This window comes from Salminus brasiliensis, chromosome 23, assembly GCF_030463535.1.
Source record: "Salminus brasiliensis chromosome 23, fSalBra1.hap2, whole genome shotgun sequence".
In the NCBI taxonomy this organism is placed as follows: domain Eukaryota; kingdom Metazoa; phylum Chordata; class Actinopteri; order Characiformes; family Bryconidae; genus Salminus; species Salminus brasiliensis.
The window spans coordinates 12,938,685-13,061,177 of record NC_132900.1 but is presented as its reverse complement, the minus strand read 5'-3'; the positions used below and the strand labels follow the sequence as shown (position 1 = coordinate 13,061,177).

At 40.3% G+C, this 122,493-nt stretch overlaps 4 protein-coding genes across 5 annotated transcripts in view; 1 reads left to right on the top strand and 3 right to left on the bottom strand.

The window, feature by feature from the left end:
• Positions 1 to 2,574: 2,574 nt before the first annotated feature.
• Positions 2,575 to 42,058, bottom strand: LOC140546217 (uncharacterized). The gene is made up of 42 exons (XM_072669449.1): positions 42,005 to 42,058; positions 41,845 to 41,863; positions 41,391 to 41,651; positions 41,051 to 41,311; positions 38,883 to 39,152; positions 38,474 to 38,731; positions 37,421 to 37,690; positions 36,371 to 36,634; positions 35,226 to 35,486; positions 34,861 to 35,121; positions 34,446 to 34,706; positions 33,080 to 33,340; positions 31,967 to 32,221; positions 31,246 to 31,506; positions 30,811 to 31,071; positions 30,180 to 30,446; positions 29,815 to 30,075; positions 27,709 to 27,969; positions 26,865 to 27,125; positions 26,289 to 26,546; positions 25,124 to 25,387; positions 24,118 to 24,378; positions 23,599 to 23,859; positions 22,581 to 22,844; positions 21,051 to 21,314; positions 19,195 to 19,464; positions 18,753 to 19,022; positions 18,338 to 18,598; positions 17,262 to 17,522; positions 16,765 to 17,025; positions 16,411 to 16,677; positions 15,526 to 15,792; positions 14,427 to 14,687; positions 13,887 to 14,150; positions 10,836 to 11,102; positions 10,315 to 10,575; positions 8,251 to 8,508; positions 6,984 to 7,244; positions 5,555 to 5,845; positions 5,196 to 5,432; positions 3,707 to 3,751; positions 2,575 to 3,524 (listed from the first exon to the last, which is right to left on the bottom strand). The coding sequence occupies exons 1-42, from the start codon at positions 42,056 to 42,058 to the stop codon at positions 3,244 to 3,246; spliced, it is 10,383 nt and encodes a 3,460-aa protein (XP_072525550.1). The 3' UTR covers positions 2,575 to 3,243.
• A 14,997-nt stretch (positions 42,059 to 57,055) lies between these two features.
• fndc7a (fibronectin type III domain containing 7a) lies at positions 57,056 to 76,410 on the bottom strand. The gene is made up of 13 exons (XM_072669143.1): positions 76,351 to 76,410; positions 75,842 to 75,860; positions 74,261 to 74,518; positions 72,887 to 73,144; positions 69,124 to 69,381; positions 67,050 to 67,304; positions 65,301 to 65,555; positions 64,825 to 65,082; positions 63,334 to 63,588; positions 61,495 to 61,749; positions 59,267 to 59,527; positions 57,210 to 57,239; positions 57,056 to 57,087 (listed from the first exon to the last, which is right to left on the bottom strand). Exons 1-13 carry the CDS (start codon positions 76,408 to 76,410, stop codon positions 57,056 to 57,058), a joined length of 2,454 nt encoding a protein of 817 aa, XP_072525244.1.
• A 10,350-nt stretch (positions 76,411 to 86,760) lies between these two features.
• On the bottom strand, positions 86,761 to 99,205 carry LOC140546216 (uncharacterized). Its single transcript, XM_072669448.1, has 12 exons — positions 99,048 to 99,205; positions 96,852 to 96,992; positions 95,540 to 95,600; positions 93,057 to 93,151; positions 91,812 to 92,041; positions 90,280 to 90,406; positions 89,924 to 90,105; positions 89,723 to 89,845; positions 89,147 to 89,416; positions 88,366 to 88,465; positions 88,104 to 88,272; positions 86,761 to 87,059 (listed from the first exon to the last, which is right to left on the bottom strand). The coding sequence occupies exons 1-12, from the start codon at positions 99,203 to 99,205 to the stop codon at positions 86,853 to 86,855; spliced, it is 1,863 nt and encodes a 620-aa protein (XP_072525549.1). The 3' UTR covers positions 86,761 to 86,852.
• Positions 99,206 to 113,824: 14,619 nt separating this feature from the next.
• gpsm2 (G protein signaling modulator 2) overlaps positions 113,825 to 122,493 on the top strand; it is a 17,465-nt gene continuing 8,796 nt past the window's right edge. The window contains exons 1-3 of one of the 2 annotated variants that reach the window (XM_072668685.1): positions 113,825 to 113,866; positions 114,466 to 114,502; positions 121,947 to 122,168. In XM_072668685.1, coding sequence (XP_072524786.1) covers positions 121,948 to 122,168 — 221 coding nt within the window. In that variant the 5' untranslated portion in view covers positions 113,825 to 113,866; positions 114,466 to 114,502; position 121,947. Of the gene's footprint in view, positions 113,867 to 114,465; positions 114,503 to 118,653; positions 118,734 to 121,946; positions 122,169 to 122,493 lie in introns of those variants that run through there. The other variant, XM_072668684.1, reaches the window with a different exon arrangement.

The following is a 122,493-nucleotide window of genomic DNA, read 5'->3' as shown; positions in this document are numbered from 1 at the left end:
ACATTTCTCATGTACATTAGAATACAGAGCCAAGTGGCTGAAATGTTTATTTTTAGACTATAAATGGTTTAGAAAACAGAAAAGAACAAAATCCAAGCCGTTGTTTCAGAAATTGTAGAGGAAGCCTGCTCAACCAGAGCAGGTCCAGAGGTTTGGTGATTTCGCTGCTCTACTGGTACGAGACATGGGGCTAGATTCACAAAAGTGTCTTAAGAACTATTCTTAGAGGTGCAGTCACCTGCAGTCAGTAAGTGGAATGTATGCTTTGAGCGCAACTAAAGGACATGTTTTACACACGCTTTTCTGAACAAGCTGAGCGACACAGTACAGTCATAGCATTGGGACTGATGCAGTAGAGTAATATTTGAGGATTTTACATAAATGTGACTGGGTACACAGCATTACACAATTCTCTGCTTGCCTGCTTTGCAAGCAGGAAAAGTTACAAAGTACAGTTAGCAGTGTGCAAAGCCTGGAACTACAATTATACTATTGTTATTACAGGTCAGTGGAGGATCACAATGGTTTTGAAGCTGATAACTAGCAAAAATTTGCATAAAAAGCTGCCACAAAGCCTACTGAGTATCTTAAGAAAATCTCAGAATTGTAAGAATATTTGAAAACTTCTCAGAGAAAGTGATTTTAAGAACATTAGGAACTTTTCTAAAGATTCTTTGTAGGTTTTTCTTTCTTAGGAATCATTTGTGAATCTGACCTCTGCCTCTTAAGTTGTGAATGAGGTGTGTGAGCAGGTAGATCACATAACTTTGCTGGACTCTGGCCCTCCAGAATTAGAAATTGGCAGGTCTGACTTTTCATTTACTCTTGATTCAGTGAGAATGTTCTTGTTATACATTAAGAGGCACAAGTAAGGTAAGTGAGATGCATCCATATACCCTTCATTACTATACAGTTCTGCCTTCTTCTGGACACCACATGCAACTTCAGCATTAATAGTGATTCAAATAATCACTGAGGAGTAGTATTTACTGCTCTATGTGTTACAATACAAGGAAAACTCCCGCTCAGAATTTGGCCTGAAGTGAAGAGCATGGTTATTAGTAGTAATTGCTGCAGACAGAGTATGACTATACTAGACTGAGTATGTTCTAAATCATTAAATAAGCACTGTAGTATGTTCCTTATAAATTCAATATAAGAATTTAGAGATTTTTTTCACATAATTTGGCACTTTTCCATGTTGATTAATAAGCCTTAATGCCACACCAATGAACGTAGAAAACATGGATGCTGTGGTTCTATTCCCTTTCATTCTGTAGAATTGAAGCCGAAACTGTCCGTCATGTCAAATTTGCAACCAGAGACAAACTCGGACTCAACTACTCCGCCTTCACTGAGCTTACAGCGCAGATCTGAATTTTTCCCCTGGACCCTCAGTTTGTCTGGCTTCAACGGTGGAAGTGCATCTCATGTCAAGTTTCATTACATCTCAGCTACTTCACGTAATTAACAAAGATTTTATAAACTAATGAAAAGACATTTTAGAGTGAAAAATTGGAGGTAATTGGCTGTTTTGTCGCTTGTACATCTGGAAACAGACAGAGCTACACATCATACTGCAACCAGCCTGCAACCAGACCTGTTGCACTGTCCGTGTTCTACACTTAGATGTATACATTTGTTTTGGCTTGGAGGTTGTTAAGACTTGATACATGCACTACACCGTTTTACCTCTACTATTTTGGTTACATTCTAACACACAGCATCAGATGATATTCTAAATCTTCATGAACTGACTGTATTAGAGCAAGGAAATCATGTGTTTGAGGTCACCAGGATTGCAAATTCAATTTGCAAAGGTGAAAAGTAGTGGCTTCCAACCATAAGGACCCCTACTAGTCAGAGGATATATAAAGGTAGCTCTATATAACTATGTAGGGGAGAGTGGGGCACAAATAGTAACAGTCTGAACTTTTTATGTAGATAAAAAAAATCATGGAGACAACAGGGTTCTGGTCATCTCATATTCTTATAGCTGTTAGGCTTCTTATAGTCTGCTTAGGGAATTTTTAGCATTATCCGACTTTTGCATGTTTTTTGTGGATAAATCACTAATATATTACACTGTTCTGTATGTTGTATTACAATATTTTGATGCATTTAAATAACTCATAGTGAGATAGAACCCGTTTTTCACACAGCCGGGTTAGTCGTAAATGATTTCTTACGTCCAAGACTCTTAATTAGTGTTTCACCAATACCGTTTCTGCTCTGATACTGGCACTTACACACAGTATCAGAGTCAGCAATAGAGAGCACAGATACCATAAAGCTTACTGATGTCCTAATTTTTATTTGATTTGTTTTACATACAACATTTTAGTTTGACTTCAAATGAATGTTTTAGCAAGGTTGAGTTTCAGCAGCTTGATTAAAGGCCACAAACTGAAGTTTAGTACCTTTTTACACAGAGACGTGTATCTGAATGTGAAACTGCTGCAGAAGCACTTTCTGTTTCTAAAGTGGTATTTTTTCACTGCTCTGAAATGTGAATTTTAATTACCAATTAAAAAACTATTTGGTCGAGCTTAGCAAGACTATGCTTTCCCTGTTTCTGCCTTGTGGCAATTTGTACTTTTTCATAGCTCTGAAACTTGTGCAGTACCTCAACCAGTAAATGCTGTTCTTATATCTTGTATCTTAGCGTATTATATCTTATTTGGGATAAAATATAAAAGTATGACCTATAAAAAGTGGAACACAATAAACATCAGAATTTACAGCATCTATCCAGTATTTAAGTGAGAGCTGGTGTCAGTATCAGTCCTCGGTATCTGCAAATACTTAAAATTTGGTATCGGTGCATCCATACTCTTATTAAATTTAGCAGATTTTTTTACTGACTGTTACACCTAGCCCTGTTGAAGAGGTTTTCATTTTAAAAATGATTAAGCAGACATTAAAATATTAGGTTGTGCCCCTCTCTCCTCTATAACAAAAGTACATGAGGTGATTTCCCACAAGAATGATAATGCATGAGTTTGATTTGATTGAAAGTCAGAAGCTTGTAAATATTTTAGTGTCTGTTCTCCCCCTGTTAGGAGTGAACAGCTCCATCTCCAGATCCAGTCCCTTTGGGACGTACTGTAGTTTCTCAGAGTAAAAAAAAGCTGATCTAGGATCAGTCTTCCTCCAACATCTTCCCAACATCTTACAATCTGAGCTCATCCTAGATCAGCGATCTCACTCCTGAGAAACGTGACCCACGCGTATCATCTGCCCTTAGCTCAGATCCGCGGTGCGAACACACACGGATTCTGAGTAGGGCCCTCTGCTGGAGGAAGGGGTTGTGGCAGAAAGCGAGACGCAGTAGGTTGTGGCTGGTTTGAGATCTGAGATGATTGAGGCCTCTCCGTACACGGTCATGTACACGGGTTCGGCTGAGCTGGACTGTTCCCGGATCAGCAAGGAGTAGAACTCCGCCCCCTCCACACGAGTCCATTCCAGCCAGAGAGAGTCAGCTGTCACCATGGTGAACTGGGCCTGTGGACTGCTCAGCTCATCTGCGGGTTTGTTTTATGTGTTCAGGAATTAGTCTGTGATGCTCTGTTCTTTTAGCAAATTGAATCAATTATTTTGTTAATAATACAAATGTTAAATCATGCTAAATTCATTATATTCATAATTAGTAATCATTAGATGTGTTTTTTTTATGTAATCAAAAACTGCAATGGCACAAACTCACCCATTTTTGTCGGCCTTAAGTCTCTCCTCACACGAGTTGCTATCACTAGTAAAAGTAAAGGGGTAAAAGTCAATAACCATATTATCACTCGTAGACAATAACAGTGCTACTGCTTCCGAATAAAAGTAATCATCTGCCTAACTACCTAATTAGGTATTTCATATACTGATTGTCTCAAGCTTTACTGCTGATATTCCAAATCCAGTCTTTGGGCTTGCAAGGTTAGTCCACATCTATGCTTCTCTTTTACAGTTGGTGGAAAGTTTTCATATACTCATCATGGACATGAATATCATGACAATATTGTGCTTTTATTGATTCGTCTGAACTGTTCTGGGGCAGAATGAGTGACCGCTTACAGTTTTAATAGAAAATGTAGAAGATAAGATAGATGGAAATTTTGCACAGGGTTCTGGAATTAACAGTCAAATATACATACACCTGCTTGGATGTTTTAATTTAGTGGTGCTAAAATTGCCAAAATGTCTTTAACTACCTGTTAGTGTCTTCTTTGTGCCCACATTCATTATGTGTTTAATTCAGTCTTATTGCCACAGGTGAATAAAACCAAGCACCTAGCTATGCATTCTGCCTTTACACACATTAGTGAAAGAATGGGCCGATCTAAAGAGCTCTCTGAATCCCAGCATGGTACTTTTATAGGATGCCACCATTGCAACAAGTCAGTTGGTGAAATGTCTTCCTTCCTAAGTATTCCACCATCAACTGTGAAACGACAGACCATGTTAAGTTACAGAGGCTCACAGTGCAAAAAAGTCTTCAGGAGGACAATGACCTCAAACACACATTAAGGATGGTCAAGAAATGGACAAAACAGGCTAACCTTAAGCTATAAAAAGTATATGTGGACTGTGCTTAAAACTTGGATTTTTGCTCAAAATCAAACAAATGGAGTTATGCAGTAACTAAAAGTTTGGGAGAAGGACCACGCCCAAACTCCTCTCTATTACTACGCACTTTATAAAAGAAAACGCACCCCACCACTGCCCCTGCACCTCCTGATGGTGCAATTATGCTCAACCTCTGCCTTACAGGACTCCAGCCCAAATTTCTTGAGTTCTCCTTCCTTGCTTCAGCCAAGCAAGCGTGGTCCACACTTATACTCACAAAATATAACTGAACTCTACCAATTCTGCCAAGAAGAGTGATTAAATATCCAACCAGAGTTCTGCCAAATGCTGTGTTGATTTTAGAACGCCCTTCCAAAAATACATGCACCACTTTCTTGTAGTTTATTTTAAATATGTATTTTGCACACGTATTCTGTCCCAGAAAAAAATAACAGTTTAAAGGAATCATGGTTTAAAGGAATCAAGTCCAATATTGCCATGATATTCATGTCTATGATGAGTGTATGTTAACCTGGGCCAGGTAAACATTACATATCATATAGAAGCCATCCGAAATGCTGGCAACCATCTGTATTACTGTGGCGCTTCAAAAATAGGAACATTACTGCATGTCTTACCATGCACATCTGAAGTGCCCGCACTCTCCCCAGCTTTATTGCCAGCGGTAACGACGACCAGGTTGCTGTTGACATTGGTGACGGGGCAGGAGAGCTGAGTCGTGTTGCACAGTTGTGTCCGGCCGTTGGAAGTCACTTGGTACACGTGGTACATGGTTGCATACAACGAAGCGTTCCACGCAACCACAGCAGAGAAGTTGGAGCCAGTGAAGGTGACAGACAGAGGAGGACAGGGAACTGTGGGAGATAAGAGGGTTTGATTTTATTACTGCAATGTAAGGGAAGCATAAAGGGACAACTGGGAAGTGTTATGAGGTATATTTAAAATGTTTGATTGAGCCTGGGCAAGTGATCCCTACCTGAGATCCCTGTGACGACTGCTGATGGTGCGCTGGTGCCGCCGGAATTTTGAGCCCTCACATTGGCGTTGTAGGTGGAGCTGCAGGGGATGGGTGTCTCAAAGTATGTGCGGTTCGTCCAGTATGAGGTCATTTGGAAGAGGGACTGGGGTTCACCCTGAATGCTGCCAGAAACTTCCAGAAGGTAGCGGGAGCCGGGGCAGTTTACAGTGGACCAGTAGGCCCTCAGCAGCTGACCCTGACCCATCAGCACACTAGGGACGACCCAGAAGCTGGCCGGAGGACACGGTGCTGAAAGCAAGCAGGAGAAAGAGGGATTCATATGCTTAGGTTAGTCTTAATAGTCATAACCCTCTGGAGTCTAAGGGCATTTTCTTGATCATCTTAAATTCACATTTAAAGGCACTTACATATACACAAGAATACCCATGTGAACAGATGCTCTGACCCTAAACCTGAAGAATTTAGGCTGATTTGAATAAATTCTTAATAGTTCATAATAGTAAACATAGTCATAATAGTAAACATACCTTTACTCATGTGGTTTAATTGCTTTTGTGCTTAAACTGGGTTTAACAGTCTTAGCTTTACAAAGGTGATGAATAAAATAGCCTATAAATGGCGAGAGGCAGAAGACAGGTTTCTGAGTGTCCATTGGTCGGTTTCACACAAAACGTAGACAGACGCACAAAACCATCAATAATAGATGTGAGGCATATGACAGGCACGCAAATCCATTAATCCATCAGGTACACATGGAAAGAGGCAGAGACGAGTATCTTGACTCGTCTTCACAGCCTTATTGCGAGTCATGTACGGTCTGGTAGTAAGATGTATTTGAAAGGGCGGGATCTACAGATTCAGGAAATTTTTAAACCATATTCCTGTGCTGTATTATCGCAAAGATATTAGAAGAGACATTGAGAAACATTGCATTTGATGCACCAGTGCGTTCGTAGACTCCAGAGGGTTTTCTGGCCACTTTATTAGATACTTTATTAGATACGCTTTGTACTGCCTCTCATGCTCTCTAAAGTATACCTACCTTATAGATCCACTATATAGGTGTAGAATTACACACTGTTACTCAGTTGTGGTTGTAGGCTATTCATCTGCCTCTCTTTATTCTCTAGAGGAGCTACAAGGTAGGGGACTGTAAAGTGGCTATTGAGTGTATGTTAATAAGAGTGAGTATGTCTATTTTTTAGGTGGGAATGTTTTGGGACAAGCTTCAGGCAGGTACTACACTATTCATGACATTGATCTAGGAATACTTTTACACACATTTACTTTATCAGTGGTTCTCGGCCCCAATCCGTTTGTTTCCTGTGCTTTAACCAACCCATTTGTCTGACTGTAACTGAGTAAGAACATTTGTAAATCTGTAATTCTATAACAAGCATTTTTGTTTGTGTTGATTTGTTCATACCTCCTCCTCCTGTAAGTGTCTTGCTGTAAGAGCTGTTGCAGACTCCGTTTGAAGCCAGCACTGAGAAGTTGTACACAGACCCGCACTGCAGGCCCTGCAGGACACAGGAAGTGTTCGCAGTCTGGCAGTGGAGTGATTGGGCACTGTCTGACTGGGCAGTGGCAAAATACTGCACAGCCTCTGTTTGTGCAGCCCATGACAACACTGCAGTAGCATTCGCACACTGCATATCCACAGACAGGTTCGTTGGCTGGCAGGGTGCTAAAGAGCAAAAACACCAGGGGAAAGATTCAGACATGCTAAACACTGATACAACTGATATAACTGGTTTAACCCTAATATCTACACACAGTGGAAGATTTAGGCATGGACGACACGGGCAGTCCCCCAAGGCTGCATTTTGCCAGAGGGTATGAGGGGCCCACACACACACACACAAAAAATCAAAATAGTGATTTCGCTCGTCACTAGTGATGATATGGCACCGTATTGGTCAATTAACTTTGGAGAGGGGTATCAGTAATAGTCTCATTGTTCTGTGTCTCCTCCCTGTTTCCCCACATTCTCCTTATTGCATTCAGCTGTTATCAGTATCTAGCCCCACTCTTCTTGTTGTTATTACCATGTGTTCATTGTCCTGTGTCAGACTTTGTAGGTCTTTTTTCTGTGTCTTTACTGAGGCTTGTGCGTGTGCTCATGTGTCTGTTTTGTACGATTTGTTAATTTATAGCCAGTGTCCTAGCAATCAGGGAGTAGTTTGACCTCAATTCTCCCTGCTGGAAGCCTGGGATGGCAGGGAGCAGGGAAATCTCTCCAACAGCCCACCTCTATATGGACAAGAGTATTGGGACACCCGCATCCAAAGTATTGGATGAAGCACTATCATTCCAGAGAACACAACTCTGTTCCACAACTCTGGGGTGCTTTATACCCCCCTTCATGTTTATCTGCTCCAGATAGTCCTATTCTATTGGCAGTACTTCTCTGCAACTTAAAGTAGCTAAATGTATCCATTATAAGGAATGTCCACAAACATAACTTAGTAAATGAGAGTTTATTAACCATAACAGTGATATTTTTTATGGCTTTTTTCTGGTGATGGAGGAGGAAGTTCACACAGAGTGCCATACATGCTAGACCCGCATTGTCTAGGTAATGCTGTTTGTAAATTTATCTATGCCAAGTAATGTGTAAACTGTACATTTTACAGTCAGTTAACCTGAACATAAAGTGTGTGCTGCTTGTGCAGAGTGTAGATTGGTCTTACCTGAACTGAGAGCCACAGGCACGCTGGGCACACTGGAGCAGCTGTTGCCTTCAGCAACCACTTGCACTGAGTAAGTGGAGCCACAGATGAGGTTTGTGAGGACGCAGGTGGGTGTTGTACTCTGGCAGGAAACGTTGCCGTTGTTACCCTTACCAGAGACATGGTAGGAGGTCGCCCCCGAGCTGTGATCCCACACCACTACAGCTGAGTTATTAGCACATTCCGATACTACAGAAACATTGACAGGAACACAGGGTCCTGCAGAAAGAGAAATATTCAGATGCAGTAACTGAATACTGGATACAGGATTCTGAAAAGAAAAGAAATTTATGAAAGAAGGAAAGCATGCATATTCACTCAAAAAAAAGTGTTTTGAGGTATTAAAAATGTCTTGGGGATTTCCTGAAGAATAGGTTAGGTTAGGCTACTCTATTTATACTCAAAGAAAAATTGTATATTTAGTGTATGAAGAGTTCTCCACTCCCCAGCCCTCTATGCCATGGTACTACCTATTCATCTGAGTAGAAATTCAGTATACAAAGAGTGAGTGTTGTTACTTAAACGCGGGTTAGTTCTCCTCTTTAACTGTCTGGTGTACAAAGCCTCTAGATTAAAGCCTCTGTGACTCACCAACCAGCCTACACTTGAATACTGGTTATGTATGTTAAGATTTCCAAACCACGTCACCAAAGAGAAATATAAAACTGATTCAATAAAGGCTTGATAAAGTAAGGTCATCATGGTTTTGCCAATGTGGAAGCAGGAGGCTTCTTAACCAATACTTAATTAAACACTGGTGCCCCTCATTTTACAAACAGCTTCATAATTTGCTTCAAAGTTCAATTTTAAGTCAATAACTGTCCCGAGATATTTGTAAGATATTTGTAAAAATGGTATATTACTAAAATCCACTGCAGTGATTCTAATTGTTTCTGAATGTAGTACAATTTGTTTTTTTTGTTTGTTTTATTTAAAATGTACTCTTGATGCAACACTATGTAGCAATTTTACCTAAAAATAAGAGCTTAAAATGGTTTTGATGCTCCACTGACTTTAATGGGCCTCTTTTCCACTGAAGGCTTTATCCTACTCTTCCATGCCAGTGTGAACTCTTTTGACTGATTATGGATCCTGTTCCTTTTTGCTTTATTGCTAAATCAGGACCAGGAAGTGTACTCAAAATAAAAAAGCATCTCATAATAATTAAGCAGTTAAGACATAATAATTAAGACAGTTGTTGTCGTTGTTGGATGTGTCTGATTTCACATTTCACATAGTGAGCATGTTAGCATGCTAACTAAATGTGAAATGCAACTGTAAGTTTTTAAGGTTGTTTTGGCTAACTCTATTAGAACAGACTGCACTCCGCAAATGCAGAATTAAAAAAAGAATGAGCTTACACAGCAAGACACAGTCTCCGCCATTTTCTGTATAGGAAATATAAGGTGACACTAAGGTGGAGCCAATCAGTGGATCCCTACATCATTAGGCCCTCCCACCAAACGGTTCTGTACCCCCAAGTACGGTTAGCTAACTGTGCTGAGAAAACCGGCATAAGCCTTCCCTGCTGAACCGGAAACTGAACTGAACTGGAAAAGGGTTAAGAAGCTGCAGAGAGAATAGCATGTCTGTCATGTCCACTTCGGGCCGGAATGCTGCTACTGCTCTACGAGTGGAGCTGCATGAGACCTCTCGTATGAAATGTGTAACTCTTCAGTCATATTTCTGTAAAATCTCTAAATCACCCCAGTCACATGTTTCATAGTTCTGAATGCTAAAGCTTTAAGTGAGATTTGTATCCTGTAGGGGTAGTAATAGTAATTTTTAAAAAAATGAGAAAACTCTCCATCAGACATTAATATCAACACGTTGGATCTTTTTTATGATAGCTGTATGACCAAGCTCAGTACTTTTGTCACTTTCTCTCAACAGAGACCAGAATAAAGGTCAATGGCACCAAATTTAACAGCTGAGCTGGAATCAACTCCCCACCACAGATCATAACTATACTCCTCCTGACAGAATCCTAGACTAGTTGTGACTCCACCTATTCGATTATCTCACCAGTCTGCAGGCCTGAGGGCAGGGCTGTTGTGGAGTTACACTGGTCGTTCGACACGGTCACTGAGACGCTGTAGTTTTTCCCGCAGGCCAGCCCACTGATGTTGCACTGTGAGCCCACTCCTACACAACTTAGTGGTGGCTCAGATGAGTCCTGCAGGGTGGCTGTGTAAAGGGCGGTGCTGTTACTGGGCTGCCAGGACACCACAGCAACACTGGAGCTGCAATCCAGCACAGCTGTAACCGTGGCAGCTGAGCAGGGCCCTGCGGAAGAAACACAGTACCATTAGTACACAGTCCCAATGATTTTAAACATTGTTCTTTACACTATCTCAAAAGTTCTTAACTACCTTCTTCAAAAACGTTTTATGTTGTATTTATGTTTAGATGCATGTGTCTTAGTGTGATCTGTCATTTTTACAAGCAAAAGGTGCCTAAAATCTTTACATAGAGCTGGATTATATAAAGTACATGAGGGGTTTGATTAAATCTGTTATTCTCAATCTGTAGGTCAGGTCCCCCACCTGTGTGGAGTCTAGCAGGTAGACTAGGAGTGCTGTTGCACTGTTGGTTGCTGGCAGTGACTGAAAAGTTGTATTCCTGGCTGCAGTGTAGATTGGGAAGACTGATGGTGGACAGGTTAGTGTTGAGAGACAGAGTGTGGCCGTCTCTGTTCCACCCATTCACCACATACTCGTCCGCTCCTGCTGTGAAGTTCCAGTTCAGTATGGCTCCTGCAGAACCACAGCCAGATGCCTGCACCACAGTCAGCCCAGTGGGAACACATGGACCTGAGAAATACACATAACACAAAAGCCAGGAAGGGTTTACAAACTCTCAGAATGCCCAAGAAAGCAATGGATTAAACAACTTCCTGTGACAAACCTAGCCTGAAACAGCAAACACACACAGTGTGGAGCGTTAACTGTGTTTTTCTTCTTGTGGGGTCGTAGTCTGTTTGGGCAGTTTCAGCAGGCTATTTTAAAATGCTACTATTAAAGCAACATTATGTAGAAAGTTTCCTTAAAATAACTTTTAAATTTTAAATCAAACTGATGCTCCACTGACTGACTGTAATACAGAGAGGAGCGTCTTTATTATAGCAGCTCTAGGCTCGGCTTGCTGCTAACAGCACTATGTAACGCTTGCAAGGACAACGCGCAACACTGCTTAACCCAAGTAAAATTAGTGTACAATCCTGTCATATTACTCAGCATGACAGTCCACATGCTACTTTCACTTTCAATGATGGTTCTACATCACATGTGTCCCAAGTGTGGCCGAACTGATACATAATATCCTGTAACATCAATGAATGCAGGAAGCTATTCTAGACATACTTGTAAAACTACAGACAGAGATTACTGACAAAGATATTGTCAGTAATCTCCTAAAGAGTCCACCCTCATTATCAGCAGCACATAAGACAAATGCATGTTAGGGGATCGATAACGAGCGTGTGGAGGCAGTTGCAGGTGATGCGAACATCACTAGCGCAGCCTTATCTAAAATCGCTACCACTGTGTTTGCATTCTAGATGCCAGCCTCGTCCAACATAGCTACTGGACATCTCACCAGTCTTAATATGTGTCTTCAGACACGTATCAACCACCGGAGAGCTACCGAAACCATGAGGAAACATTAGCTGAATTGAAATTGTATACAGCACCTTTAAAGACGCAGAAGAAGTGTATTTAAATTAAAAAGAGGCACCCTAGCCAGGTTCCGAACAGCAAATGTGTAATTTATTGGTATAAAATGGCTTTTGTTGGACAAATAACAGTTGCCCTCTTTTCTCTAAAGAAGCACATTTTTCCACCACTAGACCTAGACTTACCAGTTCTAAAGAACACAGGGGGGCTCCGTTGGCTAATGCATTTCTGGTTCTGCCCCTGCACAATCACACTGTAAGACTGTCCACAGGGTAAAGGGGCAGAGAATGCAGAGGCAGGTGTATTATAGCTCAGAAGCAACCCTTGATCTCCCAATGCAGTCACCACATATTGCCACGACCCTGGGGCATCTGACCAATCTAGTACCACCGTCTGACTGGCACATGCCACCTGGGCCGTCAGGTTTTCAGGCTTGCATGGTCCTGACTTTCTTAGTTTGGACCAATGTTTAGAACAAATCCGGATCAAAATGAACAATGTTTTGGTTCGTTTGAAGTGTGAACACACTTTTTTGGTAGATTCTGAATTTTGGAGCAATTACAGGAAGTTGAGGAAGGCCATCATCACCAATTAAACAATAGAAAGCATATAGGACGATTACACAATATGGAGGAAAGTAGTTTTATCCTGCTTTTGTTGGAGTATCTGTCTCTACTGTCCTGGAAGGATTTTCTATTTGATTTTGTAGCATTGCTGTGAGGATTTGATTGCATTCAGCGACAAAAGCAATTGTGAAGGCAGAATGTTGATCACCACCTCACCCCCAACTCCTCGCAAATATATTGAATGGATCACAATCCATACAGTTTCCCTGCTCCTCAGCTCAATGCTGGGCTTATACCCCAATAGCCACGCTGGGGATTACAAATGGCACAAAAGGTTTATGTTTATCTGCTCCTGAGAGTCCTATTATATTGGCAATACTAGAGTAGATGTGTGTGTTTTCTTGCATATCTAGTCTGAGCAATGAGTGCAACTTATAGTAGCTAAATGCATTCACTAAGTGTGTCCACACATACCCTCCTGCAAATCAATCAATGGCAAGAATTGGGAGACGCAGCCTACGCAGGTGATGACAGGATGCCAGTTTATCCTACACAGTTCCTTAGTGTTCTCACTGACTTGAACTGTGAAACCGAAACTAAAATTGTTTTCTACTGTAACACACCTGATTCTGATATAATTTAGAATTTGTTAATAAGTCCTGGACTAGAAAATACACTAATTCACTCAGACAAGGGTTAGAGTTTTACAGAGTTGCCTTTAGAGCAAAACAGTTGGAAGTACAGATTTAAAGCAGCGCAAGGGGGAAGGGGGTATTTCTTGCTCCTAAGCTCGTAATTCACACTAAGTGAGCCACCATTAAAGCCAGTAAAAACTTTACACATGCATTTCTGGACAAGCTGAGAGATACAGAACCATCACTGAAAATGAAAAGGTCTCGCCGACGTTACTACATGGCTTCACACGCACATCTATGTGTCTACACATTGTGAAAGTGCGTTTCTATGACCAACTAGCGTCCTAAATCTGCAGATTCTAAGCAGTGCTGTGTTTTCTATCACTACATCAACTAATTCTGTGATACACCTCTAATAATTACCCTTCAATAAATATGTAATGCAATTCAAAGGACAATAATAACAATGGGCTTATAAAGCGTAAGCTCTTAGGTATCATGACACATTGGAATGTGTCTTCCTTGTTTACATAAAGGAAAAACACTGACTGAATGTGTATAGTTATTGTTATGCCCCAGTGCCTACATTTGGCTCAGGATTATTGTTTATTTATATTAATTATCATTAATTATATGTTGTAAAATATATTAGAAAAGGTCATTAAAAGGCCATTACACTGCAGGACTGTGTTCCCATTACTTATGCAGGCATGCAGACTCACTGGACTGGAAGGTGGTGTTGGTGACAGTAGAGATCTGGCACTGCTGGTTGATGGAGGTAAGAGTGAGGTTGTAGGTCTGTCCGCATTGAAGTGAGATGTTGCAATGGTTCTCCTGGGAGGAGCATGAGTTGAAGTAACCTCCTGACCCCAGGACTACAGCCGTGTAATTGTCCACCCCGGTGCTATAGGCCCAGGAGAGCAGGGCGGTGTCTGTGGTGCAGTCCATCTGAACTGAAACACTCGTGCTGTCAGGTGAACAGGGGGCTGCAGAACAACAGAAACAGGGTTATGACAGATTTAAGATTTTTAAATTGAATGAACTGAATATTCAAAAAATCAATCACATTAGTTATTAGTGTAATGAATTATTATTAATCAAATCTGTCATGCTCAATTAGAACACTAGGGAAATATTTTCAGTTTAAAAAGCAGTAAATTTGTTATATTGTGTGAGTAGATGCAGTAGTTTCATCACAGTTTATATCACATATAGTCAAGGACTATCAAAGTCACTTCATGCTACCATTACACATCATTCACCTGTCAGCAGGTTGACCGAGTCGCTGTTGGAGCTGTTGTACACCTGTCCGAGAGCTTGTACGTATGTGGTGTACACCATCCCACAACTGAGCCCTGGAATGCTGTAGCTGGTTTGTGAAGTGGCATAGGTCCTTGAGTCACCGTTCCGGCCATCCAGGAACACTACATAGCCCACTGCGACCAGGCTCGCATCCCAGGAAATGGAGGCAACATGGGTCGAGCAGTTCGCTCTAGCCCGGACATTCTGTGGAGGACAGGGTTCTGCAAAGTACATGCAAAGGGGTTCTCATGGAAATTGGAGTCTCTAGTGCTTATTTTATTCTTTTTCAGCTTATAACCCTCATGAGCCAGAGAGTCAGCACTGCATCAGAACTTGATTAACTAGATCGAGGTGTTGCAGCTGGGCTTGAACATAAATGTGGATATGTTTGGGACGGGGATGGAGAGTTCTGATTTCTCACACTTTTTCTAAATACTTGAGTTCACATTTAGCACCATTTCTGGACTTATTTTGGGGAAGGGCTCATTGTCGCAGGTTTGTTTTAAACAGGAACATTTTCAGAACTGAGAATATTCCATGTGTGAAAATGCTAAAAGCGGACACAGCTGGCAAAGTGGCAATGCGGTTGTCCGGCATGTGGATGCCTCTGGAATGGTTAGAAAAGCTAAGAAAGCTAACCCAGCTGACCAGCAACAACTCTTTAGCTAGCTAACCGCATATTGTGCCAAGAGAACTCAGAGAGGACAGCAACAGTATCCGGCAAATGTGATTAATTACAAAAATATGTTTTTGCGGCAGTGGGTCGTCTTGGTGACTTAACCTGCGTGTGTGTGAAAATGCCATTAGAGCTTAGTGACCAAACAGACAATGAAAGAAGTGATGTTTTAAATGTACTGAATTCATAATTTGGTTTACATAATTTCTACATTAATAGAAAATATGACGTATGACATTTTTGTTATTATAAAAAAAACAATAATGCTTGTGTAAAAATAATAAACACATTTCTCTATACACCTCTTATATATATATATATAATTATTTTTATTTTTTTTATATACATAAATAAATACCTAAAGGCTCCGTCATAAGACTGACCTGTCATAAGTTGGTAGGGGTCAGAGGTGGCAATCCCGGTTCTGTTGCAGGCACCGTTGTGAGCTGTGACAGTGACAATGTATATCTGTCCGCACTGCATGTCTGAGAGAGCACAGTAGGTGTCACTGGTCTCGGGACACGTAGCGTTCAGGCCCTGGGGTGTTTCTGCCAGGACAGTAAAACTGGTGGCTCCCTGGGTGACGTCCCAGAAAAGCATTGCAATGTAGAGGTCGTACTGCACTGAGAGGTTCTGTGGAATGCACGGCTCTGGGGAGGAAAACGGTCCAGTTAGCCAAAAGATTTTAGAGCTGAAAGACAGAATTTCTGTGCTTTATCAAATAAAAAACAAAGCTCTTATTGACTCTGCTGGAACCAACACAAAGGATTACCACCGGGTTGGATGGCAGTACCCGCCAAGCAGCTACTGCAACAGACAAGGTTGAGGATCCCTGGTCTCTGCAAGGGGCTAAACCCAAAGCTAGGGAGATCAGCTGCTCCACACCATGGCTGGCTGAGCTTTGGGTCGTTGCTACTGGAGGTAGAACCCTTCGCAGGCCTTCTGCAGAGCACTCTCTCTTATTTCTCTTCATCAAAAGACAGAAGTCTCCCTAAACAGTTGTCTTGCACTTGTCTGATTCTACCAGCTCTACATTTATGACACTTTATACAGAACATTTATGGCATTTGGCTGATACTCTTATCCAGAGCAACATGCATATGAATTGCATTACACAGGTAAGCTAATGTAGCATTAGGAGACTTGCCCAAGGACTCTTACTGGTGTAGTGAGAAGGGCTTGCCCAGCTGGGGAATGGAAACCTATTTCTGCCAAGGTGGTGTTGTTACCCACTAATCTACATCCTTCCTGGTCTAATCCCTTCTCACCTGTGGTCAACAGCCCACTCATGCCTGTGCTGCTGTTGCATGTGGCTCCGAGGGCCTTTACGCTCACTGTGTACGCTGCACCACACTTCAAGGAACTCAGCATACAGGAGTTGCTGGAGCTGTTTGAGCTGCAGCTAGCAAACCGCCCCTGAGATGCCACGGCAGAGACACTGTAGCCTTGTGACCCTGCGCTTGGCCCCCACGCCACCACGGCAACATCAGTCATACAGTTCAGCTCCGCGGAGATTGAAGATGGAGCACAAGGTACTGGGAGAAAAGTGAGTGGCAAGTCAGTTACAGTTTGACAGTTACAGTTACTGTTTTACTATTTAAACTTACCAACTACTAATGTACCTGAATGTACATCTGTACTGGTGCTTGGAGCGCTGGTACACTGGTAATCAGAAGCTGTGACTGAGACATGGTACAGCTGCCCACACCTGAGGCCTGTAGCATTACACTGCCCCCCAGTGGACAGGCAGGTCCCAGACAGGCCGTTAGAATCCTGCAGGGTCACTGTGTACAGGTGGGCACCCATGCTTGGAGACCATGACACAGTCACATTGTTGGTCTCGCAGTCTACAACCGACACAACGTTCTGCGGCACACACGGTACTGAAACAGCATAAATGAAACATGCAATAAAGCATTGTATTACATTTCACCCATTAACCCTCACCCCCACCCAAAATGTGGTCTATGTTCCATTTTAATGTGTGTGTACTTCCATCCTTTAGTCTATCTATTCAGATTCAGCTTTTTCATGTTTTTAAACTGAATATGTGAATGTTTTACATGCATTGATGCAAACTAGAAACCAGAAAAAACGCCAGTTAGGTGTCCTGCCTAACCTGTCTGCAGCTGAACGGGAGCGCTGCAAGCACTGGAGCAGTTGCTGTCCTTCGCCATCACTGTTACTGTGTAGGTCAGTCCGCATGCCAGAGTTGTAAGGTCACAGAAGGTGTTGACCGAAGTGCAGTTTGCAGACTGGCCACTGCTGCTGTTGGCCATAACGAAGTAACGTAGTGCCCCTTGACTGCTTTGCCAAGAAACTGTTGCTATGTTTCTGCTGCAGTTCACACTGGCTGAGAGGTTCTGAGGTACACAAGGAGCTGAAAACAATACAAAATGCAATTACATTCACAATAAACTTGATGTATGTGTCTAAAATAAAATGTTCTCAAAAAGAAATATGCATTAAAAATGCATAAAATCATGCAAATACAGGCTTCAGGTAACATTCACATTAACCATTAGAATGGGGAAAATGTGATTATTTTGTGTTGGGTAACAGCCAGTGAGCGGCGGAGAAGTCATGGGATAATTGCTAGACTGGTTGGAGCTGACTGAAGGTATGATTAATCTCAGATTAATTTCTGCTGAGGCACATTGACGGTAGGTTCAGCATTTTGGGCCAACTGCATGAACCCAACCTTCTGTCAACACTGGTGGAGGTGGTGATCGCTCATTACGAAAGTCATTACTAAAATGCTGCTTGATTCTGAATATCGTTGCTGATCATGTGCATTCCTTCATGACCGCAATTTATCCATATTTTAATGCAGGGGTGGGCAATTCCAGTTTTGTGTTTCTCCTGGTCAAGCTTAGTAGGTGTGTTAGAGCAGGCCCCTGTTCCCCATTTTTGTTCTAATGGGCTACTTCCAGCATGACAATGTGCCATATCACAAAGCAAAAGCCATCTTGAACTGGTAAAAGCAGCAGCTTTCATTGTCTATAATACTGATCATCAACCCAGCTCGTGAAGAACTAGAGTTCAACAGATTCAGTGCCTAAATTGCTACTGGTTCAACACACCTAATTTTGTTATTATAGACCTTCAAGATCTATTCAAGGAAACTCTGGAAGGCAGCATCTCCAGAAGTGGATTCATAAACATTGTTCTACATCTTCCTAATCTGCGTCATACCTGATTTTACAGGTGATCCTGTGCTGTTAGTACTGATGCAGTTGTGACCCTTTGTGGCCACCGTAACCGAATACGTCTGTCCACAGGGCAGGTTAGTGACATCACAGCTTGTGGCGCTGCTGTTGCAGCTGTATGTGAGACCATCTGAACTTTGCAGCATCGCCGAGTACGACACAGCTCCATTGGCAGGAGCCCAGCTGACACTGGCTGTGCTGTTGCGGCAGCCTATTGTGGTCTGGATTTCCTGTGCAGGGCAGGCAGCTGAGGATGGAAACAGAGAAAGTTAGCATGTTTTGTTTTGTACCCCTAACTAGTTTAAAAAACTGCTTTGGAAATCAATGGCTTTATTTAAAGGCACTTTCTCAGCAGAACTTATCCTCAGTGGGTGTCAAGACTACTATTCTTTTATACTAACCGGTGTGAGTCTGCAGTGTGTTGCTAGCTGTGCTGGTGCATTGTCCGCGTGCTGCCCTCACACTGAACGTGTACATTCGACCACACCGGAGTCCCCACACTGTGCATGACAGCGTTTGAGTGTCGTTACAGCTTAGCTGTCCTCCCTGATTGTCCACTGCAGAGACGGAGTACAGGTCCGCTCCGCTTAACCCAGCTCCTGACCAAGATGCCAGAGCTGAACCAGAGCCACAGTCCAGTGTGATGTCATTCAGAGTGGGCACACAAGAAGCTGAGACAGAGAGATTTTTGTCAATAAATACACACACATGCACTACCTGCATAAAAAAACAGCTAATAAAAAACTAAAGATGACACACTGTAACACAATATATGTGTATGACACACACACACAGATCTGTCAACAGACACTAGTTGTAAGAGTGTATAATTAGCATCCTGACCTGTAAGGAAGGAGTACACGGCACTAGGTAGACTTGTACAGTTGTCTTTAGTGGCTGTGACAGTGACATTGTACAGGGTGCCACACTGCAGGTCTGTGAGTGTACAGCTAGAACCTGTGCTATTACACTCCACTCCTATAGGAGGTGCCGTGTTGGTGATGGCCGACACGGTGTACATAGCACCCACAACGCCCAGAGAGTTCCATGACACAGATGCAGTGTTGGTGGTGCAATTAACCACAGCAGTGACAAAGCTGGGAGGACAGGGAGCTGCATGGAAATTGAGAGGCAAAGTAGTCAGCAAACATCTTACTGTATGGTATAGCACTGTATCGGATTGTATTGCAGATTACTGTATTGTGAAGCACTGTACTGGATTGTACAACATATCATATTGTGTAGTGCTGTTTTGAATTGTTTCGTAATGTATCATATTGTTTAACACTGTATTGAACTGTACTGCAGAATATCATATTAAGTATTACTTACAAACTGAATCACTGCATATTGTATTGTTAAGTATTTAAGTGGTATTGTTAAGAATAAAACCACGCTCACAAGAGGATGGACACATATATATGTATATACAGTCCCTGTATATACAGTGGCTGTTATTTCCTGGTATTTACATTTAGATGTGTTAACATATCATCAGGACATATCACCCATTGTTTGAACCCACCCATTTTTCAAGTGAGCAAAACTATTGGAAAATGTGACTGACAGGTGTTTCTTGTTGACCAGGTATTGCCGCTGATGTCAATGTTCAAACATGAAATAGCACGACTAGTCTGTTTTTAGCCTGGGTTAAAACCTATACATAAACCAGCATGAAGACCATGGAGCTGTCTATGGGAGAATGGCAAGGCTCCAAACTCCAAAAACATCAGTAAGTGACTTCACCAACGACCTCCACAGTGCAGGGGTGAATGTATCACAATCCACTGTTTGAAGAAGTCATACCACAAGATGCAAACACTCATCATTATTTACAATGTAATAATATAATAACATATTTACAGTAACGAGAGGAGACGCAAAAGTCCTGGAACACAATATTATGGACTGATGAGACCAAGATTAATCTCTGCCAAAGTGTGGAGAAAGAAAGGAACTGCTTATGATCCGAAGCATACAAGCTCATATGTGAAGCATGGTGAAGTAATGCCATGGCTTGGGTGTGCATGGTTGCTTCTGGAACAGGCTCATTAACATTTACTGATGATGTAATTAATGATGGTAGCAGCAGAATGAATTCTGAAGTGTACCGAAACATTTTGTCTGCCAATTTATGGAGAAACGCATCCAAACTAATTGGGAGGAAGTTTATCATGCAGCAAGACAATGACCCAAAGCACACGACCAACAAAACGAAGGACTTCATCAGGGAAAGAAAGCAGAAGGTTTTAGACTTGCCAAGTCAATCACCTGACCTCAGCTGAAATTCTGAACTCTTGTCTCATAATCATCTTATGATTTTAAACCCAAATGTCTTCAATGAACAACAAAAACAAAGTCATTTGCCTTGCTGTTCCAATACTTTTGGAGGGGACTGTATATTTTTGGTTTGGAGTCGGGGTCGGCTTTCCTGTGGTTTGTGCCTATGGTACTTAGGTATCGTATTGTATAGTACTACATATAATTGTATCGCAGGGTATCGTATTGTATAGTCCTATCTAATTGTATGATACTTGTATGATACTAATTGTATGATCTAATTGTATGATACTGTGACTAATTATATTACGGTGTATCAAATTGAATATTACTCAATTTAGTATAACGTATCACAGAATATCAGCTCGTCCAGTACTGAACTGAATTGCATTGTACATTACGCTGCAATTGTACCATACCTCCTTGAGCTTGCCTGGAGACGCTGTGTGAGCTATTGCAGTTTTCACCAACAGCAACCACGCTGACATCATAGGGCTGTCCACAGCTGAGACCAGGAATAAGACAGGATGTAGAAGTAGAGTCACAGCTGAGGAGTTGCCCAGGGAGTGTCACAGCTTCTGCGCGGTAGCTTAGCGCTCCTTTGCTAGGCTGCCAGGCAATGCTCAGGTTGCCTGATTGGCAGGTGAGTAGCTGGAACTGCACACTCTGAGGAGTACAGGGAGCTGAGGATAACAATTAAATTAATTTTTAAAAAAAAACATCAAAACATGTCAGCATGCCCTGTTCATTCACAGTAACAGCTCCACCATTAGATTAAATTAGATTAAATGTGTTCTGGAGCTAGAAATGTGTGCTAAGTTCAGTTTTATTCGGAAAATTGATATTTCTGAGCTGGTATTTCACCTGTTTTATGGCTGTGTGTTAAGCTCCTCCCCCCAGCACAGCCTCCTCTATAAGCTGTGACAGACACATTGTACGTCTGCCCGCATGTTAGACCGCTGATGTCACAGGAAGTGCTGCTGGTGTTGCAGGTCAGTGTCAGTCCGCTACTGGGTTCTGCGGAAGCGATGTAGTATGCCACAGTTCCACTAGATGGAGTCCAGGCAACTGAAGTTGTGTTTGAGTTGCAGGTTGACGTCACATTTAGCTCAGTGGGGCCACAGGGTGCTGAGAGAGGCCAGGATAAACCAGGAAGGAAGTTAAGGAAGATTAATAAAAATGAGAACCTCATTTGACATTGGTTTATACTTTGCAATTACAGTCATAAAGCGTCATAGATATTACCATACATATTATTCAGTCAGATGTTCTCCTAACTCAAATGTTTTAGTTCTGCTAGTTTGGTCAATGATAGAGTGTAAGTTGAGTGTAATGTTGAAATTCCCTAAATATTGTGTAGGATATTTTTATTATAGCCCCACCACCTAAATTTGTTTATTTGTTTATTCCTATCTTATGATTAAAACCTTCCCTATCACATGTCCTCAGACTGAGCCCTAGAAATTGTCTAGAAATTACACTACCTAAAAGCACAAGCACAATCCATTCTGTTCTTTCATGGACACAGAAATGTACATGGTTTAACCGCTGTAGAATGGCGCAACTGTCTAACTGCCTGCTTGTCAAGATGCAGGAAATCATATATATATATATATATATATATATATATATATATATATATATATATATATATATATATATATATATATATAAATCCCATCAACACCACAGCCCTCCATGGTCAGGAGTCTAAGAATAGGAAGACCTTCATCCATATGATAGAGGACGTTTTACCCTACAAATGAGGATAAACAGTGTAAACAAATAGAGGGGGAGGAACACAGAATAAACATCTTACTAAAGTTTGACTATGATTTTGATGTTTTTTGAAAGAACTGTTGCATTGTTAAAATGTATTGTTGACCAAACTGCAGAACTAAAATAATTTAATTCCATACGATATAGCTGTAAATTATCTGGAAATATACCTGTGTCTAGTGTGAGTGAGACATCAGAGCGGGTGGAGCAGGACTGTCTGTATCCGGTAACAGCGAGTGCATAGCGCTGTCCACACGGCAGGGTGCTGATGTTACAAGAAGATCCATTAGAAATGCAACTGAACTGCTGAGGGGTCTGGAGTGACTGAACTGTGACATTGGAAAGTTGCGTCCCATTGCCGAGCGACCAGGAGACAAGCACAGAACTGGAGCTGCAATCCAATGAGGCTTGGAGGTTGGTGCTGGGGCAGGGTGCTGGAATACAACAATAAAGTATAGGTTTATTAATGTTTTTGTTTTTCTGCATAAATTCAATCTGAAAAGAGATTAGATCTTTACTTTAAGCTCTAAAACCGGAAAAGAGATTTTAACCTAATTAAACAAAAATGCAAATGTTTATGTTTATTATTATGTTAATTTATTTATTAAGCAGAATTATTTAACATTAAATATTGACATTAAATTTGGGTTTTCACCAATCAAAGGCTGGTCTTCACCACACAGGTTTAGGAAATTGTGCCATGGTTTAAAAATTCATCAGTTGCTGTAGTTCCTAAACACTTCCACATTTCAATAATACCATAGTGGAATATCTAGGAGGGGAGAAATATCACCATCTGACTTATTGCAAGGGTGACTTTCTATTACAGTACCACACTGGAATTCAGTGAGCTCTTTAGAAAAACCCATTCTTTCGCTAAGGTGTGTACCGGCAGACCGCATGGCTAGGTGCTTATGTTTCTCCATATAGTGTATGTTTAGAGTAGAAGTATGTTTGATACATTCTGGAGAAATGGTGAATACTTCTCTTCAAATAACAAATTTCTACGATTTCCTCAGAACAACACACTTACAAGAGCCCTGACTTTTCAGCAGATGTGTAACAGTTATTTCAATTACAGCTTCTCTGCATACAATGCAGTCTCAGTCAGAACTGAGGCCATCAAAAGACCATGTAACCAAATGAAAAATGAGGGACAAATAATTCTCTTTGTAGTGGTAGTGGTACCTGCGCTGAGGGTGATGTCTTGGCTGACTGGGCTGAAGCAGCTGTTGTGTTGTGCTGTGACTCTGAAACTGTAATCCTGACCACACTGCAGGTCTCTGATAGAGCATGGTGGGTTTGTGCTGCTGCAGGATGTGTTGTAGCCTGCACTGCCCACAGCTTGCACCAAGTAGGAGGTGACACCCAGGGCTGTGTCCCAGGAGATGGAGGCAGAGTTTGATGTGCAGTTGAAACTGGCTGTTACATGAGTGGGAGAGCAGGGAGCTGGAGGAAGAACGATTGAGAGTGAGGGCAAAAGAGAGAAAAGAATGGAGAGAGAGAGGGCGAAATGGGCAAAAACAAAATCTCATAGAAGTTCCCAGAGTGTGATTTATACATAACAAAACCCATTAGCAAAGAGTAATCTTATTATTCTACCTGGACACAAATGAACACCAGCAGGCCATAGGCTGTTTTGAAGTATATTAGATGGATTTTAGGCAGGACACAACACAGCTCTACTTCTGTGTGATAGTGAGATACCTGTAATCAGCTCCACGGTGTTGCTCACTTCGCTCACACACTGGTAGTTGCGGCTGACAACAGTAACGTTGTACGTGCGGCCACAGCTCAGGCCATTGAGCACACAGCTGGTGTTGATGGAGCTGCAGGTGATGTTTCCACCCAGCATGTCCAGAGCGGTCACGCTGTAACTCTGAGCATTATCACAGGACCCCCACTGCACTGTGGCCGAGTTAGAGCTGCACTGCAGATCCACTGAGATGTTCTGGGGCTTACAGGGTGCTGAGGAGAAGGGGTTGAGATGAGTTAAGGTGTATAAACGTTATAAAGTCATGTTCCACAGAAGAGAAATGCTGAGACTGCAGAACTGGGACGTTTCACCTTGCTCAACTCATGCTGACTGAAGAAAAACACCAAAAACTAATAATGATGACAGACAAGCATCTACAGGCAGAAAAGTATCATTAATTTTTTTTTGATTCATTGATAAACTCTTCAGAGTAAACCTCCACACAGCAGGCTAGAAAAAGTAAGTAAAGCCTTGCATTTAATAACATGTAGATCCCCCTTTAGCAGCAGTCACCACCAAACATGTCCTGTAGCTGCAAATTAAATTTGCACAACATTTAGGAGGAATTTTGGACTGCTCTTCCTGCAAATGTGCTTCAGTTCATCAATATTTCTAGGATGCCTTGCATGCACAGCCTTCTGCAGGTCATGCTACTGCATTTTGGTAAGGATAAAGTCAGCACCCAGGCCCTTAGCCAAATTTAAAACACAAAACATTTTTTAACCATTCCTGAGTTAATTTACTTGAGTACTTCGGGTCATTGTCTTGTTGCATCATACACAGCATACTTGTAATAATATTACTGATAAACTGACAAGGATTTGTTGTGATATCTATTGTTCCCGTGCAATCTTGGATTCAATCAACAGCTGGGTCTGAAACTGTGTTCTATTCATTATGCCCAACAGGCGTTGTATGAATTTGCTCATTTTGTTCCTACTATTAATTTCCTCTTACCTGATTGGACCGGGCTGCCTGAGGCTTTTATGGTGCTACAGTTGCTGGATGAACTAGCCACAGTGATGTTGTAGATCTGGCCACAGTGCAGGCCCTGGATGGAGCACGAGGAAGCAGAAGAGATGTTGCAAGAAGCTTGCTGACCACTGCTGCTGGTCGCCACTGCCGTGTAGAGATCAGAGCCAGATGTGCCCTGCCACTGCACTGCAAGCTGGTTAGCAGCGCAGTCCAGGGCTGCAGTTACATTCTGTGGCAGACAGGGAGCTGGCAAGAACAAAGAGACTACAGTTAAACACTATTTAGGTATCCTGTGGTGCTATAAAAGAGTTAAAGGTCTGGGTAATTATCAACATGAAGGGCTTTGGGATGTGTCCAATTCATTAAATGCTTGGCCAACTAATGTGTTTCCACTGTAGTAGTGTACTGATCTCTTATTTGTACATGACTTGCAAATAACATGCCCACTTCACCCTTATTTACGTGTATTTTACATGTAAATTGACCTAATTTATTCAATAATGAATCAAAGCTCCCTGACATTCAAGTACAACACTAAGAAACCCTGAGATTGCTAAATATGCCATGATTGCATGCTTGATGTACATGCATTTATAGCCTACTTACTGACAAATCAGCTTTAGGACTAAAGAAGTGATCTCAATGATGAATAACAAAACTGTCAGTAAAGTTTGCATACACCTATTATATGATCAGATTGAATACACGCAAGAATAAGGACCAATGAGTCTATGCTGATGTAGAAAATAGCACAGTACTAAAATGATACTGAACTGAATACTGTCTACAACTACTCAGTCCTTTCCAGTGTCAATTATCTGTGTGTGTTCTCATTAAAAAGTGTTGTCTATGTCAATCATGTCTACACCAATGTTGGTAAAAACTGTAAATTACACTCAATGGCCACTTTTATTCCTTGTAGTTCTACCTTGCTGATGAACAGTTTTCCTATCAACACAACTGTGCTGGGAATGGACCCCTACTCAAAAAATGTCTAGTTAAAATGAGTCTTGTGGTTGGAAACTGACCAATGATAAATGGTGGGGTAGAGGGTGAGGTTATGATGAACAAATTATTCATCATAACAGATGAGCCAAAGCCTGTAATTGTAGTAATTGTGAGCTGTGGATGCTAGGCAGTCTCTCACCAGAGCGGAACTGCAGGCTGGAAGACTCAGAGCTGTTACAAACACCTGTGGAAGCTACGACCACTGCCGAGTAGCTCTGCCCGCAGTCCAGTGTGAGCACGCAAGAAGTGCCACTAGTTGAACAGGTGGAGTAATGTCCGTTCCCTGCCGTCAGTCTGGTGTTGTAGACTATGGCACCAGCAGCACTGGTCCAGGAAATGTTACCAATGTTTCTGCTACAGTCCAAAGTAGCTGACACGTTTGCTGGGGTGCATGGAGCTGTGGAAATAAGACAGGGGACAGTAAAAGTCAGCCACAATGAAACTTTTAATAAAGCTAAAGATCTGGAAAAGCTTCAGTGTGGAAAGCAAGCGTCAGAGTGTCTTAGGAACTATTTACCAATGGAAAATGAAAGAATTGATCAGAGTAATCATATTTATTGACTACACTGAAGCCCTATTCAGACTGGAGAAGTTTTACAGGACATCAGTAACATTTATTTGATCGTATAACCCACTTAAAGTAATAATGAAATTCAAATTTGAAAATAAGCAGCCACAGACTGGGCCGAACGTCAGTCATCTTATCCTTAATCACCTGTTCTTATTGCCACTGCACTGCTAGGGTCGCTGAGACAACCCAGCTTAACAGTCACCACAGTAACGGAGTAGGTTTCACCACAGTGCAAGTCTGTGAAAGAGCAGCTGGTAGAGTTTGAAGTGCAGGTGTGAGTGTGTCCATCACCAGCAGTGGCCGTGGCAGTGTAGGAATCAGCACCTATAGCTGCCACCCAAGAGGCCACACCAACATTGCCCTGACACTGCATACCCATAGTGAGGTTAGTAGGAGCACAGGGACCTGCAGACATAGAGAGGCAAAGAACAATACATTCCAGATCATTTATTTGTATTAAATTAACATTTATTTATATTGTTTTACAGGTGTAATTCTGTATGTGTATGTGTATGTGTGAGCATGTGTGTACAGGTGTACATTTGTACTTTTGTTACAGGTGTGCATCTGTACCTGCGTTACAGGTGTGGTTTTGTACTTTGGTTACAGGTGTGTATTTGTACCTGTGTACAGGTGTGTATTTGTACCTGTGTACAGGAGTGCATTTGTAACTGTGTTATGGATGGATGGATGGATGGATGGATAGATAGATAGATAGATAGATAGATAGATAGATAGATAGATAGATAGACACTTTTTTGTTCCCAAATAAAATTTAGCAGATGTGCTACAAGTGTGTATTTTGTACATGTGTGACAGGTGTCTATTTGTACCTCTGTACAGGTGTGCATCTGTACCTGTGTTACAAGTGTGCTTTTGTATATTTCCTACAGGTGTATATTTTGTACCTGTGTTACAGGTGTGCTTTTGTACCTGTGTTACAGATGTGCAATTGTACCTGTGTTACAGGTGTGTGTGTTTGTTGTACCTGCGTTAAAGGGAATTGCTGTGCTACGGACTCCCGTGCAGCTGTTTGTGTGTGGCGTCACAGTGATGTCATAGATTTGCCCACAATGCATCTGGCTGAGCTGGCAGGTGCTGGTGGTGGAGTTACACTGTTTAATGTCTCCATCGCTCCCCAGTGCCGTCACACCATACCAGCTTACACCTGTGCTGGGGGCCCAAGCAACCACTGCACTGTTGTTAGCACACTGCCACAAGGCACTCACATTCTGCGTGGCACAGGGCACTGGGGTTAAACACAGGGATTTAAAGAGTACAGATTAACGCCGATTACATTACATTTAGCAATTAAAGCCTAAATGAACAAGGCTGAAATATAAACTGCATTTAAGCACACTATTATAATCTTGCTAGTAGCACAGGAAGTAAAACCTTAATTTTTAAACTTTAAACTTTTTTTTGCCCTTCAGACAAATTATATAAAAGAAAAAGGAAATAGCACTCTGCTTATATGACTTTTACTATGCATCATATTTAATATAATGATATGGAGTTGCCTTTAAGATTTTACTCAAGTCATGTAATTTTCTGGACTATGCAGTGCACTAATTAACCACCAGGCTGAAGAAAACCTTGTAGCCGATGTGAATTACCTATTTTTGTAATTGCTCATTATTTATTTCATGTATCACATTTTTTGTTATTATTTCTACATTATTTTATGCTTTTTAAGACCATACATTATTCAGTGATCACACTCATGTTGCAGTGGTTTTAAAAACACAAATATTATAACAAATAGGATACACTTGGCTTCCAAGAGTTAAAACACATTTTAATCCAGTTCAAAATATTACCCAGAACTTGTAGTTCAACCAACATGTAAACATCTTTGCAGACAAAAGAACGGCCCTTACCTGTCTGGATTCCAGTTGGCTGACTGTAGCTGCTGTTGCAGAGATTGGACAACACTTTCACTGTGACGTTGTATGCATGACCACATCTCAAATTTGTAACAGAGCAGTTGAGCCCTGTGCTGCTGCAGGACTCACTGAACCCATCCCCTTGCAAGAGGGCAGTAAACGAGACGCTTCCATCATTACCACTCCAGCTAATGAGAGCTGTGTTGTTTTTGCAGTCATAATAGGTGTTCACCATAGAGGGAGGGCAGGGTACTGGAAAATATGACAAATATTCATTGCATTGCTTTGCTGTAACTGAAACACACTCACCATCCTCCACCTCTTACATCCACTCACTGGGTTAAAGGTTATTCAGTAGTCAAAGCTGCCCTAGAATGAAAATGTGTATTCATCTTGGCGTAGCTGAATAATGAAAGTTCGGTACAAAGAAGCGTCAAACTGTGACTCATTATATTTATACCCCCAAAATGTAAATACACCCAGCCCACTAGAGAAAGCTAAAAGTGGTGAAGCACTGTCACTTAGGGAGAAAATGGTGTAAAGCCAAGGATGTGAGCGGGTATTATACCCTCTAAAATCTAACCCCAGCTTTAACCATCTTTTCTTTCCCAGGTCCGTTCCCTCGAAAACAAACTGGAACAATTTACGCTTGAACAAACTATGCTATGCTACGTGGCTGGCACATCACATTAACATAAACCTAACGTAAGGTCAATCAGAGCAAAGCCAAAAGTATTATTACAAACTTCTATTACCAAAGAATAGTCCCACCAGTTTGTACAGAAGTCCCTGTATTTATAATATGCAATATAGTATTATGCTTTAGTGTGTTAAGGGATTAAGGAAAATCAGCTTGTTTTATACAGGCAAAATAACAGGGTTGTACATAGGCTTGTAAAACCATAAATGTAATTTATACACTAAAGAACAACCTAAAATACTCAATAAATGCATTCTAAGTAGTAGCTGGTACTATAGTATTTTATGTAATAATAAAAAACAGCAACACCTAACAGCAGTGGAGTTGAGGATCAGGTTATTTACAGGGTACAACTGATTACAGTAATAATATGACTTGTTATAAGGTAGGTATGATTGTTTTAGGGGGTGGTGTAGGAGCAGGATATGTACAGCATGTGATCAGTTACAGTTAACAGAAGCTACAGAGTGTACTGAAATTGTGTAACAGTGCCTTCTTGTGGACAGACCTGTAATGACGTTTACGCTGGTGCTCGGTGAGCTGTCACACTGCTGCCCCCGTGCAGTAGCAAACACGCTGTATGTCTGGCCGCATTCTAGCTCAGTCAAACTACAGCTGGAGTTTGTGGAGACGCATGATACCTCATGACCATTCGTAGAGATGCCATTGAGGAGGTAGCGAATGGCATTGTTGACAGGAGTCCATGATATCAGGGCTGCATTTGTTGCACAGTCCAGAGATGTGTTGAGGATGATGGGAAGGCATGGAGCTACAGGGAAGGCATTGGAGGACAATGTAAGCACGTACTTCAGTACAAGGCTGAGAGGTGCTGTGTACATTTAACTGTGCATTCACATGCGTGTGTGTGTTTACCTGTGGCTACTGCAGCACTAGGTTGGGAGGTGGTATTGCAGGTTGCATCACCTGCCAGCACTGTGATATTGAACGTCTTCCCGCATGTCAGGGAAGTCAGCTGACAAGAAGTGCTGCTGGTGGAGCAGGAAGCAGCAAGTGTTTGCCCCCCATCTGTTTGTGCCAGCACTGTGTATGTGCTCGCACCTTCGCTGGCATTCCACATTACTGTGGCCAGGCTGCTGCTGCACTGGAGTACGGCTGTTACATTCTGAGGGTCGCAGGGGCCTATGTGAAAGAATCACTGTGTTTAAATATATGCTATACTGTACACATTCACTGCTGCACAGAACCATATGGGGTAACTTGATTATCGGACCAGAAAAGGCCTACAAGGCAGGAAAATCTTTTTTAAAAATGACAACTTCTCATATGCTGCTAAGAAGGTTTAGGGCTAGAGGGGTTTAAAGCCCCCCGAGCATTGAGCTGTGAAGCAATGGAACTTGGTTCTCTGAAAAGATGGTGCTCCAGGATAAACCCTTTTTCAATACTCTCATTTTTGGGAAATAAATGAAAACCATGTGTCCCAATACTTTTGTCCATATTGTGTATATGATGTAGTACAGCTGTGTGATATCTGCAAATGTATTACCTGTACTGATGGTGGTGACCAGACTACTGGTGCTGTTGCAGATCTCGCTTTGGGACGCTACACTGATACTATACAGGCTGGCACACTGCAGTCCGCTGAACACACACGAAAGGTTGGCTGTCACACACACCTGAGGGTCCCGGCCAGAGGCTGATGCAATGGCACGGTAGCTGCTGGCGCCAGGGGCAGCAGCCCATGATGCCACCAGGGACCCTGATCCACATGTGACGTGGCCAGTCACGTTCTGAGGGACGCAGGGGGCTAAAGGCAAAGAGGTGATGATTGGTCAGAAACAGTAGTTTCAGTATAATGATTATCATAATGCTGATCGGATCATGCCACAATACTACTAATAAGTACAATAAAACATTCTATAGTGACACTAATATCAAGCAATGCTTTTTCATACTGACACCTTACCGTGCACACATTTACCTGTCTGTATAGTTTGCACAGGACTTGCCGGCCCACTACAGTTACCATTAGATGCAGTTACTGTGACGTTGTACTGCTGGCCACACTGCAGGCCGTGCATGCTGCAGCTGGTGTTTTGCGAGCTGCAGGAGAGTGCAGTGCTGCCTTTCCACACAGCGATGGCGATGTAGTTCTGAGACATTGCGGCAGGGCTCCAGCTCACAGTCAGAGAGTTAGTGTCACACGCAAGAGTAGTGGACACATTTTGCGTGGCACAGGGGGCTGACAGACAAAATATATAGTCAGTTCAGTAAAAAGAATATATATATATATATATTGTATATATGTGCAGAGGTTTTAGACACCTAAGGACATTATTTTAAACTATTTTGCTCAACAATAAGAGCTGTTTTTGCTTGCATATTACTTTAGAGTAAGAAAACACTAAATAATACAGTAATAACATAAACAGTAAAAAAGAAAGTAAAACTAATTGTATCTGTTTAAAAACATTATTAATGGTAAACATAATTTACAGGCAATTCCTCTTGTCTGACATCTAGTGTTTAAGCTCTGAAGGCAATAGGATGCAGTCAGACTTACAGTAAACTGTCAGATAATGAACAAAACCTACTACCCTACTACCCAACTACTCTTTATTCATAGCTAAGCACATCAGCACTGTTTAGTTTACTTTTACCTTTGCAAAAGTCACACTTCAACATGCTGTAATAAAACAAACCTGTATCCAGCTGTATGGGCACAGTCTGAGTGCTACAGCTCCCATCTGTGGCAGACACAGTAAAGTTGTAGTGCTGACCACAGAGTAGGCCGGTAATCTGGCAACCCGCAGTGCTGACGTTACAGGTTCGCACGTCCCCGCTACTCTCTAGTCTGCCAATGTAGCGGAGCGTATTAGGGCTGGGAGCCCACAGTAGAGAGGCAGTGGAAGAGGAGCAGTTCACCAGGCCGGAAACACTAGTGGGGGCACAGGGGTCTGCAGGAAAAGAAAGGAAAAAAAGAAAGGTAGAAAAGGACTAGTTTACTAATAATATATGCTAAGACTAAGCATTTATAAGGAAATATATTACATCAACACACTTACTGTTCACAGTTAGCAAAATGAAACACAAAAATGTTTTAATACTGAATTACTTTAATACGGTTTCATTCATATGAAAACAATACAACACATTTGAATCAAGTAAATATGAGGCATTGATCTTTTTGGTGTCGCTTCTTCTCAAACACAGATTTATTTAAACAATTCGTCTTACTTCTGATTTAAAGGAATACGTTTGGCTCACTTCTGACTTCTCTACCAGCAACTGAGGCTTTCTCTCTTTCACAACTTCACCTGATTTAATGCTCTGGCTAATTATCAAACTTTAAGACGAATTCCACTCATTTTTCAACATTCTCATTCTTCAACACCTGATGTCCAAATGTTTGTGGACACCCCTTCTAATAAATGATTTCAGCTACTTTAAGTTGTACTCACTGCTGACACAGATGTGCAAATGCTTACACACAGAGTGTCTAGTCCCTGCAGAGAAGTGCTGCCAATATAATAGGACTCTCTGGGGCAGATAAACATTAACCTATTGGCACCCCGCCTAAAGCCTGGTTTAGAGGCCCCCCAGCGTTGAGCTGTTGAGCAGTGGAATTGTGTTCTCTATAATGATCTAATACTTTGGGATGAGTTGAGCAATAGAGACTGTTACTCCACTAAACTCTTCAGATGAAACAATGAATGGGCAGGTGTCCCAATACTTTTGTCCATGTATGTGCATGTTTAATACATTTTTTGAAATCCAAATTCAATTTGAATGCATTTGCATGTGTATATGCTTACCTGTGTACAGAGCTACTGTCTGGCTTAGTTGGCTACTACAGTTGTCGTTGGTTGCCATGACGCCCACGCTGTACACTTGACCACAGGTGAGGTTAGCGATGCTGCAGCTGGTGCCGATGCTGACGCACTGTGACCTTTGACCGTAGGTATCTATGGCGACGGCGATGTAGGTTTGAGCTCCGGCACTGGGGGCCCAGGTGATGCTCACTGAACTCATTCCACATGCACGAGACACTGAGACATTGGTGGGCACACATGGCACTGAGGAGACAACAGAGACGTTTGACTGTGAGCGTGTCAGTGGGTTCGGATGTTTGGATATACGCAATGACCTCACAGAATTCATATAATTAAACTTTTATTACACGTGTTCAGAAAGATCAGTATTGCAGTACTGAAGATGATTCCATAGCAGTTGAGAAAACAGTGCAACAGCACATATAATATAATACAGTAATGATAAAATATATAAAAATAAAATGAATATCCAAAATGTAAAATGTAAAAATGATAATCAAATCATTGTCAGATTATATGCTTCAGATTTATTTTTATTTATGTGTACAATCAAGTGAAAATGTTCTCCATTTTTGCATAATTTCCTTTAAAGGCACTTATAAACGTATATAAGATAACAACCACATGTTTTATATTAAAATGTTCAGAACAACCTCAGCTCTCTCATAGTGACACATAGTGTAAGAGCACTGCATGAAGAGATACCCTGACCCTAAACTCTGACCCTGTGGACGAAGTTTTGTTTTGGTGCTTTAAATGGGTTTACCAAAGTGGTGATCGGCTTCACACTCCTACCACGAAGCTGCCCTGAACTCCATCCCAAAAGTCCTCTGAGTTTGCCCCCCCATTTCAGCCTTTCAGGGCATGCAACATTTCAGCTACATTTCAATTCCACAGTGCCCATGTATGCCCTACACACTAATCACAGAAACTTTTGTTGGTTAGATCCCTTTATTCGCAATGCCCTGTAATGTCTTCACGTAAAAGACAGTGTGTCCTGTTTTAAAACCCTAAGACATGCAGTACCTGAGGAAAATTTTACTGTCAGCTTTCTGTGTTGTGATAAACCATTCCCTCCAAACTGAATTGTTTGGCTCTCACTAAATTGACCAAATTCCCTGAGTAGTCCACTTCACAGGGAACTACTGGGGTGATCGGAATGCACCTTAAATGTTTGAGGTTTAAATAAGACCGGCTCCACCAAAATCCTCTCTTACCATGTTCTAACCATCTGCAGCTAATGCGCTGCACCTGATTCTAGTTTTAGCCACATTAAGTAGTAAATAAAAAGGTTTTCCTGGGGTGTCCTAATTTTTTTACATGACTGAGCGTGAGTGTGTGTCCTTACCTTGTTCCACTGTAACCTGCTGACTAGGGGGAGACTGGCAAGTCCCACGAGCAGCCAGCACCTCTACGTTATAGGCCTTGCCACAGTCCAGCTGTCCCACACTGCAGTGGGCTTCAGTTGAGTTACAGTAGACTCGATTCCCTGCTCCAGACCACACCATTGCGGTATAGTTCACACCCACTACCGAACTGTTCCAGCCCACTGACATTGCACCTGATGAACAGTTCACTACACCCACCACCTGCTGCGGGGCACATGGGACTACAACAGAAAAAGAGAGAAAGAGAGAGAGAGAGAGCCAGACAGAGAAAGAGCAATCAGAATGCAAGACATACAACAAAGACAGAGACATCTCGATCAGAATAGAGGATCAGTAGAGGCATAGTGTATATGTGTGCATGTGTCTGGTTTTAACCTGACTCCATCTGAATGGCTGTGGAGGGCAGGCTGTTGCACTGTGTGTCGTTTTGCATGACGGTGACGTTGTAGGTGTGTCCACACCGCAGGTTGGGAACGCTGCAGTTATTACTGCTGGTGCTGCAGTTGAGTACTGCTCCTTCTCCATCCGCCAACAGAGCAGTGTACGAGCCCCCAGCCTGCTGGCCCTGCCATTGCACTGTAGCTGTATTCAACTGACAGTGCATCTCTGCCTGTACGCTCACCGGAGCACACGGGGCTACATGACAACAAAGAGAAGATAGAGGAGGGGATGGACAAAAGTTGAGAAAGGGAGGAGTAAGAACCCTGAATGGGTTCTAAAATACCAGAATATAAACCCACCAGTCTGTACGGTGATATGCTGGCTGTCTGTGCTATTGCAGATGAAGTTGGTTGACATGACGAAGGCCTCGTAGGTTTGTCCACACTGCAGACCTGTGATCTCACATTGAGTGTCCATGGTGTAACAGGAGCGCACCGAGCTGTCGGGAAGGATAGCCTTGGCCGTGTAGAAGATGGCGTTGTTGCTGGTTAGCCAGCTGAGAGTGATCGAGAAGGAGCCACAAGTGTCTGTCAAAGAAATTTCCTGAGGAGCACAAGGAACTGAAGAGAGAGAAAGAGAAAGTTAGAGGGAGAGGTCTGTTTAGGGCACTTTCACACCTATGTTCGTTTGCTCTGGTCTGAATCAGTTAATGAGTTTATAAACTTGGAGCGTTTTCCTCTTGGTTTGTGCACCAAAATGCATCACAACAAACCATGAGAACCTTCTCTCCAATTATTGGTCAGACCTGTCTGGGGTGGAGCAAGAAAGCAATTACAGGAAAAATGGCCTGTGTTCTGGACTAGGGCATATTTCTGTCCAATTTAACATGGAGCAATGGCAAAGCTGGTTAGCTCAAACCTGAACAGTACTCCTGATAGTTGGGTCGGATCAAGCTTAGATCTTGTTCTCACAGCAAATGAACAGTTTCGTTTGGGCCAAACCAAGACTACCTCTTATCAAGGGTCTCAGTGTGGTTGTTTTTGTCTGGCTCCAAGTGCAATTACTGAATTCACACCTATCCAAACGAATCACAACAAGGGTGAAAAGGAACCAGAGTCTGATTTAACAAGAAACAAAATCTGATGGACCTGCTAATGTGGTTTGTGACACTTTACAAAATACACACATTTATTTTAACATTTCAATTTATAGCACATATTCTATATTTCATCTATTATATAATGTATACATAATTACAGGATGCTTGCAGCAGTGTTTTGTCCATGCTTGTGTCCAAGTCTTGGACTAGAGATAGAGAGCTTAAACTAACACAAAAAACTAAATAAAAAAATTATTGAATGCATTTTGAAACTGGATACTGATACCAGTACCCATCAGTCCCAAAGGTTTAATGATACACTAAGCCTACAGTTCAGTACAATATGCGGATCATATACACATAGTTCTTAGTAGATCACTTACTGTCTCTCTCTCTCTCTCTCACCTGTTTCAGCCACTTCTGCCAGCAGCATATCTGTGGTGCACTCATCGTTGGAGGCTGTGATCCACACACTCAGGCTCTGGCCACACTTCACGTTTGTCATTGCACAGCTTGTGCCGTCGGAAGTGCAATTGTAGAAGTCGTCACGATTACCGCGCGCCTGAACCACATAGTTGAGGGCTCCAGGGGCCGGGTCCCATCTGGTGATCAATGTGTCTGATAGACAGTCCATTGATGAAGTGCGAACGTTCTGGGGTATACAGGGTGCTGGGAGGGGGTGATAATCGAGGTTAATAAAATGTAACACATGAAGCTCAAATGATAAATAGAGTGTAGGAAAATTGTCTAGTATGCTTCCAGTCTCCCCAGACAATTTATTTGATGAGGTTTATTCAGATTCTTCCTAGGGGGCTTTACAAAAGGAGAGTAATGAGACACTGGACATTTTGAGCATGCATTGTTAAACTCGTAGCTTGACAGACCTGTACAATGCAGGGTTTGTAGTCAGTAAATGCAATTATCTGACGTCAGTGCCAGGAAGATAGAGTGCAGAGGTGTTTTTTTTTTTTTACTACCAGTGGCTAATGCGTAGGATAATAGCTTTGGACAGTGGTTCTCAAAGTATGGTAACCGCAGTGTCATCAAAAAACTGACCAACAACAATTTACAGATTCTATAGATATCTATATATTTATAGATCTATAGATTGAACTATAGAACACTTCTGATCACTTCTGAAATGATTAGCTAGGTCCTCACTTGTGCTGCAAGTAGTATCTAGTACAGGGGTGGGCAACATGGGCTGGATTCAGGTGAGTTGAAAGCAGTATAGCACAAAACCGAGCAGTAGCCGCCCACCACTGAACTAGTATCCTTAACATTTGCTAATAGTTGGGAGCCACTGAGTTACCCAGGCTGTAACATGTTAGCAGTAACCTGGTCTCTAACCTGTGCCCTCTGTCAACTGTTCCCCGATCTGTTAACTGTGCTGACAAATAGCAGATACCTTGTCCTTTACCTCTGCCAACTGTTAGGGGTTACCTGAGCTCTTACCTGTTTTAACAGTTACTGGTGTGGTGGTCCCACTGCTGCAGCTCTCAGTACCAGAGTACACAGAGCTGACGGTGAAGTTGTAACTGCGGCCACATTCCGTTTGTGTGAAGTAGCAGGACGTGTACAAGGTAAGACACTCAATCTCCACTCCCTCCTTGTCCACAGACTTGGCGATGTAATACGCCGTGTGGTTGGTTGGAGCCCATGTCAATATGATCGCATTGCTTAAGCATTCATGGAAAACCTCCGGGTTCTGGGGTGGACAGGGTGCTACATGTGTGCAAGAAGGAGACAGGGGAGGGTGTTGAGAAAGAGAGAGAAGGCGATATTTTAGTTTCAACACATCAGCCTTGTTGACTACTGAGACTCATCTTCAGCTCATCTTATCCTGAGCCTGTCTCCTCCTGTACAATGAAGTCTGGGTGTGTTCCTCTTGCTAGGATTGGAACAGCTCATCCTACACCATGAGTGACTTTTCTGCCATTAGCCCTCAGGACTGTATCAGTGCTACCTTCTCAGAAGACATGACACAACAGTCATTAGGCTCCAGTAACCAGCAAACAATGTTTGTGAGAAAAAAGCCTACTTTTGAATGGTTGTGGGCGGATGACCTCAAGAGTGTTTTAGTTTTAAAAGCACTGGGTGAAAAAATGAGAAAGTGAAATAAAGAGGTGGAGGAACAAAGGGATACATATAGGAGAAGACTTTAAAATAGAAGTGTAAATGTTATAAGGCATATAAACAAATAAAAAAGGCATATATTTATAATGCTGTTCAATGAACGTTCAACGACCCTGAATTTCTTCTTCACAAACCGAACCAATGCACTGTAACTGTATTGTCAGTATTGTCAGTATTCCACTGCTGTGTGAATACTTCATCCAGTCAGATTTAGAGTATTCTGCAAAGTTACCCGGCAGCACACCAAAATAAACCATTGTTGATATTTAAGATTCAGGATCTACTAAATCATTACCTAAAGAAACATTTTCAATCAAGCAACTGTCGTACATTAAACCTGCTGAGACTCTGAGACTCGTGTATTGTCCTCACCTGTCTCAAAGGTGTAGCTGATGTTGGAGATGCTCTCGCAGTCAGCGATGCTGGTGATGTGTACAGTGTAGAGCTCACCACATCCAAGTGCGGCAATCTGGCAGGACGTGCCATTAGAGGTGCACGACAGAGACGTACCATTCCTGGCAGTGGCCACTGCACGGTATGACCTAGCGCCAGGCACAGAGTCCCAGCTTAAAGTTGCCATGGCATTACTACAGCTGTAGTCCGCAGATATGGATGTCACCGAAGCAATAGCTGTTGGAGCAGAAAAGAATTGTCAAAAAAATTTTATTTTTTATTAGTGAGCATGACATGATATTTACCACCAATGTACATTTACTTACACTACCATAACAGTGATTTTGTGGCTTTGCAGTGTTAATAGAACCACACAACTCATACTTACGATTGGTGGTGTAGATGACAGTGGATGGCTCCCCAGGTTGCAGAAACATATTCATGCATGAGACGCCTATCGTGTAGCTTGAACATGGTTTGAGGTTAGCTAGATTCAGCGCAGTAGCAGAGGTATTCCAAGCAAGAGGAGCAATTCCTGACCGGTTATTCTCTGTCAATGACACCTGGTAGAGCACCACGCCGGAGACGCTGGACCAAGTGGCACGAGCTGCGTTGTTGCTGATCGTTGTCACATTCACGACACCTGGTGGCGGGACCACTGCAGAGCAACAGAGAAGTGAGTGAGAGTACACACACACACAACCACACACACATGAATAAACAAATAAATAAATATACATACATGAGACCTTGGATTGCCCTTATATATCACATAAGCGGAAGCAATGTTTAATAACTATAATATACCATGATATTCTTTTTTATCATTTATTTCAGATTTTACCCCATTTGGAAGACCAATTACCCAATTCCTGTTCATGTGATCTCCCCCTATCACTAGCAATGCCATCATAACTAAGAGGGTGAAGACTAGCACATGTCTCCTCCAATATGTGAAGACAGCAACTGCCTCTTAACGAACTGACGCTGATGCAGAATCACTAGGTAGCCAGTGTGCTCGGATGAAGACGCCGCTCCTTAACTCAGATACTTTAGCTAACAGACGCCTGTGCTGACCAACATCAGACTAGGAGTGATGAGGGGTAAAAGGTGCCACCAACCCACCCCTGAGAGAGCAAAGCCAACTGTGCTCTCTTGCGCTCTGGCGGCTGATGGCAAGCAGCATGACCCTGGATTTAAACCAGCCACCCTCAGATCTAAGACATAAGACGTAAATTTTCTTTTCTAATGTCTAGACATATATACAGGGGTGATGTATTGGGGTTGGAAGCGGAGTTAGGACAATTCTAAGGGCCTGTGACTGACAGGGGCACTAAAAGACGTATTGAGTGTTTTGGGAGAATCGTTAAGAGTTGTTTGGCCCAGTGTAATATCTTTTAATGGGGCCCAAAATCCCTGACAGCACCCCTGCATACATCATCTCAATTTCTCAAATTTAGAAAGTTTACATCCATGAAACATATAGAATAGCGGCCCACAATTCCTATATCAAGGCATCCTAATGATATTACCCATTAATAGGTACGTTCCGGATGTCAGCTAGCAGCCTGGTTGGAGGTTGCACCCAAAACCCAGTAATAAATTAATTTAATATAATATTTTAGGCTTTTTATTAGGAGAGTGTGCCCTGATATGTCATGTTCAATACACAATATGTGTGCGATCTGTGATTTTCCCATAAACGTGAAAATTTTTACATTTACATTTAAGGCATTTAGCAGATGCTCTTATCCAGAGCGACTTACAAAAGTGTAATATGGTATGGTGGTAATATAGTGACAAGCCACCTACCGTTGCAGGTCTGATCTTAGTAATGGCAAACTGTATACTACTAAAAAATACTCTATAGGCTTTCAACCAGCCTTATACTTACTGCAATATCATACTAGTTATACTAAAGTATTTTACATTGTAAAAATAACAGAATTCCTGTAAATCCTTTTATTATCTCTATCACTTACAGTGCAAAAATGACATCTTATGCTTCCACAAGTTTAGCTTTGGTTTTAAAATGCTTTTGAACAGCAACCTTAAAAATTGTTATCACATTATCTACTTATAAATTACATATAAATTATGAATATTTCATATTTTAACAGATTCACCAACGAATTAAGTCAAATAAATGTTCTAGCATTTCTGGCCCTACCAGACAGCTCGAAACACATCACTACCCCCAACAAGGAGCGCGGAGCAGTAAAATAGTCCCTGGGGAGTTCTAGGATTACATGCTTTCTGTTCTTCACCAGATTTTATCATGAATTGGTAATAATACCACGAGTGCTGGAAAATACTGCCATTGTATAAAAGCTATATTGTCTCTTTCTACATATATAGCTAGCTATGTCTGTCTTCTCCTTCTGTCCCCTCCTGCCCCGTGGAAGCCTAGGGGATGTAGCCAGCTAAAGCTTGTACTAGTATATCTTATATAAAAAATAAATTCTCAAGCAAAACGGGTTTCAGGGAGCTGTAATTTGCTGAAACCCCACTGGAACATTTTAAAGGCTACTTTAAAGGCATGTTTACACGACTTACATGTGTTAACCGTTTTCACAGAGCTTTTAGCGCCCAGCCCGGCAGCGTTGGAGGAGTACACATAGCAGCTGTAGCTTTTGGCCGGCTGGAGGCCGGTCATTTCCCCGCTGAGGGAGGAGAAGGTGAGGTTGTGGTACTCGGCGTGAAACGTCCCCTCCACCACCAACACGTAGCTGTCCGCTCCCGCGACGCCGGACCACTGAAAACCTACGGCCGTACTCGAGATGGCCCTGGAATACGTTATCTGCGAGACTGCGGGAACTACGGAAGAGGGGAAACGACAGAGTTACCGTCTACCACAGGTTTATCCGCTGGCTTTGGTCCTGAGGAGAATGCCCACCTGTCAGCGCTATCCTGGAGCTGATGCACATCACATAATAAAACTGGTAGACTTTAAGGGTGACTTGGTAGAGGCTCCCGGGTCGTAATCCTTGCACCAGTTTCTCGGTCGTGGACGCAGTGAACTCCAACACGACGGGGGTCACACTGCTCGAATTCACGACCCTTAAGTCCATGAAGTAGTTGGTGGCTCCGGGAAAACTTGTCCATTTTATGTTCAGGTTTGAAGCTGAAGGCGAGGTGATGGACGTAATGTCACAGTCTGTGGAGTGAAAACAAGAGAGTGAGCTGAGGCCATTTCAGGAGACAGACCCTGACCATGGGCTGATAAATGGTAGGTCATTTAGTCTAGGGCTGTATGCTTTAAACGTGTCCAGTGGTTTAATACATGTATCAACTAGTTCAATGTTCTTTTTCAATGTCCAACATATGTCCAAAAAGGTGAGCTAACTTACTTGCTTGAGCCTGTTGTACCTGAGAACAGTTCAAATACAAGACAAACAAGAAAGTTTGATATTAGTCTTATATTACATGGCTAGACTTCCAGTTACATAATGCTAGAGTAAAGTGTGTCTCATGCTATCTATCATACTCATATTAGCCATGAATAATTACCTCAGTCAGTGAAACCACTAGGAAGGAAAAGCACAATGTCTCCAAGAGGCGCATCTCTGCTGTGGTCCAGGGGGAATGAATAAGTTGGATTCATACAGATATTAATACACACTGAACTCTGAGTGTAGTGTATGCCGCTACATCCCGGGTATACCTGCCCCACAGGAACCAATCAGAGTTGCGAGAAAGCAGGACAACAGAGTGCCTTTAGGCCTGGTAAGAGTATTATAATGAAAAACAATATCAGGGAGGGGAGAGGGTTGGCCAGTTTTCAAACCTGTTTGGTCCAGGGGACACAGACCTAAGCTTGGGTTTGGACTTCATTACAAGTAAATGTTAAGAGAAACCTGCTGTCAGAAAGTCCCTTTGCTTTGTCTGCATCAGGAGTGTAAAAGTACGCTGTTAAAAGTATAAGATCTTCGAGGACCTTTTGGAGGTCCTTCTATTTGAAACTGTGGAGGATCCTCTTGAGGTCCTTCAAGAAATCTTTTTCTTCTAAAAAAAAAACTTAGCTTGAAGGTACTTAATGCACCCTAAGAGGTTCATTCACAGTTTCTGAAACTGAAGAACCCCCAAAAGTTACTTGAGAATCTTATACTTTTAACAGTGTACAGAGAAACCTTAGTGAAAGTTGGGGTACTGTTTCAAAATCAGCCTGAAAAATGAACGTATGGAGCCAAAAGTAAACTAGAGTGAAAGCCAGAACGTTTCCACGGTCAGTGCAGAAATGTTTGTATAGTGAGTCAATCTTTGTCACTTTGTCTTTATACACCACGTCAGTGGATCTGAAATAAGGTAATCGACATGTGATTGAAATGTAGATTTTCATCTTTAATTCAAGGGGTTTGACTAAACAATGTCATTTTCCCCGGCTCAAAACTAAATTGTACAATTGACTGATAAGCAGTTTCATGGCCAGATGTGGTCTGCTCCCTCATTAATCCCTGACAGACTAAGGAGACAAAAGGCCTAGAGTTCATTCCAAGTTCCGAATGTGCATTTGCTAGCTTTTCAAGACTTTAGGTGAACTTTCTCTCAGTATGTGGCCACAAAAAAGTACTAATGCAAGTAGAGGTGGCAATCATTACACTGGAAAAAAAAAAAAAAAATAATATGGTTCATTTTTGAAAGAATCACTGCACTGGCAAGCTCAGCAAACCCACTATCCTCGAATCATAGAGGACAACTAAAACAGACAATGCATAATTTGCAGAAACACTTTCACAACATCTAGTCAAGTCAAGAATGCTCTTGAGGAGGTAGGTGAATCATTGTCAAAGTCTAAAAAAAAAGAGATGACCATTAATGTAAACACACAAGGTTTACTTAAAGATACAGACCACTGGTAACAGAAAGGCCAGATTGGTCATTCCAAGATGCCCAAGATAAATTTGTTTATGGAGAAGAACGGGGAGGTTCATGAGCTGAAGTAATACCACCATCACCTGTCAAACATGGTGGAGGGACTGTTATTGCATGGGGATGTATGGTTGCTAAGGAATTAGGTCACTGGTAAGTATTGATACTAATGGCTGCTAATTGAAATAGCCGGATGAATTCTGATTTCTGAATTTCTGCCCTGATTCAGAGAAAGTATGCAATAATAAAGGGGTGACGGTCTACAGTGCAGATGGATAGTGATCCAAAACATGCCATAAAAGCAAACTAAGAGCTTTTTAGGGTAAAGAAACAGAATGATGATGAAATTCTTACTGAAGACAGAAAGACCCACAAGCAAGCAGCATGTCCATGGGCTCCAGACTTCATGCAGCCATTAACTGTAAAGGACTTGCATTCATTCAAATTCCAGTTGCTGTCTGTCTGTGTGGAGTTTTATGTGTTCTCCCTATGTCCGTGGGAGTTCCACCAGTCCTGCCCCCCAAAAACACACATGGTCTGTGAATTGGCCATGCTAAATTGCCCCTAGGTATGAAAGTGTGAGGGAATGGATGTGTGTGTTATACCCCGTGATGGACTGGGGCCCTGTCCAGGGGGTATTCCTGCCTTGCGCCCAATGATTCCTTCTAAAATCCAGACCCAGCGCTTCCCTGACTAGGAAGAAGCAGATAAAAAAAGTGGATGGAGGGATGGATGGAAGTTTGTCAAATTACTTTTAAACCTCTGAACATATAGGGGCAACTTAATGATGGCTGCAATTCCTAAACCGTTAATGCAGCATTGTTCTTAAACTCTTCCGTCACATCTTGATTTATTCATTTCAAATCCACTCAGGTGGTGTGCAGAACCAAAATTACAAATGTTGTGTCACTGTCCAAATAATTGTGGACCTGACTGTACATTTGAACACAAGTGTGTAAAAGAAAAAAGGAAATGTAACAAATAAATGTTGGTCTGATGGTGGTCAGTCTAATTTTACACTTGAATTTCTGTGGATTTTCTAGTAAAACCAATACATTCAAATGCAAAGAAACTTCACTGAGTGGCATGATTAAGGAGTATACAATAAAGTACAAGTATAGTCCTCCCCTGATTTATGTATGGTCTAAGTTCACATCTGGAGAATTAGCTCGAGTACTTTCACAGCACTTGGGATTGGGTCATGAATGACTTTGTCTCACTGGCTTCCAGCTAAGTTCCAACAAAGAAGGGCCTTTTTACTTCCTTCTCAAAACCAGTCCTCTTCACTCTATCTTCTGGTATTACATTACAGAAATGGACCACCATTATAAGCAAGTCCTGTCATCCCTCAAAGCAAAAAATGATGATGTTAAAAAAAGTGGGTTTTGGTTAAGTCTACCTTACTGTAAAATTCAGCTGTACTTTCATCTTAGTTACTACAGTGATTACAACTCAATTCTTGAATAAACCACTAGGCATCCCATCACACCAAGCCCTGGGTACCAGATTCCACAAAAAGTCGTTTGCCCAGATCCAAGTATTTGGGAATCTAAGTCAGCTTTGTTTTGGACCCAATTCAGGGTGGTGTCTTGCATGTTACTGGAGTGGTCTTTATTTTGTTATTTTATTGTCTTATTTTATAAAACTATTTACTTGAAAGAAGGACTAAACTGCTTCACAGCGCTACGGCTGTAGAACTCATCAGAATTGTGGTGAATTTGATTCATTATTACAACAATGTTTTATTTTTAAGACAAAACACTATAGGTGAACAGGGTCAAAAATGTACTAAAATGGGTCACCATGAAACCTCACTTGTTAAGTCACTTATTAATTACTGGTTAATTCATGTATTATAAATAGATTTTTTATGTTTAATACACAAATAAGAGGGAATTGTGGATGTCTAGTTTTATCACCCCATTTTTTTTCGCTATAGTTTAGGCATAAAATGTTGGATAATAGTATATCAACAATCCCCTTCATAAGAAAAAACATTTGTATGAGCATTTGGTGCATGTAAGTGCTACAGAAGAGAGGGTTTCTGGCTCAGAGTATGGGGGATTTTGATAATGAAACTGCTAGAACAGATACAACTAGATACAAATACTGATATAAATATATTAGTAAAACTGCATTTAACCCCTTAACGCAGAAAGGCTTGTTAGTCAGTAACTGCAGGGACTTCTGTAGAAACTGGTGGGGCTATCCTATGTAAAAGACCGTAGGCCTTAGGTTGCTTAAGGAGTTACAGGGTGAAAAAGGAGGGATTTTCAGAAAAGGTCGCAATGGCAACCAGTCATTGTTTTTGTCATGAATATGCATAACCTAATCATATTTCATATTCTGAATTGGATGCACTCTGTAAATATTCTTATATATTCCTATTTTTCATAGTTTTCAGTCTATACAATGGAGAACACAATTTACACGTTTCTTTGCTGTAACACCTGAGCAATGCCAGCTCCCTTTCAGGTTCAGTCACCTGGGCTAGACGGGAAGACAACACAAAGCAATGAATTGCAGGGTTCCCCCAGGACTGAACAGCGAAAACACTGGAACAATGATGACCAAGACACATCCTGGTCAAGATAATAGAAATATTAGTAAACACAGAGATACAACCTTGCTTGCTTGTAAGAACAGTAGTACCCTTTTTTGGTGCTATGTAGAATCATTGTAGTAGCTCTTAAAAAAAGCTCTTAAAAAATAGCAAAAGATCTTTCGTCATAGTGAAGAACACTTTAGGCAGACAAAGAATCAGTTAAACATTTAAATGGTTCTTTAAATTGCTATCATTTTATATAGAACCATTGCCTTTACTAAAGAACCCTTGAAGAACTCCTTTTGTATAGCACGCGTAAAAATATACCTCAAATGACAAGAGCACGAACATTTTAAAGCCACAGATCATAAAGATCAAACAGCATGATCATGTGCTCTTTGCAGCTTTTTTTAGGTTGTGTTTTATATCTTTATCAAGGGCCTCATGACGTTATGCTTGGTTTTGCATGTCTCGGGCGGGCCAGACACTATACATAGTGAACTGGCCTCATGGGTACTGCAGTCTATTCTATTCTCTGCCCTTTCACTACTTCTGTAAGCAGACTCCATTTTTTTGTTGGCAATATCATATACGTAAATGTCTATTTTTGACCATGCATGAACAGCAATGCAGCGTGTGGGGGAACAAGACTTTTCAGTAAAATCTGAAACATGCAGTGGCATGCAAAGGTCTGGGTTTAAATTAAGTTAAATTAAGTTTAAATTAAGTTATAGCTTGCACACTTCTTTAATATTTGATGTTAAAATTGTATATACACCATACAGTTTTAGAATAAAAAAAAAAACAGAAGTTGGTCACTTCTATTGGTCACTATTGGTAAATGTGTTTTATGTTAACCTTCACCCATTCATGTTCATGTGAACTCCCCTATCACTAGCAGTGCCCCCTAGGAGGCACTAGGAGGGTAAAGACTAGCACGTCTCCGCCAACACATGTGAAGCCAGCCATCGCCTCTTTTCAAACAGGTCAGATATAACAGCTAACAGACACCTGTGCTGACCAACATCACACTAGCGATGTGAGAAGGAGGTGCCATCAACCCACCCCTGAGAGAGCAAGGCCGATTGTGCCCTCTTGGACTCTGGCTGCCGATGGCAAGCAGCATAATCAGGGATTTGAACCAGCGATACTTGGACCATAGTGGCAGCGGCATGTATGAAGCTCTATCTGATTTAGTTGAATGATAGTTTAAGGAGGTTAAATAAGACAACTTTTTAAAAATACATATATTTAAAGGTTTTTAAGATATTTGTAATGTAAATGTAATAATATTTTATTATTTAGTATTTTAGTATTTTTATTTAACTATTTTCATAAAAGTATTACGCTAATTAATTGTGTCCAAGAATCCGCTGTCCTCACTCACCTTGGGATAACCACCCCTTTAAGAAAGGCATAACAGGATAAACATATACATGCCTTTTCTTGGTTGTTTTGTTGTTGTTCTAGTTGTTGTGTCTTTTTTTATTAAATATAATAATAGTCCTTAAAATATTTAAACTATTGTTGATAAAAGAGACAACCTGTTTTTGCATTTTAACTATAAACGATTTAAAAAAACAGGTTGCTGTCACTTGACACACTGTAAAAAACACTTAGTGAGGTCAGGATGTTGCAGCAATGATCAGTGTCTTACTTCATCCCCTCTCCTAATCTCAAACGTACTGGATGGAGCATTCCAGAGAACAGTTTAATGCTCCACAGTTTAATGCTGAGGGGATTTATCCCCCTCAAGCCCACGTCTGGCATTATCTGATCTTGTGTTTTCTGGCAAGTTTCGAATGTCTAACGCAGGGCGATTCATCACAACACTTGAAAAATAAATCAGTTACACCTAGAGCCCCTTTCTTATATGGATTTTCACCCATTCTTTTTTGCAAAAGGCTTCTAGTTCTATGAGATTCTTGGTCCGTCTTGCTGCACTGCTGGTGTGTAGGTCAGAAGCCATCCTCCTTTCATCTCCAGCCTTTTTACAGTAGGTGTGCTCCAGAATTATCTGGTATTTAATTGAATACATTCTTCCCTCCACCAGTGAAACGTTTTCCATCCCATCAGCTGCAACTTAAGCCCAAAGCATGATCAATCCCCCCCGTGCTTAACAGTTAGAGACTGTTCTTTTCATGAAATTCTGCACCCTTTTTATCTCCAAACATACCTTTACTTATTGCAGAAGATGGTCAATACTTAGTGAATGTGTTTTATGTTAACCTTCATTCATTCATGTTCATGTGAACTCCCCCATCACTAGCAGTGCCCCCAACACTAAGAGGGTAAAGACTAGCACAGCTGTTGACCATAACATGCATCTTTACATGACAGGGTGTACGCGGGCATCACAGGGTAGATACAAATACATGCCTTTTCTTGGTTGTTGTTTTTTATGTTGTTGTTCTAGTTGTTGTTTTTTTTATTATTAAATATAATAATAGTCCCTAAAATATTTAAACATTGTTGATAAAAGAGTCACTTAACACACTGTAGAAAAACACTTTTACAATTGACTTTAATTAACCTGTGAAGAATTGATGCCATTTAGCCAGAACATATTGGGAAGTGGTTTGTGGTTATTAATGATAGAAAAGGATAACTTGGCATAATGATAAACACTGTTGGAAACAGCGTTGAGGTTAAATAGATGTACAGAGGTACCAGCAAATTCTTCTTTTACTTTACCAGTCGACAGGAACTGTTCACAGAATGCCTCAGGGCTTGTTTAGTTGTTTGTGTTCTGATGACTCTTCTATAAAAGGTCACATTTGTGCAGGTATCGCTGCACAGTAGAATTAGAATCAGAATCAGGATCTCTTTATTTTGCCAAGTCGCCTATGTTAGACATGCAAGGAATTTTACCTGGTGTGAGTAACACAAGTAAGACATGTAACAAACTAACAAACTGTTAACAAGTATTACACTGAGAGAGAAAAATACACTAAACAATAAATAGAATAAGAAAAATAAGTTTAAAAAGTACGAAAAGTAATAAAGATATATATATATAAACATTTACAGAAACTTAACATCTGTACAGCTGTTCAAATGGTCCTAGTGCAAATGTTATGCATGTTATGTATCATTACTGTGTTGCAATTAAATCCAGTTTGGTTGAGTGAAATTTAAAAGCTCAGTTCAGTTATGTTACTAAAAACGTACTAAAAGGAATAAAGAGCTGAGGGAGCTAAGAGAGATGTAACCACAGTGCATATGTGAACAGTGCACCATCACTCCAGAGTAGTGCTGGGCGATATGACCTCCAATCAGTATCACAATTAACTGTGACATTTTACCTCGATTACAATCAATAAACAATTATATAAGCTACTCGAATTTCTCAGTTGGCTTGGGGTTTGAGTTCTCCATGTTGCTTCCATGTGGCCGACTTTTAAGAGGACAGTACATGAACACATACAGTGGGGGGAGTACAAACAGAAATACTATGTATGAAAAAAATCTAAATAATCAAGTCCTACTTTTTTCTGAAAGTCAAACAGGGTTTTGGTTTGTCTTCCTACACATCCTAAGAGCCATTCTCTCAAAGTTTTATATTAGTTGTTATATTACAACCTTATTGTTTAGATATTAGCAGTTCTAGTTTGAAATGAACAATTCCAAAATCAGAGGGAAACAACCAAGGAAAATCAGGGACTCTGATATTCAGATGCTAATGGATTCCTTCATTACCTCAATCAGGTATGATAGAGTAGAGTTGGAGCTGAATTGGCCATCCATTTTATATTTTTTTTCTCTGAATGTTCTTCTGCTTCTGGGGAAACTGTAGATGAATCTCTTACATGGTTTCTGGTTTCTCTGCAAGAATATGACCTGTGTCATGAATACAGATCTTGCCTGAAGTGAGCTGGGTCTACAGATCCATGGAGGTTTGCGTTTTAGCTGCTGCAGTTGTTCGTCTTACTATGAGGTATGTTTGGTTGTATGAACAGCGAAAGTATCTTAGCACACAGATGATTTTTTTAAATGGTCGCACAAACTTTACTAATCTTGACTTGCTGTATCTGAGGATTTGATTGCATTCAGCCCCCAGCATTATGATGTTGGTTGATTAGTTCAGGATCACAGACATCCCTCCTACTCATTCCAGAGGGATTGGATGGAGCTCCATTACTCCAGAGAGTAATTCCACTGCCTCACAGCTCAGTGCTGGGGTGCTTTATACTCCTCTAAAAGTGCTTGGCATTGGGCAAAGTGAACTTACAAATACATGAGGAAAGAATTCCTGAACATGATGTATGTAGATATCTACTGCATAAACCTTTAGCAGCTTCCCAATGGCTTCTCTCATCAGTGCTTAAAGTCAACAAGTTTTAGTTAGTTTTCAGCTTAATTATCCATTTCAATAGTGGGCTCACTAGAGGCCATATTACCATGGTTTCATATCTAAATTTAGCCATGTCACTCCACTGCTGTGTTCTCTTCACTGGCTTCCTGTAGCTGACGCTGGCCTACAAAGCCAAGAACAGACCAGCCCCTCCGAACTTGATGGCAGTGGTCAAAAGCCGATCCGCACCAAGAGCCCTTTGAGCTTCAAGTACGGCTCGGCTCGACCCGCCATCCCTCAAAATCCACGGAAGACGAGCGTCCAGGCTCTTTTCTGTCCTGGCACCAAAGTGGTGAAACGAACTTCCCCTGGGTGTCCGAACAGCAGAATTGCGCACTGTCTTCAAACGCAGACTGAAGACCCACCTCTTCAGAGAATACTTGGGCGAATAGCAGAGTGGTTACCTTACTGACTTGTGTTTAGTAGTGTCTAAGATTAGAGGTATCTTTGAATTTGTAGCCTATTCTAACTAGCTGAGGTTTTTCTTGGGTAAATAGCAAAGCACTTTTGTAAGTTGCTCTGGATAAGAGCATCTGCTAAATGCCTTAAATGTAAATGTTAAATGTAAATATAGGAATGACAGGGCTTTTTTCTGTATAGGCCAATATAGTCAACCTGAGAAACATTTAAATATATCAAATGAGTAACAGAAGTGGATGTAGTATCTTCTTCTATGTTACATATGTAGAGAAAGTGGCACATTTCTAACAATGAACGTTAACCACACCTACAGTTTCTCTCTTCTGTCCTTTTTCAAGCTTGGAGAGTTCCCCCCTCCCATATAGCTGTTTCTGTCTCTGAGCTGTATGAGGTATTGCAGCACTTCTTTTGTTACGATTTAGGGTTAATGTCATATGTCTTCTTTGGCAGGTGTCAAGTGGCATCACTATACATTTCAGGCAGTGAAAGATCCATTTCAAATCAGATTCCCTTTTAACCTGAATCGAGATGAAAATGATAATAAAGTAAATAAAATGTAAGTAATAAAAAAGAAAATGTTTTACATCATTACTATTTTTATATCAATCATTTGCTCATACAAAGCTGAATAAAGCTAGTTAAATTACTTACACAAAGTAATCTTTTTAAAAAGCTGAACTGACAAACAAAAATTTACATTGAGTATTCAATGTTACGTTTTTTTGTCTATATTTTCAAAGCATCTGTGAAGTGAACATTACATTTTGAAGCTTTCCTTCTTGTAGGAGCAAATGTACAGTAGGGTAAAGATACCTATTAAGCTCACGTACCCATTAAGAGCTCTACCATCTTTGAGCTCAAATTATTAAAAAAATATCTTACTTGATATCTTAAACAAATAATGTGTTTGTTACTATATATTTCCTGTGATTTTAAACCAATCAGATAATGACATACTAAGATATGACTGTCCATGCGTCCACATATCTTGGGAGGATTTTGAAAGTTGTCTGAAAACTCTGATCAAAAACGTTTTGGGATGTGGGAAACAGTTAAATTAGAGTTCAATCAAAAGATATTTCTTAGAGATACAGCAAAGGTACTACAGTACAAAGTTAGCACATCAGTTTTTTGCTACACCAATATATTACATTGATACTGATATTAACAAGAAAATGCAGAATTTTAGATATTCTTTGTTCGTATTAAAGCTATGTACAATTTGATGTACAACCTAGATTATATATGTTACAAAATATTGTGCTTAAAACTTTGTATCATATAAAATCTATGTAAATATTTAATAAACACACTTTAAGCATGGTAGTTGATGGTAGTTACTAAAATTCATCTTTAAAAATGTAAAAGGCTGAAAAATATTTGTCAAATATTTTTATAGCTTTAAGATGACAAAATATAAAATACAATAAATAAATTAATTTAATAATTGGAAACATAATTAGCCTACTACACAGAGGGAACAGTGGGATAAAAGCCAATTCCAGAAAAGGTAGAAATTGAAATGTGAAAGCATTTCATTTAAAAGTATTAACAAAAAAAGCAACAAAATAATAACAAAAATAATTAAATCATTCTCATTCAAGTTTTTTAAATGACAACACTTTGTGTTATTTTTTTGTTGTTTTTAATAAACAACAATGTGAGCTTATTGTGTTCAAAATGTACCCATTAGGTACACCCGTTTTTAAATATGTATATCCTTATTTTAAATGACAGAAACATTTAAATTAAGTTACATATTACTCTATGACAGATTAACCCCTTAAACCCAAAATTCATTAATTCTGTTATTATTTCTAAAGAAATAAAATATTGTATTGCCAATAAGTTTATCAGGTTTTATGGAGTGCAACAGGGTTCTATTTTAGTGACTGAAACTGATTTCATTTACAATAGTAATGAAGTGTTGGCCTACATGCAGGATTTAAAGTGTTTCAGATGTTAATATTTCATTTTATGTTGCTGGAATCAATGTGCTTGTGCTCAATGTAGATTTTTGTGGTGAGCTTAATAGGTACGCTTACCTTATATCAGATGGTGGAGAAGAATGCAGTTCGAGGAATTTTCCTCTTCTCAACTAACATACAGCAAATTGAATTGATTTAATCTACTGAATGCCACCCTAAACTTTATGTCCCAGGTCAGGGCTTTTATTTGGAATTACATTTCTGCTTGTGACTTCTTGTTGTTTGTTTTATTTTATAAACAAAATAAACAAAACACACTAATATAAATAGTGTTTATTAAAATTATTTTAATAAACTGCTCATTTAAAAAATGTTTAAGATTTTTTAGGATTTTGTTGTATTTTAACAACAATTTTATAATGATCAAGAACACAACCCAATAGATACCCAATCAGAATGAAAAAGGAACAACCATGCAGCTTCAAAATGCAAAATGCTTTATTTAAAGTCATACGTGGTTGGCAACAAGACACCAGCGAACATAAACTTTAAATCTGGTATATCATCATAAGGACATATGTGACCTGAGGTCTGTTTTGGTACTGACATTCATGCTGTCCTACTTTCTCAGTAACCAGCCTGTCTACCTTACACCCAGGACACAGGTATGCTCCTTTGAAGGCTTTCTACTTTGGGGGAATTCCTATAGTATTTTCTTTCACATTTTTCAGCTACATAAATGAACACAAAATCTGCACAAAAATTCATTGTTGGTATTTCATGGTACAGGTTTTTATCTCGTCATATTTTTTCAGTGAGAAGTACTAAGACAAATGTCAATACCTCTATACATTTTTTATATAAAATTTTAATTTGGACCAGAATAATGAAAGTAGGTAAAGGTATGTTTAGGTTCACTGTAAAAAGTGGTCTGTCCATTCAATCTAAAAACAAATTATGTGGTAACAAGCATTTAACCTGGGTTTATTCAACTCAAATAAAATATTTGAATCAAATAATGGTTCATTTAAGGTTGAACGGACAAACCACTTTCTTTACAGTGTAAACAAATGTCTTAGAACAACAGTGTGACACAAATTTGTGCTTTTACATTTTGTAAAAATAGGCCAGCATGAATACTCTTTATCTTAAAACCAAAGGATGTGGGTTTGAGAACTGCACCATGCTTTTTGCTTCTCGTTGCACTAATAGATTAGGTTATATTTATACTAACAGAGATAAGACGGTTTATTTCAAGTGGTTGTCTCCTCCATGTTCTGCAACAGTGGTACTGAAAACACACAAAAACATACACACACAAAAAAAGAAGATTAAACAAATACTATATTGGAGTGTACTTTTAAAAATACGCTTAAAATGTGTCCTCAGTTTGTACAGCTCAATATGACTGAATTAAAATAAAAATGAAAAGCATAATAAATCATTATTTGATGTAATATGCAAGTTGTGGATGCACTATAAATGGCAATGATGGGCTTTCATTGCTTTCGTAAAAAAAACTTTTGTGGGCAGAATGTGTTGTAACATACATCTTTAATAAGTTGTAATTTTTGTGGGTTTTCTGAAATCAACTCAGGGCCCAAAATGTACATACAGCACATTTAACATTTGGTTAATTGTAGCCTAGCAAGTTGCACCTTTACGCAGCCAAGTTTCTGGCAGAATTCTTGTTGGATATTTGTCCTCTCTTCTTGACAGAATTGGTAGATTTGTTGGTTTGGCACAGACCCTTTGTTTAAGCACAGATTCCATATTTTCAATACGGTCGGGGTCAGGACTTTGAAAGAAAGGCAATCCCAAAAGCTTAATGTTAGCCTGATTTTTCCATTCCACAATCACCACTGATGTGTCCAAATTTCCAAGTCTAGCTGATGGTTTGAGGTTATGCTACAGAACTCTTAGATTGTCCTCCTTCATTATTTCATCTCTTTTGTGCAATGTACCAGTTCCAGAACATGACACTACCACCATCATGCTTAACAGTGGGTGCAGTGCTCTGTGTTACTTCTGTTCATTGTGGTCAATCAACTCAATCTTGTCTCATCCAACCTTAAAACCAGGTCCTCCAAAAGGCTTTTATTTGAAGCATTGGCTTCTTACTTGGACTCACTTGACTAGACAGTAATATTGGTGTCTCAGCAGCTTCCAGTTCATCTGATCCAATTCGCTCCCAGCTGAAGGTGACCATTTAGGTCTTCCAGACTTTGGCAAAGTAGCTACACCTCACTGTAACTCATACTTATGCATAAACTGCCGAACTTTGAATCTGCATTTGTTTAGAAAGGGCCCCAAAGAACATTCCTGACTTGTGTATATCTAGTATATCTATGATCAAGGTCTGAACTGTGTTTCAGCACCAGTGGATTAGTAATGTGTCTGTATAACTTGTGTTGATTTATCTTATTCTGAGGCATCAGATGTCGTATTGGGTTCCAAACTTTTCCATGGTGCTCCTGTTCTTTTCTCCACTCTAAATAATAATAATGTAATAAATTAAATAAATAAAATAATAATAATAGTAATAATAATAATAATAAATATAATTTAAAAAGTTGTCTTTGATGTCTTCTGGAGATCAGTTCTTCTGAGAATGTTCTTTTGAATAAACATGACTGTCCACCAGATACCTAGGTGATACCCAAGACCCTTCCATAAGACCTGAAAATGGACTCTAGTTTATTGTTACAGGTAAATTGCGGACATTCTCATCTCATATGCTCATAATGATATCCGATACAGTTTAGGTTTATCGTCCACACAAAGGGACACTAAAGATGCTTACGTATGTGCAGTAACTTAGTCCTTGAAGGTTTTGGAACAGCACGTTCAGTTATTTCAGTAACACACACTGAAAAACGGGAAACTGATTTTCTGGCTTTGGCAGTGCTGATTCCTAGTGGCTAGATCATTTGTCAGTTCCTGAAATAGAACCGTCATTAACGTAACTTATATTTACACTTGCCATTTTATATATGATATAAATTTTCAAATATATAATATAATTATTTACAAGCTTCTGTGCAAGAGACTTGGAATAGCTGTAACAAGGACAGATCTTCAAAAATTCAGTTTTAATTCAGTTTAGATGCCAAATCATGCTTTTAAAATACTCAAGTACTTTAAGTAAAACTTAAGATTGCTCAATCATTCAGAATCTGTGTGCTGATTTGTAACGTAGAAGGGGAACGCAGCCAGTTGAACATGTAAGGGGGCACAGGACTGTAAAATAGCATGAGAGAAGTGATCCTTTACTGTAAATGTATCACAGTTAGTCTCTTCATTTCCACTAGTGTCACTATGTGATTTTAAGTGTTATGTTAGCATTAATTTAATAGTGTTTTATAACCTAGACAAAATCTCAAAAGGGACCTTTTTCTATAGGTTTGGGCAGCGCTTGCCCAGTGGTTAGCGCTAGGTTATGAATGACAGGGTTGTGGGTTTGACACCTGGGTTTGCTAAGCTGCCCCCGTTGGAATCTTAAGCAAGGCTCTTAACTCTCTCCATTCCAGGGGTGCTATAGCGTGTCCCTGCACTCTGACCCCAAGCTTGGATATGTGAGGATGAAGGTGAATTTTGCTAAACTGTATACATATATATATGCGGTTCGGTCTGGGAAGGCGTGCTGAAGCGGTGTCATTAGAATAATGTTATTTTATTGTATTCTGTTTATTGTTGATGTAAAAGTTTGCATAGCTGCCAAATGGCACCCGCTAAGGGTTTGTGCACTGTTGCGTGTCCATGTGTGCGTAACAAGCAGGGTATTAGCGCCTGTGACAATTCACTGCCAAGGTAGCAATAAACATCTGACTGTTGACGTCTGCATAGGCTGTTTTCAGTCAGTGACGCCCCTGTTTTTTTCCATTGCCAAGATAATACGCAAGAAATGTACCTGAATAAACTTCATTGCAAGACCACCACGCCCATCTGTGTAGATATATTCACAAGAACCATTTCTATTTAAACAATGCAGGTGGAAGGCATGCAAATAGACTGTTGGCGGAGTGTAAGACAGCAATGAGCATTACAATGCGCATGGTGTAAGATATGTATGAATTGAGGAGCAGTTCAGCCCATTGGTTCAGAATCTTTTAGTCAAACTGATCATCCCAGTTCCACCTTGTTAAGGGAAAATTTAAATGCCAGCTCCTCAGTTTACTCTGGGTTTATTGGATAATACAGTGCATAATGGATAAAACAATAATAAATTAATTTTGTTCTATAACATTATGTGCCTTTAAATAATTTTGTGCCTATTCCTCAAACAAAATACCTCAGTGTAATTACTTTAAGTGGTTGTTTGTCATGAAGCAGAATGGGGTGTTACTGTTATAATTGTGTGATCATTTAAGAGCACATTTTAAATTTGCCATTTTTCACAGTGTATGAACTCTAATTCCATAGACAGAGCCTTACAGTGGCAGCTGCTAATCCACGCTCCTCTTTCCTCGATAGAATACTGTGGGAGGACAAAATAAAATAACAGTTATTTTAAATAATTAAATTAAATACAATTTTCAGTAGTCGTTCTAAATTCGTTTAAAATATTTTAATCAGGAAATGTCATGGAAGAGTACATACCCGTTCCAACATTGTTGCCAGAGCAGGAGACTGTAAAAAAACAAAAAAAAAAAAAAAACCCAGGTCAAATCAGATTTTACATCATGCTTAGTGGCTTAGTGAAATGGAAACCTTACATCATGAATAAGTGTAATTGAGTAATATCTGAGCTAAGCACATTTCTGTCCACTTACTTTTCCTGATTGTATTTTCTCTTTGCTTACTTTCTGCTTAAAACAACAATATGGTAAATTGGCATGTCTTGCTCCTGGGCTCCCCCTACGGCCGAGAAGTGTAATTCATGCTTTGAACCGCCACAAAAGAACATGTTTTTCTGGATGAGCTGAGAGATACAGTTCCGCCAGTGAAAGAAGCATGTGGGCTGGCGTGGTACAGTAACATTATCGCATTTTACACAAATATGACTCAGGTTACACAGTGTTACACAGTTCTCGAGAAGATTATTCTGCTCACTTCTCTAAAGTTATATTCTGCAGTAAGCAGCGATGCCCAGAGTAGCACATAGCTTATTACAGGTCAGTGGGGCATCCCAAAAATGTTGAAGCTATTATATTAAGGAAACAATGCTACACAGTGTTGCTTTAACTAAGGGCTTAGGACCCTGCTGCTGTATGATGTTTCAGACACTTGAGCTTCTGAATGATCCAGTCCAGATACAGTATGTAGGGGGAAACGGCATTCCATTACATTCAGTATGTTATGCAACTGTTATGTAATAGAGCTGTGACCTAGAAGAAGTAGATGATAAGAGGTAGAGGTTGCCAAACCCTCAGGGATTGCCTGTGACCCTGTTCTTGTAAATGTAATCTTTTGAGATTTTTTACAGATATTCTGAAATTCAGATAACATAATAAGATCATAATTTTATACAATCACTCAGCATTTTATTAGGAACGCAAAACTAATACTGAGTAGGGCACATCACTCTACTAGATTCAGATCCGGTGACTGATTAGGCCACTAAAGAACATCGAACTCAAGGTCATGTTCATGAAACCAGCTTGATATGACTTCCGCCTTGTGGCATGGTGAATCATCACCCTGGTAGTAACCGATAGAAGATTGTGGCCATGAACCTCAGCAGAAATTAAGACTCATCAGACTAGGCTATATTTTTGCAATCTTCAGCTGTTCAGTTTTGGTAAACCTCAGCTTTCTGTCCTTGGCTGACAGAAGTGAAACCCAACATGGCCTTCTGCTGTTGTAGCCTATACACTTTCAGGTTTAACATGTTGTAGAGATGCTTTTCTGCTCACCACAATTGTACAGTGGTGTTAGCCTTTCTGACAGTTGACACAATTCTGAGCAAATTCTGTTAAAATCCCAAAAGATCAACAGTGGTTTAAGAAACACTCAAACCAGCCATCTTACACCAACAATCAAGCTGCTCTTAAAATTAAGTTTTTATCCCAATTCTGATGGTTGATATGAACATTAGCTAAAGCTGCTGACCCATACCTGCATTATTTTATGCACTGTACTGCTGACACATGATTGGCTGATTAGATAATTTGCTTGAATGAGTAGTTGTTCCTAATAAATAGCTGAGTGACTCTGCTGAGAATCTCAGAATCCTTTGAAGTTTTGTCTGTTGTAATGATACTCTAATGCTAAAGGTTAGTTTAGTATATGTTTAATATATATTAATACTTTAATATTAATAATGAATTAAATAATTAATATAATTTTGTTGTTATTCTAACCATGATGGTATTCAGTATTTTTCAGATATACCAGTTCAGCCAGTATTCCTGATACACCAATCAGCCATAACATTGATACCACCTGCATAATATTGAGTAGGTTGTGCCACCACAAAAGCTCTGCCAGCTGGAGGCATGGAGCTTCCGAGAACCCTGTGGGATCTGGCACTAAGACGTTAGCAGCGGATCCTGTAAGTTGTGAGGTGGTTGCTTACCGAAAACCAAACTTACACCAAAACCAAGATCTGCCTAAAAGGCTGCATAGCACCCAGCCCTTGGTAGAGGCCACTGTTCACTGTCTAATGTTATGGCTGACTATGGCTGAAATATTTCAGCAGTAAAACAAAATCTTACCTGAATACACCCTCCTAGGGCAGAATGAGACCTTGGATCCTTCGCTTTTTATGGGGGCCACCACCACAGTGTACACCTCCCCACACACTGTGTGAGGGATGTCGCACCAGTTGTTTCCCTGCACTGGGGTGCATGTATAGTTAGAGCTGGTGCCATAAAGGTTGGCAGAGTAGCCGTAGAGAAGGTCTGACCCCCGCCAGTAGACACGTAAGGTGTTGTTGGCCATTGCGTACAGCCTCACGCCGGAAGGACAACATGCACCTGAGGTGGAAGACAGAGAGAGAGAGAGACCATGGAGACAATGTTAACGCCCCCAGGATCTTCCATAGTGTCTTAAAACCCCTGGGAAAATATTCTGATATATTTTTTTGTTGATTCTTAATACTAAACTTAGATGTTTTTTACCAATTTTATTTGTGTTACCATGGCAACGTACACAGCCTTGAGACAAAGGAGTTGCATTTTTTTTATCTTTTTACTTTGGTAGGGTGTGGTACGAGTGGATATCACCCATGACGGTGCTGCACCAAGACCTCCTGCCCATCCCCGGGACCCAGTCACACAATTCTGAAGTGAAACAGAGAGGCGACAGGCACCAGACGCAAGGGACGGCGGGCTATGCGTGGCACCCTCTCCCCCAAATCATAGCCTAAGCTTTAGCTCGTCAAGTTTAGACTTGAAGAAAGGACGGAGCCATGTTAGCCTTGTAATTGGTATGGTACCTTAACCTGACCCACTGTTAGGAGCGATCATTCCACCCCCAGACGAGAGCAATACTAGTGAAATTTACTAGATACTAGTGACATTTATTACACTTTGGAAAGATTTTTATAAGACATAATTTGTACATTTACTCAGGGGGCCCTGAGGAGCCAGATTAACTTTAGTTAGAAAGAAATCAGATTTAGGGTCCCAGGGGCTTTCCTTGCTGATCTTTAACGCGAAGTGCATTCTATTACACTTTTTTTTCCTCTGAAAATGAGAGTATTATTTGCACATGTGCCATCCCGACCAGGTGCAGGTCATATTAAAAACAAATCTATTGTTTGGAGGGCAGGACAGCTTATAGTTGAAAGGCATGACTCATAGTATCACTAATCAGTATCAAAATGCACCTGTTATTCACTGCTATTTATGTAGCACGAGAAGCAAAAAAAATGGAGCATTGCTGTTTTGACTGCATTCAGCGACAAAAGCATTCATGAGGTCAGGATGTTGGATGATCACCACCCCACCTCATCACCAACTCCCCAACTCATCTCAAAAGTATTGCATGAAGTACCATCCATCATTGCAGAGAACAAAGCTCAATTCTGGGGGGCTTTTTACCCCTCTAGCCCACACCTAGCATTATGCGTGGTACCAACAGGCTCTTGTTTATCTGCTACAGAGAGTCCTATTCTGTTAGTACTTTTCTACAGTGACTATCCAAGCTGTGAGGTGCAACTCAATGGGTGCAACTTAAAGTAGCTGAATGCATTCATTAAAAGGGGTGTCCACAAATATTTGGACACATTCTGTGGGTAAAACACTAAACCTACTAGGGTATGAAATTACAATTTCATTAAGTATAAATATAACATTGAATCTGCTGAAACAAAAATTTCATATCATTTGGGCCCCTTTTGGGCAGTTAACATAGTGCTAAACTGGGCCTTAAAGGGAACCCCGAATGTTAAGACTTATTAAGACTTTGGTATACCTTAATGCCATAGTGTAGATTGCCAGTACTGTTAAATTTGATGTATAAACCAAATGAAAATATTTGGTTGTAATCATACAACAAAAAAAACATGACAAGCAATAAGCACAATCCCACTACTATCAGACTGACACTGTAGTCATATGGGTGCACTGAATGCAGTCCTATGCATACGACTATCAGGCAAGTTCTTGCCTTGTGTGATACAATGCTCTAGGTAAAGCTGGAAAGAATGGATTTGATATATATGCTGGTCCTCATGCAATGCCCAAGAGAGTGGCAACAAAACCGGTAAAAAATAAATAAAGTGCTCTCATTTAGCAATATTATTAATATTAAGCATGTACACCATACTAAATACATGTCAAACATGTCTTCTGAACCAGGGTTTCCTTTAAAGCACACCTATGTTGCAATATCATGGCTGGATTTTTCAACAATACCAGCCCTACACATTTATTAGGCCTGTTGCTATGAGTGTGAGAGCCTGAGTGAGATGCATGGCAGGTAGCAGAGTGTAACTTACTGGAAGAGAAGCCATGGTAGGTGCACTGGGATACATGCCCCGTCATGCTTACGGCCTCCACTGAGACGCTGTAGTTGGTGCCACATGTGATGCATCCCATCAGGCAGTGTGTGTCCATGGTGTGGCACTTTGCATGACCTCGCGGTGATGTCAGTGAGGTGATGTAAGACTGGGCTCCGGTGGCATGTGACCACACCACACTGGTCATGGCCTGCGTCACCTGTTCCACACTGAGGTTGCTGGGACAGCAGGGACCTAAGACAGCAGGGTTATTGCACTTTACTACACTTCACTACACAAAACTTTCCCAGGAGTACTGTCCTTCCATTGTTATAAGCTCCATAACACATGCACCACTGCCATATGCCCCCCTGGTTTACTCAGTGTTTAACACTGACAACGATCACTTATCATTGGTTAACAATTTGGTACTCAACAGCACACAAAGGCTATGTTCACACAGCAGGTAAAAGTGGCCCAAATCCAATCTTTTTCATCATATGTGACACAGATGTGTTAATAGCAAACTGCACATTGAATCTGCCATTTTTAGATCTGATTTGGACCACTTTCATATCGGATGCATGTCAACGCAACTCAGTCTGAACAGCCAGATCGGCATTTATGCTACTTGTACGTCAGTCCATGTTCTTTAGATATGCACGCTGAGGAGAAAACGGAAAAAAAGATAATGTAAAAATGGGTCACGTGATGATTCTCTTTGCACGTTACACGTCAGGTCAGGATTGTGAACTGTTCAGACGAATGTTGGATATAGTTCATGTTAAAAAGGTAGTGTGAACAGCCACAAAAAACACAGATATGGTGAGAAAAACGGATTTGGGACATGTGATCAATTGTAGCCCAATATGATCAATTCCATGTGGCAATGTAACTGAACAGTGCTTTGATTAGCTTCAGTTGTTTTTAACATATGTTATAAATAAACTTGATATAAAAAAAATTAACTACACTTTTAATTGTATACATATTTTATACAAAACATTATCTAGGGTCGTTGGCATTTGCTAGATGTGGCAAAAAACGGGACGTCCTGAAAAACCCTGAAAAATCCTGAAATTCAAAGACTAGTTTTCCAGTCATGTTAACACCTAGAAATGAGAGAATTTTGAAACAATTCTTGGAAATATGTGTGCTGTCCTGGAAAGCAGTGCAAGCTTGGGTTATTTAGCCATTGTATATTTGGTCTCAGCTGTTGATGTTTGTAATGCTGCAGGGTTGCATAGAGTGGACAGATGAACTCTCAGAGTAATCCTGGAGTATGTGGATGAATTTACTGATTTTAAATGGTAAAACCACTTACTATTATACACACACACACACATGTGAATGTCAACCTTGTGACATCACTGATATATGTATAATGGTATTATCCAATTTAGATGTGAATGCTCAGTTCCTGCATCCACTTATCTGGAAAAGTGTTATTACAGTTATTATTATCATCTCTCAGTACTTCTGCTGATGCTTTCAGAATCGTCTCTGAAGATGTGTCCAGAAGTCCAGTATCTGATGCACATACATTAATTGACACTTCTGCGAGTAATAGTATAAGAAAAATATTTATTATGGAAATTTTTTGACGTTCCCTGGTGCTGAAGCAGAGGGTTTGCAGGTAACTGGTACGTGTGGTACACACTTGGTTAACAGTTGCCAGGCAACTCATGAGAGGCATCCGATATTTAGTCATTGCTAAGCTCTAAGTAAAAACTAGTTTGTATGGCCAACCCATGTTTCTGTACTTAGTAAACTCTACGTTTTCTAGCCTGTGTTTTTTTAACTTGCATATAGCTGGTTCAGCGGGCTACTGTACTCTACCTGTCTCCAGGGCGACGCTATAACTGGGCAGGCTCTGGCCCACTGAGGTGGTGGCGTAGGCGCTGACCTCATAAGTGGTTCCACAAGGCAGGTCGGTTAGGTCACAGGTAGTGCCGTTGGACCAGCAAGTGAGGCTGCTGGCACTGCCCACAGCATTGACGGTGTAGTTGGCTTGCCTATTGGGAGCTCTCCACTGCACATGGATGACTGAGGAGTTCACCTGAGTGAGGTTCAGGATCTCAGGAGCGCACGGGGCTGAAACAGACAGAATGCAGTGTCAGAGATAAGACCACCAAGACAGATAGAAGCATTAAGACTATATGTTGTAGAGTAACAGACCACAGTACCCCAAAATATGTGTGTATAATGTATTGTATAGCATATTCAAACCCTTAAAGGCGACATATTATACCACTTTTCCAGAGGTTAACACAGTTCTCTGAGGTGTAAATGAAATGTCTGTGACATGCTTTGGTCAAAATACCTCAAGGGTCCAGCACCAATTCCGCCCTAATTACCCTGTCCAAACAGCCCAGTTCAGAACAGCCTGTTTGAGTACTTCTCCTGTAATAACAGCCACTGTCCACCCCACCTCCCACAGTTTTTCATTGGTTCTCTCTTTTAGTCTGCAAGATTAGGTCTTAGACTTAATTACCAAGTGTATTCTTCTTTGTCCCTGTTTTCATTAGCTAGCCAACATTTACTTCACCTTGAGTTCACAGCTCTCTCTCTCTCCCAGCTTCTGTACCTGGCTTCTTGTCCTTAGGTTTCCCGCTCTTTGAACCGGGATCACTATACTCTTTATAGGCAGTTGGTTTTCATTTTCGGCTGTCTGCAGTCTAATTTTTTGGCAACATGACAATTTTGAATTTCTGTCAGCCCACAAAAAACAGGGTTGTCTAATCACAAAGTTTGTGGGTTGGTAGGCATGCCAGATGTGGCATCGTAGGGTGTGTATCAGTGGCACAGTGGATTTGACACACGTGTCAATGCTAGGCTGGGAGTGATCCACCACCTAAAAGATGGTTCCCACTTCCCACAGGAAGTTGCTAGGCTATTGCTACATGGTCACTAAGGAAAACTATTTTTTGGTGGTTAAGGTAAAATGGCTCGGTAGTTGTTATGGGTTAGGTAGGTAGTTGCTGTGTGCTTGCTATGGTGTTGCTATGGTGTTGCTAGGTTGTTGTTTGGTGTTGCTATATAGCTGCTATGATATCCCAGGTGGTTGCTGTGGTGTTGCTTGTGGTTTGCTAGAGTATTGCTAGATGGTTGCCAAGCAGTTGCTTTAGTATGCTGGGTGGTTACTATTGTGTTGCTAGTTGGTTGCTTTAGTGTTGCTAAATGGCTGCTTTGGTATCCTAGATGGTTGCTTTGGAGTTGCTTAGTAGTTGCTAGGTGGTTGCTGTGGTATCCTAGGGGGTTGCTATAGAGTCGCTTGGTAGTTGCACAGTGCAACCATAATGTGTGTGTGAGAACATGCGTAGAGGGTACCTGTCTCCTGTGTGTGTGCTGAGCAGGTGTTGTTACAGCCGCTTATATCGCTGCAGGGACGGATAACCACACTGTACAAGCTGTTGCAGGTGAGGTCAGACAGGGCACATATGGGCACTGTGTCACTGCAGTGAATTGTGTCTGACCCCTCTGCTGCCACGGTTTCATACAGCTCAGCCCCACGCACTGCGGACCAGCTGATCTCCAGGGTTTCCGTAGACACAAGAGAGACGGACACATTCTTGGGACAACAGGGAACTGGAAAGGAAAGAAGGAGAGCAGGAAAGAAAATAGAATAGAATCAAATAGAATTGAATTGAATTTACTGAGTTAACACGGAGGTCATTAAACTCACACTGAATTAAAATCCCTTGTCATATTAAGCAACAATAATCAGATAAATTAACAATAATCATTAAATATAATAATTCAGCAGATTATAAAGCTTTTGCTGCCACTGAATCTGTAAAACACACCTGTAGTGTAGTTGAGTATGGGTCCTGGAGGGCTGGAGCCAGCCCCATTGTAAGCGAATACAGTGGTGAGGTAGGTGTAGCTGCAGTGGCAGTTGTAGTAGCAGGTGGTGCTGGTGGTGTTACACTGCTCTTCGGCGCCATCGTCTCTCTTCACATAGGCAACGTAGTAATCCACCCATGGCACAGCATCCCACATCACAGAGCAGTTCCCTACACCCACCTCACCCACATGCACGGAGTCTGGAGGACACGGATCTGGCAGAGGACACGCATAAATAAGAAGAGAGGTTATTCCCTTCAACCCCAACCCACCTTTCAATTCCTCACTCTCGTTGGATCGTTTATTTCATAGCCATTACTGAATGAAGTCTCAAGATAATTGCTCCACTGACACTCAACGTTCATTTTTACTCAACCGCTTTCTCACCTCTCTCCATCTTTTAGTATGAAGTATTTTACCTTTAAGACAGATGTGCGATAGAAGAGCTCTGTTCTAATTGGCTGTCCTGTATGTGGCTTTATTCAGAAAGCACTCAAAACTAAAACACTCCTAAGACCTACAATAGGAATCGGCGAGGCTAAACCGTGGTAGGCTGTAGTTGGCTCTTGTGACACTAGAGGGTCAATGAGTTCAAAACGCGCTGTTTCTGCAGCGTAGTTTCCGTAGATGGACTGGGCAGGGAGTGGAAGGTTTTGAAACTCCAACAGTGTTTACACATATCTGTCAATGAAGCGGAGGGGAATTCAGATTTTCATGACAGGGACCCTTAGTGTAAAATGATTTTGCTTCTGGTAAGTGACACCAACACTATGTTAGTTTTGGTTCCATAAATTAAAATACAGTAATTTATTACTGTAAAAAAACACAAGCTCACTTACACTACTGCAATAGAAACAGTCGCATACAATCAGACACTATGTGTGTGCTTAATATACAGGAGTGCAAATGCATAGATTCATCCATCCATCCTCCGTGTTTAACCCCTAACACTGCAGGTCCTATAGTTACTATTCAAAAACATGTATCTTCAAAATGGTAACTTTACAGGTGAAGGGAAAATGTTCTTAACTTTGAATGGAAGTCAATGTAAACTAAGAGTTTATACACATGTGCAGGGATGTGCAGGAGTGTGTCTCTACAGAGGATGTGAACTACACATGTAATGTAACCAGGGTGCCCAAACCTTTACTAAAGAGTGAATGTTTATGGGAAAGTGAAAAAGCAGGAGATATGAACTCAAGGTGAAGTAAAAGTTGGCAAGCAAGTGCAAATAGGGACTAATTATAACAAACTTAGATGAGTAACGCAATGAGTAGAAATGCAGGTGGGAAGAGCAGTGGTCCAGTATCGTTTAAAGGCACAGACATTCAAACCAGTCATTTTACAAAGGATGTTTAGACAAAGTAAAAAAGGGTAAAAGTGGTGAAACAAAAGGAATTCCTTCCATTTAGAGCATTTCTATTGGTCTATTTATCCATAATTATTTACATAGTGTACAGAGAAGACTAAAACTAAAAACGAAGATACATGTTTTTCATTGGACAGCAGCAGTATTCAGTAATTAATCTGAGGACTAATCATCCTGTCTGCTAACGTCTGCTAAAACAGATCTGTGAGTTATGGAGTTCTGAGAATGAGGAAATGATATGTGGGCCCACATACATATAAACCCTTGTAGTTTAAGGACGTAATGTGTAAAGGTGTAATTTAGTTGTTGGTGTGTTTATTTATGATTATGCAGCACTTGCAGGTAAGCAGGGCCTCTGGCTGGGACGGGCTGCTGGGTCCGGCTTCGTTCTGGGCGGTGACGATCACCATGTGGTCTTCACTGCAGTTAAGCGGGCTGATGACACAGAAGGTCTCTCCAGAGGAAGTGCAGTTCTGACCTGTGGAGCTCTGCGCGTAGTAGAGGTCGGCACCTCGCACGGCCTGCCAGTACACAGCCAGGCCCAAAGACCGGCCCAGAGTCAGTGATACCTGCACATCCCCTGGCACAGGGGGGCCTGAAGAAACACAGTGTGCGAGAGAGCAAGAGAGTGACTTAGACCAAACTTATGAACGAGGGTTCCTAAAGGCCACAACACAGCATGCTTTAGGGTTCACACATCTTCTCTATGTCCAACATGACTCGGTAAGGGATGTGAGTGTGTCTCTGTAGAGGAGGTAAACCAGGGTGCCCAAACTTTGTAAAAACAGGGACTAATAATTATAAACTTAGAAGTCTAAGAATTTGTTTAGCCAAGATGAGTAGCGCAATGGGATGAGCAGTGGCTCATTATCATTTAAAGGAACAGGCACTCAAACCAGACATTTTACAAAGGCTGTTTAGACAAAGTGAAAAAAGGATGCTGTTGCTGCAGGACTTTGTGGTTTTTGACAAAGCATGTCACAAAGATTGTATTTAGACTCCAGAGAACTGTGTTAACCATCTAGGGTCTACAAATTCACTGGGGTGTCACATTGAATGTTTCTCAATATTTCTATTAGTATCTTTGCAGTAATACAGTGCATTAATACAGTAAAGAAATGTTCCTTAATGTGGAGAGTCTGCCCTTTTGAGTGCATCTCATCACGTATATGACTTACAATCGAAGTTGTGAATGGTTAAATAAGGGCTGAGATACTCTTCTGGCTCTCACGCCTGTCTAACTGGTGGATATGGGTATGTCTGTCTAGGTTTTGTGTAAAACTGACCAATAGACATAAGGACTTAAATTTTTCAGATTTAGAGCTAGATTATCTCCTCACTGCTTTAAAAAGTGGTGCCGAGTGCCTTTAAAGGACGTGAAAATGCCACCAGGTTAACTTGTGGAAAAGGGGAACAACATGTCACTTTAAAGTTTATTTGTTTTAATAAGAACTTGAATTTTGGTACAAAAGGTACATGTTTCATTTTATAAAATGAAAGGCAAATATTCTTGGTATTTTATGGTAATGTTAGAGTTAGATCATGGCTGTACAATATACAGGCCAAGGCTGTTCAAACTGACACCCCAGAGAGTTGGAGAGTTATCCAATGACAGAATAAATGCAGACTTTTTTACCCTTCATACTGTATCTTCACACATAGTATTTTCCCTTTTAAATGTTGTTTTAAAGTATTTTGGCAACACAATATAGTGTAACATTATAGAATACATAATTTGAATGGGTTTTTGGGCTTTTTTTGTACAGCAAAACAAATGGAGATACCAAGTTTTGTGTGAGAGCTACAATACAAAAATGTGTTTGACCCCACACCCAGTCAAATATACATAGAGAATACATACAGAAGTGTGAGTCAGCGCGTGTGTAATTAATTACTGTTCAGTCAGGATAAAAGAACATTATAAAATCACACCAATAGACAGCATGACAGGAAGCATGCTGTTGGAGTAACTCTGTCTACTGTCCAGGGAAGACTTTCTACTAGATGTTTAAGAACTGCTGTGAGGATGTGATTCCATTTAGCAGCAATAGCATTAATGAGATCAGGATGTTGAATGATCACCACCCCACCTCATCCCCAGCTCTTCCCAAAATTATGAAATGGAGCACCATCATTCCAGAGACAGTTCCACTGCTCCACAGCTCAATGCATAGAGGCATTTAGGCATGGTGCCTGTTTATCTGCTCCAGCGTCCTATTCTATTGGCAATACTTCTCTACAAGAACTAGACAAGCTGTATGTGTATGTGTGTGCATTTGCACATCTGTGCAGTAGATTAATGCACTCATTACAAGGGTTGTCCACAAACATCTGGACATATAGTGTATATAGGAAGGGTGGACCTCACAGATGGTCAGTGAGTGGAAGTGGAAGTGACTGTTACAGATTCTTACGTGTGATCTGGTAGATGGTGATGTCGTCTCCAGGGATACCATCAGGGTCAAACGCTGTGGCCTTGATGCAGTAGGTGACTCCTGGCTCGAGGTGGGTGAAGGTCATATTGGTCTGGGTGGTGTTAAGTTTAAGACGGGTGTCGGACCCCTCCATGATGATGGTCAGCGAGTACAGAACCGCATGGTCCACTGGATTCCATGTGACCACGATGCTGTCATTAGCTGGAGACATGGAGAGAAGGGCTGGGGCCACCACCACTGTTGAGAAAGAGAGAGCAAGACAAGAGTGAGAGTGAGCAATGCTTCACTGAGACTAGAGACAGGTTCATACTGTACTATTTTTGCCATGGTACCTTTACCCAGTTTTTACACTTTTATTGGTTGGACATTAGAAAATTAAAAAGTAGTTTGTGTTTACTTAGTTTGTCTTTGTCTTGTATTATTTTTTTTCTAAAGATCAAATATGAAACTAAAAAAATAAATCAAGAGGAGGGGTGCAGTATGCTGTGGTAGCATTGCCCTTTTCGTCCAGGTGTGGTCAAAGTCTGGGTAACGTGAGAGTGAGCCCATGTGCGTGTGAGTGAGCTTGTAAGTCTTTCAGAGAATTCACAGTGAGCGTGTTGATGACATCAATATAGATAAGCTGGTAGCCTTGTTCACCATCTTCAATGTGCTGTAAACGAAAAACTGCTACACAGTTGCTGTCCCTTTTCTCTGAGGTGCCGTATATGGGGGGAGGGGGGTGTTCTAAGGATGATTCTATGGATTCTGACAGGGGTGACTGACAGGGGCCCAAAAATTATTAATTGCATATTGTGACAGAAATGTTGGGGCCCAAAATCCATGGCAGCACCCCTGCCTTTGCCAAAGCCACACAGAACATTTCCTGTAATGAGAACACGTCTACACAGAAAATCCCTGGCTGTATGCTACATGGATAAAAGGGTAAATCTGGATAATGGAAAATGTCCGTAGAATCAAGTCAGTTATCCGACAGGAAAATCAAAGGTGGTTGTGGAATGAATAAAACAGACAAACATTATAGTTCAAAGTATAAGATAATATTATATATGAGTTTGACCCTGAACACATAAGTAGCATGGATACATAGTGGTGCTTATATATATCAGCAATGTCTTACAAAAACCTTGGGTCTCCAAAATGGCAACTTTACAGTAGAAGGAAAAAAACAGTCATCATAAGAATATTTTATTCATAAGTCATTTTCTGTTGCTCTATTCATTATTAAATGGTGCCAGAGGCAATTTTCTTTTTCCAAAAGTGAAAAATGAAGATACGTTTTTTGTCTGACAGCTACATAATACCCTTACTAAATATTGCAATTAAACGGGTGTGCGGCCTATTGTTATGCAGACAGTGGAACAGCTGATTTCTAACTGATTTGAGATCTTTTAAAATCTGTTCCCAGACTCATGTGTATCTACAACTAAAGGGCTCAGAGAACTCTTTGGATCTCGTCATGGTAAAACTAGTCACTTTAAGACAGTTAAGAGCAAACTAAATGTTGTAGGTTTAAATGAGGCAGGCTCCTCCCAAATCCTCCCTACCCTATTATCTGCAGCTGATCCTGATCTTAATTTTTGGTAATGTGGAGGTGCCCTAACTTTCCTTTACTATTATTATTATTATTATTATTATTATTATTATTTACAGTTATAGGTATATTACCTCCATCTTTCAATACTGTTCCAATGACGATGAGAAGTTTAAACACGGTAAAAAAGGCAAATGTGTCCTAATTATTTCACATGACTGTATCTTCATATGGTCGAGACAGTGAGTCTGTGCTGTTAGTAAGGGTTGATACAGAGGGTTAAAGAATATGGTGTTTTGCATGAAATGGGACAAAACACATCCTGCTCACTTTACCCAGGCGTATTCCTTGGGGAGAGGAGACAACCTAGTTCTCAGGGTTTTACCTTTTCATATTGTATTGTGTGTCGTGTCCATGGGCAGCATAGTCACCACCAATAGCAGTAGCCGATAGCACCCCGGGCACCAAGGCACAATGGAGAGGAGGAATAATACTTTTCTATGGCCACAAGTCTAAAATGCCACATCATTGTTATGCAGACAATATGGAAATCTCAGTGGTGGGCTCCATGTGTTGTATTATGATCTAAGGATTTTGTGTGTAATTGAAAATATCTGATGGCTTTCTCTTTTTCTTTTTCTGTCTCTCTCTCTTTGTCTCTGTGGAACTATTTGATCATTTTTTGTGATTTTTATTAGCAAACATAACCAGCACATTTTTAGTGAGTTGAATGAACCCGAAACTCGGATGAGTGCGTGATGCATGTCATGTATGAGCATATAAAGCTAAATGTTCATCGTATTGTGCAGATGTGAACATAAAGTAATAACCTATACCTATACTATTATTATGACCTGAGACAAGTTCAACCGCCCAGAAGTTCAACCACCCAGTAATTGTTTGAGAGACTCGATCTAAGCAGCCATCATTTGGAAATTTGGTGACTGTTCAATGTGGAAATGCATGCTGTAGCCCTATTTAGACAGGATGAAATTTCCATAGGGTCCTGGGGTAATTCTCTCATGAATCGTTAACTAAAAAAATTACAGCCTAAACTGCCTACCGGTTTTCACTTAACTCAGTGAAACAGTAAAAATGATGGTCTACACATGGAAAAAAGGGTTTATGGTTGTTGCTACATCCCAGACTGAGATCATCTGGTATCCTATTAAATCATTTTCTGCATTGTGAAATGAAAACTTTCTGAATCGTGGAACTGAAAATAAAGTTTTGCTTCACTCTGAATTCACTGCTGGGAATGTGCTCATTGGACAACATGATGAAAGCAGTCAGTAAACAGTAAACTCTCTTACTTGCCTTACTGTCATTTCATTGCTGTCCCAATGTGAGTAGAACTCGCATGTCCCTGCTGTCCCTGATCTCAGCTATGGTCTGATAAATTTTTTTATCCTGCCCAGAAACACATCACTGTGTTTTTCCGGGAAGATGTTGCCTCATGTTGGGAAAAAAGTGTAGTTCATCTGGCAAATGTTGAACATTTTTTAAAAAGAAATTTCCCTAGAATAAATTTAGTCCTGTTCAAATATATATATTTTTAAAAATATGTTTTTTACATTCAAATACCATTCAGCTAAACTGTACATCTGTGGGAAGGGCCTTATACTATACACAACAACCTCAGATTAGTCTGTCTATACACAATTCTAGTACTACACCTATAGAGTGAAAGTAAGAGAGTAAAATTAGCTTCTGTACCTACCTTAATTTAGCCAATATATGATTACCTCTACTTACATAATTATCAATACTTATATTAATACTAGTATAATACTAGATCGGCTTACATGGGTCGACACAGACAATAACTTCTCAAGTGTTGAAGGCTCAGAGCACAGAGTGTAATTGTAACATTCAGTTCAGTTCAGAAAAGAGGGCATTATTCAGTGATCCCATTCAGTGATCCCTTGCGATTTTAAAACAAGAAGCTTTTGAATACTCAAATTTAGAAAAAAAAAAGAAAAAAAAAAGCATTACATTGTTTCATTTTAGGACGTTTTTTTTTTTTTTTTTTTTAAATTAAGGTCAAACTTTTATGGTCAGTATAGCAAGACCAAGACTTGCAGGTCGCCAAAATGGACACCAAACCAGTGATAAACCAGTAACAAACCAGTAACCTCCAATATTCCTTGAATATTCATAAATGACACACATAGTAATCAGTGTGCTGGGAGCTGAATTTAGGCCTACCTGTCCTAGCCTGGACTGGGAAGGAGGGCTGGCTTCTTCCTCCACTGTTAACGGACATGACACTGAGGGTGTAGACGGTGTAGGGGCTCAGGTTCAGCACAGTTCCTGGCGAAGTCAGCACAACAGTTTCGTAAAAGAACCCTTCATCATTCTCGGCTCGCAGAACATAACTGGTAGCACCGGACACAACGCCGAATTCCACAGTTATGCTGTCGCTGTGTTTTGAGTATGCCTGGACGATGGACGGGACATCAGGAGCTAATGTAGCAAACAAACAAACAAAAAAAAAATCACTTGGCATTAGTGAGGTGGTGAGATGATGCACCTGGAAATAGGAGCAAATATACACTGTTGTGAAAGCGATTATAATGACGTTTAATGATCTTAATGTACCTCCACAAAACACAAAGCACATTCCTCTTATCCACTAAAACCTTATTTAACCTTAATTTAAACTTTTAAACTCTATATGTAAGCTCGCACTTCATAAACTTTCATCATTTACATGAGTTTCATAGGCTCTAAAATAGAACCCTGTGGGACACCCCAAAAATGCTAAATGTTAAGCGAAACGGCTCTACAATAATTTTTGCTTAGTATTAATAACAAAATAATTCAACTGGGTTTAAGGGGTTAATTAGGACAAAGTATGCATCATCTATTAAAAAGGTAAATAAGGATATTGTTGCTGTCACTCAAAAACCTTTAGTGTAAAAAGATGGTCCATTCATCTTGGAATTTGGATTCAATATAATAAACAAGTCCCAGATTAAAGTTACGTTAAGTTAAAAAGTGAAAATCAATAAAGATGGGGATGCAGTATTTTTGTGTGACAGTGACAATCAGTACTTTTCATAATCTTGAAGCTGTCATGACATCCTGTACACTGAACTGACCCACTTTGACCTATCTTGCACTCTGTCTTAGTCTACCCCAGGGAAGGATTAGATATTGTGGGTCATCAGGTGATTTGATATTCTGTAGTGTGTCAAGTATTATGGGGCAATATGTTATGCAATAAAAGGATAAAGAGTTAGGAATTATGGGACAGAGTGCTAGTCATTATTTAACAGCATAATAGGTAATAAGGGACAGTGGGTTAAGCCATGTTACAGTCCTTGACAATTGAACTGATGGCAGGGCTGTTCTTCTATTCAGTATTCAGCTAGGAATGCATCCAATGAAATGCAATTTAGAACAGACACACTAGTTAGAATAAATGGGATAAATGGGGTGTCCTTTGCTAGCTGATAACTCATTACATCTAAATCCACCCTATTTCATGTTTGTAGGCAATGTATCCACGGATGTTTCTATGAAAACCCTGAATAAAGAGATACATAAAAGCAAATAAAAGTGATGTGTAAAAGTCACCAGTAGTCTCCTCTGTCTCTGCACTGCTCAGCACATTGACGGCATTGTCCATGGCCTCAACTCGCATGGTGTACACTGTGTTTGGGGACAGGGAGTTGACCGAGCCCATGACAGTGCTGCCACTAAACTGTGCAAACACCGGTTGGTCACGCGAGTTCTTCGGTGTGGCTGTGATTTTGTAGGAGCTAGCACCAGAGTGGCCACTCCAGCGCACGGTCATACTTTTGGAAGTAACCGTGAAGACAGACAGAGTCAGGTCTAAAGAGAACAAGAGAGAGTGTCCAGTAAAGTTATTCACCAGTCACGTTCATCAAAATCAACATTATAAAGCTTTAAAAGTTTTTATACTGGTTTATGTTGGTAGGCACATTGCAGCACATTGATATTTAGCTAAACTGTATACTTTAAAATAGTCTATTGTATAAATAGAAAGACTATAATATAAATTTTATGCTGTAAAAATTCTATTTGCCACAATAAATTCCACACTGAAATGATGAGCTGCAAAATATTTTGTACTTAAATACTGCAGTATTTACTTCATGGATATTCTATACTGATATTCTATACAATCCCAGGCACTGTAATTTCTTTATTAGCATCTTTTTACACTTTTAGAACAGTCTACACTGAAATTCTACATTATAAAAAAATCTGCACAAAACTGAAACAAATGTGTCTGTTGCTAAAGATTCTGCACTGAAATTCTAATGCAAACATTTCTACTATGAAATTCAGAAAAGTGTGCACTTTTTTGAGAATGGAACTGTGAGCCTTCAAAATATTCTATGCTGGAATTCTTAAATTCCACACAAATGACATTCTACAAAAAATATTTTGCACTTAAATGCTGCACTTTCTGCATTTCTATTCTTTTACACCTTAATTCTACACTAAAAGTCTACACTAAAATTCTACATCATAAAAACATCTGCACTAAATTTCTGTCAAACTCTGTTGGTAAAAATTCTTTACCAATTCTACACTGCATACATTTCCTATAAAATTCTAAACAAAAGTGTCCAGTGCACCCCAAAAACATCTATGCTTGAATTGTACACAAAAAATAAATTCTATGAATACTTATACTGATACTGACTTATACTGTGCTGCAATAAATAAATAGATACATATTTTGCCCTGAAATTCAGCCCTTCATGGCAGTTCTACACTGTAAAACAGTTTTATGTTAAAAAATTGTCATTTTTTATACTTATAACATTTTACACTAAAATCTACAGTGTAAAAATCCTACATAGAATTTATCTGCATAAAGATAATAAAGATAAAGATGCAATAACATTTTATTCTTTCAAAATTCTACACTGTGAAGTAATACACTTTCAAAACCTGCATGGAAAGTCTATACTGTAATGAACTGTAATTAACTTTTGATTAAATGTATAAAAAAAACATTATGTTTGTTGTCATTCCTTTCTTTATGGTCAAGTCAACTTACATCCAGCAAGATATATTCAGATAAAACTCCAATCTGTATTTTTGTAGCTGATGACTTACAAATAAATCACAAAAAAAAGAAATTTTGCAGTGAAGCATTGTCATTATAAAACATTTGCTTACCATTTTGTGCAGCACAGAGCTGAAAATAAACATAAGAACACAGCAATGAAACACAAGAATGTCAAAAAATATAAAAAAATAACTTTTTTGGACTTGGAATAGGTGGAATAGGTGGTGGGCTATTATTCTTACTACTCTGTCATATGGGGACTTATTATGCTCCATCAGACCCTGGGGAAATAGCCTAGCTACTTCTGAACATCACTCAGCGCGGATTTACATGTTTCCAGCCTGCATTTTGTCCATTAAACTAGAAAAGCTGTTTAAAATCTCAGAACTCAAAGGTTTTTGGGGAAAAGGCACAGCACCCACATAAGGTATAAACTACCATAACAGCATACTTAGATGTATTAACTTTAGCAAGATAACCTAGTTCCAAGCTCAGTTTTACATAAACTCTACCCTTTGAGTAGCTCACTGCTGTCCACATTACAGCACTGCTTACTGATCAGGCATCATTTTCTCCTTTAACTTTTCTTAAAATATATATAAAAAAGTTGGTTTCCTACCTTAGATATGGTAACGGTCAGTAAGATGACTTTTAATAACCGCAAATATTCAGGTTCCATGCCTCCAGTCTCTTTGTGATCTGCTGCCTTGAGGTTGTGTCCTGATATCTCTGTGGGCTGACTGTAGGGCTTTGGTTCCCTCTTTTCCTTTTTTTGCCTGTCCAACAGGTACTTTATTGTCTGAGCGCTCTGTGCGTGCGCCCTCCCTCAGGCGGTGAGAGAGTGGACCAATCAGCACTAGAAGATGCGGCGCGTGCACTCATTTACGCGTGAAGACAGGTGGAGATACGCTCAGCATTAGCTCTGCGTTTTAAAAAACAGAGGGAGGGGCTCTGTGAGGGATCTATGGTGGAAGTTTGAATGCAGCCATTCATTTCAGCCATCCCTTTTGTATTCAGAATCGCTCCTTGGACTGAAGACTCATGGAAACACTGAGAACTGTAACTTTACTACATTAGAGCTGAAACACTACAAACAGGGTATCACCTTAAATCAAGAGGCATAAGATGTCAGAGCTGAAACCTTACACAGTTCCCATATAGGACTAAAATCTGTTTTATATTTTGCATTTTAACAAGTTAATCATGAAATACATGTAAATGACAAGATGGCTACAGATATCAGTGATGTACCATATAGATATGTGGCCTTATAAACATTTTGTTATATATACGTCTTATAAGACATATGAGAGCTTATTTAGGCAGCCAGGTCAACTGCAAGCAGCTCTGGCATTACAATCCTCTATTATGAATGGTTAATGTACTTCAGATTATTAAAAAATAATAATAATCCAGCATAGGACTCTACGTTTATGGTACTTGGTAAACAATCTCTTCCATATAGAGCAATTTAGCTTAGTCTAGCTACTTCTGAACATCACCCAGCACAGATTTACATCTTTCCAGCTTACATTTGGTCCATTGATCCACTAGGAAAGCATCTTAAAATCTCAAGAACTCTTGGGGAAAAGGCACAGCACACACATGCAAGGTATAAACTACAAAAACAGCATACTTAGATAGATTAACTTTAGTAAGACAACCCAGTGGCTTACTGCTGTCCATGTTACAGCACGGCTTACTGATCTGGCATAATTTTCTCCTTTAACTTCTTTAATTAGTAGCAGTTTGTACACAAGACAAAAAGAGAAAGGGACAAAAAAAAGATAAAGTAGGGAACTTATATGGGGACTTATATGATAGTATTTTGCTTCGATTAGCATATAACTATGTAAAAACAATTGTGATGTTTTGCCTTTGCTGTGAAAATGTACATGTGCACATGAAACCAGTCATAGACATGCAGATATACATCTCCAGCTGCACATGCATAGCCAAACAGACAGAACCACACACAGCACCAATGGGGAGGAGCACAGGACTGCCCAGGAGTCACACCACTTCCAGAGGTACCCCTCTTCCCTCCCCCTCTGCGCAGGATTAGTATACTGTTCCGTGAGTGGCCTTCTCTCCCTTAGCTGTTGTAGCGATCTGCACAGGCAATAAAGTGCACTAATATAGTGAACATGAATAGTGAGTGAAACCATGAACTGATCTTTAAAAGGCCGATTTGCAGACAAATCATTCTTTTCAACATTTGAACCAAGATTAGGGCAGTATTTCAATGTGAGAGTGGAACAAGGAAAGGAGCTCAATGCAAAGGTTTGGGCATCCAATCTCAGACAACTTTTACCAAGATCTCAGACCTTAATAAGCTTTTAAGACTATGGCTTGTTATAATCATTGTTAGAAAAGGCCAGATAAAGTAAAAAAAATACTCTGACTCTTCAAGCCTCATTCTAACAATCAGCAGCCATGGTTTACTCTGACAATAAAAATAATCAGCAGGAGAAGGCTGTAAGAAGTTAGCAAAGTGTTTCCTCAGTTCTTAATGTAATTAATTATGGTAGAAAAAAAAATAAATTTCATAAAAGAACACCTTTCCAAATGTTAAGCATTGGAAGAAGTGGATTGATCATGCTTTGGGCTTGTGTTGCAGCCAAATAAATGGAATCAGTTGAATACCATCAATTTCTGGAAGCAAACATCACACAGTCTGTAAAAACAGTTGAAGTTGAAAAAAGGATGGCTTCTACAGCAGGATACTCACCTCAACACACCTCATAATCCACAATGGACTACCCCTAAAAGTGCAGGCTGAAGATTTTACAATGCCCCCTTAAATACCCCAATTGGTGTAGATCTCAAAAGAGCAGTGCATGCAGGATGACCCAGGAATCCTACAGTATTAATTGCGCTTGCGAACTAAAAGACTCTAGCAGGCTGCCAAAAGCACTTGCATGGTGGGCACTCTGCAGAGGAGGTGACCATAGAGGTTTCCCAAGCTTTTTGCCTCCTTTTTATTATCTTGAAACTGTGAAAGATGGCAATAAAAAAACAATCAGTTGCTTCGTCATTCAGGCCAAATGTTGATTTACTAGAGATGTCTAAATATTTGCCTGCCACTGTTTCAGATTCATCTGTTTGAAGACCTTGAACCTTTTGACTGTGGAGAGATGTTCAGGAAAATAGGATTTGATCCTGGAACACTTTGAGAACTATACTAGCATTACTACGCTAAAGTGCTTCAACCTAAATTCTTTGAATATCATTAAAAACATTATTATGATTGCTGGGTTAACAAGATTTTTTTCAAAGTAGCATCTGATCTCAGGAGGCAAAAGAAAGGCTTTCATGCGTAACCCCTAAAACAGCCTAGGGCCCGCCGGCGGGCCAAAAGGCTTATTACAAACTTCTATTACCATGGAGTAGCTCCACCAGTTTGTACAGAAGTGTCTGTAGTTACTGAGTAATAGACCTTAGTGTGTAATAAGGCTTTCTGGGTTACGGGGTTAAATAGAGCTCATTTGTATGAGTGCATACTCAGGCCTGCTACTGCTGTCTCTCTAGAGTCTAGATCACCATTTAACTTATTCTAAAGAAGACATCCAGCACTTACACAGAATACTGTATTGTGTTACCATAGCCTATAGCTACCATTTCAACTCCATTTGAACAAACACATTTCTTGAGTTTCACTGCATGCAATAAGATACCCAAGGAAACTAATATATGTGTCTCTGTATCTTATAACCTCTTTACAGTGCAGTTTTTTACTACACTGAAAAACTGATGATTTAAGCAAACTCAAATGCCTCAAAACATTCAAGTTTAAGAACTCAAATCAGCTGACCAAAAATAACACCCTGAACTGAGTACAAACTATGCATCTTAGTAGTTCCCAAAATTTAGAAAACCTCAGCAGGGGGAAGAGCCTTTTCTTACAAAGCCCCCCAACTCTGGAATAATCTTCCAGATAATGTTCGGGACTCAGACACAGTCTCAATCTTTAAATCTAGGCTGAGATCTAGGCTCATCTGTTTAGTTTAGCTTTTGGTAATTAATGTTTCCCCTTAGATAAAGGTTGTAGGTCCAGGGGTTCGCGGACACAGGGAATTGTAGCACACTGAGATGCTGGAGCTGTCGTCTCGCTGCTTGCACGTGATCACTCAGGTTTGTGGACGGTAGAGCAGATGGACGCTAGCATTTCAGGGCGCTCCCGTGTCTGTGTTACCTTCTGGCTCTCTCCTTGTAATAAGGCTGTTATAGTCAGACCTGCCTCTCTCTTTTTACCTTCTCAGAGTAAATGGCCACGACCTGCTGGAAGACTGCCCGCTGAGGTCCCCTCTACCTGCATCAGACCAGCTGCCACCTACCAGTACAACCAGCAGTCCCCGCCCCCACCCCATCCATACCAGACCAGCTGCACACCCTCCTACCACTGCTACCTGTCTAATGACCATGTTAAAGCCTAAATGGACTTAACTATCTGCAACTATTAATATCATCACTATTCACTATCATTACTGTGGCCATCAACGCCATGACTATATTAAGTTCTACTACACCATGATTAATATATTATGATTATGATCAGAGCAGTTCAACAGTATAGATGGTTTGGTAACTTTTATCAATAATTTATAAATAGTTTTGACCAGAAGAGGACAGGTCGGGTCCCCCTTGTGAGTCTTGGTTCCTCCCAAGGTTTCCAGCTCTGAGGGAGTTTTTCTTTTTTTTCTGTCTTTTACTAATGACTAATTCTGTAAAGCTGCTTTGTAACAACAGTTGTAAAAAGCGCTATACAAATAAATTTGACTTGACTCAACTATACTATTTGTTAGAACCATTAAGCAAATTAATAAAATTTTGCTAAATCATGATAATAATGCTGACATTACTTAAGGCTTTCTACTAGAATTTGGAGCATTGATTTGATTTCATGCAGCAACATGACTGTCAGCGATTGTCACTGAGGTCACAAAAGTATTGGATGGGGCACCACCAGTAAACACAGTTCAACTGCGTTCCTTATGCCCAGTGTTTCTCAATCCTGGTCCTGAAGGCACCCTGCCCTGCAGATTTCAGTGCTTTCCCTGCTCCCAAGGGTGCTCCAGAGAGTCCTATTCTACTGACAATCACATCACTAATTTTCAATTTTCTTTTTAAATGTGCTATTGACATGAAATTCAGATAACTCATAATCACAGCATATAATTCGGTAACAACCCATTTAATACACACATGTCAAGATATTTCAAACTATAGATAGTTAAATTATGTGTAGTAATGACCAATGAAACAGGAAAAAATATTGAACACATGAAGAAAGAGAGGTGCACAAAGCTAAGGAAAACCAGCTGAAATCCATCTGTAATTAGAAAGCAATCCTGCCACTTATTGCAAATTAATATCAGCTGCTGCAACTGATGGCCTATAACAAGGTGCCTCATTACCAAGGTGCCAAACCTGTGAGCTCTCTGAAGAATTGTTGAACTACTGAAGGTTCCAGTGAGCACTGTTGGGGCCATAATCCAAAAGTAGAAAGAACATAATTTCCCCATTAACTGGCCACATCAAGATTTCAGACATAGGAGTGAAAAGAATTATCAAAAGAATGGTCCAAGAGCCAAGAACCACACATGGAGAGCCACAGAAAGACCTGAAATCAGCAGGTACAATTGTTTTAAAGGAAACAAGAAGTAATTCACTTAACAAGCCATCAGTGCAGTGCCACTGCTGCTGCGCCTGGGGAGCAGAGTGTGAGGGGCCTTGCTCAAGAACCCAACAGTGGCAGCTTACCAAGTCCGGGTATCAAACCCGTTTAGCCTTTAAAGAAATCTGATGAGGCATAGAATTAGCAACTTAGGTTGCACCACTGGGGACATACAGTGTATGTTATCTTAATCAGTTGATTATGAAGTGCAGTTGGGCCATTTTCCCTTCTCCTTATTCTTCCCTTCTCCTTATCTTCTTCTGATAGTAGAAGCTGAGGTTCCTATGCCATTAGTTTTCACAACTAAATAGAACCTTGCTTCTTTCTCCCAATGTTCTTTGACCCCTTTGCAGGTAAATTCTGACTACCAGTAATAGTTAGCCCAGAGTGAGTTTAGAAAAACAATCAGTGAAGGGATTTTACGAAGCAGTAGTATTAAAGATGAGTGTTGCATTATGTTGTAAGCTGAATGTTCAGATCATAGGACCATACTTGCACACATAAAATGTGAAAATCGTAAAGCAAACAAGACCACAAGCAACAATAACCTTTCATCAAATTTAGATCTATAAAAATATATTTCCTTTTGCTTCCAAACACAAAACTGGTACAGATTCCAGAATCCAAAGAATCCACACTTTTGCAACCGTGACCAGGCTTACAACATTAGCTGAGACAAAAACAGATAACAAGCACTTTTGATTGACAGCTTTCTCAGCCTAAAAACCTACTATGGGTTTTTGTGGTTAGATTCTGGATTTTATAGAGTACAATAATGAAGATGACATGTGGCTCTCAGAGACTGAGGTAAACACTGCTTGTATTCCATTAACACTATATGAGTGCAGTAATTTAGAATAATATCCTATATACTGTAAACTTATACTGAACTTGAGGTGAGTTTGAACTGGATATTAATCACAAGTACACACTTTAATTCCATCCTGATTACTCCATTCCACATTCATCGAAGCGATGTACAGAGGCACAAAAACAAGTAAATGTATCCCTGTCCAAATATTTATGGACATGGCTGTATACATCACTGCCCCCCCCTTCAGTAAACTATATGTCCAAATGTTTGTGCACACCCCTCCTAATGAATACGTTCAGCTACTTTAAGTGGCACCCAATATAACAGGACTCTCTGGAGCAGATAAACATGAACGTATTGGCACCATGCCTAATGCCAGGTGTGGTCTAGCAGGTAAAAAGCCCCCCCCCTCCCAGTACTGAGCTGTGAAGCAGTGGAACTGTATTCTCTGGAATGATGGTGCTCCATCCAATACTTTTTGGGACGGCTTAGGGAGTTGGGGATGAAGTGGGGTTGTGATCATCCAACATCCTGACAACACTCTTGTCATCGCTGCGTGCAATCAAGTCCTCACAGCAATGCTCCAAAGTCCAGTATAAAGCCAAGTAGTTGGCAACTCTAACTTCAGTAGAATATGTAAGCGAGGCTCATAAATGCTAATTATAATGTTATAATAATGTTAGTATTTCTTGTTGCAGTGCCAGTGCTAAGCTATGCTAGGCCAAACTAGGCTATTTTTGCCATATGAGCCTTCCATTAAAGAAAAATCAGCTGTTTCATTCTGAGGCAAAAATAACAGGGTGGTAAACAGGCCTGTAAAACTGCACCTGGGAATTTTTTCCCTCCAAAGAAAGTCCCATCCTTACTATTTGTACAAACCAAAAGATGTATCCTATAGGACCTTAACATAAACAGTGCTGTTTACATGTTCATGTAAGAAGAGCCTTAATGTTTCCCACAGGAATCCTGGTCTTTTGTGTGAACGTTAACAACACATCAGAGGCAACCAACCCTGTGCTCCACACAAACAGTTCCAGCCTCTCTTGTCTGTCCCCATATTAACTGATGGATTTTATTTATGAATCCAAAGCACGTGGGCCTAGTGCACGTGTGTGTTACTAAGAGTGTAGTTTGTGGTGTGTATTTGATCCAACTGGAGTGTCCATTTCAACTGGATATCACATCCTTAGAGATGTGACTGTGTGTATGTGTGTGTGTGTGTGTGTGTGTGTGTGTGTGTGTGTGTGTGTGCAATGAGAGTCTATCCAAGCATCACATAACATGAGGAGATATTAGCATAACTGTGTATATTTTTTCTAATATCAGATGTCTAGGTGTGTGTGTATAAAAATGCCCTATATGTGTGTGTATATATATGTACCTCTACATACCTAATAGTATGATAGCTTAGATACATCTGTGGCTATTTGTTCTTAAGGATCACGTCTCTAGGTGTGTGTGTGTGTGTGTGTGTGTGTGTGTGCGTGTGTGTGTGTGTGTTTGTTTAGAGGGGAAAGTGCAGTACAGAACATTAAGCAGGGCCATAGAATACTGCTTATACACCTTTTGCTATGCCAGAGGGGCAACCGAAGAGAAATGCAATACTTAGCAACAAAATGAACTGGGGAAGGGACCAGGGGTAGAAACTCAATAACACACACATACACACACACACACACACACACACACACACACACACACACACAAAGGGTTGATAGTTGCTCAATGTGATTGCGATCACACCAGTGTAAGACAAGGTTGTAGCATCGCATGAGCAAAAAAGGGGGCCAAATAGAGCCAGAGGAAATGTAGAGAGGTGTGTGTGTGTGTGTGTGTGTGTGTGTGTGATAGATGATACTGAGAGGAAATAGGGGGTTTTGAGAAACATGATACAAAAAATTTGCCCTAGTTTTTCTGCTTTAAATATTCCATATGGTGAATCATAAACATGACATTAAACAGAGGAGAGAGGTTGCTAGGCTGAAATCGATTTTTTTGGAGGGGGGTTCTGCAGCTTGTCACTACTTGCTAGGTCATCTTCTATCACTAGTTATGGATACAGTTATGGATACAAGTGCTTCCTCAAAGCCACATCAAGCGCCACCACGGCTATATCTGAAACATAAGAAATGCGGCCTTCTCAAACCGGATTCTGAGGCAGGGCGGCTTCTAATTTACTGGCCGAACATGCTAATAGCTAATGGATGTGGACACCTTGGCAATGACAGGAAGTATTGTTGCCTTCATGATTCGAAGACAGAGACCATCATTATTACACTGCCTTCTAAAACACTGACATGTGAGACAGAGGGGTCAGCAAGGCATCAAGTCAGCTACCTCTAGTTTCAGACACAGCCATGTCTTCTCAGCTCACCAGGCTTGGAGGAGAACGAGAAATGCTAGCCTGTGTTGGTAATGAGGGCAGAGGAAGGGTCACTCAGAGAGGCCACCAGGCCACCACTGTGGCGAATCTGGGTGGTGGTATTAGCACTGTAAAAGACTTTGGATATTGCTGTAACGGTTGATAAAGGTTGCGAAAACTGAACAAACCGCTGGCATTATTTTCATGGCAGTGCCACTAAACCATGGGATATTCGGATTGTCATCATTAGTTCACGGTACTGTAATGTAAACACACCTTTATGGATACAGCAATCAGGAGCCACGGTTATCTTAAATATAAGGTTAGTCTAAAGATGTAATACTTTACTAAATGCTGGTGTTCATGAGGCTACATTACATGGGCCTTTAATGGCAACCAAGACAAACATATGCAGACCTTTCTGAAGGGTCAGTCCAGCAAGCGTTGGAATACTTTCTGAGGTAATATTATAGAAATATTGACAAAAGCAGCCATATGACTAACTAAAGCTAGCTGGAATAAGCCTTTATACATGTTGATATATAATCTATATGACATGTACTGTAGATTATGTAATCTCTAGATACCATCTACAGTCTTATAAATGCTGTAAAAGTGTTACCAAATATTACAAGATGAGATGTTTAAGAGAAGTGGTGTATGCCACTGATGGATAATTTAAGCATTATTACTTGAACTTAAAAGTGAAAAGATCTGCATTATTTCTTGACATAGGCAAAATTATCTGCCAATTCCAAAACAATATACCTGGACAAAATAAGTGAAAATATAAAACCTCATATTTTTATAGAACGCTAACACTGCTGACAATGAAAGAAAGCCAGTGAGCGTCTCAGATGCAGAACGGTGAGCAGGTTGAGGTGGCTTTCCCTTGTCATTAGCAACATTAGGTTTTTTGATTGAAACAAGGTTTGATTGACAAGGCTTGCTGTTGTTGTTGGTAGTTACAGTCATAGCCCATTGACTTTATTTATGTGGGTACCTGGACAAACAGAGTGCCAATTAAAGGAGCCATTCTGCCCCCTAGTGCCTGACTTTTACTAACAAATAGCCGTCCACAAGTCTGTGGACACCTCTTCTAGTGAATGCATTTAACTAGTTTAAGTTGCACCCATTGCTGACACAGCTTGTCTAATCCCTGTAGAGAGGTACTGCCAATAAAATAGGAATCTCTGGAGCAGATAAACATGACCCTTTTGAAAACCATGTGTCTAATGCCAGGCGTGGGCTAGAGGGGTCCCAGCATTAAACTGTGTTGGAATGGTGATCATCCAACTTCACTAACACTGTTGTTGCCGAATGCCATCAAATGCTCACAGCAATGCTCCACAATCTAGTAGAAAACCTTATGTCATCAATCCTTAATTAAAGTAAAGCAGGTAAGCTGCTGGTGGAACTGAAAAAAAAACCCCATGCAGTGTCTGCAGTTCACGAGAAGTTAGCAAGCACACCTGTGTTCCTTACATATACTTATAAACTATATGACAAAAGTATTGGGACACCTGCAACTGTAATAAAATGGGTAATAAATGTTTTTTTCCTGCTTTTGTCGGAGTAACTGTCTCTACTGTCCAGGGAAGACTTTCTACTAGATTTTGGAGCATTGCTGTGAGGATTTGATTGCATGCAGCGACAAGAGCATTAGCGAGGTCAAGATGTTGGATGATCACCACCCTACCTCATCATTCGCAGCTCTCCAGCTTATCCCAAAAGTATTGGATGGAGCATCATCCATCATTCCAGAGAACACAGTTCCACTAGGCCTCCCCTCTAGCCCATGCAAGGCATTAGGCATAATGCCAATAGGTTCATGTTTATCTGCTCCAGAGAGTCCTATTCTGACAGTGACTGGACAAGCAGTGTGTGTGCATTCGCACATCTGTGTCAGCAGTGGGTGCAACTTAAAGTATCTGAATGCATTCATTAGAAGGGGTGTCCAAAAATATTTGGAAATATAGTGTATCTATAACATCATTAAGAACTACACATTCTACACATTTTATTATTGTTCTACTGATTATCCGGAGTATGACTTATTTCTGTACTCTGTTTTAATTTGAAGATTCAGTAAAAAAACAAACCAAAAAAAAAACACTTCACTGGAAATAATTTATTCAAAATGCATAGATTTCTGTACTATACAAAACCCTGTTATAAAAGTTTCCATTGAGTTTCCCAGATTAGCCACGGAACTTCCACCATCAAGTTTCCATACAGCTTTATAAAGAGCCACAAACAGAAGAGCAGTTAATGAAGTGTGTGATGTACGTTCAAGGCGGGGCTACGTTCAAGGCGGGGCTGCTCAGGATGAATCCCGTGTAACTTCCTGTAGGTTCGGGTCTTGGCCAGGTCTGTGGATAGAGTTTTAGCCATGCGGTCTGTGGTCTGCTTCATCAAAAGAGCCGCCTCCAGGGCTTTATCCAGACTCCTGTTGATCGCCTCCTCTTGACCACACTTAAATCAAAAACCACATTCAGTAACAATGAACAATATGGACATTAGATACAAATCCATTAATACCAATTTAGTAATGATTCACAAAATATTTAATTACTGTACGATACATTGACTTTGTGGTTAGATACATTCTTCGCTACAGTAAAAATAAGAAGTAGCTAATCATGTATCCTGTGTTAATATTTTCAGTTTATTAGAACATTCAACATGATAAAAGTCCAATATTTAAAACAAAAACTGTTTTTTTTGTTTGTTTTTTTATGTAAAGTTATAGCTAACTTGCTAGTCAGTATACAACCATACAATGTGACAATACACTACAATATGATTTGATATGATGTAATACTTTAAATAATAAGAATATAATCAAATTAAGACTGATTGTTTAGATCATCAATAAATCACAATTGTTTAATTTGAGAAAAAATCCTTACCCAAACATGCTAACCTATTTTTATTATATTAAAGCAACACTATGTAGCATTTTTACCATAAAATAACAGCATCAAAATCATTGTGATGCTCCACTAAATTGTAATATTACTGCACCAGGTCTGTTCACATGCTTCTTTCACTTTCAATGACGCATCTGTATCTCTCAGATCGTCCAGAAAAGTGTGTTCTTAGGAGTGTCCCAAAGCATGAATTACACTTCCTGACTGTAGGGGGAGCCCAGGAGCAAATTACAGTGCTTTTTTGATTATGCTATTAATTAACCATTTTAAAAGGATGGAGAAATACTCTTTTTTTGCAATGGATCAGAACATAAATGAATGGAAAAGGTAGAAATGAAAAAATGTTATTGGACAGATAGTGCAGAAAAGACATCACAAACCTTGCTTGTACAATGATTGTGATTATACTAGGATTCCTAGATTCTTACCTAGAAATCTGCCAACATCTATTACTAATACTTACATTTCCAAGATCATAGCAAAGCCCTACCAATTTCACACTAATCCAGATCCCATTCTCACTCTTAACTGTTGGAAAGGAAGTCTTCTTGGAAGAAATTTGTATGTTAGACCAATGTGATCTGACCTTGCTAATTTTTTGTCTCCATGGCCTTCCTCTGGTTCTGCAGGCTGAGGCTGGGAGTGGTGAGGTCCGCTGAAAGTAGACATTACTGGGCAACATTGCTGAATCTGACTGGGTGGTGCGCCTCCTGCTGGACACTTCAGAATCTGACTGCTGATCCCGCACCTTAAAACTAAAAGAACAAGCAACACGCATGGTTTTTTTTTGGATTGAGGGATGAGAGGACTAATTGATTGATTGGTTAACCAGTTCATTTACTGATTACCTAGGTGGAAGACTGTTGCAGGATCCATAGCCGGTCTGGAGCAGAGGCTTATGGAGAAGATGAGGTGATAAATATCTGTCCTTTAAGCAGACATTCTCTCCTATAGGGTGACATACAACACGAGGGCTTCAGAAAAATACAATACACCACCTAGTTTTTTTTAGCTAGAATGAATGACCAACAGTATCAGCTGACGTCCATTTAAATAAAGCTGAATATGACTTTTATTCATGTTAATTCATGTTCCCAATAACATTAAGAACAATTTATCATCACGTAAAAGGCCAAATTATAATCCTATTTTTTTCTATCAAAACATGATGCTTCCTGATTTTTGATTACATCACCATGCACCAGCAGTTGGGTCATAGCATTATCTCTGATCCATCATCACCCGAAAACATTCATCCAGCTCAGAAACACTTTCTAAACAAATACCGTCTTTTACTGAGAAATATTCTTCATGTCCAAAAGTATCCGGACACCCTGTATAATCAGTAAATTCAGTTATTTGAATTTTAGGACCCACTGCATGCATTGCTGGCACAATCGCATAGAAAAGCCCTGCTGATAGAGAGGAACACTCTGGAGTAGCCACACATGAGTCTAAGGTCAAATGCCCAGTGCTGGCTGGTGGACGGCTGTGTTTTCTAGTCATGTGGTCAATCTTTAAAAATGATAGATGTGGATCAGTTGCCGATACATTTAACAAAAGATGATGAAAAAAGTGATTAATTATTCAGACATGGTTATAGGCTAAGAGAATTACACAGGTTCTCACCAGGTGGTCTATATCCATGACTGACTGCCCCGGCACTGGTTCTGCTGCCACTGGTGGTTGACTCAATGCTAACTTTGCTGCTGTGCCTGGTATATCCAACACTGGCTCTTCTGTTGTAACTGACTGGTCCAATGCTAACGTCACTGCTATGACTGCTTGGCCCAATGCTGACACTGCAACCAGGGCTGCTTGGCTCAACACTGGCTCTCCGATGGTTGTTTCTGGGTTTAGACTGAGACCTGTCCTGTGACAGGCTCTCTAATGAGGCTGCTAAAAGAAAAGAAGGGAATGAAACTCATGAAAACAAGAATATAGAAGCATAATGAACGTAAACATGAATACATGTGAGGCATTTGGACCTTTGGTCCATTCACCGGGAAAAATAGAAATAAAAGATCCTAGATCTTAGGCATTGTCAAAGCAAGACCGCTCTAGCATGTTCAAGTCATCTGTGTGCTCCCCTGAGACACTTTAACCCAACCATAGTTCCATGATCCATGATCCACAGCTTAAGGTAACAATATGACCTGTCACCATTGGTTTGTGCATTATCTAGGACCGGAGGACAAGACACACCTGTGGAAGAGCATTTCAGGTCATGTAGCCTTGTGCTGGAGGAAGGTCTGGAGTGATAATGTATGTAGGTTGGACTAAAAGAAACGGGTCTTTCAGAGTGATCTGATTCTCCACTGTCAGTTCCTGAGGAAGAAAAGGAAAAAAAAACATTACCCTGGCAGCTACTACAAGTACGTTAGATATGCAGGAGTAGTCTGTTACCTTTGGAAGGTGGTCTGTGTTGGTGTCGGAGACGGGTACGGCTCCTTAGTCTCTTCTCCTGCGTGTACATATTGCTCAGGTGGTCCATTCGCATACTTAGGTGTGGCAGGTAACCCAGACTCTCCTCCAGCACCTTCTTCAGACGAGACACCTCATACCGCAGAGCACTAATAGCCTCGTTGCTGGACAGGCACACAGCAATTTTACACCCGATATTAACTTGACTTGAAGGCAGTTGGGTACAGAGGCAAACCAACAACAGCTGTGTCACTGTTTAATTGCTTATATGGATGTGTATGGATTGCATAGTACTGACTACTACAGTGAGGTTCTGAGAAGACAAGTAGAGTGCTCACTTGGGACAGGAACAGGGAGACTGCTTGTCTCTGGTGGGCGTCTCAGATGCAGTAGGCCTCTGTATATTTACTGAGTGCTCCTCTTGGCTGGGTTCTTGCAGTTGAGCAGTATGTAGAGTGGCACCCTCTAGTGGAACAACATTAAAAAGCAAGTCACAGAAAGAACCCTCTAACAGTCACACTAAGAAATGCATTTGCAAACAAACATTCATTTGTTAAATTGTGTTCCTGGATCCTCATTTGGCAAATTTTCAGTTGCCCGCACCCCCCCATGACTAATTCAGGATGTGTAAATTTGTACATCAACCAGCGGGTTGACCTGTCCAGTTAGGGTAAGTCTAGCCATGAACCAGCATTCCAAACCACTCACTGTAATACAGTAGCACTAGAAAACAACAATGTTTACTGTGCTACAGAAAACATGGGCAAATATGTCAATCCCTTCAATTGCAGCCTCACATGTTGGAGTAAATTTTTATGTTCATAGCTACCTACATAGCTGTTGCTATAGTTGTTCAATGCTCAGTGTTCTTCAATTAGGCTAAGCTATGATGACTATGGCTGAAATAATGACTACTGGCTTTAAATGGTTTTGAAGATATACCAATCTGAAGGTAAACCACATACAATTTAGTGTAGCAAGGGAATTGGCAACACAATCTTGTGCAGTGTTTATGCTGAGCTAACATCAGTGTCTGTTTACCCTAACTGGGCAACTCAACCGAGTGGTCACATCCGCTTTTCAAGGTAATATGGAGATTTTTTTGTCACGCTTCTGCCATTCAACAAAAATATAATTGTTATTGTATGTAGAACATGAAATGTTTTCTTTTTTTCCCTTGCCTGAGCTTTCCGTGTAGCTTAAAAGTAAATGTCTGAAGAGGCATGTCACACCAATACTACTCTTTTTTTGTCAGATTTCAGAAAATTATATCCTTTTATGACATTGTCACTCATAATCAGTCTTACACACTCTATTCCATGATGGGGATAAAATCAAACAGCTGGCGATGAGTTTTGCTGAGGTCTACCATATATTACAATGTCTGTTAAGGGTTAAAGACAGTCTGCATTGTCAGAATGCAATGAAAATACACATAAGTTGACCGTGTACTTAAACTCACTGGCCAGTTTGATTGTTTTGTTGCTGCACAATGTATCAGCCACTCAAGAAGGACCACCATAGGACCAGCACAGCACAAGTGTCCAGCAGTGTCCAGCAAGATTCATCCAACGTAACATAACATTGTCCGACATAACAGAACACTGTTACGTTAATGTGTGTTGAGATGATACAAGCGCATCATGCATATTTGTGGTCCTGTGACCAGAGACATAGACCAGTGACATAGAGTTGGATAAAGTGATGAAAAGGATGATGAACACAATTGTGCATTGAAAAAGATAAGGTGTACTCTGGACAACAAGTAAGTATCCAAAAAACTGGCCAATAAGTGTATGGATGGTTTCAGCTGAGTAAGTTCATGTATGTGTGCATTTGTTGAGTGTACAGTATAATATGCATAGCTTACCTCGACTGCACAATGGTGCCTCTCCTGCGATGTGCAGTCCAGCAGGTGAATTCTGGGTAGTGTAGTTCTCTTGCATGTTCTGCGCATAGTTAGGGAGTGGATCTGGTTCAGACTCGCCCATTTTGGACCAACCAGCCCAAGGGATAACGGTGTGTAGATTAGAGTGGAATGCTTCGTTATCAGATGCGCTCATGCTAGACATGCTGTTGACATCATCAGAGGGTGAAGAACTGAGAGAGAAAGAGAGATTTTGCCTGTTTAGTGATCAATTGTTGAATCAAGCATTTTTGGTGGCAGGTCTATTTCACAATGTAAAATGTATTGTGGGTTCTCAAGTGGTGCAACCGTCTAAGCATTTGCCCCATTTTCATGCGACAGCCAATCTGTGGCCTTGCCCTCTCTGGGTGGCTAGGATCAGTTATTTTATACACTTATATACAAGTGTATAAAATAACTGATAACAAAGTGTGTTGAGGTGACCAAGCCCAGGTCTGTTGTACAACCGCAAGGGGATTCCAGTTCCCATTAGTGTTTATTTTAGTTATTAATTCATTTGCTTATTATTTAACACTACTGAGTGGCATCATGCCTGTATTACCATTAGCTCTACTGCAGATAAGCAAATTAGCTCATTTAAAAACAGGCATGATTGGCAATGTTATTTAGTCTGGTACTGTACACGTGAAGCATGTATGTCACTTAATTATGTCCCATATACTAATATACTTGCTTTTAAATCTAGCGCCCTCAAGGTGTCTTGCCCAATAAACCCACACCTTGTTGACATTATCAAAGAAGGGATTTAAAGGAGAACCAATTTACTTTTTTGACCAGTATGTGGTGGATGGCCTTAGCATGTGTTGGGGAAGCATGGTCTAGCCTTTCTGAGATGGTGGCCAATTCAGGGGACAATTCAGTAAGTATTCTAAGTTATACCCCCCTTTTTCCTTAAAAAATGACACCTGAAATACTATCAACATGTACAAAGCACAGTTTTAGAAAGTCATAAATTTATACAGACATTTCCTTGTTTCGCTCCCTCCAATACAACCTGGACTGAAAAGCGAGAGGGGGCAAGGCTAAAAACTAACCCAACAACAATCACTTCAGCTTGCTAACAGCACATTGTGCTGAGAGGACACAACAAGTGGACAGCTATCAGCTAACACTATCCGGTAATACTCTTGAATAATTAGTATCTTTGTTACAGTGTTCACGTGGATGGGTGTGCACACGTGAACGTACCTCTCAGGGTTACACGGTGTGTGCGACAGTCCTGTAGGCGGTCGGCTCATGTCAGAAGTGCTGAAACCACTGTCTGTCTCCGGACTCACAAGCCTCTGCAACAACCAGCACAACATTTCCTCTAATAACCAAAATTAGCACAATAGACTGTTTGTGCTGTTCACACTTCTTCAACAAAGTCAAAAGAACAGAGGCATCTACAGTGCTGTGAAAAAATATCGGCCCCCTTCTATATTTGCAGATTTGTCAACATTAAATGTTTCAGATCACCCACCCTTTTTTAATACCTTTATTTAACCAGGGTGGTCACATTGAGATTAAACACTTTTTTACATAAGAGCCCTAGCCAAGACAGCAGCACATAATAGACACAGAGACTACCCCCTAAATACCAGCAAATAGAGACGAGATACACATACACCTACATACAAATATAGCAGCTACTACTAAAAAGAGCGTTCATTTACACCCCTTCAAAGAAGTTAACTGTTCCAATCTAAAGTGTTTCTGATGATGACTCCATCTGAACGGTGCACTGTAACTGAAAGCTGTCTCTCCAAATACAGACCGAACTATTGGTGTCCAGTTTTTATATATATATATATATATATATATATATATATATATATATATATATATATATATATATATATATATACATATATATACATATATATATATATAAAACTGGACACCAATAGTTGAAGCTGACCAATAAATGCTTTATACACAACAATAACCCAATGTATTCAACGTCGTTCTGAAAGTGGAACCCAACCACTTATTTAAAAGATTTTGCAGTGATGCTTTAAATAACTAGCATGTGTTAGAAATCTCCATGCAGAATGATAAACAGCATCCACTGAGTGCACTCAGTTCTCTCGGCATGTCTATATAAAATATCCCTATAATCTAAAATTGGTAAAAAGGTCACTTCAACGTTTTTTTAAAATATTTTCCTAGCCTGTTGAGTAAAGCCAAATCTGCTCCTGAGAGCTGCTTCTGTAGCTGCCAGCATCAGAATCAAAACCCTGATGTTGACCTACAAAAGTCTGTACCAAGAGCCCTTCGAGCTTCAAGTAAGGCTTAGCTTGACCCGCCATCCTTTAAGATCCATGGAAGACAAGAATCCAGGCTTTTTTCTGTTCTGGCACTGAACTAACGGAACAAACTTCCTCTGGGTGTCTGAACGGCAGAGTGTAGAGAGTATTATGGACTCCATACTGACTTTTGTATTTAGTAGCGTCAAAGGTTAGAGATATCTTTTGGATCCTAGCTGATACAAACTAGTTAATGATATTTTCTGAGTAAACAATAAAGCATTTTTGTAAGTCGCTCTCCAGAAGAGCATCTGCTAAATGTCTTACATGTAAATGTAATGTAAATGTTCCAGTTTTAACTTTAGCTTTTTAATTATGTGTTTCACATGCAATGTAAAAGAAAGATTTAGCATTTACAGTGGGGAAAAAAAGTATTTAGTCAGTCACCAATTGTGCAGGTTCTCCCACTTAAAAAGATGAGAGAGGCCTGTAATTGACATTATAGGTAGACCTCAACTATGAGAGACAAAATGAGAAAAGAAATTCTGAAAATCACACTGTCTGATTTTTAAAGAATTTATTTGCAAATAATGGTGGAAAATAAGTATTTGGTCACCTACAAACAAGCAAGATTTCTGGCTGTCACAGACCTGTAACTTCTTCTTTAAGAGGCTTCTCTGTCCTCCACTCATTACCTGTATTAATGGCACCTGTTTGAACTCGTTAACAGTATAAAAGACACCTGCCCACAACCTCAAACAGTCACACTCCAAACTCCACTATGGTGAAGACCAAAGAGCTGTCGAAGGACACCAGAAACAAAACTGTAGACCTGCACCAGGCTGGGAAGACTGAATCTGCAATAGACAAGCAGCTTGGTGTGAAGAAATCTACTGTGGGAGCAATAATCAGAAAATGGGAGACCTACAAGACCACTGTTAACCTCCCTCGATCAGGGGCTCCACGCAAGATCTCAGCCCGTGGGGTCAAAATGATCACAAGAACGGTGAGCAAAAATCCCAGAACCACACGGGGGGACCTAGTGAATGACCTGCAGAAAGCTGGGACCAACATTACAAAGGCTAACTTTGTAAAAGGCTAAACTCGTTGTGTTTGAAGGAGAGTGAATGCTGAGTTGCTTCCAAAGAACACCATACCAACTGTGAAGCATGGGGGTGGCAACATCATGCTTTGGGGCTGTTTCTCTGCAAAGGGACTAGGACGACTGGTCTGTGTACATGAAAGAATGAATGGGGCCATGTATTGTGAGATTTTGAGTGCAAACCTCCTTCCATCAGCAAGGGCATTGAAGATGAAACGTGGCTGGGTCTTTCAGCATGACAGTGATCCCAAGCACACTGCCAGGGCAACAATGCAAAATAGAAGAAATTGGAAAGGGGGCAAAGATTTTTTCACAGCACTGTATGTGTAAGTGTGTGTTACCTGGGCTTTGTTAATTTGCTGTTCTGGAGATTCTTCGGTGTGGGATCCAACATCTTCAGGCCTTACAAATGTATGGTAGAGAAGAGAGATTACAGCACAGTGATTTTACACCGGTGTTTGGAATATCACTGCCCATACAGGAGCACTCTGTAGTTCTGTAAGTACAGGCTGTAGTCCATCTGTTTCTCTGCATACTGTCTTAGCCTCCTTTCACCCTGTTCTTCCGGACCTGTTCTTCAATGGTCAGGACCCCACAGGTCCAAGTAGGTATTATTTGGGTGGTGGGTCATTCTCAGCACTGCAGGGACACTGACATGGTGGTGGGGTGTCAGTAGTGTAAGTAGTAAGTAGTGTAAGTAGTAGTCCGTACTTGATGGCAATGGTCAAAAAACGAGCCGCACCAAGAGCCCTTCGAGCTTCAATTACGGCTCGGCTCGACCCGCCATCCCTCAAAATCCACGGAAGACAAGCGTCCAGGCTTTTTTCTGTCCTGGCACCAAAGTCGTGGAACGAACTTCCCCTGGGTGTCCGAACGGCAGAGTCGATCGCTGTCTTCAAACACAGACTGAAGACCCACCTCTTCCGAGAATACTTGAGCGAATAGCAGAGTGGTCACCTTATTGACTTGTGTTTAGTAGAGTCTAAACTTAGAGGTATCTTTGAATTTTAGCCTTTTCGAACTAGCTGAGGTTATCCTTGAGTGAATAGCGAAGCACTTTTGTAAGTTGCTCTGGATAAGAGCGTCTGCTAAACGCCTTAAATGTAAATGTACGAGTGGATAAGATACAGCAGTGCTGATGTTGAGTTTTTAAACTCCTTAGCATCACTGCTGGACTGAGAATAGGACAATGTCCTGCGAGCACTGATGAAGGACTATAGGATGCCCAACACAAACTGTGCAGCAACAGATGAGGTTCTGTCTCTGACTTGACATCTACAAGATGACTTTACAACTAGATACGAGTGTCTAATAGAGAGGACAGTGAGTGGACACAGTGTTTAAACACTCCAGCAGCACTGCTGTGTCTGATCCGCTCAAACCAGCGCAACGCACACTGCTAACACACTACCACCACATAAGTGTCACTGCAGTGCTGAGAATGACCCACCACCCAAATATACCTGCTCTGTGGTGGTCATGTGGTTTCCTGACCATTGATTAACAAAACGAAAGAAGGCAGCGAAAGAAATGCAGCTCTTTCGTCTACAACATTGTAGCCCTGCCACTCACACTGAAGTTATGAGCTCACGCTAACCTGGACTTTTTTTTAACTGATGTGTTGATGTGTGGAATTCACAGAAGAGCTCCTACCTGTCAGATGTCCTCTGATGTTCCGATGACACTTGTTCAGTAAACTGTGCCAGGAAGTCCTCATGGTCATCTACCTCACCTTGCACACTTGCACTGCCCTCCTCATCATCTCGGCTCGTGCAGGACGTCTGGCCGGAGGTTCTATAACAGCGTAGAGGTCAGAAGAAAAAATGGACAGAGGAGGTAGTGGAGGGAACTTGTTGTTTCCATTGGGAAACTGATACACACACCATGAGTCATCTGATCACACATGCAGACAAGCAAGCAGTTGTGTGTGCTTCATCTCACGATACACACTCTCAGCTTACAGCTTCCATCATCACTGACCCTTCTGCTGAGCCCCTATGGATTGAACTTTGAATGAAAGCCTGTTGTTAAGGTTTAAACATTACTGGACAGAACGATCAATCTAAATTATTCCCTAGTTAATATTTTGAGTTATGACTGGACCGATTTGTTGACCGCAAGATGTTTATACATTGAAATTGAAAGACTGGTAGCAGAGCAATATTCTCTAAGTGGAATTGATAGATGGTTGTCTTTATAAATGGGAAGAGACGATCATGTTTAAGGTTTAGACAGATATACAGTCCTGGGCAAAGCTTATAGTCAGCTAAGTAACCATTGGTGTGGGCAAAGAGTGTGTCTGCACAAACAATTGGTAATAATACAGTAAATGCAAACAATATTATTACAGTGTTTAAATTAGGATATTTATTTATTAAGATATTATTAAGAAATAGTGAAAAACACACATGTTTGTTTTTTTGGAATTATTAAGAAAACATTGAAAGCAACACCTTTTATATTTATGTCATGTTTATTTTAACACATATTTCTTCAAGAATTAGAGCCTTTCAAACTTTCTTTTTTTTCAAGAGCCTAAAACAGTTGTAACATCCGGTTAGGCTTAGTGTTAAACAGTGGTTCTTAGTTCCTGTTCTTGGAAACAACATGTTTCACATTTTAGTCAGCAGAAAAATCTACTTGACAAAGTTCCGCTTACCCTAAATGTATTAAATCAGACTTGTTTGGTATCTAAATTCTGCCTATTTAGTTTCACACTGAGGATACACGGTTGATGTGTTTATACCCCTGGTCAAAATGAATGAATAACATACTTAAAGCAGCACTATGCAGCATGCTTGCCTTAAAAAACATGTTGATGCTCCACTGACCTGTAAAAAGGAGAGCAGCATCTCCATTGTTGCTACTCTGAGCTCAGGATGGTACTAACTGCACTACGTAACTCTTGTGTAACTCTGGCATGCCGCTGTGTAATATTGTGCAACATCCTGTAATATATAACTCTAACGCCTCAGTCAACATGCTTCTTCCAGATGAAAGAACTCACACGTGTAATCCTGTTTGTCTTTAGGAGTGGCTCAAAGTGTGAATTCCACTTCCCAACTCTATGAGGAACCCAGAAACAGAAAATATCAAATCTAGCATAAAGCTACTTTAAATGTAAAAAATATTCTTCTACAGTAGTTTTATAGTACATTTCCTATTTTTTCTGAATTTAACACATAATATAATTATAAATTTACATAATATAAACTATAACAATAGAAATTTGTAAAGAACATTTATTTGTATATTTGTTGGAATTGATCGATTAATGTGTTTGTAAATGTAAACTCCACATTTTGATATTAATTCTTTTTTTTTTGGGGGGGGGGGGGGCATGTCAAATAAAGCAAATAAACAGTAACTATACTTGTGTGCAAACCGCTAACCTACATAGCACACTTGCCTCAAACCACATTATGCTGTTCTGTATCTCTATATCATATAGACTTACTTATGTGGTTACATCAACTATAAAAATGACTAAAGGTCATGAAAACCTGACTGAAAACTTGACTGTTTTTATAGATGGCCTAGTTGTGATTGTTTAACAGCTTGACATGGTGTGTGTAAAGATTTTGGTATGGCATTTTCACAGTGCTATAAGCTCCTGTTATATGATAGCTACATTAGCCCTATAGCTCTACACCTTAAGAAGCAAATATGGGACACCAAACATGCCATGGCTAAGAGCTGTGAAAATTAGATCTTTGATTTTGATTATTTTAGTGTTAGAGTAGGGAAAGCGAAGCCTCCATGAGTAGGACTAAAAGCCACTAATACACACAGTGTAGTAATGTTGCCCTAACACGCACAGAATGCAAGGTAGCATACTGTAAAACGTACTGTAGCCTGAAGCTGGTGTCGCTGGGGCAGCTGAGGGGGGCCTCTGCAGCTCTGGGCTCTTCGTCGACAACTTCAGTTGTGCAAGAGTGTTCTTCTTCCTCAACCGTGCTCTGGCTGCTAGCAGGGAAACTGAAGACTGACTCCTGTAAGTTCAACATGTACAGCTCTGTCCTTCAGTACAGTATTATATTACACCACAGGAAATGCATGTAAAACAAGTCAGCACTGGAACAGTGTTATTTACTTGGCATGTGTGTGTTTATATTAGTCATTTGCGATTTGTGTTTGTGAGTTATTTTTTAACATTCATTAATTCTGTTATCTCACAATAATGTTTTTAATGGTGAAATCAACAGTTCAATAGTTTAAGTGATGACTGGTATGAACACACAGTGGAAAAGTAGCGTGCAGTGCAGCCATGTTGGGATAGTAAATCAGCTCAAGATTTGATTTGATAATTAATGTGTCCTGATTTTGAAGAACTCTTATTATATACTAGATAGACATGGCTTGTGAGTATATAATAAAATACTGATATATAGTGTTTAGATCATGGACCCAGCCGCTTTGTGACAATATTAGCTGTGAAAAGAGCTATTTAAATACATATCAATTTTTTTAGATCACTAGCAAATCTGGTGCTAACATTTTCCATCCCTGACTTCTAAAAGACCTGAGTACAACACTGTACAGTATTTCTGTGGTATCCTGTGGGACTGCACAGCACATTTTACCCCTGTTAGACAGAGTATATGAGTATGAATATGGTTCAGTCTGTTTCATTGACTGAATGGGAGTTATCCACCCAGAAGTAACCTCAGCCTCTTTGTTTACAAAGATTCTGATTTGGTCTATAGCATAAGTCCCTCCCCATTCACTGCCCAGTTTACTCTTGTAGGCTGCATCCACACGCCACTGTCGCTAAGAGAGGTTGCTATGAAAGACGGTAAATGAGACATCCTTGGAGAAAACCAAGAAGTCAATCACATAGTATTCACATCAGTACACATCAGTACACTAGTACTGCACATTTATCATTTAAAAATGGGGTTGTTATTGATAACAAAAATTATAATAACACCAATAATAGGGTTGTATTGATATATCAAAATGCATCAGTTGGAAGGCTGTGATTCAACTGCATCAATAGCCATCTTTTTCTAACAACATAAAACAATACTTTTGCATTTAAAGACATTTAAAATGCAAGTTCAAATGATAGGTTGAAAGATATGTGAAAAGAAGTGCTATTATGAGTGAGCATGCATGCAGCTGGCCGGTGTCACCTCATGCCGGTGTGGCTGGCGTGAGGAAGAAGGGATGAACTCTGCGTGCCGTGAAGGAATGGGAGTAGAGGATACGGGAGGGGGAGAGAGCATACAAGAGGCGTTTCTGTCTATCTGTTCCTTTATGTCCTCCAGTTGCATACCTAGCCGGAATATCTCTCCTTCCACCTGCCTTCCACACATCCACACAAGCAAATGAGTATGTTGAGCTCACAAGAGCTCGCAAGCAGAACAGCCACAAGCTTAACTTCAACAAGGCTAAAATGTTTCAAAGTAAGTCCAGAGACAGTCAAAAATACAGTTTGAGACGGTTTCCCGGACAAAGATTAAGCCTAATTCAAAACTACATGTCATTCTGAATAGAGATTTTTCACTGCAAGGAAAAAGTTCTGGACTAGGCTTAATTTCAAAATCTAGTAGAAAGCCTTCCCAGGACAGTAGAGACAATTACTCCAAAAGCAGGAAAACATACCTTTAAATACTCTTGATTTCAGGAGAAACAAGGAATGAGTAGGTCTCCCAATACATTTGGCCATACAGTGTAGATACCTAACCCACTTAACTGCTAGAGATACTGTTTCTTGAATCTTGACTAATGCTCTTTTAAGTAATAAAACAAATAAACAAATAAAAATATGCTGACATCACAACAAGAAGATGGAATTTATGTGGTAACAAGTACTGTATATAGTGGTGCTTGAAAGTTTGTAAACTCTTCAGAATTTTCTTTATTGAGAGCGGGTTCTCAAGAGAACGTTGGGTCATGCAGCAAGACAATGACCCTAACCAAGTCGTTCTCCCAAAGATAGTTAAAGTTAGTGTTCTGGAATGGCCAAGTCAAAGTCCTGACACTATTCCCATAAAAAATGTTGTGGAAGGACCTGAATAAGCAGTTCATGAAAGGAAATCCACCAACATAACAGAGTTGAAGATGTTTTATACAGAGGAATGGGCTAAAGTTCATTCAAGTCAATGTGCAGACTAATCAACAGCTACCAAAAAAATATTTATTTGCAGTTAATGCTGCACAAGGGGGTCACACCAAATACTGAAAATAAAGGTTTACATTCTTTTGCCACTCACAGACCTGTATAATTGAGTAATTTTCCTCAATAAATAAATGACCAAGTCTAATATTTTTGTCTTATTTGTTTATTTGCCTTTCATTTACTACTTTTTTGCAATTGTGTAAAATCTGATGAAGTTTTAGGTCGAATTTATGCAAGAAATATAGAAAATTCTAAAGGATTCACAAGCTTTCAAGCACCACAGTATGTGATATATCAGATTTGTGTTTTTTCCTACCTGTCCGGGTCAAACTGCCCTGTGTTCCTCTCGAGACCCATGTAGTTCTGCATCTCCAGCACTCGATGCTCCTCTTTCTTATTCATGTAGTTCCGCTCCAGCTGATCCTGAGCCTCCATCATGCTCTTAAACATCTGCACGTGAAGGACAAAAAAACGCCACCCTGTGAACACCTCCTCGCAAAACATCACCACACACCCAAACATATCAAACTCACACCCCAGTGCAAAACAAAAAAAATAACATTTTACAGACCTGTTGAATGCTGTTATGCATTAATTTAAATCAGACATAGATCTTTCTATATACTATATACAGAAATTACTATATACTATAGCTAGTTCTGACCAGGCAATCAGATTTGTTCCACGCAAAAATGTTTTTTATTGTATCCTGCCAGTATCATGCCGCTAAATGCTCTTGCTGGGCAGTGGGAGCTGTGGAGCAGTGGGACTGTGGTCTCTGGAATGGTGGTCCATTACTTTTGGGATGAGTTGGGGAGTTGGGGATAAGGCATGGTGATCTTCCAACTTCCATGCTGCAGTTACTCCAACAAAAGCAGGATAAACTTATAATTTCCTTCATTTTCTGAAGAAACAATGAATGAGCAGGTGTCCTAATACTTTTGTCTATATAGGGGATTTGTGAGCCTCAAGCTAAGAGACCAGCCACAGATAACAATACAGCAATACAATACGATGCACATCAACAGAGAAAACAAAGATGATGCTACCTTTTGCTGTTCTTCAACCGTCATTGACATGGTGCTGATGCACTTTTGGAATTCCTTCATCTGTAAAGGCACAAAAGACAGGAATTTTTATTTGGATTAATTGAATATTTCACAATGCACTAACTCATATCACTTCTGTAATAAATATAATTTTCCATCTTAAACAGTTTTCATTTAAAGGGGACATATAGTGATTTTAAGTGACACTGCCTAGGAGAGAAAACATTCAACATGCAGAGATCTGAGTAGCTTCACACACAACCTTTGAGCTTCAAAAGGGATCCGCAGGATCAATTTGTCAGGTTGCGCAGTGCAATTTATGTGGGCTACTATGTAAATGTATCGCAGCTGCCAAACTATTTGCCTGCAGACGGCACAAAATGTAAACGAACTGCATTATGAGTGTGTACATCCATCCTGATTTGAGTAGCTGCACAGCTAAGGACCGAAAGGCAGGTGCTGCAGGTACTGGGTGAGAGTGTGTGTGTGGGTATGTGGCATTGTAGAGAGCAAGTGAAAGAGACAGAGATATGATCTCAAGGTGAAGTAAACGTCACCTAGCAAGTGCAAACAAGCACAGGTAGGTGTAAGAAAAAGTGTGGGGGGTATGAGTGGGATGAGCAGTGACACATTATCATTTAAAGGAACAGGCGCAAACCGGCCTGACAAGGCTGCTGTAGAGTTGGATCCTTGTGGTACTTTAACCAAAGCATGTCACAGGGATTCATTAAGACCCCATATAACTAAATTAAGAAATGCAATGCTTCTTTCTTTGGTCACATGGGAATAGTATTTCAGCACTGAATGGCAATAAATTCAGATTAACACATTTTGTTGTCATGTGTTTTGCTTATGCTCATTTTTTCAGGCTGGCTATAACCCCTTAAACAACCTATGGCCCGTCAGTGGGCCAAAGGTGGTATTACAAACGTCTATTACCAAAGAAAAGCCCCATCAGTTTGTACAGACGTCCCTGTAGTTACTGAATAATACAACTTAGTGTGTAATAAGCCTTTCACTGGCTCACTAAATAGAGGCTTGATGAGTCACTTTGCTTTACCTTCTCCATAAACTGGTGGATAATGGTTGTGAGCTCAGTGGTCAGTCTCTGGCCATCAGTCATGCTCTGCTGCTCAGAAAGAGACCTCAGCCCTGCATCTTTCTTCCCCTCAAACAGCCCTGCACACATTGTAGATACAGACAGAGTAAACACAACAGAACAACTTCACAAGTTTCAGGTATGCTACCCATTTTCAGCATAGACAGTTCCCACCCAGTAGCTAGGTCTCCTCATCATGCAATGCCACCAGCGCTGGGATGATGCAGGTTAGTATGAGCTTCCTCAAGACACGCCAGCCAGCGGCATAATAAAATTTCATAATTGCTAATGCAACATTATCTTTGGACAGCTGAACACGGGACAGTTGAATGCGCTTTGAGGAGAATACTAGCCAATTATGTTTTGTCAGCTATCAGACACTGGCTAGCATCCCTAGCATCCTACCCACCCTGAGAGAGCAAGGCCAGATGTTCTTGCTCCAGCTATCTAGGCTTAGATAAGTTAGCTAGCACAGACCATGTTTCAGCTAACTAAGGATCAAAACACACACATTTAGCCACATATCTGATAGCACAAAGTTGAGTGAATGGCCTTAGGAGTTTTCGACTGTTTTCAGGCACATTTAGTAAACTAGTTCATCCAGGTTTACTTGCTTTGCCTTTTAATCAAATTCAGGATGTTGCTAAACTCGCAAGTATGGTGGGATTTCTTCCCCCATCTGTTTTCATAGCGTGACATCATCATCCAGATATACAGTAGTACCAGAATAGTGCTCAACCCTAACATTGCAGTTTTGAAACTGTAATATACATCCTCTAAGAAAAGGGTAATCGTGACCCCGTTTACACCTGGTCACTTCATGTGACTAGTATCTGGACTGTAGCCTAATAAGATTTTAGTCCCATGCATTTACACTTGGTATTCAAATGCATCTCCGGTTAATCCAGACTGAAATGTGATCGCTGTGTGGGGCGGAAAATGCATACTTGCTTGTTGCACTGCAGTTACTACTGTGTCCTCATTTTGCTATTACTCAGTATTACTGTTATAGCGCCAATCCCTAACATTGCAGTATTGCATTTCTGAACTGCAGATTTATTTGGATATACTTCAATTTAATTAAACATACTGTGTTTTCAATACATTACATTCAAAATAACATTTGGTTTATATTTGCACACAGACATTGCATAGGTTAACTTATAGTATTATTTTTATTTATTATTTTATTTCTATTTCTACTTTCAATATCTTTCTTTACATAGTTCCAAGTCTGTCTTTCCAAAGAAAATGCATGTTCACGGTACGACTATCACCTGTTACTGGACCGCTCTGTTCCTCATGGCTGAGCAAGCCAGATTAGGTTTCGTGTTAATTGGTAGCCAGGGCTACAGTGCAGAGAGAAGGCCTCTCCTGTTTCATGGAAGGAGGACAGTAGAGTAAATGATGACTTGCCTGCCAGGGTTGACTGAGAGGTTGGTAGTACAGCTCTGGGCTGGCCTTGAGTGATGTCCAGAACATCTGCTGTTTCTCTGCAGTGTGTTGAGGGCGAGCGTTCAATAGAGGCTTGTGTCTGTTTGATGGAAAGCCAAGTAAAGCAGCCATGAAAGGAATACCACAAGTAACAGTGTCATAGTGTCAAGAATATTGAAGGAATACTCCAGCATTTTTCACACTAATTACATTTCCTTGTACTTAGTAAAAGAACAGAAAAACTATTGACTCAAAGCAAACTTATTGAGGCAACAAGCCATTGGCTTCAATTATAAACACATTAATATTATAAGATTATTACATGTGTCTATTAACTGTGTAGTTACCAATTGATAATCAGGCAACAACAGTGTAACAACAGGTGATGTATCCACTGTTACAGATGAATTACAGTAGTACAGCTTGTGTAATTGCACACTGTATGTGTTTAACTATAGCTTTGTACCTTGTGTGTCTTCGAACACCTCTTGAAGTGGTTTGAGTAATGGGATCTAAATGGGTCTTGGGTGTGTTTACACTTTACATATTTTTATGAGGCTTTTATGAGGCTATAATATTATTAGATATAATCATGATCCTCAAGACGTATGAAGTGACCAGGAGTAAACGGAGTCTGTACGTATATGAACTGCTGCTTGCTATTACAGCTACTGAGATGCACTTGTCATATACTCCATGAGTCAAAACCAATGTTAAACATGTGTAGTTACATAAGATGCACTACTCTAATGTCACTATAATGGCAAATAATCACCAGTAGTTACATTGGTATTACATGATTGTTAATGTGTAATTACTCTGTTTTAGGAGACATTTACTCTAAAGCTGCACATACACGTTAAATAATAGGGGTGTAAGAAAATATGAATATATTATATTTATAATATATGTATTGATTTAAAAAAAAAAAAAAAGTGAATTTAAATTCATAGTTTACATGCGAAGATTGATGTCAAACAGTGGCTCATGCATGGAATTGGTAGACATCATGAAACTGATACATGAAATTAGATATAATGCAGTAAAGCATAGAAGATACATTATTAATGCATACATTTTAACCATGACATGGCACACTGTCAGAGTTTCCACACTGTGAAATTGCTTATTATTGGTCAGAGGGACATGAAATATGCACAAATTTATAAAAAAAAAGCAATATACCCGTCTTCCGTTGTCGTTATCTGCATATTTTGCAAGTAGTCGGTCATATTCAGCCTAAAAATAACAAAGCAAACAGGAGAACAGAGAGTAAAGACTCAAAAAGAGTGGATACTTGTAGAACATACTGCAACACAGTTAACATCTGTCCAAGGTCTGAGGTGCCTTAGTCAGAAATTAACATAGCATAATTAACATGAACCCAGTCCACTAGCAAAAGCCCTGCTAACTTTAGTTGAAGCAGGCAAAGTGTACGGACAAAAGTATTGAGACACCTGCTCATTCATTGTTTTTACTAAAATCAAGGGTGTTAGACAAGGGGACAAGTGAGTAACTGTCTTTACTGTCCAGGCAAGGCTTTCTAGATTTTGGAGCATTGATAGATTTTTGAAGCACTGATAGGGGCACCATCATTCCAGAGAACACATTTCCACTGCTCCACAGCTCAACGCTGGGGGGGCTTTGTACCCTAGCCCGCGCCTGTAGGTTCATGTTTATCTGCTCCTATTCTAGAAGGCTATTCTACTTGCAGTACTTCTCTACAGGGACTAGACAACCTTTGTGTGTGTTTGCATTTGCACATTTGTGTCAGGAAGGGGTGCAACTTAAAAGCAGCTTAATGCATTAACTTGGACATGTAGCCTACAGTGTAGTCTTCTGTGACAGGCTGCATAACCACTGCTTTTCCAGCCAGAATCTCTTTAGCTAGCTAACCACACACCACACACTACTCTTTGGTAACCCTAAAGCAATTACATCAATAATAAGTAAATAATAATGTGTTCCTGTTATAGTGCTAAAACAAAGCTATGCTATGCAATGTTATGTGGCTCATGTGAGCTGTGACAGTGTCGTAAACCAGCCAATAAAATCATTCTTTTCATTTCACAAGCCACCATAAAAGGAAAATCATTGTGTTTCATTCTGAGGCAAAATAACAGGGTGGTAAATAAGCATCGGAGCCTTTTTTTACCCTAAACAAACTTACTATTCAAACATGAAATAACAACTTAATATACTCAATGAATGCATTCTATAGCACCTAATCTACAACTTCTGTATAATGCAGTCTATTAAAATAGACAATACATCTGTGCTCTATGACAGAAGTGCTAAAGACTTGAATCTATCGTGTTTGCAGACACACATGTAAATGACTAGTACACTGTTTTTTATCCTAATTATCTAGGAGTCTGTGGTTGATTACCAATGATGACAATTTTGCCACATTTCCCACGTACGTGTACGTGTCCTGCCTATTGATTTTGCCTTCCTGTTCTTTAGGAAATATGGCTGGGTGATATGGTAGAAAATACTATATCATGATATTTAAACACATTCTTCATGATACATGATATTTATCACAATACATGTAGTCATAACCACAGACTAAACACATCAGCAGCAACAGATTCTTATAAACTACTATTCAGATATCGTATCTCGTACTGAATACAGTGATTTTCATTCTACATCTGCTGCACTTCATCTGATTAAACCAGTCTAACTACATGGTTTATAATAAAACAATAACAACAATAACAATATCCTCTATATGCTTAGAGAAGCATATTGTGTATCATGATAACAAAACTTTGCATTATTTTGCCAATTTTGCTATTTTTGCTGGTGCTTGAACCATTTAAACCCTGTACATAGGCCGACCCTTTAGTTCTGTACCCTCAGAATTGCAATATATATAATATTCTCATTATCTAGCACAAACGCACATTAATAGTTGACAATAACTGTCGTAATCGACCGTCTGACTCAGACATGGCAGGTAGAGAATAGAGTGAGAGACGATGCAGTACTCACACCCATCATAGACTCAAGTCTTCAGGTCTCCTAAAACAGAGCACATACAACACATCACCTTCCCCCCCAAAGAGTCATAGAATCAAAGAGTCATCATGACTGTTCACCTGTAAAAGCTGATCCAGTCTGGCCTGTTTTTCCTCATCTTTCCTCATCTCACCCAGCCAAACAGAGTCTTCCAAAACTCGACTGATCACATCAGCCGTACAGGAGGTCGGGGGTTTAACCAGAATGCCTGGTGTTGTGGCGTGAGTCCTGTCAATGGACGGCGTGTGGCAGCCAGGCTTGGTGGGTCCATTACCTTTAGGGATTTTGACTTTGGGGGCCACTTTGGAGAAGTCAGGTAGAGGGTAGTGTACCTGGCCCTGGCCGTACTTCAGCTCACTGCAGGACCTCGTCCTTCCCAGAGAAAACCTGGCAATGTGGATGTCGGCTTTAGTCAAGTTCGGTGTGCTGGCACTACAGCTCTGCTCTGCATTCTCCTCATCCTCTTCCCTTTCATCTTCAGCCGAACTGCCTGGACAGGAGTCCATGTTACTGCTGCAGGATGGTCTGAACTCTACAGTGGAGTCTGACGGATTATAGAGGCTTGAATGGTTTATTATTTCATCAGTGTTTTTATTCCGGTCTGCTGTTGTTCTAGCGGATCCTGTCTTTGAGTCGGTGTTCGTCTCAGAGGCTGTGTGGCTTCTGCCTCTGCTGGACACATCCTCCTCCAGAAGGCTTAGACTGGCTTTGAGCTTTGCGCTGTGGCCTCCAACTAAGGATGGATGAAATGACAAAAGCATAAAACTGAGAACCTTTAAGGTGTTTACACATTACAGGGTATTTAGAGTTTCTAAGTAATTGGAAAGGAGCCAAGTTCTCTCCTATTAAAAAAAGGGCTATACTAAAAATTGCACTATATCACCTTGCGTACAGTATCTCAGTTTATTGCAAAATATGAAATTTTAACCCTGTGTTGTAATGCATATAATATGGCCTGTTTCCTGCCCATACACAGCCCAATTCCACACATGCATTTTTAATTGAGAATTTGCTGGTAATTCCAGCAAAATACCATTTAAGAGTTGCATGTGTGAATAACACAATGTGAAACTGTCCTAATAATGGCCTTTGAATGGCCTAATAATGGAGTTTGAAGTGTAAAAATGGCTACATAAATATTGTGTACAAATATTGTGTACATAATAGGCAAGCATCTAATCAGTGTTTTTAATAATTAGTATTAGGCAGTTTATGTATTAATGTTACTTTATTAAGTTACTATAGACTAATTGTTGTTCACAGATGGCCTTTAATTGTGTTATTCTGTCCCTACAAGTGTGTTATCTCCCACTGTTTTAGTTTTAATGTGGAGCATAAATTTGCTACACAAATTTAGTGTCCAGTTTAAAATGGCATCTACCATGCTGGACTGTGACTAGCTAATTAAAACCAGTAAAATCACTCTTTTTCGGACATTTTCCATAACTTCCATACATGACAACATACCTATAATGAGCGTAATACAAGTTTCTCAGTATAAACTGGTTTACACACATGGTTACTGGATGTCCTATTTAACACATATTTCTATGCAGATCTTTCCTCTAGGATGCAAAGAATGGAAATCATTTGGTGCTCAATAGAAGGGCCTCTGCTTATGCTTGCAGTGCTTATGCATCTGCTTATGCTTGCAGTTAAGGCCTGAAGGTTAGAGAAGTGGCCTTGCTCCTTGGATGCAACAGGACACGACCGAAGTGCCCTTGAGCATCTAACCGCCCAAATGTCCAGTGTGTGTGTATGTTTTAGGCAGGTTAAATGCAGATGTCCTAAAACTCTCAATTCATTTAGACCTATGAACAATATGGCATGTGTGCTTTTGGGAGAAGGGAGCAGCCAACGGAAACCCACATGGACACTAGAAGAACACACCAAGCTCTGCACAGGCTGTGACCAGTGCGAGGATCAAACCCACACAACCCCATGCCCCTGGAGTGACACGCGTTCTACCTGGGGCCCCACCGTGCTGCCCTGAAGGAATGTATGTTCTTCCTAAAATATGAAATCTCATTGGCTCTTTAGCTTAACTTTTCCAGATTCTCACTAATATTTCCAGCACCTTGTTAGCAATTTTCATTTTTCATTTTCCAGGACTTTCCGTGACCGGAAGTTGATCTTAATAGTGTGAAAACATAGTGTAAAACTGAGCTGTGTGCTACAGTTCCTCATTATGTAGGAAAGGATTTTCGCCTGCATTCTATAAAGCTTGCCCAACTTCATAGCAGCTCCAAAAATGCATTTGTGGAGCTAGACATGGGTAAATTTATGGGTACATTTTTATATTCTTGGTTATCCAGTGTCCTAGAACTACTGATGATACCCATGGTGCAGAAACTTGCATTGTAATGGAATTTATCTCAACAACAAAACATCAAACTGCCCATCCTTACCGCCTGTAGTGTATGGGTTGGGTGAAGCTCTGCTTCGCGCTGTCTCGTCAATGCTGTCGAGCAGGGAGACTTCTGGCATGGTCTCAGCCTCGATCAGCCTGCCACAGTTCAGCAGCTCATCCTGAGAGAAATGCCTCAGCAGAAACTCAGGCACTGAAGCTGTGATTCGACCTGGCTCCTGAACTTGGAGACACTCGACTACAGGTTGATCGGAGTAGCAGACACCACCATTTACTTTCTCAACATTTCCGCTAGGCTTGCTGATGGTGTTGAGCACATCAGAGTTCACAGTATGGGGCTCTTTTGACTTCTCTATTGGGCTCTTAGTGTTGAATGTGTGGTGGTGCTGAAGTTCACCATCGTATGGGAGTTCCTCCTGGTCTTCATCGCTGGTATTGTCATCCTCATGCCTCCTCCTTGGCCGCTCTGGTGCTCTATTGGGCTGCGGGCCTGAAGCCTTCGACTTATTTCCTTTCATGTCTCTGCTGATGGAAACAGAGCTCTCTGAGGAGTCCTCTTCAGCCCCATATGAGTCGGAAAGGCCTGTGTTCTCTGAAAATTAAACAGAACACTGTTAAAGGAATTGTTTATATCATTTTCCTGAGATGCAGTTGATCAGTCAAAACATGTAATTTGCTTCTGTAGTTCAGAACGATGCTAGGCTAACACTGCTAACAAACACTGGACTTAGATTGTGACCAATCTCATTTCCTCTTTTAACACACAAAAAAATCTATGTGGTTTAGAACATGGCATAGATTACTTTGGACAATTCACACTAAAATAATTTTTCTTTAGGCCTGAATGTTTAAATAATGTTTATTCAAACTGTTTTTGTTTGTATTTACTAAGATTATATAGGTGACACGTGTGTTTGCAACATTAGCCTCACTAATCTTATTGTAAACTAAAGAAGCAAATCAGATATCAAGCATATTGCGGTTGATCTACTGCATTTATATATAAACTGATCCTTTAAGCATTGTTAAATTCCCTAAATTGCAAGCCTATTAGTTATTCATAGTGTTGCCTCGATCCCCATACCACATTGTTATCAGCACCGATACTGGCACTTGCATACAGTATGGGTATCGACAAAAGAGAGCACCAAGACCATAAAGCTTACTGATGCCTTTTTTTGGGTTTTATTTTTACATAGAACATTTTTGTTTGCATACTTTGTAATGAAACCAAGCGTTTAAACAACCAGTGAAAGCCAGTCATAAATAGCCAGACATTTAATAAAACATTTAGCACTTTTTGATTCCATCTGGTGTGTTTTTGGTTATGAAACCAGAAGCTGAGTTTCAGCAGCTTGTTTAAAGGCCACACACTAAAGTTTAGTACCTTTTTTAGTACCCACAGAGACGTGTACCTGAATGTGAAATTGCTGCAGAAGCACTTTCTGTTTCAAAACTGCCATTTTTCTACTGCTGTGAAATGTGAATTTAAACAGCAGTTAAAAAGCTGTTTGGTTGAGCTTAGCAAGACGATGCTTCCCTACTTCCCTGCACGTGTTTCTGCATTTTTCATAGCTCTGAAACTTTTCACTGTGCAGTTACTCAACCAGTAAACAGTGTTCTTTCAAACTTAGCATATTTTACTTGGGATCAGATATAAAAAAACTACAACCGTTAAAAAGTGGAACAATATAAATATCAGAATTTATAGCCAAAGTTTAAGTCAAAGTTGGTATTAGTGAGATACTTGAAAATCTTGTATCAGTATCAGTATTGGAAAGGAAAAAGTGCTATCAGTGCATCCCTAGTAATTCATATAGTGAGTATATATAGAAGTTATTCATCTGAAGATGTATTATTCATCCACTACAGTGAATTATTCAGTAACTGACACTAGACTAAGCAAGTTATGTAGTTATCAGTGTGGTTATATAGTTGACACCTCATACTAATGAAGCACACGCCCCAGACATGAATAAATAAGAATGGTGTAAAAGATCAGGGGTAAGTTTCTCAGCATCCCTAAAGCAAGACCCTGCTTAAGGAAATAAAGCATCAGTGTATTCTGCACTACTTTAGGATGCCAACGATCATCACAGTATAGAAAAGATCTTCAACAGTAAATATAATCTGGTGCAAAACTGACTGACTGTTGCTGTGGGGAGATACTCTTACCACTCTCCACACCCTGTGAAATGTGTACCCTGAAGGAACCTTGCAGGTCGCTCAAATGGAGGCTGTCATCATCGCTAATGTCCACAAATATACTCTGCTGAAAATGCTTCTCCCAAAGCACTGAGGGGGCTTTCTCAGCATCGGCCTCATCATCCACGTCCTCTTTGTCCTCTTCTGTAGTCCCTTCACAACCAACCCGGCGGCTTCTTCCCTTGTTGGTCTTAAGTCTCTGAGCAGGTACTTCCCCGGCCATTTCTTAGCAACCACAGATTACACAGAAGCGAGGTGTGCATTAGTGTTGTTGAAAACACTGATACAGCCATATATACTGATCGTGACATTTGTGAAATTCCTCACAACTGACATAAAGGATTTCTATATTAATCATTACTATGTAAAGACAATCCGGCATCATGACAGCACTAGTGGACATTGATGATACGAGCTGGTGCTTGAACCATTTAAACCCTGTACATAGGCCCACCCTTCAGTTCTGCACCCTCACAATTGCAATACTCTCATAATTATTATTTTTAGGGATTATGGGCCCTAAAATAGATCTATGTGGAACTGTGGTTACCAAATCATTCATTGTAGTTTCTGCATTATGATTAGTGACAGAAAAATAAACCCAGGATTCAAATGGCTAAGCATGGTTCAAATGGTTTGCCATGACAGGTGTGAATAGCCACTAGAGCAGAAGTGTCACTGGAGAAAGTCCTACACACGGATACATGACTTTAACCTCAATCAACCCAAAAAAGTCCACTTACCTTTTGAGGACATGCTTCTGTTAGTGTCCGGCCTCCCTGACAACAGACATCCTCAATCCTCGTATAGCAGAGGCAAAAGACACATGACATAGCACACGTTTCGGCTGGGGTTACAACTCACTTCTAGCCACCATCTAAACCTCTCGTAAATAATGCACGCGCCCGTCTGCCCTTTAACGCCTTGGATTGGCTGCTCCAAGAGCGGGGCGGGGCTTGGTTGCTTTGGTAACGCCAAGCCTCCCCAAGACGTCGAAACGTCTGTCCAAAAAGTTCAGCGCTGCTGAAGAGCAGCTTATTAAGAGTTCGGGTTTTTTTTTCGGGGTTAATCTCACACAAAATCGCACATTAATGCACTGGAAAATCACTAATATGGGTCCCTAAATCCCTCCATTAACTTTTACGTTTTAACGTTTACCGTCGTCGTGTCCAGAGAGCCGGCATTCAAATCTCATTGGTGGAGAACCGGTGACGCGGGGGGCGTGGCCAGCTTTGAATTATTCCCTGCCGATTGGCTGCTGGAGGGCCAGGGAGAGAGTTCGCCTCCTCGGTGTTGTGTAGTGTGAAACTTCTCAGGGCAGATTGAGTTAAAGTCGGAACAAAAAAGCCGAGATAACTGCGGGTAAACGCGTGTTTTAGGTCATTTCGACCTGATGTTTTTATTTATCGTGTGTTAGAGAGTTTCGTTTGAGCGTAGCGCTAACTAGTAGCTAGCTAACTTTTGAAAGGACGAGCCCTGCGTGAAGGAAGGGAGCCAGCGGTAACGTGTAGCTGCTAACGTTCTGCTTATCGTCGTTGAACAAGCGTTTTTCTAAACCACATTTTTATCGGGTTATTTCACACACAGACAGCAGTGAGCTACTAATCTAGACTCTTAAACTGTAGCTGGCTAAATACACTCAGACTCTAGCTTTCTGTTTATCTGACTGTTGACTAACTAGCTAATATTACTGACCGGTATATTGTGCACTTTACTTGGCTAGGGGGCATCTTCAGCAGCTGACCTTAGCTATCTAGATATAGCTATCTAGCTAGCTCGTGAACTGACGAACATTTTGGTAAACGTTTTGCTTTTAACATTGTTAGGTTTTGGCTTTTTATTTTGTCATCAGTAAATCTAAACACCTGACAGCTTGAAACCTTATTAGCTTTTTAGTTTTCCAAAAAGTAATGTCTTCAAAGCTGTCTTATTAACCTTTTCCCTTTATGTTCCCTGTGCAGGTCTTCTTCCAAGCCCAGGCTGCCTCAGCATATTCAGGTTAGTATGGTGTGCCATCCTAATGCACTGCTAGCCAGCTTTCTTATGCCAGCCAGGTGGTCTTATGCTGCTGCTGCTTCTGTTTGTTTAAGGAATCAGTTAAGGCGTATCCCTCTATACATGAGCTCACACGCATACAAGAGCATTGTTCAGCAGCTTTGGCAAAGTTTTCACCCTGCGGTGCAGTATGTCTTTCAGATCTAGCTTAGTTTTGGTCTGGTATGGTTGCACTGCCATACACACCCTCTTGGCACACGGTAGGTGGCAACTGTAGGCGAAATATAAAGTGTGTATGGCATTGGGACTACATATAGCCAAATATTCCCCCAAAAAGTTGTAACTGCTTGCTTAAAATTACACAAACACACACGCACACACAAAAATCTACAGCCTGACTGCTACAGAACGGCTAGATTTACAATCAACAGTTTAATACAGTGTGATGGTAGATGGAAGACAGTGCTGTGATGTGCAGGAGAATGGCTGTTTACCCTGGCAGATTGACAGGTTTTTTATGTTGACAGCATGTCGACAGGAGAAGGCGAGTGATTAACAGAACTAGAACTACAAGGTTAATGTGGTGGAAAAACGCCAAATATCCAAACGTGTTGACTGGTTGACTTTGTTTGGGATAATTTCACAGATTTTCTCATATGTTATGTGGTCAAAATGTGAAAACTATGTAGAAACTGTGGTTTCTAGTAAAGGGTTGGCCAAATTTGTTTTTGTGGCCACTAGAAACATATGTTGTGGCCTCAATATATAATCTCGTGGCCATGTCTTATTAAAACGATCACTGTGACCCCATTTCCACATGGATATTAATCTGTTTTGAGTATCAGGATTATATCTGGATAAGGCCGAGCCACTTAAAAGTACAACCGTAAACACACCCAAGACTCCTTTAAAACCAATACTAAAGCAGATCACTCAAACCACTCCAGAAGGTGGTCTGGGATGCATTTGAGCCACATGTTCTGGCAGTGTAAACACCTCGGTCTCCCCAAGGCATGTTCGACAACCAAAACACCAGCAGTACTTGCTGCAAAATGTGCAGATTTGCATGTTCCATACCTCACAGCAATCAGATTTCAGTCTGACTAACCTGATATGCATTTTACAACCATGTGGCTAAAATTTTATCCGGATACAGCCCAGATACTAGTCACAGGAAATTGGGTTTGTCGTTATAGAGTAACTTGCCAAGTCAGGTTAGTTCATAGTGTTGGTGATCGGAACCAGATGTAAACTGAAACGTTAATTAACTCATTATTGAAATGGGTGCGCTAACACTGCCAGATGTCTGAGGTGTTGTCATAGTAAAAATAGTAAAAGACATGTGCATCGACCCCTGGTCAGAAATCAGTCAGTAAGTTTTTCTATAATGCACCATTTTACGTCTGTCCATTCCTGTTGACTCTGTTTACATAGTTTTTATTAAATTATGCAGGAAAACAAAGCACTGGAATTCCTCTTAAAGGACAGTTGGGTTAACCTTGTAAAATCATGAGAATGTCATATAACACAATAACTTGTACTTAAGTGTAGTGAGTGAGGCTGAATTGTTTGACAGTAGAGGTGTGTGTGTGTGTGTGTGTGTGTGTGTGTGTGTGTGTGTGTGGTAGAGGCAACAGTACATGGCTAACAGCCTTTGCTTTCTGATGAGTTGACACATCCTGTGTGTCACACGTTTTGTTCTGCGTTGCATTTTCTTTGAGGCCAAATTCAAGTCTCCTCTTGTCTAAATAATCAGTGGTTTGGTTTCAGTCTGATACTGGAACAGTCTTCAATGATTGGGGTACTTCTGACTAAAGGCTTTTCAATATATGATCTGAATAGAAGCTTGTTGGTTTTTCACACTATTAGTTTATTAGATTCACCATTTGCATTATGGTTCTATATAGAGCCGTTGCCTTTATTAGAAACCCATGAAGAACCTGTTACTGTTGAGTGTAACTGTTGGACTAGTGTCTTGTGTGCAGATCAGGCCGCTTTCTAGGCGTTTCATTTTTTTAAAGTATGACCAAGATCATCAGTGGACACTACAACAGGGTTAATTTTATTTTTTACAAAGTTCGTCTGAGCCTCTTTATGCTTTCCAGCCACAATTAGAGTAAATGCGTCTCCTGTCATCCAACCAAGCTGATTAGTTTACTCATAGATTAGCCCAGTGCTGCTGACACATCTTTGTGTAGGCTTGTTAAATGACGCACGTTTTTAAAGACATCTGAAAATGGAGCAGTATTCATCACACTTTAGGGGACTTTAGCAGAAATCCCTACCTGTAAAAAAAAAAAAAGAAAGGATGTGCTATTTTAGGGATATCTGTGGGCCTGAAGTGTGTGTGAAGTGTGCAAACTGTTGCCATGTAAGAGGGTGCCTTATGGATGTGAGCCAGCGCCTACCGTAGTGGTTCTTGGTGAAGCTTTATTTAAAGCCAGTATGCATTATGGGAGCACCCTCATTTACAGTGTGGCACACACAAGTATTCCTGAAAGATGATATTATAATATTATATTATAATAAGATTAATAAGATCGTCAAAGCAAGGTATAAAGGTACAGATATTTAAAGGGCTCTGTACCATGGTAAACTCATCACTTTAAAGGTCCAAAAACATGCAGCTTCCTCCCCAGTTCATATGGCCCACAAAAAAAAAGTCTAAACCAAAACCAGCCTGTCACAAACAGAACAGCCAATCAAAACAGAGATCATTAGCATATAACGGTCTTAAATGGTGCCCTGTTTAATTCAGTGGGGTAAAAAGTGGTAAGAAAATGGTCATATACAAATTATGACTGTTTTTGACACATGATCTCCTACATAAACCTTATAAATGATTTCAAACTGGGGAAAATGGTCAAAGAATGGACTGTATAATTTTGGATGATATTTGAAATCAATATTTAATGCAGTTGTTGTAGTTATGAAGAACAGATTCATTAGATGTTTTACTGCAGCAAAATATCAACATTTTCTTCAAGTTGGCTCAGTGTGTGCATATAAATGTTATGCAGCGCTCACCCACAATTGCAGCGTTTGTGCATTTCTAGTTTAAAAAATATTAGTATTTAGTATTCATAATATTATAAAAATTAGAATAATAATTGAATGTATTAATACATAACTACCTTTTTAAGGTACCCAAGAAAATCACGAACACACATAAAAAAATATATAAAATCTATAAATAAAAATATATAAAATAATAATAATAAAATAACACACATAAAGACAAACTAATCTCAAATCCCAGGGTAAGATGAAGATTAAAATATGAAAAAAGAAAGAAAAACATGTATGTGGCAAAGAGAGAAGTAATGGGTAAACTAAAATTGTTTATCATGTGAAATTAATAAAATAAACTGAAGGAATTTTACAAGATCAAGTATAAACAAGTGAACAGGTTCTTCCAAGTTGAGTAAAATCAAGGGGCTTTTAAAGGTAATCCAGTCGTTGAATAAAGAACCATTAACCCTTTCTGGGAAGGCGGCTATTCTAAGCTTGCTTGGTGCTGGTGTAAACAAATTGGGTTTGGGAATCGCTGTGGGCTGGGCTCCGCAAGTCTCCCTGCTTTTTCATGTAGTGTGTAATGTTCTGGCCAGTAGAACAAGTGTTGTTTGTATTGATCATACACAAACACACACACACAAAATCTCAAGTGGACAGACCGCTTTGATTCAGCTTGAGCATACACAGAAGCCGCAATGGGTGTGGGGCTAACAAACACACACCACACACACACACACACACACAGAGCCTTGCATGTGGCCGCTGCTCAGTGGGTGTTGCCATGGCATTACGCACAGAATGAGGCTTCACATCTTGTGTTCTCTTCACAGAGAGGTCCGGAAGACTCCCTTGGATAAAACACACATTCACACGCACACACACCAAACCAAAACCACACTCCGGGAACCAGGATCTGTGACTTTCTATATACTTCTTTTTTTTTTCTTTTTTGCGCTGGGATTGAAGACTCTGGCATTGGAAACAAAAAAATCGAGACACTTTTTAACTTTTTTTTTTTAGTATTATTATTTTTTTTTTTTTTTTTTTGGAGTAACGTAACTTTTAAGCACTTTGTGACACTTTTTATATTTTTCTTCTTTGTTGGACGTTTTTAACGGATCTAACTGGGATCGCTCTGTTTATTATGCACTTCAATGGCTGCAAGTGGCTCAGTGGCTAGAATGGGGGATGAGGAGAATGCTGTTCATGTTTGCTACAGGTAGGCACCTCAGCATTATGTCATGCTGCATTTCATTCCAATTCTTGCATTAGTTCTTCTTGCAATCGTTTAGGCAAAGCACCCGCGCAGAGGAAAAAAAGTTTCCGGCGTTATTCCGACTTTTCTCTAGTCCCTGTAGTGCCACACTTAAATACTAAGAATAACCTGTTAGAGAATGTTTCACGTACCGCCCGGCCTTATATGTAATTAAACAGGAATTGGGCTGTTTTTGTCATTTTCTATGCAGTTGTTCAATGTTGTACAAGTACTGGAAGTGTATTGTTTGAAGGTATGCCTGCTCAGTTGATCACAAAACTGATCAAATATTGTCATATTACCCACCACTGGCCACATTTCTACTATACGGTTGATTTAATGTACTCTACAGCATTGACTTCGTTTTGTTGGTGGTGGTGTGTTTTGTTTTTTTTTTGTTTTTGTTTTTTTCTCCTGGCACTTTGCCAAAGGACAACATTTATTAATTTTTGCATTAGACCTTCATGATGTATATAATGATATCAGACCGGCATAACCATTCATTCAGACCTATTTCAACAAGTGTACAATTAAACGTAAATTCACTTCAGCACATGTTGCGTAGAAAAATAACTAAACCCACTGACTTAAGTTGTTAGAAAGCTGAGAAATGTCTGGTTTAGTGAATTATTTCAGGTGTTTTAGTTTATTGATTATAATAATTATAAAGGCTTAGTTAAAGAGCAGTAGTTCATTCTTTTTTTTTATTTTTAAACTAAGTCACTGAGACTATTGCTGATATTTTATTTATTCATTTTTTTTTTCCTTCCCTTCCCTGAGTTGATTGAGGCTGTTGTAGGACCAGTAATTCTATATGTGTTGAACCTGTTGCTTGCATTACTATCAGTCCCAGTGTGAGGGCAGGCAGGTGTGCCTCTGAGAGAGGAGAGCTCCTTTCAGCGTCCTCAATATTTAATACTGCACTGAATCATTTATGGTTTATTATTTCCCATTGTGTGCCCATCTGGCAAGCCTCATCAGCTGCGGTTTCATGCAAACCTTCCTTTATGTTGGCCTGTATTGATTGTTTGAAATGGTTTTAGATTTCTGTTCCTGACAGTCGGATAACCACGACAGCGTTCAAGCTCTCCATGTTGTTGTTGTTGTTGTTGTTTGTTAGTTATTAGAATATTGATCTATTATTTAGGAAAAAGAAATTGCAGGTGATTTTCTTTTTTTTACATGAATTGAATGCATGTACATATCAGTTTAGCTGGCTCTCGCTGGTTATTCTTGATTAGAACCCAATGCCATTTTACATCACGACATAGTTTAGTCATCTTTTGTCAAATGTTTTTGGTCATAGCTTTGCTTGTTACAAAGGACGGGGCAGATATGTGCCACTGCTAAACATGGCATTGGATTTATGGGCTGTCATGCATTGAGCATGACCCAGAAACAAATCAGATTATTCCACATTCTTTCCCGAGATGTGAAGGCGCTGCTGGTGAAACTCATGTTAGCTGTGTAGTTCTAGTACCGGTAGTCGATAACCACAAAACATGCCGTTCACTAATGGTAGATCAAGTGTTAAATGTATAGCGGCTCTCTTTGCTGCTGTGGCTGTTCAAGAGTTCAGGTAGAGCAAGTCTGTTTGTTGCATTTCTTTTATATACTGCTAATGTAGAGTAGGTCATTAGCACAGTGTATATCTGTTTAGCACTGTGTCAAAGTTTCAATGGGGATTTAAGTAGCATGTGGCCAACATCTTGGCTTGTTGGTAGATCATTTGATCACATTTGTAACGTTGAATGCTCAAATTAAGTCAAAATGGAAACCTTATCATATTAACATAAGACCTTTTCAGCTGCTATTTATCTTTAATGAATTGATAAAATTGTCTAATCTACATACGGCGAACACCCTTAAATCTAATTTAGAGTTCTGTAACGTCACTGTTTAGTATAACTTCTAGGTTTAATGTTCTAACTCTGTGTTCCCTAATCACAGCTTACACAGGAAAGTTAAGACTCAATCTGATTAGCCGAGAAAGCGCTGAGCACAGCAGTTCCTGTCAAAGCCTGTCACAATTTCTGCTCTCCAGTACAGCCAGCTCTGCTTGTAGACAGAATACTTATTATTCTTCTCTTGTTTCTTACTTTACGTTGAGCTTTTTGTGAGGTTTTGCGTGCGATTTTTATCAAACAGGCTGGTGTCTGCCTGGTTTGTGATGTTTGTATATCGGCAGCGGCTACTCTTGGCCAGTACGCCCCCCGTGGAAACATCTTCAGGGGTTTTAAGTGAGTCCAAAGTGCTGGACAGAGCAGCTCGATCGCAGCGGAAACTTGTTAGATGCCCATCAGATGGTCCCTGTTCTGTGATTGTGTGAAAGGCAGCAGGTAGGCGCTGTAGCATAGATGGTTTAGTCATCCAAAGAGTTGAAGTGATGTGGAGATTTGGATTTGTGAAGGATTTGAGAGGAATTTGGATGCAATGGACAAATGGTTATGATGAACTCCGGCCAAGTTTGATTACTTTGGATGTACTGTTTCCAAAGTGGGAGAATTGGCTGAAGTTCTGATCACAGAGTAGTATTTTAGTAGAAAGGAAAGGAACTGCAAAGTGGAAATGGCCGTAGACATCTCAATTTGATGCATCGTTCATGTCAGGCTGTCCAGTATAGGTTATAATGGTGTTATGAGAATATCCTCTTAATATAATAATCCTGTCATGCACTTGGGTGTGGCCTTGTTAAGAAGGCTTACTGCAACATTTGTCTGGTTCATTAACAAGGCAGGAATGTTGTTTTTATCTTTACGTATTACAAAACCTTAAGGAAATTGCAGGTTCCAACCAGTGACTGAAGAGGACAGAAGTCACTTATTCCCTTTATTTCTTTGTGTAAAGTTCATTAGGTCCAAAATGAATTCAAATAAGCTTGTGGAATTTTAATGAAGGCTCGTTCTCATTATGTGGGGAAATCTGTAGCCTATTGTAACTCTTCATGTACATGCTCTTCAGCCGTATATATTGGAATGTTAATTAGTACAATGCAAACATAATTTAGCAACTGAGAAAAAGAACTGTCCACCTTGTTGGTGTGGTTTAACCCAAGCATGAATAATCATTACTAAAACCCCTGTCCAGTCCAATGGGTTGAGATCCAGTTGAACTAGTTGAGCATTTGCTGCTAGAGTGTCATGATCCCTCACATGATCTCTCTTCTGTGCCCTTTAGGATGGAGGCCTCTTGTCTGGAGCTGGCTCTGGAAGGAGAGCGCCTGTGTAAAGTGGGCGATTACAGTGGAGGTGTGTCGTTTTTCGAGGCTGCCATACAAGTGGGCACGGAGGACCTACAGGTGCTGAGCGCCATCTATAGCCAGCTTGGCAATGCTTACTTCCATCTGCAAAACTACAACAAGGCTCTGGAGTTTCACCATCATGACCTAACACTAACCAGGTATACACACACATCTTTTAAAGATACTCGTAAAAGCATCACTCGCTCTCGTACTCTGCATAAACATGTCTGAGCATATGTTTATGTGCCTCCAAGGAAAAGACAACTTTGCAATTGGTTTGTTTCATTTGGACAGGTAGAGCTCTCTTGGCATCTGTCAAATCCATATTTGTCCATCAGCATGATTTATCAATTCAGGGACTACTTTTCCATTTCAGAGTGTAATACCAGCCAACGCTTGGCATTGCACAAGATGATCTTAGTATTCCATGTGGCTACTCACTCATGGAAAGCCAATCCATGAAGCCCTCAGCAAACAGTTTTT

What these genes read in the sequence shown, in the direction of transcription:
- LOC140546217 (XM_072669449.1), bottom strand. Translation starts at nt 42,058, where the DNA reads ATGCGCCTCTTGGAGACATTGTGCTTTTCCTTCCTAGTGGTTTCACTG. An exon ending in CAGCGTAAACGTCATTACAG is followed by an intron (nt 27,970 to 29,814) that starts GTCTGTCCACAA and finishes GTTTAACCCCAG; the next exon opens with TGCCCTGTGCCACGCAGAAT. An exon ending in AGGATCACCTGTAAAATCAG is followed by an intron (nt 17,523 to 18,337) that starts GTATGACGCAGA and finishes TATTGTTTTCAG; the next exon opens with CTCCTTGTGTACCTCAGAAC.
- fndc7a (XM_072669143.1), bottom strand. Translation starts at nt 76,410, where the DNA reads ATGGAACCTGAATATTTGCGGTTATTAAAAGTCATCTTACTGACCGTT. An exon ending in CCCAGTCCAGGCTAGGACAG is followed by an intron (nt 69,382 to 72,886) that starts GTAGGCCTAAAT and finishes CTTTCTCAACAG; the next exon opens with TGGTGGTGGCCCCAGCCCTT. An exon ending in CTACCATGGCTTCTCTTCCA is followed by an intron (nt 59,528 to 61,494) that starts GTAAGTTACACT and finishes CTTCCACCTCAG; the next exon opens with GTGCATGTTGTCCTTCCGGC.
- LOC140546216 (XM_072669448.1), bottom strand. Translation starts at nt 99,205, where the DNA reads ATGTTGAACTTACAGGAGTCAGTCTTCAGTTTCCCTGCTAGCAGCCAG. An exon ending in TCTCCCTGTTCCTGTCCCAA is followed by an intron (nt 90,106 to 90,279) that starts GTGAGCACTCTA and finishes GTGCCTGTCCAG; the next exon opens with CAACGAGGCTATTAGTGCTC. An exon ending in TGCAACAGTCTTCCACCTAG is followed by an intron (nt 88,273 to 88,365) that starts GTAATCAGTAAA and finishes TTGTTCTTTTAG; the next exon opens with TTTTAAGGTGCGGGATCAGC.